General features: G+C 45.1%; 3 protein-coding genes and 2 non-coding genes across 15 annotated transcripts in view; 1 reads left to right on the forward strand and 4 right to left on the reverse strand.

The window, feature by feature from the left end:
- Window positions 1-1,069: 1,069 nt before the first annotated feature.
- Igdcc3 (immunoglobulin superfamily DCC subclass member 3) lies at window positions 1,070-39,891 on the reverse strand. The gene is made up of 14 exons (XM_026384900.2): window positions 39,786-39,891; window positions 37,280-37,585; window positions 7,376-7,520; window positions 6,896-7,026; window positions 6,378-6,515; window positions 4,967-5,125; window positions 3,778-3,943; window positions 3,268-3,515; window positions 2,908-3,072; window positions 2,636-2,827; window positions 2,420-2,524; window positions 1,854-1,992; window positions 1,553-1,760; window positions 1,070-1,294 (listed from the first exon to the last, which is right to left on the reverse strand). The coding sequence occupies exons 1-14, from the start codon at window positions 39,889-39,891 to the stop codon at window positions 1,070-1,072; spliced, it is 2,433 nt and encodes an 810-aa protein (XP_026240685.2).
- Window positions 39,892-43,666: 3,775 nt separating this feature from the next.
- Window positions 43,667-80,310, reverse strand: Igdcc4 (immunoglobulin superfamily DCC subclass member 4). The gene is made up of 20 exons (XM_026384896.2): window positions 80,233-80,310; window positions 70,195-70,545; window positions 69,369-69,510; window positions 62,232-62,368; window positions 60,771-60,911; window positions 57,168-57,323; window positions 56,067-56,480; window positions 55,363-55,527; window positions 54,678-54,815; window positions 53,519-53,689; window positions 52,268-52,504; window positions 52,044-52,145; window positions 50,473-50,656; window positions 49,543-49,670; window positions 49,055-49,225; window positions 48,731-48,868; window positions 47,702-47,807; window positions 46,933-47,161; window positions 45,917-46,078; window positions 43,667-45,658 (listed from the first exon to the last, which is right to left on the reverse strand). The coding sequence occupies exons 1-20, from the start codon at window positions 80,300-80,302 to the stop codon at window positions 45,251-45,253; spliced, it is 3,750 nt and encodes a 1,249-aa protein (XP_026240681.2). The 5' UTR covers window positions 80,303-80,310; the 3' UTR covers window positions 43,667-45,250.
- A 20,164-nt stretch (window positions 80,311-100,474) lies between these two features.
- Window positions 100,475-143,436, reverse strand: part of Dpp8 (dipeptidyl peptidase 8) — a 60,479-nt gene continuing 17,517 nt past the window's right edge. For 6 of the 11 annotated variants that reach the window (XM_026384921.2, XM_026384919.2, XM_026384920.2 and 3 more), the window contains 17 exons: window positions 141,505-141,678; window positions 140,368-140,536; window positions 133,110-133,220; window positions 131,194-131,322; window positions 130,097-130,158; window positions 126,988-127,088; window positions 125,916-126,093; window positions 124,753-124,912; window positions 120,714-120,793; window positions 117,669-117,821; window positions 117,273-117,408; window positions 116,198-116,343; window positions 110,828-110,974; window positions 109,501-109,653; window positions 108,026-108,168; window positions 107,269-107,380; window positions 100,475-104,718 (listed from right to left, as the gene is read on the reverse strand). In XM_026384921.2, the coding sequence (XP_026240706.1) occupies window positions 104,596-104,718; window positions 107,269-107,380; window positions 108,026-108,168; window positions 109,501-109,653; window positions 110,828-110,974; window positions 116,198-116,343; window positions 117,273-117,408; window positions 117,669-117,821; window positions 120,714-120,793; window positions 124,753-124,912; window positions 125,916-126,093; window positions 126,988-127,088; window positions 130,097-130,158; window positions 131,194-131,322; window positions 133,110-133,220; window positions 140,368-140,536; window positions 141,505-141,678 (2,277 nt within the window). In that variant the 3' untranslated portion in view covers window positions 100,475-104,595. Of the gene's footprint in view, window positions 104,719-107,268; window positions 107,381-108,025; window positions 108,169-109,500; window positions 109,654-110,283; window positions 110,471-110,827; window positions 110,975-116,197; window positions 116,344-117,272; window positions 117,409-117,668; window positions 117,822-120,713; window positions 120,794-124,752; window positions 124,913-125,915; window positions 126,094-126,987; window positions 127,089-130,096; window positions 130,159-131,193; window positions 131,323-133,109; window positions 133,221-140,367; window positions 140,537-141,504; window positions 141,679-143,436 lie in introns of those variants that run through there. The other 5 variants (XM_077800209.1, XM_026384922.2, XM_026384925.2 and 2 more) reach the window with 4 other exon arrangements.
- On the forward strand, window positions 125,174-125,275 carry LOC113180100 (small nucleolar RNA U13). Its single transcript, XR_003300424.1, has one exon. It is a non-coding gene; the product is annotated as a small nucleolar RNA U13 (small nucleolar RNA).
- LOC113180103 (U6 spliceosomal RNA) lies at window positions 129,710-129,816 on the reverse strand. Its single transcript, XR_003300427.1, has one exon. It is a non-coding gene; the product is annotated as a U6 spliceosomal RNA (small nuclear RNA).

Here is a 143,436-nt window from a genome sequence, read left to right on the forward strand (position 1 = left end):
GGGTCCAGGGCCCCCGGAGGGTCAGCCGCTGGCCTGCCACACCGAGGGCTGGGGACCTGGCCAGAGACGCGCCCCCCACCACAGGCACTGCACCTCCGGGGGCCAGGCTGCCCCAGGAGGAAGGACAGGACGCAGGCTGTGGCTATGGGTGACATTCCACCTCCCCAGGCCCAGGTGGAGAGGGTCGTTGGGGATCCCCAGGGGGGACAGGTGTGCCAAGAGGGTAATAGCGCGTGGGCAGGAGGCAGGCGATGGCAGCTGCTGGGAGGTGGCTAGTTTGGGACAACAATTTACAGGAATCCATTTCCTCTCATTTTTGGCTTTTTTCACATTTTTCCCTCTGACCAATTCCCTCTTCGTTTCTGTAGGCCCCATGGGTCGCTGGGCCCAGGCCTCCTCTTGGGGGAGGCAGTGGGGCAGTGGGCAGAGCAGAGGCCGGGCAAAGCAGAGGCCGGGCAGAGGGTCCAGGGCGCAGGCCCCGGAGCCAGAGCCTTGAGGTAGACATTTTCTTTCACACCTGGAAATGGGGACGTGCTTTTTTTTTTTTTTTTTTTTCTTTTTTCTTTTTCTTTCTTAACTCTGGACAACACGTGGGGAGGGAGGGGTGCCCGGGAGGGGCTTGAGGTAGGTGCATCCGGGTTCTGTGGGGCAGGGACTAGGCCACCACCCCACTCCCCCGAGGACATTCATTCCGGCTGAGGTAGGTGCTGAGCCAAAGGGCAGAACTCGGTCCTGAGAAGACAAGGGTACAGGGCGCACGGCCGGCCGGGGGGCTCTGAGTCTAGTTCACCTTCCTCTCGCTTCCGTTTAAGGGACACCAGCCGCCCAGTGCCCAGGCAGGTGGGGACCAGGCAGCAGCCAGGGTGTCAGTCTGAGGAGGGAAGGCTCCCTAGGGCCCCTCCAGCTCCAGGGTCCCTGCCGAGGCCCCTTAGGCCTGGCCCACCCCGGCCTCCAGTCAGGACAGAAGTGCTGGGCAGCCCAGGGCCACCTGAAGCCCACATAACAGGAGAACTCTTGCCTTCGACCTGAGAACGGGGGGCTACCCCCTGCAGAGCCTGCCAGGCCCTGGCTACTGTCCGGAGTGAGCTGGCTGGGCAGCGGGTGCCTCAGAAAGCTGGGTCACCTGTCCCTCTCCAAGGAGGTGGGGGCCACTGTCCAGGGGCAACGGGGCAGCCACAGGGCCTGTGCAGGGAGTCTTGGCCTCTGTCGCCCTCCTGTCCAGAGGGCCAAACCCCTGCAGTGGCAGCGTGGAGAGCTGGGTCTCCTCACACGGGACAGGGGCTGTGGGATCCTGCTGGGGAAAGGAAGCATACAGGGTCAGCAGGAGGACCCAGGCAGGACCCACAGACCCCCCCAGGGCCGGGCTCAGGCTCCATCCCACCCCTGGGCTTAGACCTCAGGCCTCTGCCCGACAGGGGTGCAGAGGAGCATGGCCAGGACTTCTGTGCCCAGAGAAGACCCAGAGTTTGGCTAAGGCCAATGACCAAGGCCAAGATGAGCTGGGGCAGGGTGGGAGAGTGGTCAGGGTCGAAGGAGCTTCTCTGGCACTCACAGTGGGCCTGGCGCCAGGTGGCCCCACCACCCCGGCTGGGGGGAACAGCTGCTCCAGCTCCTTGGCGTCCATGCACTTCTCACCTCGGCCCAGCTGGCCTCGCTCTCCACGGCCCACCCCATTCAGGGCCAGGATGCCAGGGTCCCTCTGGCTCCGGGGACCCTGGGGAGGGGAGAGCTGGTTTTCCACATCCTTACACAGGAGGACCCTAAAGGGTAAGCAGAATTAGGGGACGCCAGGGCAGGAGTCCCAAGGGCTGAGCCTCCACCCCAGCCAGCCTCTTGCCCTTCCCAGTACCCACCTGCCCCTTTGACCAAACAGCAGGAAGAGGACACAGAAGATGATGCAGGTGACCCCGATGTGGATGCCAATGACAATGCCTGTGGTGGACGTCTGGTTGGTGGCATCCTCTTTCCGACAGTCACACGGTGGGCTCAGAGCTAATGGGAAGGGGAAGGCTGGGGCTGCAGCTCTCCCGGCCTGGAGTACCCCCATACACCCAGCCTCTGGGGCTCCTTCTCCCTCAACCAGGCCCTCCACTTCACTTATGTGACACCAGCCCAACCTTTCCAGTTCTTTCTACCAGCTACTGAGCACCAACCCTGGGCCAGATACTGGGAATAGCACTTTGCCATGGCTTTTAAGACAGGCTTTATTATGCCTGTTTGTACAGGAGAAAACTGTGTTTCAGAGAGGGTAAGTAGTTTGACCAATATCACACAGAATGCCACACAGCCAGCTTCCCACAGGTCTGAGCCTGTGTGCTTACAGGCTTACACCCTCCTACCTGGCCTGCTTCCCTCCCCCTCAGGCCCTGTCCTCCTTCCTTCAGGCCAATGTAGCTCTACCGCCGGTCCCAGCCCTCACCTGTCCTCTCAGACGCTCCCCTCAAAGACACAAAGCGGACAGTGGCGTTGCTGTCCCCGTGCTGGTTGTAGGCGAGCAGCTTTACCTCGTACACCACCCTGGGGTCTGGGGGTTGGAGGCTGTGAGAAACTGCCCCCCAGCCAGCTCCATCCTGGCAGGGTGCAGGGAGGTGACCCCTACCACACCACCTCCTCCCTGCCCAGCCCCAAGCCTCACCCAGCCGGCTGAGGTTGTAGGAGGACACAGTTCCAGGCAGCAGGATGGGACCAGTAAAGGAGGCCTTGCTGGCAGGGCGGTAGAAGAGCTTGAAGCCACCCTCATGCTGGGCCAGCCGGGGCCAGGGCTCCCACAGCAGCTGCAGGGAGGAACTGCCCAGGACCCGCACGGACAGTGGCGGGGGGGCAGGAGCTAAAGGCAGAGGAGGCCAAGATGTGAGGGCTTCATTAAAACTTTCTGTCTGTGGTTTTGTACTCTACACCCAGTCTCACCTTCACCCAGGGTGCTGGCCAGGGTGGGCATGGAGGCTGAGCTGGCCCCCCTTGGTGTGTAGGCCTTGATGTAGAAGCTGTAGGCTGTAGAGGGCTCAAGGTCGCCCACCAGGTGCTGAAAGGTACTCTTACTGACTGCTTCCTGATACTCCAGTTCTGGAGGGTCTGGGGAGGCAAAGCGCAGGGCAGGGGGTGGGGTGAGGAACAAGAGGCAACCTTGCCAACACCTGTGAAGTGAGGGCAGTGGGGACGCAGTGGGGGAAGGAGAGGGGGGTGCTCTCCTGGACACTCATGGTAGAAAGGGATGGGAAACAATGGTGTGGGGGTGCAAAGCTGGTTGTGCCCCCCAGGCCCACCCACCGGCCGCCTTCCTGATGTGCAGGACGTAGCCGATGATCTCCTTGGTGTTGACCATGGGCTCGCTCCAGGACACACGGACCTCAGTGGACGACACAGAGACAGCCTGGACATTGCGAGGGGGCCCAGGCAGGCCCTCAGCCCACAGCACGGTCAGCCTGGCACTGGCCTGTGACGAGCCAGCACTGTTCTCGGCCACACACTGGTAGATGGCCTCATCTTCAGGACCGATTCCAGAAATGGTCAGTGTGCTGCAAGGAGAGGAGAGCCTCAGGTCCCCTCCTGAGAGGGATGGAGAAACTGGGTCCCTTTAGATAAGCAGCTTGTCTGACTGAGGTTTCCCAGGGACGTGAACCTGAGTCTCCGGTCCCAGTGTCGTGCTCTTCCCCAGCGGGGCTGCACAGCCTACTAGGCCACTACTCAGGCCCCTTCCCTCTCCTTCCCCAGTCCTCTCCCCAACAGTGTGCACATTTGAACACTCACACACAAACACACACACACACACACACACACCTGTTATTGTTCTTGAGCCTGACATGGCCTCCTGGCCCCAGCACTTGGCCATTCTTCAACCACGTGACATGAGGGGGCGGCTCACCCTGGGCTTGGCAGGTGAACATGGCTGTGGTTCCAGCCGGCCTGGAGATGGACTGGGGATGCTGGACAAACTCCGCTGGGGCTGGGTGGGCACAGAGGAGCATTGAGTGGTGAGAGCCAGGTAGAGAGGGGAGAGACAGCTGCCCGTCAAGGGCTGGGGAGGCAGCCGGGGGCTGAGGTGGGCTGGGACACTCATGGCCCCCTGGAGACTCCCCATGTGGCTAACAGGACCCCAGCCTCCCTCCCTCCTTCCTCTACCCTGGCAGACCCAAGAGAGGACTCCATTGTAACCACTACTCAAAAGACTGACATTTGTATCCGAAAGCAATCAAGCTGAGCTCCCAGTTCAGGAAATTGTTAAATAAATAAATGTGCTAATAGGTTTGGCTGCACCTCGGAGGCAGTAATGACGGGGAGATGGATGAGCCCTCGGAACGGCCCCCCAGCCCCACACTCCATTCCGCTCTCCTCCAATCCCAAGCCTCAGGCCTCTATTAACACCCGGGAAATGAAATGCTCCATCACTTTCATCTGGACAGATTAACGGCACATGGAATGCTAAACAAGCGGCATTTAAGTTCCTAATTCCCCCATTTCCCATCCCTTCTGCTCTCAAGGAGGGAACAACCACTCCTGAATGGAGATCCAAGCCCAGGTCCCGGGGACAGCGGAGCCCCAGGGCTGGGACGGAGGGCTGACCTGGTCAGCGGCAGGGGCCCCGAGCCCTGGGCGCCCAGGCCGCTCTGCGCATGCGGCGGGCGCTGACGTGCACGTGTGAAAATGACAGTCGCGCAGGGAGCCGCAGGCAGGCAGGTGTGAGCGTGTTAGTGCCACACGTGTGAATAAGAACGGCACGTGGGGGGCGCGTGAGCGAGGTGGGGGGGTGGCCAGCGGGACTCCAGGGAGGAGGGGGCACATGGGCTGCACCACCGAGGGCGTCCCCCAGACTCCCAAGAGCTGCTGCCGGGAGCTGGTGAGTGGCAAGGGACAGGGCATAAGTGGGTACAGGGTGACATGGGATGCTGAAGCGGCAGGACTGGGCAGGGGAGGGACAGGAGGAGGGGCAGTGCGGAGGGCGCCCCCTTCCGGCGAGGCTGGTCCCTACCTTGTACCACCAGCCGGCCCTGGGCGGTTCTCCTCACCCGAGTGCCCGGCCTATTGGCTGCACAGACGTAGACCCCCGAGTGCTGGACTGTCACGTCTGAGATGATGAGGTTTCCCGTGCCCAGCACCTGGATGCCCTCTACCCCAATGGGGCGGCCATCTGAGAAGGAAGTGGGGGAGGGGAGGCACAGGAACATTCCAGAGGGTCCACCCTTCCATCAGTCTTCTCCAGAGCCCTCATCTTGGCTTGACACCCCCGTCTGCTGCCCCCAGAGGTGGCAGAGAGCAGGCCAGTGCTCTCGCCCACAGCAGAGTCCAGCATCCTGATTCCACAGTAACTGCTGATTCGCTGCTAACCTTCAAGTCCCTTTCCTACTTCTCAGTCCATAAAGGAAGGGCTTTGGATTCCATCAACTTTTCCCAACCTCATTTGTCTCTCTTAAAAAAAAATTCCATGGTCAAATATCCATTCCACTTCTGGATGGTCAGTTTAAATGCCCATTAATATAAAGGCTCTGAGAAGTCCTGCAGTTAAGGGACCTGGTTAACTTTGTTTCCCGAATTTGTTAGGCCACTGAGCGTTCTATCCCTTCTAATCGTGTTTTGGGAAATGCTGGACCAGATGGTTCTGGCAATGCCTACTGGCTCCTGATGGTGAGGCCACTCTTCTCAGCCTCTCCCAGGGACCCAGACCCTCCCCCCACCCCAGGATCAGATTAGCACAGTCAGAACACAAGGAGACAGCTCCCCATTCAGTCCCTGAAGTGGTGAAATCTACTCCATTATCCCGCCTGCTGCCCCCTCCTTCCCTGATCACTCAGCTGCTACAATGTGGCACAGTCTCCTTGTGAATGCGACCCCACCCCACCCCTCCAGAGTTTCCTTCCCCCAGTGACCTCTCTGCTCAGACAATGTGGGCCCATCTGCACCCTTTCATTTCTTCCCTCAGCTGCCTCAGGATTTAGGCTGGGGGGCTAGGGGACCAGGCTAGAGACGGGGAGAGCCCAGAGCCAGGGCTGGATGACTGGCTGAGATTTGGGGAGCTTGGGACTGCACAGCTCAGGGTGCAGCAGGGTACAGAGGGCATGAGTGAGTGCAAGAGAAAGGAGACTCTGCGCTGAGGGTTCTGGAGGGCTGAGGCCAGGGCAAAGAGGGGACAGCGCTGGACGGGACGGGGTAACCCAGGGAGCTAAGCCAGCTCTGCACGGGGAGGGAGAATGTAGCGGGCAGGCCTGCGTCCCTGGTCCTGCCAGGAGGGGGAACTCGGCCCCTCCTCAGGTCGCAGGGAGAGGACTGACCCCCACGAGAACAAACAGGAATCAAAGTCCCCCCCAGTGCTGGGCGATGAGACCATGAAACCGCCTCCCAGGGGGTGGGTGGGGGCAGGGTGGAGGCTGTGGGACGAGGCTCACCCAGGCGGCTCCAGGACACAATGGGGCGCGGGTTGCCAGTGGCGACACACTCCAGCACTGCGGTCTGGTGCACCGTCAGGGTGAGGTTCTCAGGCCCCACCAGGATGGTTGGCTCCTTGTAGGCCCCGGAGCCTGAGCCTGGGAGGGAAAGGCCACACTTTCTCACCTACCCACAACCTAGGATAAATCCCACCCGGAAACCAGGTCCTGTGGGCATAGAGATGCCAGGGAACCAGGGCGTCTCGCACATCATTTCCCCAGGCTAGCCCACCCCACAGGACCTTCAGCAATGGGCAAGCCTGGGGATGAGAGGATGGCCCTCCCTGGGAGAATGGAGTCCAGGTGGACCTCCCACCCACCTCCTCCACCACCCTCTGGTCCTCCTCTAGCCACCAGCACTGGGCTTTGAGCTTGGGAGTTGCTCAGCTGGCACCAGGTGGCCCTGGCTCTGGAGGCCAGTTGTGGGACTGAGTTAGGAAGCTGGCAAGGGGAAGAACTGGCAGGCCAAGGGCCCTCACCTGACACAGTGAGCCTGGCCCCATGGCTGATCCGAACACTGGCAATGTTCGAAGCCACACAGTGGAAAACACCACTGTCCTCGGCCCGAAGTCCTGTGATCTGCAGTACTCCCTTAGGCAGCAATGTGTACCTGTTGGAGAGACACAGTTGACCACCAGCACAGCTACTGGCACGGTGGGCCACAGGGACACTGAGCATCAGAGACACAGCCCGGGACCAGGTACTGTGCCAACAACACAATTGTCATCACAGACATGCTGGGACTCTCACAGGCGGGCACCCTCATTCCCAGTATGACAGTCATCACACATAGTCCTCGTGAGCATGTCCATGAGCCTAGAATTGGGGCTGTGCAAGCCACATGGACACCAACCCCAACTGCAGCGGCAGAATCACCCTGGGGGGCTGGCAGCAGCTTCCAGAGCCATGGGCAGTCTGGCGTCACTGGCTGGCCTCTGTCCTTGCCACACGAGGCTCACCTCTCATTGTCCGTGTCAATGGGGACTCTGTTCTTCTCCCATGTGATCAGAGGCTTGGGCAACCCATGGATTTGGCACTGGAAGCGGGCCACGCCGCCCTCCTCGCCCACGGTGGCTTGGGGGTGCACGTGGAAGTCAGACATGGCTGGGGGAAGAGAAGACCATGGTAAGGCACACTGCCAAGGCGCAGAGGGAGGAAGGGTGGACATGGATGGGTCAGGGTAGGTGACCACCCATACAGGTGGTGCTCACTCCTATGGGGGCATGGAGGTTTCTGGGCTGGTGAGACAGGGCAGCAGTGTGGGTGATGTGCCGGCACTTTTCATGGTTGAGACCCCCAAGAGGTGGCACAGGCTGGGCTGGGATGCTTTGAAAAGGTGGGATAAACACACAGATGACAGCTCTAACAAGGAGACGCTGGTCTGCCGGGGGCTTCCTGGAGGCACAGATACCCCAGAATTACACACAAAGACCAGCCAGAGAGAGCACTGACCTCAAGCCTGCTCCCACCTCTTCAGCTGCTTTTGGACTTATTTTCATAAACTCCCCATGTGGGGTGCAAAGCCCTGAATATCATTTTTCAGAATTGGAAACCGAGGCCCAGAGAGGAGACCGATTAGTCCAACGTTGCCCAGCAGAGACACAGCAAAGTCGTCAGATCCCAGTTATGGGGTCCAGAAGGGTATTTTGTCCTTCCTTATCCTCCTTCACCCCCAGTTCTTCTGCAGTTTCTCCACATGCCCCAAGGGGGTGGTGTATCCATCCAAGGTGACAAGTCTCTCAGAAGACTGTCAAACCTACCAATCTACATTACAATGTGTCATAAATATTCAGAGCCCCCCCCCCACCTTTGGGGGAATCTGAACTCGCTGCTTAAACCGGGGTCTGCAGAGGCCAGGGCAGAGGAGCTTTAGGGCAGAGGAGCTGAAGCGCCACCACCTGGCTCCCCAGTTTCAGGCTGGGTAAGTGTCCCTGCTGCCCCCAACCCCACCCATGCCCAAGCCCCTCCCAGTGGAGCCTGGGGAAGGGTGCCTCCCACACGGGTTCCCAGCTTCGGAGCCAGGGCTGTGGTTTCATTAAAATCCACTTTGCCTCAAGTGCGGAAGGCGGTGCACCATCTGTCCAGGCAGCAGCCCCGCCCCTCGGCACTCCATCAACTGGGACAGTCACTCCCCTCCCAGGAGGAGCCCTCCCCCACGGCAGCAGGGACACTGGAGCCTGTTCCCTCGCTGGCCCTTGGCTCTCTGGTGTGGCAGCCCTCCCTGTGGCCCCCATGCCCTCCTGTCTCGGGTCCCCTCAGTCCACGGGCCTGGTCTGGACTCCAGGGCAGCCTGAAAGGCCAAGCCTTTGTGCCCTTCCATCCAGAGTCTCTGGGGGCTGGCTCCTTTGTGGCGCATTCTCCATCTCATTTGCATGTGATTCATTAAATATAAACATGCATAAAAATCCCCCGCCCTGCCTCCTCCTCTTTGAGGGCCTCCTGGGAGTAGGCTGATGGGTGTGGGCGCCCCTTTGTGCGCGTGTGGGGCTGTGTCTTCCTGGGTGTGGTCTGAGTGTCCCCATCTGGATGGGGATGGGGGTTTGAATCTGTCAGCTCCTGTGGCTGCTGTGATTCTGACACTGTATACGTGATCTATCGTGTGTTTCATGTGGCGTAGCTCTTACAGACAGGACCCTGAGACCACGAGGGTTTCGGGTTGCTGGACAAGCAGTCCAGCGGATACCCTGTCAGGCTGGGTGAGAAGATCCCCAGGGAGCACGGGAAGTCAGCCAGTCTTCTCTCAGGCCAGAAGCCTGCAGGTCAGTCCAGGGGCTTGAGGGAGGAGCTGAGGTGCTGTAGAGGCCTCCCCCCACCCCAAGTGCAGGGATGGACCTAGGCCTGGGGGGTAGGCAGAACCAACACCCAGGTTCCTGGGTCTGCAGTCTGTGCCCTCTGGGCCCTGCCCATTAGGGAACCAGGGAGTGGCCTGCCCCCTCCTCACTGCAGCTGGAGAGGAGCTCACAGCACCCCCCCCACACACACCTGGGGCGGGAGCTAATGGCTCTGTGCTGACTACAGATGCCTCCTCATTAAGGAACCAGAATCCTTTTGTGCCTCTGGTCTCCACTCTGGGCTCCCTGGGGCACCCACAGCTAGGAGCTGGCCTGAGGAAAGACACATGGAAAGTACTGCTGTTCTTCAGGGTGCTGGGGTGGAGAAGTCTGGCCTCTACTGACCAGCCCACAGTCTTAGTCCCCCCGCCCCCCCCCCCCCCGGACTAAACTACAGCTATAGCAGACAATGGCAGGGGCAGAATGTGATGCTGGGGAGGTCTAGTGGGGAGCCAGTCGGATATCCCTCACACTGGGTCCCCTGGAATCCCTGGGATGCAGCTGAGCCTCTCCCTGCCCACACTCCCCTTCCATCAGAGCAGCTCCTTGCTGTCCCTCCATCAGCTTTACTGGGTGGCAATTCTGAAGGGAAGTTTTGCCTTTAAAAGCCCTCGAAAACCACTCAAAAGCAAATCCCTTCATTCTACAAAGGGAAACTGAGCCCTGGGCCCTCTGCTGGGGTGTCCCTTAGTTATCACTTCCCAGCAGGTTTTTCTCTCTCCAGAGCAGGTAACAGCAGAGCAGACTACAAACTGAACTGGCCTCTTCTGACTGGTACTGAGAAGAAGGTACTGAGGCCTAGGGATAGTCCTCAGCCCCACCTCTGGGAGTCCACCTGGCCTCACAGGTGTCCTGGTCACCCAACCTCCCTTTTCTTTCCCTTCTTTAAATCCTTACCCTTCCTCTGGTCAGCCCTGCATATCCCTTAGGTGCCCCTGGGCTTGCTGGGAGGCCAGGGCATGCAGCATGAACAAAGGGATAGACACAGAGCCCTTCTGGGACCTTCCAGCTCTGCTTCCACCCTTCTTCACAAGTGGGCCGTGCCTGCGGCCACATGTTCTGGGCACTACTACTCATCTTAACTGGAGGCTTAGAATTTTCCTGGGTCACAAGCAATAGTATTTTTTCTTTGCAAAGTGAGGGGAGGAAAGGATCCACAGCTACTCAGGCCTGCTGCAGTCTCAGGGTGGAACACGTTCTGTCCACAAATCTATTCTTGCTCCAGCAGCATTAGGATCCTCATGGTCTCTCTCAGGGGAGACCCTGGACAGACATGAGAGGCTGGACAGACTGAGGGTTGGATCTCTGCGCACCCAGTGTGGATGAATGACTGTCAGTGACATCAGTGGTGTGGACATGTGGTGGTGCTGTGACTTTGTGGATATTTTATGCTCCTGCTGGCACTTGCTGGCCTGGTGGGGACAGTGCTGGGTCCCTCACTTCAAACTGGATGAAGGTAGTAATGGACAATGGCTGGGAGTCCTACCAGAGTGGAGGGCCTGAGATACCATAGGGAAAAGAAAGAAGAAAGCACCTTTGTCCCCAGGCAATCTGGGGAGGACTCTCCCAGCCCCTGCCATGGGTACAGCCAGGCTGTGAGAGAGACAGAGGGCAGAGAGTGAGAATAGCAATCGTTGGGTTGGGAGGGAGCAGAAACCGGCAGGAAACGGTTCCTGGACACCCCTATAAATCACCCCGAGGGGAGAGGTCTCTTGAGAGCCTGATCCAGGGCCACTCAGGGAGGGGAGGGGGCACTTTCCTCCTGGTCCAGGACCTCTAGCAAGGTCAGGCCTGGATCTGATTAGACAGGCTCCAGGGGGAGGCAGGGGGCAGTGCAGGGTCGAGGCAGAGTGCTGGGAAGGAAACGGAGGCCTCCCACCCCTTGGTTACAGCCGACTCCTGTCCAGTGTGTGAGGCTAGAAAGAGCTGCAGGCATGTTTGCATGGAGCATTCCAACAGCCTTTGCCAAAGCTAGCAGCACTGGCAAAGTGGCACTGACTGCCTTCTTCTCATACAGCCATTCCAGAGGGCTGACTGTGTACCAGAGTCCTCTGAAAGTCCCTGAGGCCAGTCTCCTCCTAGTACCCACCCTACCAAGCAAGACATGCAGCCTTCTGAACACCCACTTCCTGCTCAGGCAGCTCCAGACACGTGCCTGGATCCCATACACCTCCTCCCATGGCCCCCAACTGTTTCCTCTAGAACCACATTTTCCAATAAGTTATTCTTCAGGATTCATGAAGGATTGGTTCCAGGGCCCTCTGCACAAAGCAAAATCTGTGGATGCCCAAGCCCCTTATATAAAATGGTGTAGTATTTGCATATAACCTACATGCATCCTATAGTACCCTCCAGTATACTTTAAACCATCTCTAGATTACCTGTAGTTACTAATACAATATAAATGCTATGAAAATAGTTGTAATACTATATTGTTTAGGGAATAATGCCAAGGAAAAAAGTCCATACATGTTCAGTACAGACGCTTTTTTTTTTTTTTTTTTTTTTTTTTTTGCAATGTTAAGGCTTGAATCCAGAGCCTTGCACATGGCAGACAAGTACTATCACAGAGCTCTATTTCTAGGCCTGCCTGCCTATTTATTTATTTAGAGACAGAGTGTTGCTGAGTTGTCCAGACTGGCCTCAAATTTGTGATCCTCCTGCCTTGACCTCCCAAGTGGCTGGGATTATAGAGGTTTACCATCAAGTCCAGCTGCAATTTTTTTCAGTGCTGGGAATTGAACCTAAGGCCTTATACATGCTAGGCAAGAGCTCTACCACTGAGTTACAACCCCAGCCCATTGAATCTGAGGATTCAGAACCTGCATATATGGAGAGCTCACTATCTAGTAGCCAGCGATGAAGCACTTGATGTGGCCAATGCAAATAGAGAAGGGCTTTAAGTATAAAATACACACTAGAATTTGAAGCAAAAAAAAAACCACAAAAAAACAGACACTAATATTTAGGGAAATGTAAAACAAAACGTATAGAGGACACCATCTCAAACCCATTAGAATGGATACCATAAGAATGTAGAAAATAAGCCCAGCATGGTGGCACACACCTATAATCCCACCAAATCAGTAGGCTGAGGAGGAGGATCACAAGCCAGCCTCAGCAATTTAGCAAGGCCCTAAGCAACTTAGTGAAACCCTGTCTCAAAATAAAAAATAAAAAGGGCTGGGGATGTGGCTCAGTGGTTAAGTGCCCCTGGGTTTAATCCCCAGTACTAAAAGAAAGAGAGAGTGTAGAAAATAAGCTGGGTTCTGGACACACACCTGTAGTCCCAGCCACTCAGAATCTCAGGGGTTCAAGGTCAGCCTGGGCAACATAGAAAGATTCCATCTCAAAACAAAATGGAAATAGAAAACAAGTGGAAAAACTGAGGAGGATATGGAAACCCTGGATCCCTTATGCATTGTTGGTAGGAATATAAATTGATATAGCTACTATGGAAGACAGAGTGGCAGTTCCTCAGTACATTAGACCTCATGGCTGGGGTGCAGCTCAGTGACAGAGCAGGCTTAGTATGCACAAGGGCTCAGGTTCAACAGCCAACACCAAAAACAAACAAGTAAATAGTAGAATTATCATATGATCCAGAGATACTTTTGGACATATATACAAAATAATTTAAAGCAGGGACTCAGAAAGATATCTGATAAAGTTCATAGCATTATTCACAATAGCTAAAAGATAGAGCAACCATGTCTATTGACAGATGAATGGATAAGCAAAAAGGTCTATGCACAAAATAGAATATTATTCAGTCTTAAGAAAAGGAGGAAATCCAGACACATGCTACAATATAGATGAAACCTGAGGAAGACCTAATGCACTCTGAGATAAGCCAGTCATAAAAAGACAAACTCTAAGCCGCGCACAGTTATAATCCCAGCAACTCAGGAGGCCGAGGCAGGATCATAAATTCTAGGCCATCCTGTGCAACTTAGTGAGACCCTGCCTCAAAATAAATAGAAAGGGCTGGGGATAGAGCTCAGTGATTGAGCTGCCCCTGGGTTTAATTCTTAGTATCACAAAAAAATGAAAAAGACAAATTTTACTTATATGAAGTATAAGTAGAATTTATTAGTTGTTGGTGGACAAATTCATAAACAGAAAGTAAAACAGTGGTTGCCAGGGACAGGGAGGAGGGGGAAATAGGAATTATTAATATTGTTTAATGGGCAATATTATCTATTATTGTTGCTTAACGGAAACAAGAGTTTTACTTTGGAAAGAGTTCTGGAGATGTGATGGTTGTGCAACAATATGAACATACTTAATGCCACTGAAATGAACACTTAAAAATGGTTATGAAACTGGATGAGGTAGCACACATTTGTAATTCCAGCTACTCAAGAGGCTGAGACATGAAGTTTGTGTTTGAGACCAGCCCAGGCAACTTAGGGTTGGGGGAGGGCCAGGATTGTGGCTCAGTGGTAGAGTTCTTTTTTTTTTTTTTTTAAGAGAGAAGGAGGGAGAGAGAGAGAGAGAGAGAATTTTAATATTTATTTTTTAGTTCTCGGCGGACACAACATCTTTGTTGGTATGTGGTGCTGAGGATCGAACCCAGGCCGCATGCATGCCAGGCGAGTGCGCTACCGCTTGAGCCACATCCCCAGCCCCCAGTGGTAGAGTTCTTGCCTACCATACATAAGGCACTGGATTCGATTCCCGGCACCATATAAAAATAAACAAATAATAAAGTTATTGTGTCCATCTACAAGTAAAAAATATATAATAAAAAACAGGGCTGGGGGCCTAGGGTTGTGGCTCAGTGGTAGAGTGCTTGCCTAGCATGTGTGGGTTCAATTCTCAGCACCATATAAAAATAAATAAAGGTCCAACAACAACTAATAAAATATTTTTTAAAAATAGGGCTGGGGATGTGGCCCAGTGGTTGAGTCCCCTGAGTTTAATCCCAGGAACCCAAAAAAAGGTTATGAATTATTTTTCAATAATTTAAAAAAAAATTGATGACAAGCTGAAATAATATTCTGGATTTCCAGGCCCAAGGGAAGGTGTCAAAGCCCCACTGCCTTTTCTCCTGCTCTTTCTCCCTGGCTGTCCCACCAGCGAGGACGGCTCCTTTCCAGCTTCATCAGTAGCCTAGATCTGCCCCTGTCTGCTTCCTCCCAATTTGCTATGTCGATGCAGAGACCCAGGACAAGACACACACTTTATGGTATGCTAGGGCTGTCACCAACAGGGTAGAGGTCTCACACAGGAAGATGTCTGCTCTTTGTAGGGAAATGCTTGCCAGAAGCTTTTGCAGAAACAACAGGTAACAGCAAAGACCCTGGCTTCATACCAAACCAAGTTCAAATCTTTTTTTTTTTTGTACTAGGGATTGAACCCAGGGGCGCTTAACCACTGGGCCACATCCCCAGCCCTTTTTTGTATTTTATTTAGAGATAGGGTCTTACCAAATTGCTGAGGCTGGCTCTGAACTCATGATCCTCCTGCCTCAGCCTCCTGAGCTGCTGGGATTATAGGTGTGCACCACTGCACCTAACCAGAGTTCAAATCTGAACACACTATGATGAGCTGTGTGAACTTGGGCAATTAAAATAATCTCTCACTTAATAGCTGTCATCACTGTAGTTGGTGCACATGGTGATCCAATCAGAGAGATTTTTGAAGTGCTTAGCACAATCCTTGGCAAAGAGTAAATACTTGCCATCCATCTTTGAGGAAAGATGGTAAAATATGGAGTTAACAGGGACCTGAGAAGGTGCTGAGGGTATAACTCAGTTGGTAGAGTGCTTTGTCTCCCATGCACAAGGCCCTGGGTTCAATCCCCAGCACCACAAAGTTAAAAAAAAAAAAAAAAAAAAAAAAGAAAGAAAGAAAAAAGAAAGAGAAAAACCGAGACTTGAGAGGTTTTGGAAGAGCAAGGCTAGGCGCTAACTTCTTCTCCAAGGGAGTAAGTCAGTCACCTTTCCTTGCAGGGGACAAGGCTGAGGTAGTTGGCAGGGAGTCTCAAGCCCTCTGGAGATGTGAGTAAAGGCAGAATTTGCAAAGCCTGAATGGTGAGGGGGTCAGCTTGGGGGCGGGGGGCTAACCTCGTATGAACCAGAACTCAGCCAATTCTTACTTCAGCCTGGGGACTTCACAGAGGCCCCAGTAGAAGAGCTGTCAGTTGGAAGAGGCCACTGGGTAATTGAGGCCTTGATTTCTCTAGTAAAATGTTTATGAAGCCCATAAACTCATGCCTTTATTGGCCAGGCTCATTCTGGGGGTTGGATGTGGCTCTCCAAGGTGTAGTTAAAACACCTGCTGAACTCGGGTACCCAACGGCTACTCTGGCCTCCACCCTGACCCACCAGACCCACCAGGCAGAACCACCAATGGGCAGTTGGGCCAGGATGACTCCTGGAGGGCAAGGAAGCCAGCCAAGGCTCGCCTCACACGCTCCTTAAACTCCTTAAAGCACTTGTAAACATCCCATCCCGAATAGTCTGTGAGAAGGTGGAAGGTGATGGCAGAAGACCCCGAGTGCTGGGGAGGGTGATGGCTTGCTCATGGTCCTCTGGGCGGGAGTGGTCCTGTCATTGGGATTCTCTGGCCCAGGCTCACCTTTCTCATACCCTCCCATTTCCCATCATCCAGGCCCCCACTTAGCTCCTGACTTCAGTTCTGTCAGAGAAGCCTTTACACTGACTAGATCTGGCCATTTGGGGCAGGTGAAAGCATGAGCTTAGAAGACCCTTATTTATTTCCCTGGGCTTCCCAAGGAGAGTCAGAATTGAACTAAGGGTGTTTGTTTGTTTGTTTGTTTGTACTGGAGATTAAACCCAGGGTGCTTAACCATTGAGCCACATCCCCAACCCTTTTTTTTTGCATTTTATTTAGAGACAGGGTCTCACTGAGTTGCTTAGAGCCTCCATAAGGTGCTGAGGCTGGCTTTGAACTCGCCATCCCTGCCTCAGCCTCCCGAAATGCTGGGATTACAGGGATGCACTACTGAGCCCAGATGAATCGAGGTTTTGAATCCAGAGTATGTTCAGAGGAGAGGAAGGCTGTGTAGGTGTTGGATGTTGGATGTTGGAATAGGGGTGGGTGGCCTGGTGTACAGAGGAATCTGCTTACTTGGCTTCCTGTGGGTGACTGATCCTCTTGGCCTTTGCCTGGTGACCCTGCTCTGGGAAGCCTCTGCATCCCTTTGTCTGCCTCCTCAGCCTCCTGGAGCCCCTGATCCCCTGCCTTGGGCCCCTGAACCCCAGCCCCTCCTTCCTGCTCCACCACCAGCTCACCATTCCTCCCACCCCCACCCCAATTCTAACACAAAAGACAACTTTGTCTTTCAAGTCAGCAGCCATAAATCCACATCTCTCCCCTCTCCACAGCCACCTCTGACAAATGGGGGCCTGGACAGGGGAGAGGTAGAGGTCGGTGGGGGGCTCGATTCAGCTTGGGAAAGTCCCTGCATCCAGCTGTTGGATTCTTCAGGACCAATGAGCCTGGAAGGAACTTTGATTCCACGTGGGTCAAAGGAGTGGCTCCAGGGAAGGCAATCCAGGCCTCTAAGCAGCCCCTGGGCTTTCACAAGCTGCAGAGAATAAAACCTCTCAAAGCCCCACTTTTAACCACTCTGTCCAGTAATTTGGAGGCTCCAGAAGCCCTGGGCTTCTCTTCTCCAGTCTTTAGCCTTCCGTGGAGGGTATGAAGTGTGCTGGGGGGGTGAGCTGCAGGGGCCAGGTCCTGTGCTTGATTGTACACAGTGGATGTGCCACATGGCATGGGTGTGTGTGTGGGGGGTGGGGCCTCCTAGAACTTGGGGAAGCAGGGAGGGGAAAGGGAAAGGAATGTCCTCTACTCCACTAAGCCCGCTACTAGAATTCCCAAGCAGTCCTAATTTTAAATATTTTGCCCTGTTTTCATCACAGATCAGGTGATGAGTCAGAAGACATGTCCTGGGTTTGGGTTTGGGAAATATAGTCACCTGTCCCATTTTCGTGGCAGAGGCCCTGAGTCTACTCCACCAGTCAGTCATTCAGCAGATAAGGGAAGCCAACATGTTAGATTGGATATTCTGACATACCAGGAGAAAATTCCTTCGTCCCCCAGGCTCTGACCTTAGATGCTCCCACCTCAGTTCCTTAAAAACACTGGAAGGATAAAAGCTTCAAGATTTGAGGTATGGCCACAGTGACATGGCTGTGAAAAACAGCCCTGGAAATCCAGGTAGTCAAAAAAATTATGTACATTGCTGTAACCCTTCGAGGGAAACCTAGCTCTTTTAAGGCTCAGAGGGATTACGTAACTGGCCCAAGGTCACACACACAGCCAATGGCATCAAGGCAGGCATTTGAACTTAGAGAGTCTGACTTCAAAATCCAATGCCTGCCTCCCAGCTCCTGACAGATGATGCCCACAGACACTCGCACAGGAAAACACAGGCACCCAACAGCGGAGAGCCTCGCTGCACCCATTACTTCTCCCATTCAGAGACACCCATTACACAGCAGGCTTCACTTTAATTGCCCCAGGATTTGGTGATTTTATAGAGTGTAACTAACACAGATAAGCACCAAGATAAGGTGCTGTTATTGCCCCACTAAAGTTCCCTGTTCCCACATATTTCCTAAATTCTGTTGACACAGGGAAAGAGTCGGGATGCTTGTTGCAGGGTAGTTCTTCTCTGGACAGGTCACAGACACCTTGCTTCTGCTGTCTTCTCTGCCTGAAATTCTTTTGCTCCTTTCTCTAAAAGCACCTCCCATCTTTCCCATCTCCCAATGGTTACAGAATTAATTCCTAACTCTGTGTTGCAGACAGCCCTCTCCTAGCCATTATAAGATTATAGAAGTGTATTTCAGGGCTGGAGATGTGGCTCAAGTGGTAGCGCGCTAGCCTGGCATGCAGTGCGGCCCGGGTTCGACCCTCAGTACCGCATATAAACAAAGATGTTGTGTCTGCCGAGAACTAATAAATAAAATTAAAAAAAAAAAGTGTATTTCTGCCCTCCACAAAATCTGAGCTGCAGGGCCACTTCCATAGGCCAGCCTGTTGGGTGCACAAAATAGAGAAGTTATTTATTTTCTTGGTTTGGGGAGCAGGGAGGCAAGGGTTTGAGAAAGACCAGTGGCTTCTGTGGGATAAAGATGTGGCAGTGAGACTGACCCAGCTCTTTTAACAACTGGATGTGTGATCCTGGTAAAGTCAAAGTCTATTTCTGGGCCTTGGTTTCCTAATCTGTAAAATGGGGAAGTTGGATGGGTGGGATCTAGCTGGAACCTTTAAGATACTGTTTCCAAGTGCCAGACAGTGGTGCACAGTTAGGGCTTGGGAGTCTCTCTCCACCTTGGATTTGAAAATGTCCAGGCCCAGCAGAGCCCCTCTCCACAGACTGCACGTCTCTGCAAGCATCAGGGTCACCAATCTTCCTTATGTAAACCTGCCCAGCCCCACAATATCCTTAACTTCCGTTGTTCTGGTCAGGACACCGGATCTCCCTTGCCTCCCGGAAGGGCGTCTGGTTAGGGGGCCCAGGCTGGAGCTATTAAGTAAATTGCTTTCACATGACCAGGAGGACAGCTCAACAAAAACAGATACTTCCCCAAAATTTCCAGAGCCATATATTAGGATTTGTAGGGATTAATAGCACAAAGGTTAGCTAATGAAAAGGCAAGCTGGGATCCTGCCTGGCTGTGTCACAGGCTATGTGACTTTTCAATTCCAACCTTGTTTTTCTCATCTGTAAAATGGAAGTGGGGCAGGATGGACAAGATAATCCCTAAGGTTCACACCAACATTAAGATTCTAGAACATGGGCTGGGGATATAGCTCAGTTGGTAGAGTGCTTGCCTTGCATGCGCAAGGCCCTGGGTTCTATCCCAGCACCCAAAAAAAAAAAAAAAAAAAGATTCTAGACATGACACACACCTGTAATCCCAGTCACTTGAGAGGCTGAGGCAGGAGGATTGCAAATTTGAGGCCAGCTTCAGGAACTTAGTGACACTCTTTCTCAAAAAAAAAAAAAAAGAAAAGAAAAGAAAAGAAAAAAAAGAAAATGAAAAGCTCAATAGTAAAGTGCCCTGGGTTCAATCCCCAGTCCAAAAAAAAAAAAAAAAACTAAAAAAACACTGGGCAAAGTGACCCTTCTTCATTCAGAAAAAGAAACTATCCTATTCTCTTGTTCTCCAACTCTGATCAATCTTGCATGTCTTGTGACATACTGTATTTCCATGCACTCTGGTGGCCTAACACCAAACCTCAATAGATAGAGGCCTGCAGGTCCTGCACCCCAACTCTCCATAATAAGCCTTGTCTGTTTGTGGGAAGAGGGAGGCCGCATCCATGCAAGGATCATGGAGTTTCTTGGCTGGCATGGGATTGGTAACCCCCAGAAATACTTATTTGGGGAATTCCACTGCTGAGCTGAGTGGTTGGAGGTGTCTTGAAGCCCCAAGAAACGTCTTCTGTAGAGGGGCTCAAAAGTTTTCCCATAATTTCAAAGGAATTCGCACACCCACTGAAGTGGATTCTTTTCCTGTATCTTATTAACAGCCTTATCACCAAATATCTAAGTTACTGTTCAAAGAGCCACTGCCCCATTCTCCCCCTCTCTCAAGGCTGCCAGGTCCCCAAATCCCTTTTCCATCTGCCCTTTCCATCCCCATTGCCTTCAAGTCTATAACTCCCAACTGTTTCTGTGGATATTCAGCTTTCCTGAATATTCAATATGATATTGGCCGTCTCACTCGGAATACCGAGACTCAGGATGGCATTCAAGGCCTTCCTTATTAGGGCATTTCATTTTTCTAGCCTCAATTGCCAGCTAATTCTGTAGTCATGTGATTTGTACTTTGACCTTGTGAGATAAATTTGCCTTTCCTTGACACATCACAGGTGTTTGCCCTTACATTCCTTTGCTTCTGCTGTCCTCTCTGCCTGGAACTCTTTTGCCCCTTTCTTTACAAACACCTCCATCTTCCACATTCTTAATGGAAGAATTAATTCCTAACTGTGTGTTGGGGACAGCTCTCTCCTGGCCCTTATCAGACTACATTAGTGTCAACTGTTCACACATCTATCTGCCCACTCACCTGTAGACTATGAGTCCCCTAGGGGCAGAGAAAGACTAATTTACCTTTCTACCTCCAGCACTAAGAACAAATAACAAGCCCTCATAAACTAGTACCTGAATGCTGACTTTAATAGCCACATGAGTCTGGCTCAGTCATTACCCATAGTCTTCTTCCACCCAAGTCCTCACCCCTGCACAAAATTCCAAGGCCATCCTCCAGCAAGTTCCTTCCTTCACCTTAGTCTCAGTTTCTTCAATGGAAAAGGAGTTGGACGGGGTCCCGGTTCTCAAACTTGGCGGTGGATTGGCATAATCTACAGTGCTGCCTAGTAATGCAGATTTCTGGACCCCACTGCCAGAGATTCAGATTCGGGGTTCCGGTGTGGTGCCCAGGAATCTGTTTCTGTTACCTTCAGGGAGGTGACTGAGATACGCACGTGAACCGGGAACCCTGGCCTGGAAAGTTCTTGAGAATCCCGACGAGGGCAGATTCTCAGCCCAGCCGCACAATTCTTGCACAATTCTTGCTGGAGGCCGCTGGTCCGGGCTGACTCCAGCACCGAGGCGGGGCGCAGTGCGGGCAGAGGGTGGCGGCGAAGCGCGCGGTCGCGCCGCCCCCGCGGGGCCCCAGTCGAGGCATTCGGTGGCGGGGGGCGGGGTGGGGGGGTCAGGGCCGGAGCCTGGGGCCCTGAGAGCCGCGCTCGCTCGGCGGCAGGAGTAAGTGGGACCATCTGCTCCACTCCTCAGAGGTCAGCGCTTTGTGTCAAGCTCCCATCCCCCTCGCTGCGCTCCCTCCTTCCCCGCTTTGCCCTTTGACTCCCGGGACTCAAAAGAGAAAAGCACTTGAGGTCCTGATGGAAGTGGGAGAGGGACGGGGAGCGACGCCAGCGCCTCGGCTCCGGGCCCCAGCGTTGCGGGCCTTCCCGGGCCGGGAGCGCGGCCGGCGGCGGCAGGGCGCTGGGCGAAGGCTGGGTCCCTTCCCAGCGGCCCAGGGCAGGGGCGACGGGCCGCTCCCGCGGGAGGCACGGCCGGTTCCCACAGCCGGCCGTGGCCGCCGGGCCCCTTTGAAGTGGCCGCAGCTGCACACCCCGCCCCGCGGCTAATCCCCGCCGACGCGGGCGTCCTCGCCCCCCCGCATAGCAATAGTGTCCGCGCTGAATGGCGCTGGCTAATTACCTCGCTCGCACCACCGCGGGTGAATGAGAGAATCCGGCATTGTGCACGGCGAATGGAGAAAATAAGACAGCCATTGTCCTCGAACGCCAAACGAGGGTTTGATGTCGCTGGGGCGAGCGAGGCACCATTTCCCGCCACCCCCTCCCCCAGCCGTTCAAATTCCCCAGCTGGGCCTGGCCCCCGGCGGAGTCCGCCTCGGCCCGGGAAACTGAGGCAGCAGATCCAGGCTCCCCGAGGGAAGGCAGGTGGACGCATGCTGCCAGGGGCTCTCCAGACCACTGGGCTCCTCACCCAGCATTTTCCACCTGCAGATTCTTATGGGCACCTGCTCTGGTCGCCCAATCCGTCCTTCACTCCGAAAAACAGGCAGGGCCTGCATTCAACCGCCTAATTAGATTTCGTTGGGAACGCATGAAACAATTGGACAGTCGGTGGGGAGCTTATACACCTAGTGCCCAGCTGTGTGCCACCAAGTGAAAGCACTGGAGAAGTTCTGAAAATGACGGCAGAGATGAGAGGAGGGAAGAAAAGACTCTGAGCCTGGGCTCAGAGAGAAAAAAGGGGAGTCCTGCAAAGCTAGACCTCAGAATTTGGATTTAATACTCCAAGCACTGAGGTAGCAGCCTTGATCCAAGACGGGCCCCAGGAGAGTGATGGGCTGATAGGTAAGATTGGAGTTCCAACCACAGCCAGGTGAAAACAGATTTCCTCATTAGAAACCAGATGAGCCTGCCGCATTTGTTTTCTCACCTACAAGGATAGGAGGTGGCTCAGCTAAGAAAGCCGTCAGAACTAGAGGGAACTGATGCAGATGGGCAGGCTGAGGACAACACTGTGTGCATTTAAGAGGTTCCCCGTGCTGCATCAGGCTGCATCTCCACCAAGAAAAGGTGGCTTCTGGGGAGGGGGTTGGGGAGGTTACTTCCTTCCAGATCTGTAAGTGTCTTTCTGTCCCTCAGAGTACTGAATGCAGAGGTAGATAAGAAGAGGACAGATGCTCTTTGACACTTGTTAATTTGAGAACTCATCTACTTTAATATCTCTCACTTCTGTATATTCTTTTTCTGGAAACACGGACTACCTAATTCCTTCTGATGGGCTTTAGACTATGTATGTTCCAATGTTCTATCAGGTTTATCAAATGATAAAAAGGTGTAGTCTGTGGCTCAGATCAACAGTAATCTGTTGGGTTAAACCAGTAGCCCTTAGCAATATCTATTTGGCTCATTTCATAAGCTCTTTCTGAGGTTGCTATATTTGCTAATGTCCACATGATCATAACTAGATTGTAAGTCCTTTGTAGGCAGCCCACAACCAAATCCTTAAACATGAGTGTCCATCTACCTACCCATTTCTTTGAGAATAAAATTAAAGAATGGCACAACACTCGCTGAAGGACTGAATGAGCACTAACAAATTCCTCCTTGCTCTGACCAGCTGTGTTTAATATTACCAAGTACTAGTTGTAACAATAAAACACGAAAAGTGTGCTAAGTATGAGATAGGCACAGTGGCTCGGAAGGCTTAAACAGGAGGATCACAAGCTGGAGGCCAGTCTCAGCAACTCAGTGAGACCCTGTCGCTAATAAAATATAAAAAAGGGCTGGGGATGTGGCTCAGTGGTTCAGGGCCCCATTTCTTTTTAAATAAAAAAATAAAATAAAAAGGATTGGGGATGTAGTTTTGTGGTAAAGTGCCCATGGATTCAATCTTCAATACAAATAAATAAGTAAATATAAATAAAAATATAAATTAAAAGGCCTGGGAATGTAACTCACTGGTAGAGTATCCCTGGGTTCAATTCCTAGTACTGAGAAAAAATTAATCATAGCTCATTGTTTTCTTGACTCAATCCTGAATCCAGGTTTCATTTACCCCTAGTCACAACCCCAGATGTGATCATAATGTTTTTTCTCTCTAACTTTCTCAACTAAACCTTTATCATAGAGTCATATTTCTTGGTTCTAGGACCTTAAGCCCACCTGACATCATAGCACCTGCTGCTGAGCTACTCCCAGCTGGTCTGCCCATGCTGGGGTTGCTCAGTTTAGAGAACTCCAGAACAAAACAAAGAGATGAGAGCAGAGCTGCTGAGGATGGGTGGTGGCAGGAAGCCCACCAATCTTTGCCTGCCTTTGACACCTGAGCCCCCTCCACAGACCCAGGGATTGTATGGAATGATGCTTAAAATCCCCTTTTTCTACAGGGAAAAAGGAGTTATCCAAGGAAACAACAGGTAGTTAGTAGCAGATCAAAACCGGATGCATTCTGCTTTGGAAGATGGACCACTATTCAAAAAGCAAGAAGAGCCTCCAGGTCCAAATTAGGGACTCAATACTTTTAACTGAAAAGGATTTCTAACTGAAGCCTGTTTCTCCTCACAGCTCTTCTTTGCCCAAACTTAAGCTCATGAGAAACTTTTTAAAAAATGCTCTGCAGGTGAATATTCTGATAGGGAGATAATGAGCATAATAATGACAGTGTGTTTCCCCCTCCCCTTATCCATTTCCATAGCAGCACACACTCCCCAGATGATTTGTTCTCAGTATGGTTATGACTTTTGCAGATAGCAGGAAGGCAGGCATGGACATGTGGGGATAGGCGCAAGAAATTGGAGGGAAGAGGGATGCTTCTCAGTGTGAAATCTGGCTCTTTTGGGGGTGAGGCCAGTGCTCTGGCATCCTGAAAATCTCTCCAGTTTCCTGGGAGGGTCATCCACCCTGAGATGACCAAGTATCTCTCCTGGGGCAGCAGACTGAGATCTGGATCCATCAGGCCAAGCCCTCTCTACTCAGCACTTGGGAGTGGCACCAATGAGTTTGGCTAATCTCTTTCCTCTCCCAGGCGGCCAGTAGCTGGACCTTAGAAGAAGGGTGTTTAAAGGAAGAGAACAGAATAGGAACACGAGGGTGTCTTTTAAGACCAGAAGAGGCTGGATGGGGGCTCAGGGTACGAATTGATACAGACAGATGGATGAGAGTCTTTCATCCCCTTTGAGTCAAGAGCAGCCATACGGGTCAGTCTGGGCTCCTGATCATAGAGACTCAGACATTGGCTGAAATTGACCTAGGTGAAGCCATTCCTAGAAGCTCTTGGGAGCAATACCCACACCTCCAGACTGTTGAGGTGTAAGGGGTGAGTGCCTTCAGCAGCAGAAAGATGTCCCTGTCCCCTGTCATAACCTTACGGGTTTCATTCTCACCCTCATTAGGCATTAACTTCAGCCAAGCCCTAAGGATGCAGAGAGGGGTAAGTCCTCCCAGCCAGGAGCTAGCGACCAGGGGAGGGACGTGTTCTTTACTTCTTGTCCTAGGATGGACCCTATCATCTGATCTTCCATGTTCCCCAAAAGCAAAGCTGGGCATATAGCCAGATGAGTCCTTCTGGAATCGATGTAATAAAAGCAATATCACTTTATTCATTGAAAGCCTCGGTCCCATCAACATCACACCAGCTTGACTGTACAGATCTTGATTTTGTCACAGTTTGATGGGAAATTACTGATTTGAGAAGTGAAGTTGGAAACAGAGGAGGGGGGCAGGAATATTAAACAGACCCGATCTTAGGCTCATTCCATGGAATATCATTATTGGTGATCTGAGGTGACAGAATCTAGAATATTCTGCTGGGAATGGTGACACATATTTGCAATCCTAGCCACTCAGGAGGCTAAAGCAGAATTGCAAGTTCAAAGCCAGCTTTGGCAAATTAGTGAGGCCTTAACCATTTCAAAATTAAAGGGGGGCAGTGCTGGGGATGTGGCTAAGTGGCTAAGTGGGTTCAATCCCTAGTACTCCCCCCAAAAAGAATCTAGAATATTCTAATCTAATCTGAAAGTGAGAGTGAATTAGAAGGGGCTTCTCTAGGGTGTTAGAGGATTGGAACACAATTTGAAAAGACTTCAACAAATTAAGGTGAAAATAAATGTCACAAAAAGAGGGTGACATTCCATATACTGGGGGGTAAAGAGGCAAACAAAAATAATCAAAAAAGAAGGCAAGGAAAAATTACACCAGATTTGAAGGTAGCAGAAAAAAGATCCAGAATGGTTGTTTATCACTGGGTTTCAATTCTCTAAGGTCCTAGTCAGCTCTGGCTCTGAAATTAGAGCCTAAATCCCATTTGGCCAATCAACACACTGAAGAGAGCAGCTGGACCTTTTCTATCACAGCTCTGTGTACCTAGAACTTGGGACAAGGCCTTCTCTCTGGGCCTCAGTTTCCGTAACAGTGATATAAGAAACATGGGTTAGACAGGAGGCTGGAAGAGAGAGCAGGGTCCAGGTGAATCAGCAAAGGGGTTGGGGGTGGCCCTGTCCATTCCCATAAACACCGGGCTGGGAGCACTCAAAGGCGTTATCAGGGAGTGACAGGTGACAAGTTCCTACCCCTGTGCTTAAGTCAGCCATCCTATAGCCTGAGAGCCTCTCTGATTCCTCCCTCCAAGAGCTGGCCTGTTTCAAGGTTTGCCCATAAATTTTGTCTAGCCCTTACCCCGTTTTCAGAAATCGGTGGCCTATATGCCAAGTTAGCTGGGGAAAGGGGAAGGGAACCTGAGGCCTTCATTCTCCTACATTATTCTTCCTTCCAGACCAGTTTCAGGCTCCAAGGTTGGGTGGGGGTCAAGTTCCTGAGTTAACCAGGTGAGATGATGGCAGCAGACCTGGGAAACAAGGACACTCACATTCACTCACACTAGGTTCTTATTCACACCTACACAGACATACTCTGCCATCAGGGGGTTAATTGTCTACACAGAATCTCTTCCTAAACTCAAGTGGGAGGGGGGTAGGTTGGGAGAGGGACATGGATGGGTTCTTGGCAGAGAGGGTCACAAGCGCAGGCCCATGCCCCAGGAATTATAAACCTCCCAAAACTATGAGCCTTCAGGCTGGGGAGGGGGGATGAGTGTAAAGATGAAGTGGGCATCAGTGCTGTCCCCTGGATCCCAAGAAGGTCTGGCTTGGTGTTCACTGGAAGTCATAGTCCCCTATTTCTGGCTCTCACCCAGAGATCCAATGGCTACCCTGTTTCAGGTGTCCCCTGCTGTATCTACCCCACGCTCCTCTCTGGTGAAGGACCCCATCCTGTGCTGGGGCACAGCTGACCCCTCCTTGCTGGGCTACTTGGGTTTCCAGGAAGGCAGCTGCCTAACCCACTGTTCAATGAAGTCAGGCCTACAGGGGACCCACCACAGACCCCTCCCCAAGTTAATGTTGATGGGGAGTAGGGGATGGGGGGATCATCTCTTAGCTTCCACAGAAGGCAGAGACATGACCTGGGGAGCAGGTAACATAACTCTAGGAGGCCTTGGTCACCTTGCCCTGAGGTCTATGTCTGTGGCCTAGGCCCGGGGACAGGACAAGGACAATCATCAGTCTCAGCTCCTCCAGGCTGATTATGGCTCTTCCCTACCACCCTCCCTCCCACTCTCCCCCTCCTGCCAGGACCCCTGGGGAGAAGACACTTCTCAAGCCATGCCTGTTCCTCTCCTGTGATTTGTTCTGAATTTTCAAACAAAGAGTAATTATGACAGATGTGGAGCAATCAGCATCATTATGCGGGAAAACAAGAAAGGGAAAGGGAGCTAGGGGACCTCACGGGGGAGGGGAATTTGTCTTCCCTCCTCAGGAAGAAGGAATCCCACCTCCACCTCCAGCAGCCCCAGCAACCTCCCAGCTTCCTTTACTGTCAGGAACCTGTGCCGCCTGGCTCTGTCCACCTCTCAGGTAGGGCAGGACTTCTCTCCAAGGGGCATCCAGGCCTCCCTGGTACACCCAGCAGTGGCTGAGGTTGGGGGAGTGATCCCACTTCCACCAGGGTTCTATTCTCTGTTCCCCACACTCTCCCACCCCTGCCTGCCTGCCAGGTGTCCTGCTGTGCTCTCAGGCCATAATACAGATGTTCTCAAGGAATATGCACTCCTCCCAAGACACTCAGGACAGTAAACGTCAGGCCTGACGGGCATGGGTTGAAATTTCACCCTCCCTACTTAACAGAGTTCCCCTGGGCATGTTGATCATTTTGAACTTCCCCTTACTCATCTGTAAAATAGGACTAGTAATACTTATTAGTGGAATTTTTGTGCAAACTAAGCAAATGAACACAGAGAGGGCTTAGGACAGTGCAGCCCCATGACTATATCCGCTACCATCGCCTGGGTCAACTGAGTGCCAGCATATGGACAGTCCTCAGTACCTGGTGGACTTCGGAGAGCCAGAGGCCCTCTGCAATCTGCCATGGCTGCCAGGAGTCCACAGCCAAGGCTTATTGGCCAACCCACACTCAGAACCACAACCACAAAGCCCAGTTAGGGCAGCACAAAAGAAAAACCCAGACAAGTCAGGAGACGGCTGCTCGCCTGTAATCCAGCCACTCAGGAAGCTGAGGCAGGGCCGGGAGAGGTGGCACAGGCCTGTCATCCCGGCAGCAGGGAAGGCTGAAGCTAGAGGATCATAAGTTCAAAGCCAGCCTCAGTAATTTAGTGAGGCCCTGAGCGTCTCAGTGGAACCCTGTCTCTAAATAAAATATAAAAAAGGGTTGGGGATGAGGCTCAGGAGTTAAGCACCCTGGGTTCAATCCCCAGTACCAAAAAAAAAAAAAAAAAAAAAAAGCTAAATAATGCAGGAGGATCACAAGTACAAGGCGAGCCTGGGCAGCTTAGAGACCCTGTTTCAAAACAAAAATTTAAAAAGGGTTGAGGATGTAGCTTAGTGGTAAAGCGCACTGGGATTCAATCCCTAGAATATCAGAGGAAAAAAAAAAAGAAAGAAAGAAAAATATAAATGAGCATGTCAGCCCAGCCTGGGGGGGGGCATATAAAAAGAGTGCCCCCCACTTTCTGAACCAGAGGGCAGTGAGGTACTGGGGAAGGCCAGAATTCAGAGCTCCCATAAACCGGAGGGGACTCCCTTACCTGCCCAGGCTGGTGGCCTGACCTATCCTTGGGCATGTTATGCCCTCCAGGCCTCAGTTTTCAAGTCTGTAAAACGAGAAGGGTGAACTTGACATGCTCCTGAGTTTCTCCTGCAGATCTGATCCTGCACACTGGAGACCACTGAGGCCCTAAGTAGGCTGGGAATTTTAGGATTCTTTTGCTGCAGCCTGCAACCCCGTGAAGGGGCTAGGACTTGGCTATCTCTCACGGTGGTCTGTCCCCTCCTCTTCATTTAGGTGGTCTGGTCTTCATCTGTCCACCCCAAGTCCCCAGGGCCTCTTAACAGTCCCCCCTCCATCACATTCCAGTGGCCTTGGGGGCAGCAGCCAGACCAGAAAGTCCAGTTCCTGCCCATTATCACTGCTCGCATCTCCCTGCAACCCAACACCAGCATTCCAGAGAGCAGCCCCGGCTGCCCCCACCCCCATGGTCAGTGTCAGTGTCCAGGCGAGGCTCAGAGACAGGCCCTAACCAGGGTCCAGGGTTCTCAGATTCCTCTCAGAGAAGGTCTGCCTCCAGGGAGGCTCTGACTGGGGGAGACTGTGGACCAATTCTTTGGGGTTCTTCTTTGAACCTCATCCTCCTGGTCTCTCTTCCTGCTCTCCTGCAGGGGCTTTGGCTCCTAATGGGAAGATGTGGGAATGCCCACAATGGGGAAAGGCAGGAGGAAGGACAGACCGGTAATGCAAGAAAGAGGAGCAGGAGAACAGGAGAGGGCAGGAAACTGGGACTAGGGACATTATTGACCACAGCGGGAGGCAGAGGTGGGACAGTATGTGGGGAGCACCAAAGGCAGGAATCCTGAAACAAGACCCAGAGAGGAGTTGGAGAAGGGCGGGTGGGAGACGCTGGCTTGTGAGCCTCTACATCAAACCTTCTTCCCTGCCTGAACCAGGGAGCCTGTGTGCCAGCCCCACCCCCACCTCCCTCTTCAGGCCTCCTCAGCAACCCCCCTCTGCCTTCTCCACTCCCAACATCCAGTGTCCAGGCACTCCTCCTCAGAAAGTCCACAGAGGTCCCCCACCCCCTACAACCACCGGCAGCAGCAGTAACCAAGGGTTGGCATATCTTAGAACAGGGTGAACAGAGCTGGTGTAGGGGAGCAAGAAGAGGTTCTGGAGGTCCAGCAGCACAGGCCAGCAGGCTCACTGAGATGGCAGCCAGATTTGGGGCACCTTCCTCATGAAGAAGAAGGCCTACATTGCAAGGGGTGCTCCTGGGCCCATAATGTAAGCCCAGGCCATCCCCCAATGGTCTGGTGCTTGGTGTCTCCTCTCTCTTTTCAGCTGACTGGGAAATGATCAGTCCCTCCCAGGACCTGACCTGCTGCTTGCCCTGCGCTGGCTCTGCTCTAGCCCTCTAGCCTGGCCCCGCTGCTTACCGGAAAAGGGATTCTCACAGGAGAACCAGCCCTAGGCCCCATGCACATATTTCAGGCACACACCTGTATGCCCAGGTACACACACACACACCCACACACCCACACACCCACACACACCCACACACACCCACCCACACACACACACACACACATACACACACGTCTCTGCATCCTTGTTTGGGACAAAGCTATGCCCAGAGAAACTAGGGTGCCACAGGTTAGTTACACAGACAGGCATTCTCATTGGAATTACTGAGTCCAATTTGAACAAAGCCAGCCATGAGCGATTTGGTTTCCATCCTGGGGGCCCTTCTGTCCTTCTGTTCCATTCCACTGAAGGTTAGCCTTCAAGCTACTGTGCAAAAAAGTCTCTCTCTGTCTCTGTCACACACACACACACACACACACACACACACACACACACCAGCGGCAGAGACTCTGCAGAGGAGAGGGAAAGGCAATACAAGGCCAGGAGTGAAAAAGTCCTTTCTCCCTGGGGGTGGGGAGGGGACAGAGGGCTAAGGGGGGCTGGGGGCCTGTTTCATTTGCAGGCTGCAAATGCCTCTCCTATTCACCGGCCCACATTCCCAGCCCGGGCGCCTGGCCGCTGACAATGCCTGGACAGGAACAGAGAAGATTTGCACATTGTGTTTAAGGGGCCAGCTGGCTGCCTGCGACAGTGGAGCCAAGGTGTGGGAACCAGAGGCTCCGGACTTCCACACTCAAGTCCTGGATGGGGTGAGGGGCAACCCTGCGTGGGGAGGGTGGGGGCCTAACTCCTCCACAGTTCAGGCCAAAGCCGCTGGCGATCCAGGCCTCTTCCAGCCAGAGCAAGGTCCAAACAGGAGAGCTGGGACCCATGGAGGGAGTACCAAGCAATCAACTCTGATTCACACCCCATCTGGCGAGGCAGAGTCTCGATTCCTCTGGAGATGAACACGCAGCAGCCGTGGCCACCCCATGATCCTGCCCCCTGTGCATTGTATTCCCCTGCCCATCCTCCCTGTTCACAGCTTCTGCTCCTTTGAGCTTTGCTATCAATTACGAGGAGGGAGGGGGGTGTGGTGACAGAGAAGCAGAGAGAGGGACAGAGAGACAGACAGAGCTTTGCCCCCGAAAGGCCACATGTTCATTTAGTTTTTACCAAGCTCCACAGGCAGGGGACATGAGAAATACAAAAGAAAGAGAAGCCCTTTAGGAGCTTAAACTCTAGTTGTGAAGACAGATGGACTATCCCTCTACAAAACAGTTACTTAACAACACCCACAGCCGTCGCCCAGAGGCAGGGCTCTGAACTGCAGACTGGCCTTAGGAGGGGAAGGAGAAATTATTGTGAGCTAAATGGTCTTTGGGGAGGGCTTGGGTGTGGGAAGAAGAGGGACAAGAATAGACTGGGAAAAGGCTCGGTGACAAAGCCTCAGCACAGAGATGGCCTTGGGCCACACCCCCATCTGACAATGAGAAAGAATGGCTCATCCAAACCACAAGGGAGTCCAGAAAGGGCCTTCCCAGCACACCTCACAGCTCCTCAGGAGGGTCAGGAGGGGTCTGTTTGTGACATGCTCCCTGGCAGGTAAAAGGACTGGACCTGTTTGCACCTGCCTGAGTGCCACGGTGTGGTACGGGCATGCTCCCCACCAGAGGCTGCCTAGGTGTGGTCACTCACCCACTGCACCAGGGACACTGCGACTGAACCACCTGTGGCCTGCCCTAGCAGGAGTTAGATGTATGTTTGAGAGGCAGTTGGTGGAGACTTCCTGGGGCTCCCTCAGCTGAGCTTCCCTTCAGGGAGAAGAAAACCTGGGCTCCACACTCCAGGCCTGAGCCCTCAGCCTCCAGACAGAGGCCTGCAGGGTTACCAGCCACTGCACTAGGAATCACCTCCCGTCACACCCATTGCCCTGCATGGGGGCCCCCAAATACACCAAGCCTTCATTCCCAGTCACTACAGGACCTTCCCCAGGTCCTGCCCCAGTGGACAGGGGATCCAGAGGGGCTGGTTCACAGGGCTTTCCTCAGACACACTGAGAATGAAGAAGTAGGGGCCGAGGCCTTGGGAGCCAAGGTCTGAGGAGACAGGTAACACTGAGGTGGAGAGAACAGGGACCTGGAATTGGCCTTTCTCCCTCTCACCACACCCCACTGCCTCCTGCGAGGAGTCTGGTCACCAGGGGCCTTCCTGGGAATCACCCCGCAACTAAAGGAGCCCAGACCTTAACCCTTTTCATTTGTTATCTCTCAGAATAATAATAGTTAATATTATTGGTTCCTTAATCATCATTTAGGAACACTGCCTATGGCCCTGTGCTAAGTTCTTCAAGTGCATTATCCCCCTAGTTCCATGACATTCCCCTCTGGTAAGTATTATACTTCCTACCCCCTTTCTCAGTACTGGAGGTGAAACCTTGAGGTGCTCTACCACTGAGCTACACCCCTAGCCCTTTTTATTTTTTATTTTGAGAGAGGGTCTACATTGCTAAGGCTGGCCTTGAACTTGCAATCCTCCTGACTCAGCCTCCTGAGTTCCTGAGATTACAGGCATGTGCTACTGTCCACAGTGATACTTTCCCCATTTTAAAGATGAGGAAACAGAGGTTCAGGAGGGTTGATTGACTTGCCCAAGGTCCTACAGCTAGTAGGTGGTGGAGCCAAGGCCCAAGTCCACCAAACAAGGTCTATTTGTTGCCTTAACTCACATTCAAAACTACTGCTGGGGATGAGTGCAGTGGTGCATGCCTGTAATCCCAATGGCTCAGGATGCTGAGGCAGGAGGATCCCAACTTCAAGACCAGCATGGGCAACTTATTGAGGCTCTTTCTTAAAATTTAGAAAATAAATAAAGGGACTGGGAATGTTCTTAGTGGTAAAATGCTAGGTTCAATCCCCAGGATCAAAACGCTCTAGCTGGCTCACTGAGAATCCAGCTAGCATTGAAACGGGCCAGACCTCATCCTAAATTAGTGGGCAATACCTGCCACTAACAATACTTACTGGGCTTTTCCAGATGCCAAGCCCTGTGCCGAGTGCTTTGTTTTCATCATCTCATTTTTTCCTCCCACAGCCCTGACAGACTGGTGATTATGCCCATTTTTTAGACAAGTGCACAGAGGCTCAACAAAGTTGAGTAACTCATGTTAAACGCAATTGCTTGGGTCTGGCAGTACAGTCCTAGTTCTGTGGACTTCATTATGCTGCCCATAGGCCCCCAAATCAGAGGTTATGCCAACAGAATAGGCACTCCTATAGTACCTGGGCACTCAGATATGACCTGTGGCCAGCAGCATCAGCAACACCTGGGTTCTGGTTGGACACAGAAATCTGGGCCTTGGCCCAGACCTCCAAATTTGAAATCAACTCTTAGCAAGACCCCTAGGTGAGCTGGGTACAGTGGCACGTGCCTGTAATCCCAGGATTCAGGAGGCAGGAGGATCACAAGTTTGAGGCCAGTCTTGGCAACTTACCAAGACCCTGTCTCAAAATAAAATTTAAAAAGGACTGGAGGTGTGGCCCAGCGGGGAGCCTTGCTTAAATGAGTGCCAGAGTCAGTTTGGTTTGGGAAACCCTGCACTGGAGCATAGGGCTCTTGACTCCAGCTCCCCAGAGGCCAAGAGGTGAGGGGCAGGGGCTGAGGGATCCTGCCTAAGGACCGACGGGGGGCTGGGATGGGCCCCCATTATCCCTGCTCCTTGCAGCTGGCCCTTCCCTCTTTGGAGTCCTCCAGGGAGTCAGTGCATGTGTCCAGATGGTCTCCTAGGCCTGCCCAGCTTCAGTCCACACTCTGAGACCTGGGAGAACCCCTGACCTTCCCAGGAGAGGTTGAAACAGAACAAGAAGCCCCCCAGCTCCAACAACTCCACAGCCCAATGGAGTACGCCCTAAAGGAATCCCAGCAAGGGAGAAGCTGGGGCTGGGAGCGGAGCCCAGCAGTTTGCTTCCACTGCATTTAACCTCCTCGGGCAGCAAGATTTTATTCAAAACTTTTGCCAGTGGCACCGCCTTTAAATGAAGAAAGAAGCACTGGCTCTGACCCCTGAGTGGCTCCCGTGTGCCAGGCAACATGTGGGATAAGCTGGTCCTCATGAGCCTCCTATAGGTTACGATTATACCCACCTGTCACAGGTAAGGAAACTGGGCCAAGGGAACATGAACTTGTCCAGGTCTCACTGTTAACAAGTCTCAGTTTCAATCCTCAAACTATTAGCACATGGAACTGCAACGCAGAGAGCCCACGAGTCCTGGGGACACGAATAATTTCAGGAGCCTGGGCCATCCATTGTATCGGAAAAGGGAAGAACTTGAAATTGAATTCCCAAGGAATTAGTCTGCAGTGTAGACCACCCTGGTCAGGCCATCTTTCAAGGACAGCATTTGAGCTCATGGAATGGAAAGTGGTCCGTTCCCAGTCATGGTCCTCTGGCTCAGGGCCCAAATGTCCCAGCTGACCTGCACATAGAACTGGATGCCCAGTAATCCAGGCCTCACTGTGCCTGGGAGGACAGCTTGTCTGTGAGTGGTACTGAGCATGCTCCTTCCCATCAGCCCCATGGAGCAGGCAGGAAAAGCAGGGGGCTGAGGAGGCTCCTAACACCTTTTCAGAAAGCCACCCTCCCAGGTCACACAACATCTGTAGTGCCAGCGGGCAAATGGGCAGGAGGTGATTACCAAGGAGGAAACCCAGGCGGCTAATCAGCTTTGAAGCTTTCTAGGAACACCAGCCCATGAAGTAAGAAAAGGGATCCAGCCGCCCAATTGCTTGGCATCCAAGCATTTCCCCATGGGGCCATACCCTTGTCGGGAAGAGGCCATGTCAGACTGCCACTGCTTAGGGGCAAACCCTTCAGCTGTCTCCAGGACCCCCAAGGATTATCCAGGCTGACCCCACTCACATCTTAATTCCTTATACTGTTAGGGTTAAAGGAAACCAAACATCTTGAAGGTATTACCATTTATAGGGAAACATATTTGCAGGCTGAGGTTATAGCTCAGTGGTAGAGCGCTTGCCTAGCAGGTGCAAGGCCCAGGATCAATCCCCAGTACCAAAAAAAAAAAAAAAAAAAAAAAAAACACAAGAGTTTCTCCCCTTTCCCCTGCCTTTTCTCCCCTCCCTCAAAACCCCTGGGGATTTATTTCCCAGGACCCCAGGCTGATGATGCAGAGATTCCACAGGGCCTCTGTCCCTCAGCACCAACACAGGCCTGGGAGGATGTGGACAGCATCTCCCTGAGGAGTCTCATTTCTTCCACCCTCAGTCTTCCCTGAGTTCCCACCCTCTGTCCACTATATCTTCCACACACCCAGCCATCTGCTCCCAGGCTCCAGCCACCCTCCCCTGTACTGCCAGGAGAGCTTGGATGAGGGGTGGCTGAGCCAGAAGTGATTCTGTCTCAAAGTCCAGGGCTGCCTCCCAGCGAGCTCCATATGGGGGCCTGGATCAGCCTTCCTTAGAACAAAGGGGCATCTTAAGCCCAGCGAGAGGGCTCCTGCCTTGAACAATTCATCACTCACCAACCGTTCAGAGCAACTGTGCAAATGCCCTCAGAGCCGGGAAGAAAACTTGTCGGGCGCTGGGCCAGGGAAAAGGCAGAGTGCCACAGGAGGTAAATGGAGGCAGAGAGTTCAGGCCGCCTAGAGCGCAGTCCTGGCTCTTCTGCTTAGAAGAATGTCACTGAACCCCTGCTAAGGTTTAGTTTTCTCATCTGTGAAAGGGAAATGATGATGGCCTATCTCCCAGGGTCCTGGTGATGACTCAGTGAGTTAATCCACCAGGGTGCCTGGCATGCAGCAAGTACTCACTAAGCCATAGCTACAAATTATTACCAATGAATGCCAAAACAGCCTCTCCAAGGGACAGCCACCTCCCCAAAGTATAGATGTATGAAATGGAGAAAATTTTTTACTTGCCAAAACTTTTGTCCTGTGTCAAAAGCAGTGCTTCTCAACCATGACCCCCCATGAGTGTCCTCAGCTTGCTACCTCCCCAAGATGCATCACTAATTTTGGTTTACCAACACACTCCGGATGTGCATAGCACAGCATGATTCAAACACAACAATAATAATAGCAGAATTTTCAGGACAGAGCAGCTAAAGTACAACTATTATTTTTATCACCACAACAATTGATGATCCATCAGGGCCAGCAAAGCACAGTTCTAGAGCTGAAATACCTTGTCTGGCCTTTTCTCTCCCATCCAAAAAAGCTCATTAGCATAAAGATGGATGCTATCAATGAGATAAACCTTAAATATAAATTTTATATATATATATATATATATATATATATTTTGGTACTGGGGATTGAACTCAGGGACACTCAACCACTGAGTCACATCCCGGCCCTATTTTTGTATTTTATTTAGAGACAGGGTCTCACTGAGTTGCTTAGCACCATGCCATTGCTGAGGCTGGCTTTGAACTTGGGATCCTACTGCCTTAACCTCCCAAGCCACTGTGATTACCGGTGTGCTCCACTGCCCCCAGTCACATATTTTTTTTAAATATATTTTTTAGTTGTAGATGGACACAGTACCTTTACTTTATTTATTTATTTTTATGTGTGCTGAGGATCAAACCCAGTGTTTCACATGTGCTGGGCGAGCACTCTATCACTGAGCCACAACTCCAGCCCCTACCACATATTTTTTTATTGATTTATTTTTCTTGTGGTATTGGGAATTGAACCCAGGGCCTCAGGCTTGTTAGGCAAATGCTCTGCCATTGAGCTGTATCCCCAACCTACCATATATTTTTAAAATAAGTTTGGTGACAAGATTCAGCACTCCACTGCTTGTATAGAGAGGTCTTATACTACCCAAAAGGTTCTAAAGTCAGCACATAATTTAAAATATATATGCAGCCAGGGCTGGGGTTGTGGCTCAAAGGAAGAGTGCTCACCTAGCATTCATGAGGCACTGGGTTCGATCCTCAGCACCACAAAAAAATTTAAAAAAATAAAGGTATTGTGTCCACTTACAACTAAAAAATAAATGTTTAAAAAAATGCATGTAGGGGGCTGGAGATATAGCTCAGTTGGTAGAGTGCTTGCCTCGCATGCACAAGGCCATGGGTTCAATCCCCAGCACCAGACACACACACACACACACACACACACACAAAAAAAAAAATGCATGTAGCACAAAAATTTCTTACATCACTCACAAATAAGGCATTATTTACATAAGAAACATATTCAATGGACCAAGATGCTTGAAGTACCACAGACATATGCAGCTAAGACAAGCTGGTCCATGACTAAAGCCCAAGAATCCTCACCCCCACACCGGGAGTGTTTGGCTACATTCTTGTGCATTCAACATTCCAATCCGTTAAAGGAGCACATGATACAATTTATCACCCCAATTCAAGCCAGGCACCTCTTAACTGACCCATGCTGGGAAATTAGTTCTCCAGAACATTGCAAGAGATGGCACTTCCTCCCTGCCCCCAGGTGACCCTGGATTACCAATCTGATTTACACAAAAGGAAACGGGGTGTGCACTTACTTGCAGCCTGGATTCGAGCCTTCCGGCTGACCACCAGTCCAAAGCGGTTCTGAGCCACACACTCATAGTCACCCTCATCTGAAGGGCTGCCTCCCCGCTCCAGCCTGAAGTGATGGATCAGTAAGGACCCATTGGCCAGCAAGGAAGAGTGGGTACTCTCAGCAAGCTCCACCCCATTCTTCCTCCAGGTTATTCGCACTGGAGGGGTCCCCTCCACTTTGCAGCCCAGCACTACAGGCTGCCCTGGAACAGCAACATCATCACTGGGCTCCACAGCAAATGCCAGTTCTGCAGAGTGGCCAAGACCTGCATCAGGGAAGGGGAGATGAGAGGAAAAGGAGACCTTAGTGTAAAATCCACACACTGGGATTTCCAGTTCCCTGGGCCTAGCATCCCATTCCTATGTTTCAGTCATGTTAATAGAAATCCCTGTTATATACAGAACCTTATGCATTGCAAAGTACCATCCCAAGCAGTATTTTCTTAATCACAGACCACCTCAGAAAGATGAGTATTATTTGTACCATTTCCTCTTTCACCAAAAAAGAAACTAAAGCCCAAATATGTTAAGGGACTTGCCCAGGGTTTCACAGTTAGTAGCTACAAATCTGTGATTCAAGACTGATTCCAACACAGCTGCTGCCCTTCTGGGGTCACCCTGGATAAGCACTGAAGTCTCATAGATTTCAGGAGGTGATCTTAGGTGAAAGGATCAACTTGTCCTGGCTTCTCACTTCTCATCTGTTTGAATTAGGGAACAACAATGTAGCTTGTGTCATAGGGTTGTTTGACATGATTTGCAAACTCAGTGGCACTATGGAAATTTAAAAGTTCTAAAGAAATGGAATGAGATAGTAATAAATCATGCAAAATCATCAGAGGCCTGGTTCAATGCCTGGCATTGGGAGCAGGAGGTGGGGGCCCATTACCCAGGGTACAGGCTAGGCTGTGGCCTGTAGACCCCTTCCCTCCCTGCTCTGGGTGTTGGTCCAGTGGCCTTTGTTATAAGGAGAGATGAGAAGTCGCAAGCACCAACTAAGATTCCCAACACTTAGAAGGACAGGGACCTAGAGCCTTTTACTCTTGCAGAAGAAAAGAAATGAGCTGGGAAAGAAGGAGGGAAAAGAAGAGGCTGATCTGGAAATCAGAAGCCGGACAGGAGGAACAAGCATCCCAGGCACGATGCCAAGTCACCAAGTTCTCCAGCAGGCAACTTACCAGACCTGTTACAACTTCACTCCAGGAGGAATGAACCCACCTGGTCTGAATGGGCAGCCACAAATTCCTGCTCACATCTCCAGGGAAATAGTGATCCTGAAACTGGCCCAGCCCAACAGACCAGGGCCCTCCCCTGCTAGGGGACATCTGGAAGTGGGTGAGGAGAAAGGAGTGGGGGAATGCTGGGGATCGCCCAGACCCCCCAGGGATATGTGAGGTTTTAAGACATCTGAGGATCATACTCCAAACCCTCACCATCCTCCCCATATTCAGAGTTTTAGTTGCCTCAGTCCCTAATTCAACCCGGGTATAGCCAACCGGCAGACTAAAGTTTCTCCCTGATGTGAACGCAATCTTCTGCTTGTTAGAAGGGAAGAAGAGAGAAAATAGCCCAAATGTGTGTCTGCTGAGAATTTGGAGTGGGAGAGGAAGGGACTAGATTGGCATCCCTCTCCCATTTGATGGGCCCCTTACAGTCACCAAGGGAACAGGGTGCTGGTGATGCAGCTCAGGGCAGCAAAGCCGGACAGCGCCGCGAGCCCAGGGACAGGGTCTCTCTACGAGTACACTCTCTGGGGAAGGGCGCGGCACGTGGGCATCCGGTGGCTGGCTCTGGCTCTCAGAAGGTTCTCCTCTCTTCCTTCTCTCCTGGGCTCTCTCCTGGCTCGCTCTCTCCTCACACGCCGCCCCCCAGAATCTTCCTCCTCCTCTTCCTCAATCTGTCCTGAGCACTCCCTGCCCCAGTCTCAACTCCAAATCCGGGATGTGCCCTCTCAGTCCCGCGCAGTGGACTGGGATCCGGCCTCCGCCCCGCGGTCTACTGTCTCCTGCCTCTGTCGGTCACTTCGGGCGACTCAGGGTCCACGGCTAGGCTACAAGCATCCCAGTTCGCCCCCCTCGGCTGGGACTTAGCCATGCAGTCTCCTCTGACTGGTTTCTGTATCCCCAACGCCAGCCCGCTCCCCTCCCCTAGCTCCGGTTTCGCCACCCTCCTGGCCACTTGGTCCGAGATCGGGGTCCTGTCCTGCGTCCCGGAGCGGTAGCGGACCGAGCCCGGGAATCTCTCCTGGGGCTCCCTTCTCAGCACCCCGCTTCAGTCTTAGGCAGCCCCGCCTCGGTTTCTCTCTCGGTCCCTCTCCATTCTGTCCCGCTGGGTCCCTCCTGAGCCAGGTCTGCCCGCAGGTCCGCGCCGCACTCCCGGGGTCCGCCCCTCGCGCCCGCTTACTCCCCTCCGGTCCAGCCCTGGGCTCTGTCCGCAGCCGCTGGAGTTGAGGGCGCCCTCGCTCACCCTCGCTTGGCGCGGGCAGCAGTAGCCGCAGCAGCAGCGATAGCAGGAGCCGGGGCCAGCGCGGCGCGGGCGGGCGGCGCGGGGACGCGGTGCGCGGCGCAGCCATGGGGCTCTCGGTCCGCTGGGCTCGGCGACGCGCAGCTCCCGGGCCTCTTGCGGCTTACAGCATCCCGCGGGGCCGGCGCCGGGGCCGGGGCCGGGGCTCTGGCCGGGGCCGAGCCCGGGCGGCGGGGGGCTGGGGCCTCATGCCTGCCTAGGAACGCGGGGGGCGCAGAGGGAGCTCCGCTTGCGCCATCTTGCACCCACTCCGGCGATCTGTCAGCCTCGCCCGGGGTGCGCGCTCCGCACTCGCACCGCCCGCGCCCGCCCCGCCCTCCTCCTCTGCCCGCCGCCCCCCTTCTCTCCCCTCCGGGTCCCCTCCCCCAGCCCCCTCTCCCCGGAGGCCGGGTCTGGGGAACAAAAGAGCCGGCGAGCGCTTTAAGCGGCCGGACATTCCCGGCTGCGCGGCGGACGCGCCCCCTGCGCTTTGAACTGTGGCTGGAGCGGCCGGCGCCGTCTCGGGCTGTAGCCCTGTGTCCTCTCGCGGCCCGCCAGTCCCGGACTTGAGCGTCTGGAGAAGTATAGACCCAGCGGACTGTGGAACACGTCAGGGCTGAGAAGAAACACGCAAAGCTGCGGGATTTACTCTGACCCACTCTTTCTGCTACGCCCTCCTCCAATGTATCCAAGACTTTATTTTAGGGCTAGTTCCCTAGAAGCTACTCGAAGTTGTCAGAGACTGAGAATTCCGTGGGCACCTGGTCTTTCCGCTCAAACTCAAAGCATAGGTCGTTCTGCCGCAAGACTGGCTTTCCTAGACTGAGGAGTTAAGGCAACTCCTCAATCTTGGGTAGATTGCCTGAGAAGAGCAGACCCAACAGGATCCACCCCACTTTTGCCTGCTGCCTGGCCCAGGAAATCACTCACTGAGCTTATCTGAAAGGTGAAGATAACCATATCTCTCCTACACGACCCAGGAGACCTTTAAATGGCACAGGCCTGGATAAATGATTTAGTAACTGGGAAAGCACACTGAAAATTATAATTGTCAATAACATCTCTGTGCCACACAGATTCTGATGTTTCGTGTCAGAAAACATAAGAGGATAACAAAGATGCCTATGAGAATGTTACAGAAGGCAAACATGTCTCTTAGGGCAAATGTATTCTTGCTAGCCCTGGAGCTCTGGCTTCACTCGGTTATTTGCTCCTCTGCCATTAGATTGGCAGTGCTGGGAATTGAACCCAGTGCCTTATACTTGCTAGGCAAGTGCTCTCCCACTGAGCCACAAACCCAGCCCCTTTTATTTTATTTTGAGATACAGTCCCATTAACTTGTTCAGAGTGGCTTCAAACTTGCAATCCTCCTGCCTTGGCATCGTGAGTAGCTGAGATTACAGGTGTGCATCATTGTGCAAGCCTTTTTTTTTTTTTTTTTTTTTAAAGAGAGTGAGAGAGGGGGACAGAGAGAGAGAATTTTAATATTTATTTATTTTTTCTTAGTTCTCAGCAGACACTACATCTTTGTATGTGGTGCTGAGGATTGAACCCGGGCTGCACGCAGGCCAGGCAAGCGCGCTACCTCTTGAGCCACATCCCCACCCCCATTGTGCAAGCCTTAAGTCTGTCTTTTGATATTAACTCTGGACCCTTGGAACTAGGAGTGTTTTATAAAGTCATTTTTGGTGGTAAATGCCTGCAGAAATCAGACTGCTTTTACATGGACAAGTCTGCTAATGAGAGGGTTTGTACAGCCTAGGAACTCCTCACTCTGCAGTAGAAACTGGAAGATGAGCCTGAGAAACAAGACTTAAGGCAGTGAGCAGTGGGAGGCGATGGAGAAATTCAAGGTCAGGGACCCAGTGTGTCATAACCCCAAATGGATTTCATTGTGAGAATTGGCAAGTGAGGCCTCTACTGGCCATAGGAAAGGTAGGGAAAGAGGGACCTCCCAGGCCTAAAGTCCTGGAACTACTCCCCTGCGGGGCTTGAATCCTCAACAACCCCTTCTTGACATGTCCTAGGCTCTGAGAGGTCAAATTGGTGTCCTGAATTGTTGTCATTTTAAATTCATCTTGACAAGTGTTTAATTCTTCTTTATCACAACGCTTGGTCTGAGAGTGATATGCAAATAATGGCTATTCTACTGCATGCAAAATGTGCAGTATCTCTCTGTATGATCTGTCAATTAACTCTGGGTCTGGCCCACCCGCCACTTTGGGGGTGGTCCTGGTCAGGACAGTCTCTGGCTCTTGGTTTCTTCCAATAGAAAAATCCATTCCTGGCTCTTTATAGAGCCTGGAGCAGCTGCCAGCTGTGATTCTGAGATGTGCGTGGGGTGTGAGTATGGAGTTCTGGATGTCAGACTGTGTATGCACTTGAGTTAATGGACAACAGTGTGTTTGTGTAGGTGACTATGCATCTGTGAATCTGAGCTCACAGACAGTGCCCATGTGTGTGAATGTGCAGGCATCAGTAATTTTGATGACCAGCTATAAAGAATGGTTGTGGAACCCACAGCTCTTTCCTTGTACCTAAGAAAGTTCAGGAAAGTGTGTACTCAGATGCAGAGAGGTCCACAGAGAGTTTGCATGCCATCAAAGAACACATCTTCCCTCATGGTTTCTTTGTGTGGGGAGGGGTGTTGAACACTGGGCCTTTTGAATGCTTATGATAGGCAAGTGCTCTACCACAGAGTTACACCCCCAGCCCCTTTTCCTAAACTTAAGTCTTTTTTCTTAAGTGCCTGTTGAGGGGAGGAGATGGGTTAGTTCTTTCTTGTGAACATTTTCTCTACCCTTAAAAAACCACCATTTCCTATCCTTGTAGGAAATGAACTCCCCAGGGTAGAAAAGCTGAGAGAATTCGAATCATTAGTTCCATAAAGAATAACATATGTCTGGAAAATAGTTTATTAATTCATTACGGGGGTAGATACATGATCAATGCCTTAGCTTAACACTAAAGAATATCATATTCATAAGGAAAAAAAATGCTGGAAAAATAATTAAATAATACATCATAAACTAAATATAGACAAATAAATGAGCAAGTACCGATTACATTTGTCATGCATCAAGAAAAGGAAGATTTTTAAATGAGACCCAAAAAACTTAAGGCATCAATGGTAGGTGACAAAGGGATTAATACCCTATAAAAGGCAAATAGAGTCTTTTCTAATAAAAATACTGCTACAAAGACACAAACCTAACACTTCCAAATTACCCAGAGCCCAAATCATATATAATGCTAGTGAGTAATGGCCACTTTCTTATCAACTGTGAGTTATAGGCAGATACCAGATTTATTACTTATTTGCTTTTGAGAAACAATTTTCCACCCAACCTAATGGGTTATAAATTGTCTCATTTGCAGCTATTTAATTTAAACCAGAACCTCAGTGCCTGTTAAACAAGAACATGAAAAATGACTATGTGGTGTAATGCTAAGAGCCTACTGTTAAAACAGCCATTTAATTCAGAGCAGTTTTTTTCTTAAAAAAAAAAAAAATAAAACCAGGAAAATAAAATGAGGCTTTTGACCTTCACAGCAACGATGAAACATACACAGTGGCGTCAGCTACCGCAAAGCTGAATGCTGCAGAAAGAGTGTAAGTGACAATTCTGTCTTTAACGAGATACAAAACCGACATTAATAATCTTTAGTGTTATCATAGGCTGGCTGAAGGAGGGGAGGAGGAGGAAATGTAGGTGAGGATGTCAACCGGTGAGTGACACCCGAGTGTAATAAACACAGATGCATTCAGGGGCTGAGGAGGCTGCAGCTCCACTGAGAGACATTTCAACGATAAAAAAAAAAAAAAAAAAAAAAAAAAAGACGGAAAGAAAAGAAAAGATAGACTGCTTATTTCTAATTTGGCCCAGAAGCCAGAGTTAACTCTTGATGTGCAGATCAGTTAAAAAGACGCAGTTAGGGAGCAAGAGACCCCACATTCTATGCTCCTGTGAGGGCTGAGGTGAAAAATCAAATAAATGACAGGATTTTCACTGCACAGGAAACAGAAGTCAAGCTTGTCCCTGTGCAGCGGGTCAACAGAAAATTACCTCAGGATTCAAAAGAAAAAAAAATAATAAAATAAGCCAAACCCACTTTTCCTATGAAAGACCTCCCTTCTAGCCTCCTGGAGGAAGAGACTCCAGTCCCCCTACCTTAGATCCAGTCCCGTTCAATGTGCTGGGCTGCACCCCTTACTCCAGCTCCCCTCTCCCCTTTCAGCTTCAGAAGGGAAGAAAGGTAACAATCTACCTCCATCCTGAATGGAAGGGAGGAAATCCCTTTATTCCAAGCCTCTGGGTCATAGTTCCCTTCTGCCTCAAAACTTCCCTTGTGACTTGGATTCATCAGCTCTATGGAGAACCCTCCCATCCCAGAAAGAGGAAGTGGAAGCTAGGTCTTCTCCAAACCTGCCCTGGGGGCTGGTGGTCTGCCTGGGGAGGGGGCCGGTGGAGGAGGACTGAGCAGAGGAAGTGGGGGAGGAGGTGGAGGGAGGGTTGTGTGTTCAGGGGAATGTGGCTGACATAGGAGTCATGCTGTGGCCTGAAGCAGACATGAGGTAGCCATGTTGTTAGGGAAGGGTGCAGAGGTTGAAGCCAGGCAGAACTGGATGGCACAGTCTGGAGAGACATGAGGGATAAGAGAGACAGAGAGAAAGGGAAACGAGAGAGGAAAGGGAGACCTCACTGGGAAGAGGACACTGGAACTGGAACCCAGAGAGCAAGATGTCTATAGATAGATCACTAGAGCAGGGAACGGGGAGAAAGGAAGGGAGTGGGGAAAGAATATAGATTTCCAAAGCCAGGCACTTCCCAAATTATAAAATCAGACACAGAGTTGCTCTGAGTGGAGCCAGGGTCACCTTCTAAATTTGGGTCATGGGGTTATGGGAGGTGAAGGCGGTGTGGCTAAAATGTCAGGCATTCAGAGCCTACTGCACTCAGCCCAGCCGGACAGGAGAGTGGGCTGGGGCCGTCTTTGTCAGACAGGGCATTGGAGACACTCGCAGAGTGTGTAATAAAAGGCTGGGTGACAGAGGTGGGAGCCCACAGGGATGGGGACTGACCACTCTGGGATACTGTCCTGACCTGGAGAATCAATGAGGCCATAGTCACCACTATGGTAGCCAGGGTTTCCCAGTTCACCAACCAGTACACACACATGTGGCTTCACACATGTGCACATCACACGTAGTTGTGTCTCACATGTCTCTCACATATCACATGTGTGTCACAAAGAGTGTGGGGGGAGTGAATGATCCAATTCTTCCTCTCCCCCCAGCCAAAGCATCCTAGGAGGCTCCAAAGGGCTTGATGATATCTGCAGGTACACATGTGTATAGGCATGGCCATGCATGTCACATACCATGAGCCATATCAGCCTGCTTAGACTGCACCTTCTGCTTAGGGGAGCTAAGCAGAGGAGACGGGGACCCTGGGCAGGCCTGGGCTGGCTCCTGGAGAGCAGGGGGCTTTGGGCTGGCAGCTGTTCCCACAGGCCTCCTCCGGAGCCTCACTGGGCTGGAGATCCGGATAGGGGCAGGAGGCACTGGCTGCCTCTGGCAAGCAGGTAAGTCTGTCTGGTCCAGTGGCTGTCTGCTCACACCCTTCCAGCTCCCTGTCTAGCCAGTCTGCCCGGGGCCTGAGATCCACAACACCAGAGGAGAGGCCAGAAGCCTCTGCAGGCAGAGAGTCCTGAGGCTCTATGTCTTGGAGATGGAGGTCAGGGCTCCCTTTGGATGCACTGAAGTCAGAGTGGACAATAACCTCGGCCTCCACCTGGTTTCCGCAGGCTGGGGGTGGCTTCTTCCTCCCATTACCCTGGTTAGAGCACAGAACACAAAGACCAGGGACCATCACTGAGAATGATCAGAAACAAGAACCACATTCGTGGAACAGAGAGAGACTGACTGTACATCAGGGTATGCATCATATGAGAAGTGGAAAAGGAAACAGGAAGTGTCCCACCAAGATGAGAGTATGTATCATAAGAGAGGTGGAAAAGGAAACAGGAAGTGTCCCACCAAGATGATGATAATATCCAGATCCTTTTCCAACCCTTATTCCCAGGATACTGACCTTTATAGCATCATACACCAGAGCCTGCAGCAACAGCGTCTGTCCAGTTCCAGCAGGGGGCAACAGGGCCTGGGTCAGAGCAGGCCTGGGGCCCACCTGGGGCAGCTCGCAGCTGGCCCAGGAACCTGCCCAGCTTGGCCCACCTGGCTGAGCCCAGGAGATCTGCACAGGAGAAAGAAGAGGACACTGAGGAGCGTGATGGGGATTGGCTGGGAGAGGGAAGCACGAAGGAGGGAAATAGATGGGACCATGGAGAAGCAGAACCCAGAGTCCTGGCCCCCTTCTATCTCCCTGACCACAAGTTCCCTGCTAAAGCCCCTTCCCAAGGACAGGGAGAAGCACAGGAAGGCCGTGTGTGAGTGGGAGAGTTTGCGGATGCGGCGGCCCCTCTGTAGACAGCCTAATACCAGCCTGGCAGGGAGGTGAGGGAAGGACTGATGGGTCAGCTGGCTGAGATGAGTGACCACTGCCAGCTTGGGGAGCTCTATCTTTCAGGGGCCTGTCCTTATCTTGGTCCCACTTGGCCACAGACAAGCTGACCAGCTTCTTCTCCCTCCTCAGTCTTTTTTTTTTTTTTTTTTTTTTTTTTTTTGGTTCTCGGCAGACACAACATCTTTGTTGGTATGTGGTGCTGAGGATCGAACCAGGGTCGCACGCATGCAAGGCGAGCGCGCTACCGCTTGAGCCACATCCCCAGCCCCTCCCTCCTCAGTCTTAAAGGCTCCCAGCTCTGGGGACGAAGAGGTGTTCTGGCCAGCTCCAGTCACCTGCAAACAAGGACTTTCCCCTTGATGAAAAGCAGGCCAGTATATTCTGCGGGAATGGAGACCCACCTGCTTCCTGTTCCTGCCAATCATTGATGGAGAGGGGAGAATGTGCCTCTTTTGCAATTGGGTATGTGTGGTGTGGGGACCGGTGACCCTTGCAGTCACACATTGTGCTCTGGCGCCCTCTGGTGTCCTATTTGGGAATGAGCAGGAGCGGGGGTCTCTGATGTAAACTAGACTTCAGGCTACCTTTCTCTTGGAGTGACCCCGGCAGTCCGAAATGCTGCCACCCATAAGGCTGTGCACTTCAGCCTTGTCTTCCATGTCTGAGGGTGGTGGGGACCAGTCCTGGGGTCGGGGGTGCACAAGGGACTCCAGCTCATGGGCAGCAGGGAGACTAGGTGGGCCCAGCCGGGCTCTAGAGTACAGCGCTGGATTCCCAGCTGTGGCAGTGGAGGACAGGCCTGGGAGGGCTTCCCTGGAAGGCAAGATGGGAAACAAGGCCCAGTGGTCAGAGTGGAGAGTGGGCTGGGACTGGCATCCAGCCCTGACATGTCTCAGGCCAGGTTCCTGCCTACCTTTGGGCCCTGTTTTCCAATCTACACAAAGAGTAGGGAACAACTATTATCCAAACAGCCCGACATGGTTCCTTCTACCCCAGGTCCAGAAATATGAAAGTCTGGGACCTTTATTTCCAAGATGCTGGAAGCATGAGCAAGGTGATTTGGTCTGTCCTTGCTAACTGGGAGACCCCCTAAGCCCACCCCCATTCTTATAAGAACATCTCCCACCACTCCCATGTCCCTTCACCCTAGAGTCCCATTTAATTTAATTTTTGCAATGCTGGGGTTCAAACATGGCCTCATACCTACATGCTAGGCAAGTGTTCTACCCCCAAGCTTGGCCTCCAGCTCCCCAAGTCCTAACTTTAATGGGGATCCTGGTGACTTTCCCGGTTTGCCCATTCTGCAGCCCTTTCTGGAAATCTGTCTTTGGTCAGATAGGTGTCCTTGCCCACCTGTGGGGGCCGCGTCGCAGGCCAGCACACATGCAGGCCAGGAGGCAGAGGAGGCCCAGGCAGACACCCACGATGATGCCTGTGACTGAGTGCACATCCAAGGAGTCTGGCGGGGCAAAGACAGGACAGAGATGGTCAAATACAGGAGAAAGGCAGCGGCTCACAGATCAGGATGACTTGAGCTTCCACAGGAGACCACTGGCTTCAGCTTTCAGCAGTTTGCGATCTTCTCATGCCAAGACAGGAGGGCCCTACACCCTCACAAGAACCACCACCACCCGCCTGGTGGTCCCACCCCACACATCCACAGGCTGTGGTCTGTCCACATCAAACTGGCCTTTCAATGCGGTGAACCGCCTGCCTGCCCACTAGGTCTTGCTTCATGGTGTGCAGTTGCCTCAGGCCCACGTGGCTTAATGCTCTGTGGTCCTCATCTTAAAATTCATAAATTTTTTGCGGGGGTACTGGGGGGGGCACTCGACCACTGAGCCACATCCCCAGCCCTATTTTGTATTTTATTTAGAGACAGGGTCTCACTGAGTTGCTTAGCACCTCGCTTTTTCCTGAGGCTGACTTTAAACTCGTGATCCCCCTGCCTCAGCCTCCCGAGCCGCTGGGATTACAGGTGTGCACCACAACGCTCGGCTTAAATTTGTAATTTTTTAAAATGAAGAGCCCTGGATTATCATTTTACACTGAGCCCTGAAAGTCACTTAGCCAGTCCTACCCACCTCCAGCCAAAAAGCTCATCACCTGGCCAAGCCAATCCACCAATCAAAAGCAATCTCTCGAAGAAATGGTCTCTAAGTCACACCAGTCTGTTAGGAAGCTGGCCTCTCAACCAAGTCACCACCTTACCACTTTCTCCCTTCCAGTTCACCCTGCTCCCAACCAACCAGGAGGGCAGCTGTCCAAACTGAGAGCTAAGTAGTTGTACCCAGAGGCAGGGGCTTGGAAGTCTACTCCAGGAGCTGGTGGGGACCTGGCTGCCCCAGGGTAGGTAGTCCTCCTTCCTCCAGACGCTCCTACCTGAGAACTTCTCCTGGAGAGTGATTACATCCTGCAGGTGGGAGAAGGGCCCAGGGCCCACCTCTGTGCGTGCCCCCATCTTGAAGAAGTACCTGGTGTCGCTCTCCAGGCCATGCACCTCAGCACTGAAGATGTTTCCTGGGGTGGGGGAAGTGGGAGAGCAGGGTGAGGGGTGGGTGGGGTGGGACACAGGGCTGAGAAGTCGGCCTTTCACTGGGCAGCAGAGGCTCCCTGTTAATCTCAGAAGCCCCAGAATGGCCTCGGTGCTGCTCTCCTTGAGAGCCCGGCTGCTGGAGTGGGGGTGGGCTGGGCAGGGGCCCTCACCCTCGGTGGTGAGCAGTGTCCACTGGTGCTCGGGCTGGCTGTGGTTGTTGCTGTATAGGATTAGATATTCCACGATCTCACCATTGGGTTCCGTGGGGGGACACCAGTGCAGCCGAACAGTGGATGGCGTCAGAGGGCTCAGGCGCAGGTCAGATGGCGGTGTCGAGGGCCCTGGAGTGCAGGGGAGGGATGAGAGCAGGGCCACTGGAAGTCCAGCTCTGTGGACATGGGAGTCAGGGGATGACAGTCCCCCCCCTCCTCCCTCATGGAGCAAGCCACACAGCCCGGATGAGCTCTGGCCTCTAGTTGGGGAGTCCCTGAGAATGGCAGGGGCAGTGCTCCTCAGCTCCTCCCCTCCCTGAAGCTCTCCTCCACTCAGCTCTGCCCAGACCTTGAGATTCTGAGAGAATCTTCAGAAAAGAGGGCCACAGGAGCAAGAAGGAGAGAGGCAGGAGGTGGGCTGGTGGCAAGGGGCTGAGACCACTCACGGTCAGGCAGGGTGGAGCGCTCCACCACAGAGCCAAAAGGCCCGTCCACATCCACTCCATGAGACTGCACCGCAAACTCGTACTTGGTGAAAGGCTTCAGCCCGCCAATGAGGATGTCTTCTCCAGAGCTGTGGGGCAGGAGCTGGCTAGCGCTCTGGGCATTGCCAGCAGGCCCAGCCCCCCAGCCCTAGGCCTTGCTCTGGAAAGGGAGCTGGCCTGAACTAGGGCCACAAACACACCCCAGAGGACCTACAGAGATGTCCCTCCACTTCTAATCTCCAAGTCAGACACCCCTCTCCAGAGAGCCTTCCTGAATTAATCCAGTTAATTTCCCCACCCCAGGAACCATTTCTCCATCTTGGCTTAATTCTGCCTTAGTGGCAATTGTACACATAAAAAATTTTTTTTAAATATATATTTTTTTTAAGTTGTTGATGGACCTTTAATTTTATTTATTTATATGTGGTGCTGAGAACTGAACCCAGAGCCTTACACATGCCAAGCAAGCAAGCGCTCAACCAGTGAGCCACAACCCCTGCCCCAGACATCAGGGGCTTTTAACGCAGTGTTTGTCAAAGGAACAGCTGCTCCCATCAGCATCCTCCCAAAGGAACTGCCTCCCATCTCTCTGAGGGTGGGTTTCTGAGGACAGTGGCAGGGCTTTCTCCCTGCAGACAGGGAGCCCCCGGAGGCTGGAGAAGCAAGATGATTCTGTGTCCATTCTCCAAAGGTGGAGACCAATGCTCTGTCCTGAGGAGATGGTCAAACAGCCTCTCCTTTCTCACCCGTCACCTTCTGGTCCACAGGCAAGGCAGTGGGCCGCGCAGACCTTCAGCGCGCCGCAGTGGGAACAGGTGAGCCGTCTCTGAACCCCAGGGTCCCGTGTGGTCCCCCCCCCCACTTTTCCCAGCATCAGTCTCTCCTCCCCACCTGGTATAATAGGTGACCAGGGAGGCGTTCCTCAGGCCCCAGGGGCTGAAGCGCACCGTGTAGTTGACAATCTTGACTGTGGTGAAGTCTGGCTTTTTCCACCGGAGCCAGATAGATGTGGAGCTGTTTGATTCTGCATGGACGTGGGCGGGGGGCAAGGGCGGCCCCCTCTGGATGGGTAGGTCTAGAAGGGGAAGATTAGAGTGTGGGGAAGGGAGAGAGGACGCTCCCCCCACTGTATAGTGGTCATAGTCCCTGAGGCTTGCCCTTGGGCCCTTTCTTTTGATCCTGCAGGTAACAAAACTGAGACTCCCAACAATCTAAGTGATTTTTGTCAAGGGCACACACATAGCAGATATAGGACCTAAGAATGCAATGTATACATACAGAGACAGCATACTGTGGCTTAAGAAGAGCACAGATTCTAGAGCTAGGCTGCCTTGGTTCAAATTCCAGCTCTGCCACTTACTAGCTATGTGACTTTAGAGAAGTTACTTAATCTCTCTGTGCCTCCATTCCCTATTCTGTAAGTGCATCTGATGATAGTACCTACCTCATGGGGTTGTTATGAGGACTCAGTTCATTAATATTTATAAAGCAGATAGGAAAGTGTCTGGCACACAGTATGTACTATTTGATGATAAGTGTTTATTATATAAACATAAAATAGAATAAACTCCATGACAGCAGGTACCTTATTTGTGTTGATCATCACTAAATTCCCAGAACAGAGCTGGCACGTAGTAGATACTCAGTAAAAAAATTGCTGAATGAATAAATGAACAAACTGGAATTAGAACCCAGGTTTCTTGGCTTCTCTTGAGCACTTTTCCTGCTCTACCACATGGCTGAAAATCAGCCTGGAAGTCAGGGGTGAGGAAGTACCATGACCGGCAACCAAGGGCTACAGAGCAGTGCAACACAGCAGAAAGACCCACCTGGGAGCCAGGAATCTGTCTGGTCTCAGCTGTGTGTGACCTGGGACAAGCCTACCTCTCTGAGCCTTGGTTTCCCTGTAGAGCACACAGGGACACTCTCCCTGTCCAGAGTGGAAAGATGATCAGATAGATGGTGTGATGTGGATGGATGTGTTTGAAAAGTTTTTTTAAGGCCAAACTTGGGCTCAGGAATCACTGAGCCTGCCGGATGTGGTGGTGCACACCTGTAACCCCAGCGGCTTGGGAGGTTTAGGCGGGAGGATCATGCATTCAAAGCCAGCCTCCGCAACTTAACAAGGTCTTAGGTAACTCAGTGGGACCCTGTCTCTAAATAAGATACAAAATAGGGCTGGGGATGTGGCTCAGTGGTCAAGTGCCCAGAATTCAATCCCAAAAAATACAAAAAAAAAAAAAAAAAAAAAGAGGCAACAGGCCTGAAATACAGCGCAGGAGCAGGGGCTGGGGCTCTCTTTAGCCTGGCCAGGAAGAGGACGCTACCTAGGAAGATGGGCTTCAGAGTGAGCTGAGGCTACCACCCTGCCTGCCCTGCTGGTCAGACTGGCCCAGGGGAGAGGGCAGCAAGCGGCCCGCAGTCCCCCCCCTGCCGCCGCCCCTCCTCCCTAGCACCCTCACCTGGCGTGGGCGCCTTCTCCGTCTTGCCCTTCCACACTGCTGCGTAGCCATCCTCGTGTTTGTTGAACGCCACAAGCTTCACCTCGTACAGCCGGCCAGGGACTGGGGGAGGTCACAGGGTCACTCATTGGCTAGAAGGACTCTGCAGCCACAGTCCCCTCTTCCGCCCTGTGTCTGGTCCCTGATGCAGTCCTGTGCCCGCCTCCCATCCCCAGGCTCCTCACCTAGTTGGGTCAGCTCATACTGCTTCACTTTCTTCTTGAGCCTGACAGGCCCCACATCCCAAGCCTGGTCTCCGCGGCTCCCTGGGGGGTGGTCACCACCAGCTTCCTCCTCGGCCCCCACTTCCCGCCAGTACAGTTTATAGCCAGAGATCTGGGTGGGGTGGGGTGGCGGCTGCCATGACACGACCAGAGACTCCATCCTTGCCCGGACCTTCAACTCTGCAGGGGCAAAAGGGACTGGAGACAGAAGAGCAGGATGGGGAAAAGGAGGGAGAATGAGGAATGCAGAGAAAGAAACCGGGGTGGCGGGGGGAGGGGCCAGGGAAGAGGCAGGGAGATGGGGTTCCAGGGAGCTCGCAGTGTCTCCCCAGCAAGGCGCCACTCAGCCGGCACCAGCGCACCTGGACTCAGGCAGAGCTGGGAGTGCAGGGGCCTGCTGAGCATTTGCCAAGGCGCGTCGAGGGGCACCTTTGTCTGGCACAGAGGAGGCTCTGTAAGTTTCCTGAAGGAGCAAATTCTGGCAAGGGGCTAGGGAAGCCAGGAAGGAGGGAGGGAGCCATCAGAGTGGGGAGTCCCTCTTGGAACCCAAAGTGGGGGCTTACTACGGGTCAGACACTGTTTAAAGCACTTTGCATGTGTATTTTAACTTTATTCTTATAATCTTATAAAACAAACAAACAAAAAAAAACTTTGTTTTTTTAAAGTACTGGGGATTGAAGCTAGGACCTTGTGCACACTAGACAAAAGCACTCTACTACTGAGCTTCATCCCCAGCTCAGCAAATAGTATGATGTCCATTTTACAGATAGAAAAACCGATGCTCAGAGAAGTTAAGTAACTTGTCCAGTGTCAGATAGTATGTGTGATAGCTTTTGTCTGCACTTAATCACTCTATTACTGGGCTCTCCAGGAAAACAACAATCAAAATCACCAAAGCAGCTGCCTCTTAAGGGGTTCTCCTGAGGTTCTAAGCAAGTCATTTACCATACATTAATTATTAATCCATGTGCCGTGTCTCAGCAGTAAATGAAGCTTCAGAGTTGTGAATGGTTTGTCCAAGGTCAAAGGGTGGACAGAAAGGACACCAGGGCCCAGCCCTTCACCCTGGCTTCCCTTACCTGTGAAGCAGGGGGAGCTACAGAAGGCCTCTGATGGATGGGGTGGTGAGGTCTTGGGGTCCAAGGGCACACAAATACTCACTGTCACACCCACACCACCACACTCACTGTTCTGTTCCCTCCAGCCCCATACCATGGCTCTGGTTGTGCACGCTGGGTGTCCTGTGCTGCATCCATGGTGAGGGGGCCCCGTAGCCGGCCCCAGTGCCCGCCGACACCCTCACACGGTACAGCTTGTTTGGCTGAAGGGAGTTTAGCATAAGCTGAGTCTCGTTCCCTGGCACCTCGGTGGAGAAAATCTGATCTGCTGGGACAAGAAAGATGGGCTGCTGGCTCTTACCTGGGGACCATGACCTCTAAGCTCCCTACACTGACTCTTCCACTTCAGATCCTGGTTCCTCCGTGCCTGCTGGGGCCTGAGGCCCTCCGAACCTGGACAGACTCCAGGCTCCAGGGCCCACTCCTGGGCCTCAGCTCTGGCTGATGTAGTCCAGCAAGCATGCAGAGAACCAGGCATGCTCTCCCCCTCCCTGTGTTGACCCCTCAACACACAACCAGAATGCAGACACAAGGCTGGCCAGGAAGGCCATCAACTGCCACCTGGCTTCTAGAGCCCTGAGAATTACCTTCTCCTCCCTCTTCGCCCTGAGCCTGGACTTCCAGTCACTTTCCTTCTCCTATCTCTACCCCTTCCGAGCCCCTTCCCTATATGACTCCATCTGCCCTAACACACCCCTCCGTCTCCATATTTCCCAGCCCCAAGAGCACACCTTCCACCTCCTCATCTCTAATCTGTTTTTTGAGCCAGAAGGATTTCAAGGATTACCTGTGTCTCCTTTCACAGATGAGGAAACAGAGACCCAAATGGACTACACACTGCAGCTGCAGAGGAGGTAGGACTAGACCCCAGGCCTCCCTCGGCCTTGAGCAGCCTCTTTGCCTGCCCTTCTCATCCCTGCTGACCCCAACCCCAGCCCATGCTGCTCTATTTTGGGGGGAGGGGGTACTGGGGATTGAACTCAGAGGCACTCGACCACTGAGCCACATCCCCAGCCCTATTTTGTATTTTATTTACCTCACTCACTGAGTTGCTTAGGGCCTCGCTTTTGCTGATGCTGGCTTTGAACTCGCGATCCTCCTGCCTCAGCCTCCCGAGCTGGGATTACATGCTGCTCTTTCCCAGGGTCGGCTTTCCCCACTCCACCACCCCTCAGGCTCCCCCTCTGTTCAGCTCTCCAGCAGCTCAGACCGTTGAGTAACTCCCAACCACCCTGCCCCTGCCAGCCACTCACCTTCCTTTCCCAAACCGTACTCTATCTTGTACTTCACCACCTGCCCATTGCTCAGGTTGGGGGGCAGGGGCAGCCACGCCACCCTGATGTCCGAGGGGTTGGGGCTGGACAGGGCAAGCTGGGGCGCTGCACTGGGGACTGAGACAGAAGAACATCAGCATGAGCTCTGCTCCACCGTCGTGGGAGGTGAGGCTCAGGAGCAGCCAGAGACTTGCCCAGGTCACACAGCAAGTCAGAAGTAGGCCCAGGACCAGGATCTGAGGGAGGAAAGGGAGCCTCTCAGGGGAGCCCTAAGCTGGAGGATAAGGGGACATTCTTCCCACCCTGAAGCTAGAAAATGGTGTGGGGCACAATGTTCCCATTCAGTGGCTCAATGCCCCTGGCCCTTCCCCTAGCTGGATGGTACATGGGTGTCAGGGAGAAGGACTGTATGATATGGGGAATCCCAAGTCCTGGGCTCAAGTCCCAGCTGTACTACTGACCTTGGGCAAGTCACTCTCATTTGCTGGGCTTCAGTTTCCCCAATTTACAGACCCTGCATACTCCCTTATAGGGCACAAAAGATGACACAGGCAGGCAAAAGTGCCTTGGTGCAACCCTAGTAAAGAGAAGGGGAGCCACCTCCCCCCCACCCCAGGGAGCTCTCTGGACCCCAGGCTGCTAGCTACAGGTTCGGAGGCCCTACCGTCATCCAATGTGTGCACCAGTGCTGGGGTGGAGGTGCGGCTGGCCCCCAGCTGGGAGTAGGCCACCACGTAGAACTCATAATCTGTGTTGGGTTCCAGGTCCCGAACCTGTAGCTCTGTGGTGTCATTGTTCACTGCAAACTGGTATTCCACATTGTCCATGCCTGGGTGGTAACACAAGGGACAATGGGGCTATCAAAGGGCCACCCTAGGCCCTGGCCATCCGGAGTGTGCCTAGAGATATTCCATAGCATCTCCATCTCTAATTGTCTATTTATAGCTAAATCATCCCAGATACTCTGAGCTGGAGAGTATAAACTCCCTTGGCTTCTAGTCTTCTCATTGTATTAGTTTCTCCCCTGGCTGTGAGGTTCTTTCTGGTGTCTAACTGAAATAATTCCTGTTGCAGTTAGTTAACTAGGGTAGGAGGTGGCTCCAGGAATTACCAGAAATTTTCCCTAAAGGAGAAGCATCTTCTCCTTCCTATCAAAAGTGGCAGAGGGGAAGTGACCCACGTACATTCAACGTCCCTCTAGCACCTGGCTGAAGATCCCCAACAAATAAGTGGATCTCTTCTGTGGGCTCCAACCCCATCCCCAGAGGTAATCACCAGAAAACCCTTCAGTCATCCAACTTGTGCTCGCTCCCTACTGTGCAGGGCATAGGCTTCTGCTGGGGCCCCTGGGGACTTGGGTAGACGTACCCCGTGCCTTCTGGTAGTGGAGGGAGAAGCCAATGATCTGTTCACTGTGCAGCTCGGGCCGCTCCCAGGCCACTAATACAGCGGAGCTGCTCAGCGGTGTGGCGGTAACCCGAGTGGGGGCGCTGGGCAGTCCCTCGCGCACCACCACCGCCAGCGGCGCGGCGGCGCACGCAGTTCCCGCGCTGTTCTCCGCCACGCACTGGTAGTAGCCAGCATCCTGCAGGCCGATCTGCGTGATGACCAAGCTGCCACCGCCACCCTGGACCTTGACGCGCCCGTTGGGCCGCAGCGGCGCCCCGTCGTGCAGCCAGCGCAGCGTGGGTTTGGGCTCCCCAGTCGCGCGGCACACGAAGCGCGCGGTGCTCGCCCGTGTCCGCGACAGCGCCTCTGGCGCCTGCGAGATAGCAGGTGCAGCTGGGGGCAGGAGGGACAACGCTGACCACGGTCTCCTGCCACTAGGGGCTCTATTCCCCCCCTTACCCCAACCGTGCCGCCCCCACTCCCCTCTCCAGTGATTCTAACCTGTCCCAGACTCACCCCTCCCTAACTAGTCCAGCGCAGGTCTATCCCGCCTGCCCCAGGAACCTCGCACAGGCCTCTCCCGAATGATCCCCAGGACTCTAGAGCCTCCCCTAAAACTCTCCGCTCCTGCCGGCTCTAACCCCACGCCCTCACTTACCCACCTCCTTCTCCTCTACCTGCCAATGTCTCCCCACCTAACAGTTCTTGCCCTCTCTGCAGTTATCCCAAGCCGGAGCAAGCCTGGTGCCCAGTCTTACTACCACCCAGACTGCTCTGCTACCTCTTCCAGTACTCCCCCGCCCCACGCACCCACCCAAGCCACGCCCGAGACCCCTTCTCCTGTCCCTCACTCAACTCCACCCACCACTCCAACCTCCAGGTACTACTTAACATACCCCCATCTACCTCCTCACCAGGACTCCTCCCATGAGCTCGTCCTCCCTAACCCTTTCTCATCCTCCAGGAGCATCCCTCCGTCCCACCTGCCTACTTCCCCTTCTTTAGTGTCCCCTCAGGCCCGGCAGATCCACTCCAGTCCCCCTCCTCCACACCGCTCGCTCATCCTTGATCCCACCTCACCCAGCACGCGGAGCTCCGCGGCGGCGGTGGCGAAGTCGCGAGTGCGGGGCTTGTTGGCTCGGCAGACGTAGACGCCGGAGTGCCGGGGCTGTGCGCTGGCGATGAGCAGGTTGGTGCGGCCCAGCACGATGACGTCGGTGGAGATGGGCTTCCCGTCTGCAGCAAGAGGGGAGGCGCGCTAGAGGGGGGCGCTCCTCCGCCCCCTCACCTCGGGAATCCGCTACAGCAAGTAAAGTTAACACCACAGTCGCTGGCTGGAATCTCAGCTCCTTCTCTTGCCAGCCCAGTGGCCTTCTATTGTCCCTGATTTTTCGTTTTGTTTTGTTTTGTTGTTGTTGTTTTTTTTTTTTTTTGTACTGGAGATTGAACCCAGGGACGCCCAATCACTGAGCCACATCCCCCAGCCCTTTTTTAAATGTTTTATTTAGAGACAGGGTCTCACTGAGTTTCTTAGGGCCTCGCTATAAGGCTGGTTTTAAATTCATGATCCTCCTGCCTCAGACTCCTGGGATTACAGGTGTGCGCCACTGAGGAGAGATTCCCTAGGTAGAAGGACAGCTGTGAAGGGGAAAGAGTAAGGTCTGAAAACTCCTGGCGCACAGTAAAGGCATATAATAAGTATTTGGTACACTAGTCACTCACTGATATTACCATTATTAATTTCACTTCTCTTAAGGACATTCCTTCCCTATGGTCTTACCTCAGTACTGTGATGAGGATTGCACTAGTAAAATATGGCCAGAGCAAAAATTTAAATATGTGCAGAGACTTTTATCTTGATATGAAATGAAAGCCATTTAAAAGCTCTTGCCTTTACAGGCATGTATGGAAAATCCAGACAAGAAATGCAAATGACCGCTGGTCATGATGGTGCATGCCTGTAATCCTAGCGGCTTGGGAGACTGAGGCAGAAGAATCACGAGTTCAAAACCAGCCTCAGCAACTGAGGTATTCCACATTCAAACTGGTATTCCACATTGTCCATGCCTGGGTGGTAACACAAGGGACAATGGGACTATCAAAGGGCCACCCCAGGCAACTGAAAATGACCAAGAAATTAAAAAATGCACAACAAAACATGTTAATTTTCATCCATCAACTTGGGAATGGTTTCAAAAACAGTAAATTACAATGATGGAGAAAGGGTCATAAAAGAGCTCCATCTTGACCTTGAGGCCAGGAATTCCACTTATCCATCTTGGTCCCATGGAGATGATTAGACTCATAGGCAAGTATTTTTTTGTCTGTTTGTTTGTTTTTTGGTACAAGGGATTAAATCCAGGGGTGCTTAACCACTAAGCCACATCCCCAGCTCCCGCTTTTTTTTCTTATATATTTAGAGACAGGGTCTTGCTGAGTTGCCTAGGGCCTTGATAAATTGCTAAGGCTGGCTGGCTTTGAACTCATGACCCTCCTGCCTCAGCCTCCCAAGCCTCTAGGATTCAGGCGCACAGCCACTGTGCCTGCCATAGGCAAGTATTTGTTAGCAGGAAAGATCACTGCAGTGTTAACTGAAATAGCAAACAACTGTGAAGAACTTAAATATACAACAGTAGGAACTGGTGGATCACATTATAGATGCATTCCTATGATGGAGTATTATAGGCATTCGAATTATTTTTGAAAAAATGTTAAGGTTTGGGAAATGCTTATGAGACACTTTTCAGTGAAAACAGCTGGGAACTGTATGTACAGCATGTTTTCTCAGTTTCAGGGGACAATGTACATAAGCTTAGAAAAAAACTTGGAAGAAAAAATGTTTTTATATGTTAACAAGTTTTATCTGAGTGGTGGGATATTTTCTGCTTATATTTTTTTCCCCAATTTTCTACAATGAACATGTGTTGCATTTGTAGTCACAAAACACAACACAGAAAAGCCCAAGTACCTCCCTGACTTAGTGAAGTGAGTTCCTGGAAAGAGAGCAGGACCTGGGGTCAGAATGAAGCTCCTTTCCTGTACTTCTCTTTCTACCCTTGACCCACGTAAGCTTCTAGAACCACAGGTGTTAGGATCCTCTGGGAAAGCAATTCTCTTATCCTTACTGTGCACAGAATCTCAGGGGGCCCTTATTGAGAGGAGGCCGAGGGCAGGCCGAAGATTCTGCACTGCTAACTAGGCTAAGATGATAGGTCCAGAGACCACACTGTGACCAGCAATGAGACAGGACACTTTCTGAGCACTAAGATTCCTAGGTCTTGGCTCCCCAAGGTGAAGGGAAGATGTCTGAAGCTTTAACAAGTTCCCTGGGTGATCTTGATGCATGGCCAGGATTAAGAAATATTGATATCAGGCCTTCTGGGTGATGCCACACCCTTACCCAAGTAATAGTGCCAGGGTCCTGCTGGCCCTGGGATGCTCCCTAACTAGGCAGGTGTCACAGTGCAATGAGGGAGTGTAGTTCAGATAGGAGCAAAGATTCCAGCACTGTTCTATTTCATTCTCTCAGTGTTGGACACACAGTTGCTCCATTTATTGTTTTTCTTTAGACTCTGCATTCTATTCTCTTTTGAGTGTGAGATGGAAACTTAAGGAATGGAGGCAGTATAGGGTAAAGAAATGAGTCAGAAGAAGTGTAAAAAGCTGGATTTAAGGGGCTGGGATTGTGGCTCAGCGGTAGAGTGCTCGCCCAGCACAGGCGAGGCCCTGGGTTTGATCCCCAACACCACATAAAAATAAAGGCATTGTGTTGTGTCCATCTACACCTAAAAAAATAAATAATTAAAAAAGCTGGATTTAAGACACATCTGCCATCACCTTGAGGCAAGTCACTTCTTATCATCAAGTGGAAATAAAAATTACCCTAGCTTTCTTTCTATAGGACTGGAGGGACGGTGTACTAGACAGAGAACAAGCCCTAAAGCTTGGTCCTGGCTCTCTACCTGCCTGAGTCTCTGTTCCTCATCTGCCCACTGGGATTGCCCATCTTGGCCCCTGCTCTCCTCAGAGGGATCTTGGAGTCTCTGACAGGAGACCAGTGTCAAGTGCTCAGCACACTGTGCCGTGACCCTTGGCCCTGCGCTCTTATTACCCTGATGGCATCTCCAGGAACTCAGTCCATGAGGTGCTTCTCACTCCTGGCCTGATACTGTCAAGCCTCTCTTCCTGGGTAAGGGCACATGGTTTATCTCCATCTCCCTCACCCACACTGTGAGTGTGGAGGCCAGGGTCCCTCCAGCTCAACTGTACTTTGAGTTTACTGCACACAGAGGTAGCAGCATGCTGCATTGCCAAGAGCTGGCTGTCAATACACCGACCAGCAGTGGCCTTCTGGCTCCTGTTCACTCGCTGGCCAGCAAGCATGCTTCAGTTCTCAAACCCTCACCTGCAACACTGTTATGAGGAACAGACATAAGTAAGACTCTAACCCAGGGCCCATCCACCCTCAGTAAAGCCACAGAAACAGTTTCATGAGTGGCAGATCCAAAGTGTCTTGTCAAGAAAACACACCACACAGTGGATGACTAGGTTTGTTCTCCCATGCTGACCCTGACCTGGCTGCCCACCACACCCGGTCCCTACCACACTGAGTGATCACACATACGACTCCCTGATTGGGGATGCCATGTCCCTCCCTTCCTATGCCCTTCTCTTTCCACTCACCCTGTCGGACCCAGGATACAAAAGGGGTGGGGTAAGCCGAGGCCACACACTCCATCACCACACTCTGCCCAGATACCACGGTGGTATTCTCCGGGGCCGCCACGATGACCACATCCTGCCCCCTGGTGGCCGCCAGGGACCCTGGAGAGAAGACAGGCCAGTGGCAGCCTTACCAGCAGGCACCTTTACCTGACATACCTCACCCGAGGCTCCTGGTCACCTGTCGAGGCAGTTGGCAGGGAGCAGCCATGGTTTCATCAAGCAGATGAGAAAGTAGCCACCAAGTTCAGCAGAGCTGGGACTAGAAACTCGATTTTTCTTAGAACCAGAAGAACGGCCTGGCCTCTGGTGCAGCACCAGAGGAATAGCAGGATAGATCCACACCTCCCTCCATTCTGCCCTGCCAAATCCAACCCACCCTCTGGGCAGAGGACTGCAGGGTGGTGGGGCAGCACAGGGCTTGGACTCAGCATTCGTAGCTCTGGTTCCAGTACTGCTATTAACACGCTGCGTGACCTTAGCTAAGTCCCTTCCCCACAGGGCCCTGGGTTCCCATGTGGAAAAGGTGGAGTGGTGGCAGCGGGTTTTCAAGTTTCTGCCAGCTCAGCAGCTCCAAAAGCCCAGCTTCTCTGCCAGGTTCTCAGCGTGACCCTGGGCCTCTGGACAGAATGATGAACTCGTGGTTTGTCCAGCAGGTGGAGGCAGAGACTCTGGGCTCAGGAGAGAAAGTGAACCAGACTCCGGAGTAGCTCACCAGTCAAAGTCCAGGAGCAAGCAGGGAGGGGACCTGGAGGGGAGGATGCCACAGCAAAGGGAAGCAAGGGGCCCTTGGGGGAGGATTGAAATGAGATCTTCAGGGCATTTGCTAAGTGCCAGGCACATCTACAGCTAGTGTTCTACATCTCTGAGCTAAACATTTGATAGCAGGCCCAGGGTCAAGCAGATGGTAAGTAGACAGCCTGGATTCAAACCAGGTCTTTCTGACCCCAAAGCTTTACTCTTCCTACACCTATAACACTGGGGCAGGAGCTTTTCAGACAGGCAGAAATAGAAAAGGCCTCAGGAAGCCAGACTGGCTGTGCAGAGTAAGCAGAGCAGGGCGAATCCTCCAGCGCCAGGAGCCCTGGGCTCACAGTGGGGTTGTGGGGTGTGCCAACGCAGCAGAGAAAAGGCACCCCTTCTCAGAAGCCATCCCCATTGCTCTGTCCAACCCAGGGGAACACATAAACTCCACAGGAAGTGAGGAGTCCTGCACTGGGAGCAGAGATCTTGGTTTCTAGCTCCAGATCTATGCCCAGTTGGCTGGGTGGCACTGCCCCTCTGGGCTTCTCTCCTTACCTGTCCGGTGGGATGACTACCCTACTACCCACCTGAAGGCTGGGTCTGGCCTCTTGGGTCCCTACCAGCTCACAGGTGGCTGGCTCCAGAAACCCTTAGGTTTCCCGGTTGGGTGGTCCTTACCTCTGTGGGCCACGGTGAGCGAGGCCTCCCGGCTGAAGCGCTGGCGGGCTGAATTGATGGCCACGCAGCGGTAGGAGCCTGTGTCGTTCTCCTGAACACCCAGGATCTGGAGCACACCATTGGGAAGCATGATGAGCCTTGGGAAAGGGGGAGAGGACAACAGTGAAGGGGGCACAGGGAAGGTGGTTTGCAATGAAAGAAGTATCAATCAAAACTGCAAGATATGAATATAGCTCAGTTGGTAGAGTGCTTGCCTGGCAGTACAAAGCTCTGGGTTTGATCCCCAGCTTCACAAAAAACAAAAACAAAGAACCTGTAAGATACTACTTCTACCTGTCAGACTGGTAAAGGTCAAAGGGTTTGCTGACACCTCACGTGAATGAGGAAATGGGGAGACAGCACTCCTGTCTTGGCAGCAGCCATCCAATACCCAGTCTTTCCAGAACGAGCTGGTAACAGCTCAACATCAAAAGTGCATGAACCGGGGCTGGGGTTGTGGCTCAGTGGTAAAGCACTTGCCTAGCATGTGTGAGGCACTGGGCTCAATTCTGAGCACTACATACTACAAATAGTGAATAAAATAAAGGTCCATCAACATCTAAAAATTTTTTTTAATTAAAAAAAAAGTGCATGATCCTTTTGACCCAGCAACACCAGTTCTAGGACTCTATTCGACAGTCTCATACATGTGTACCAAAAAAAAGTATGTCAAATGACATTCACTCCAGCATTGTCTGTAATAGCAAAAGACTGGAAACAACACAGGTGTCCCTCTGTAGGGAAGGGACCGGCTATATGGGTTTGGGAACTTCATACAATGGAATGCAAGTCAGCTGTTAAACAAAAGGCAGCTCCTGGCCTGCTGGTGGAGGGCAATCTCCAGAACGTGTTCGGGTGCAAAACAATAATAGGCCTGGGAGCACTTCCATGTATAATGTACCTGGTAATGGTTATCTCTGGGTGGGGAAAGTGGGATCCTAGGAGTTGGAGTGGGGAGTATCAGGGATTAAACTCAGGAACACTCAAACACTAAATTTCATCCCCTGCCCTATTTTGTATTTTATTTAGAGATAGGGTTTCACTGAGTTGCTTAGCACCTTACTTTTGCTGAGGCTGGCTTTGAACTTTCAAACTTCCTGCCTCAGCCTGCTCAGCTGCTGGGATTACAGGCATGTGCCACCGCGCCTGCCATGGGATTTATTTTTTATTATATATCCTATACAGTTCAAAACTTTTTAACCTCTTAATGGTATTATTTCCTCCCTGCTCTGGCAAAATCCCCTATTCACACTTCTCATATGACCCTCAAAACAAGCCCAAGAAAAAAAGGTATCCTTGTAAGTTGCTGGTGGGATACAAATCAGTGCAACCACTTGGAAAACAGTATGGAGATGTTTAGAAAACTGAAAATGGGACCACCATTTGACCTAGTTATTCCACTCCTTGGTCTATACCCAAAGAACTTAAAATCAGCATACTACAGTGACACAGCCACATCAATGTTAAGAGCAGCTCAATTCACAATAACTAAGCTGGAACCAACCCTAAGAGCCCTTCAACAGATGAATACGTAGAAAAAAATGTGGCATATATACACAATGGAGTATTACTCAGCCATAAAGAAGAAGGAAATTATGGTATTTGCCAGTAAATGGATAGAACTGGAGACTAAGTGAAATTAATCCAATTCCCTAGAAATCAAAGGTCAAATGTTCTTTCTGATATGAAGATGCTAACATACAATAAGCAGGGAGAGAAAAACAGAAGTTCCTTGGATTAGACGAAGGGGAATGAAGGGAAGGGAGGGAGGATGGGAATAAGAAAGACAGAAGAATGAATTGGACATAACCTTCCTATGTTATGTATCAATACACAACCTGTATAACTCCACATCATGTACAACCTCAAGAATGGAAGTTATACTCCATGTCGTGTATATCTAAAAAGAACAAATAAAAAATACATACAAAGGAAAAAAAAAAGAAAGAAAGGCTATGATTTGGGACAGGGAGATCTCCGTGGAGGCTGGGATTGTAGGCAGCAGAGTGGGTACCAGCCCAAGCAATGGGTAAATGGGTCCAAGCAGTGGGTAAACAACTCTGTTGGGCCCTAGGTTGTAGGCTTGGCCAAGATCAGAGTGAGAAAGAGTGGGGTAATTGTGTGCTTGGGGAAGATCCCTTAGTTCCCTGGGAATCAGAGTCTGAGAAAATCTAAACAGGGGAGAGAACAAAGGTAGGGGAGGCAGAGTGCTGGGAGATATTCTGGACCCAGGCCTAAAAACCTGCTGTAGCCCAAAGACTTAAAGAAGAACAAAACCCTACACCACTCCTTCCTTGAACCAATGGGCCACCCCCAGACCCCCAGCCTCTCATCCTCAACTCCAACAGCTGCCCACAGAAGTGCTAGAGTGGAGCGGGCAGCGGGCAGGGAAGCCAGAGGTCACTGAGGAGAAATCCTGGGCCAGGACCCAGTCTACTGCCACAAAAACTTGATGGGAAAGGTAGAGTCGGGGAAGGACAAGCAGAACCCATGTGAAATGAGGCTCCACCTCCACCCCCACCCAGGTCTGTGCCCCCTAATATTCTCCAGTTCAAAACCTCTTCCTCCTCTTCCTCCCTGTCTAGCTGACTTTTCTACCAGGAGCTGCCTGTGCTTCCTGACCCCAAAGATCCCTGGTCTTCCCAGGGAAATCATGCTCCACGTACCAAGAGCTAACACCTTCTTTGACAGATAACCCTTCCTTCGTTCTGCGCAGAATGAAAGAGTGAACCCAGGAGGGAATGAAGCCTTCCTTCCCCCAACAGGGTGCTGCTGCTGCTGCAGCCAAAGGAGGTGCCCATCTAAGATCTTCTGTTTTGTTAAAAATGTGATTTTAGAAGCTCTGTCCTTGGAAAGATGTCCAAGAATTGGTTAGTGGGTGGGCGGGTGGAGGTTGCCAAATGGTGTTTATGAAGCAAATCTATTTTTGTAAAATAGATAAATGATAGGTTCGGGTGTGTGCAGAAAAAGTCAAGGTTGGCAAAGCTCCAGTAATTCATGGGGTTTTCTTTGGGAGCCTGACTACTGGGGACTCTTATTTGTTGACTCCTGTATTTTTTTTTAAAACAATGAATTGTATCAGTTTAGAAATATGGAAAATTTTTATCTTCTAAATTTTAAAAGTATGTGCCCCCAGGGGTTGGGGATATAGCTCAGTTGGTAGAGTGCTTGCCTTGCATGCACAAGGCCCTGGATTCAATCCCCAGCCCCACCACCAAAGAAAAAAAAAAAAGTATAAGCTCATGTGCGCTTTGTTTTTTTTAAAACTTGGGGCTCTAACACAGAGGCAGCAGTGGCCTGGTAGAGAGAACTGGCTGTAATTGATATATTTTAGCAAGTAACATTGTGTGTCTGGGTTACAGTTTTCACATCTGAAAAAACGGGTTAGATGATTCCTGCCCCACCTACTTCACAACCCTGACTCTCTTAATTGTCTTGAGCTCACATTAGATATGGGACAAAACACAATGAGTCACAAGCTCTAAACAAGTTGATAAATGGTATAAACCCTGTACATATTTCAAAGGACTCATCCGAAACTGTAATAACTGTGTTTAGTCAGTAGATGATCCCTCTCCGGTCTGTAAAGTTGTATATTTTACCATTTTAAATTTAAAACAAAAAAAGTAGGTACTTATAGAATGGGAAACAACCTCTTCAAAAGGAGTTATTCTTTTTCCAAGTCCAATCTGAGGTCTGCTGACCCCATCTCCAAAAGGTCACTTAGGCCCAGGAATTTAAGAACACAGATGAAAGGACCCAGCAGCTCTGAATTTTCCAAGGGTCAAGGAGCCCCTGGGCTAAGCCCTTGAGAGATTCCCCCCCCCCTCCAGGAGAGGCGATGCTAGCTGAGGGTCAACCTGAGCCTGGCAAACAGGGCGGATGCTGGGAGAGGCCAAGAGGAGGACTAGGCAAGGGAGCCCAGGTTGCTTAAGTGCATTGGTTTCGTGTTTTCCAAAATGGGTGGACGGTGATACAAAATGATTTCAAGTGGATCCAGACACATTTTTTATTTGAATAGTTATATATTTATTTTTATGACTACCTTCTATTTATGGCATTTGTTGCTGGCTTTCCATTTCATTGCAGTGAGATAGTAGGGCTTTTGTTGTTTTGGGGTTTTTTTCTTTTGGTGCTGAGGATTAACCCACAGCTTTGTGCATACCAAGCACCAAGCTCTACTGCTGAGCTGCGCCCCAACCCAATAAAGTTCTGTGTTTGTTTTTTCTTTCTGTCTCTCTCTCTCTCTCTCCTTCTCCCCACCCTACCCTGCCTGTGGCACTGGGGATGGAACCCTGAACACTTTTATTTTTTATTTTGAAACAGGGTCTCGCTAAGTTGTCCAGGCTGGCTTTAAACCTTGCGATCCTTAAGCCTCAGCCTCCTGAGTAGCTGGAAGTACAGGTCCACACCACTACACCTGGTTTGATAATGTTCTGTTAATATGTGTTAAAATTACAAGAGAGAGAGAGATGATGTAAAGAAAAGTGTTAAGTGGCTGTGGAAGTGGCACAAGGATGGCCAAAATTACGAAGGTGGCTGTGAATGCCAGACGTTTGGGGAACACTGCTCTCATTGATTACTGGTTCCCATGGCAGGTTTGCCTTCCAAGTGTAAGTATCAGGGAATTGCCTTGGGGGCTAGTCTTCACTATCACTTCCAAAAGTATGCACACCTACCCTGACAGAGTATGTCTATTAACTGCACATGTGCACACCCCACTCCACATACATGGTCTCCTTCAAACTGCTGGGCTGAGTGTTTGAATAGCATATTTGTACATGCACTATATCTGGGCACGTGTAAAAATACATACCTTGGGCATAATCCAGCTGCTGTTTTAGACATTTCTTTATTCCCCCACACAATGTGCTGGGACATGTAAGCCTGGCTTATTTATAGATGAGGATCACTTTTCAGAGGACCTGGGGGCAAACACTCCCCGAGTCCAGGACCTGGCAGCTCCAGCCTCGTGGGTGAGGTCTGTGGCTTCATGGGATTAGGTCTGAATTAGACATTGGGAAGGATGGTCGGAACCCCACTGATTTGCTGAGAAACTTTGCTTGGAGCCACATTGAGACAACCGATCTCTCACCCCACCCATAGCACAAACTTCTTCAGACCCCGCATTCCCCACCCTACCACCAAATCACAACCAGGAGAGGTCTGTGTCATCCACACCAGAGCTCAGGAGTCTGACACTCTGGGGACTAGTTGTGTGACTTGGGTCAAGTGACTTCTGTCTCAGTTCTCTCCTTTTAACATTTTAGACAGAATTCTCTACCATATCCATACCCACAAATCCTAAAGGATGTTCATTATGTTAAGTGAAAAAACTTTGTTTTGAGACTGAACAAAGAACCCAGTATGTACAATATAATTCAAAATTTTAAAAATAATATTTACAAACACATAAGAAAAAAGTCCAGAAGGACAGACATGAAAACTATCAATGAGGGGACGGAGGCGCTGCTCAGGAGAGCCCATGGGAGGCCCTGGGTTCCACCCCAGCACGGAAAACTAACAGCTAACAATGGTTTTCTACAAATGATAAGATAATGGATAATTTTTCTACTTTTTTTTTTCTTTTTTTTCCCCTGTATCGGAGATTGAATTCATTTAACTGCTTAGCCACATCCCCAGCCCGTTTTATTTTTTATTTTGAGAAAGGGTCTTGCTAAATTGCTTAGAATCTAGATAAATTGCTGGGCTGACTTTGAACTTGCAATCCTCCTGCCTCAGCCTTCTGAGCCTTTTCTACCTCTTTGGTTCTATGAATTTTAAAATGCATCTGCTAAGAATAGAAATTAAAAGTAAATAGAGAAAAACTGAAAAATTAGAAATACCTTGAAGGATGATGGGAAGAAAAAAATAAGAAAACATGCAAAACATAGCACAGTGCCTGGATCAAGGGAAGCTCTCATTAAGTGGGGCCTGTGCTGATGGTATGGGGGGTGTCGCTGCCCTCACCCTCTCAGGGGCTGTGAGGAGTAGGCTCTCAATCGGTTCTTGCTTGCCCAGCTCATCTGTCTGGAATTGATGTTCTACAAAGACACACTTTGGGAAACCATGATCTAAAATGAACCCCCTTTTGGGCTGGGGATATGGCTCAAGTAGTAGCACGCTCGCCTAGCACGCGTGAGGCACTGGGTTCGATCCTCAGCACCACATAAAGATAAAATAAAGGTATTGTGTCCATCTAAAGCTAAAAAATAAATATTAAAAAAATAAAATAAATGAACCCCCATTTCTTTCCCATTTGTTTCATAGGTGGGGAAAACAAGGCTGGCAAGATTTGACAGGCTAAGGAGTGGTGGGTTCTAAGCCATCCTAAGAATCTCTTATAGCCTGACCTCTTACCCTTCTTCTGTAACTTTGCCCTCACAAATATCCTGTAGTTTTTCTACCCAGGAGTCTCTCCTGTACCTTCTACCACTACTGGAGAGTTTTTCTATTTAGCCTCAGGGCCGTGAGTGAAAAACCAACATTCTGCCAACGTCTCACAGTGTGGCCTTGGACAGACCACAGCTCTTCTGGACCTCGGTCTCCTCAACAGAGCCACCGTCAAACTAATATGCTCTGATGGATTCTTGTTGGCTTGGTGAGTAGCTTTCCTCCCAGGGAGCAAAAACTTCTTGTCTAACTTCTCTTTAAGACCAGCAGAGGGCTGAGGTTGTGACTCAGCAGTAGAGCGCTCACCTAGCACGTGTGAGGCACTGGGTTCGATTCTCAGCACCGCGTACATATAAATAAGTAAATAAAATAAAGGTCCATCAACAATTTAAATTTTTTTTTTTAATATTTATACTTTTTTTAGTTCTCGGCAGACACAACATCCTTATTGGTATATGGTGCTGAGGATCGAACCCGGGCCGCACGCATGCCAGGCGGGCGCGCTACCGCTGAGCCACATCCCCAACGCCTCCATCAACAATTTAAAAATATATATTAAAAAAAAAAGGCCAGCAGAGCGCTAGGAGTTGGGAACTGGGACCACATTGGCACTAAGAATCTCAGTTCTGAGCCCATCTTGGAGTCCTGTCTGTCCTGCCCATGGGGACCCATTCCCACAGGGACCCATTCCCACAGGACACTCACCGAGGCTCCTCAGGCAATGTGACCTGGTCCTTCTCCCAAGTAATGACAGGGTCTGGCAGCCCTTGAATGTGGCACTCAAAGCGAGCTGTCCCATTCTCCTCCACCATCTGAGGCTCCGGGTGCAGAGAGAAGTCCTCGAGCACTAGAGATGAGGTCATGGGCAGACACAGGATAGGAGCATGTGGGGGCACACCACAGTGAGCACAGTGAACACAAAAAGAGTCACAGAAACGCACAGCACAACAAATTCAGACAAGGGGAGATAGCTGGGAGATAGCTGGACAGAGGTAGCCAATGGATAAAAAGTGGTGACTATAGGTCAGATGCTGCTGGCAGAATGAATTTCAAGGTCCCCTTGAAATGGCATCTCCATGGCATCACCATGATAGTCACACTACAGTAAGATGCACTCCTCTTTTGGCCCCCAAATTATTTGCTACTAAGTTGTGGTTCCTGAGCACCCAAGAGCAGGGTAGGAGGGCAACAGAGCTCCATACATGCTGCCCACTGTGTGGGGGACTCCCAGAGGGGCACCGTTGGGCCTGTGACCTCTCCCAAGCCTCTCGACAGGCTTTCTGGACGACAGCACAACTCCACGCTCAGAGGGCAAGAAAAGGAGGAACAGAGAAGTGGAGAAGAGGAGGGAAGGAAGACTGAACAGGGAAGGGTGACAATATCAGGAAGGGACATTGAGCAGGAAGAGAGGCAGGGGACAGGGGAGTGGGCCGGGGAGATAGGCATTTGTGCAAGTAACCAACTCAGATCCCACGTCCCACACTACAGGTTGACTGGGCCTCAGCTCCAGCCCCCGGATGCAAGTACTTACTGGCAAGCTTGACCACAGCGGCCTGGCTGGCCACCACTCCGAGGGGACCATGGGCCAGGCAGGAATAGCTGCCTTCAATGACTCCCAAGGCCTCAGAGGCTGCCTCGTCACTGTCATCAGGTGCTAGTGGCTGGGACAGCCACAGGGAGCCATTGGGTAGTAGGTGCAGGTGATCAAGCTCCGGCAGGGCTTCTCCGTCCTTGCTCCACGTCACCCTGGTGGGGGGTCCAGCAGTAGCAGCCCCCAGACTGCAGTCCAGCACTACAGCCTGCTCTGGGCTCAAGATCACACGCAGCGGCCCCACGTCACAGCTCAGCTCTACAGTCGACTCCTGGGGCAACAGAAGCTCTCCTGCGCAGAGGAGGAGACACAGGGGCTATCAGTGTGGCTCTTCCCCACTCCCAGTCTCTGCTCCAGAGCCACCACCCAGGGGTTAGGTCCAACCACTAAGAAAGAGGTCTCCTAGGAAGACCTGGACCTGGACCCGGCTCTTCCCTTGCTCCCTGTGATTCTGGGAAACTGCTGCACTTCTCTGTGCCCAGCTTCCCGACTATTTACCTTCTTCACCCACCAAAAGGCCCAGTTCACAGCAGCATCACACACCGTAGCCAAATGCTCCCGCCCCATGAACAGGTACACATATTACTCAGACAGGAAAAGGAAGGAGGTACTGACGCTTGTGTAGATGTGGATGAACCTTGAAAACTTCATGCCACGTGAAAGACGCGAGTCACAAAATGCCACATGCCGCATGATCTCATTTCCATGAAATGCCCATAATAGGCAAATCCATAAAGACAGAGAGTAAAGTAATGGTTCCCATGGGCTGTAGGCAGAGAAGAATGGGGTGTGGCTGCTAATGAGCATGAGGTTTCTTTTGGGGGTAGTGAAAATGTTCTAGAACAAGATAGCTGCCAACTCTGTACGACCTAGTCAATATGCTAAAAACCATGGACTTATACACTGTATTTGGTGAATTTTGTGGTGTGTGATTTATACCTTGATTAAAACAAAACAACACAAAACCTTCTTCGTAGGGCTGCTGCGAGCATTAAATGAGATGGTGTGTGAGAAGAGTGCAGCACGGTCAGGCACAGAGTGGAACCCAGCAGTTCATGTTGACCACTACTACCCCACCAAAAATATGCCAAGGGCTAGAAAATTATTGTAGCCAGGAAATGTTTAAACTGTATTCAGAGTACTTAAGTAAGTGAGTGAGAACATGCATGTGAATCCATATATATATAGAATAAACAACGTAAAAATAAGTCCCAGTTGGTTTGTGGAGCCTTCTGGATGAAAGAAAGCCAGAATCCCCTTCTTCCCTACAACAGACAGGTGAGCAGCCCTGCTGGGAAAGCTAAGTGCTCCCTGTCCATCCAGGTAGGGCGAGGCTCTAGCTAGACTCCAAGCAAGCCCACAGGAGGCTCCCGCAGCTCCTTCCAGGCCTCTTCAGCTCTGGAGGCTTCTTCTTGCGACTAATGTCTGCAAGGACACACAGGAGGCTAGAGTCAAGACCTGGGTCTCCTGACTCAGGCCCCAGAAAAGCCTGCAGACCCCAACATTGTCCTTGCCAAATGGAAGAGGGAGGGAATATAGCAGGAAGAAAGTGCCACCCCAGGGTCAAGGCAAAAACCACAAAAGGCAACTCAACCAACATTTCAGCAAGGCCCTGTCACCATTATTCATAGAGAAATGGTTGGTACCTTCCAGAAGGTTGACTCGCCGTCTTCCTGTCCCATAAGAATTCAAGATCCCTTCTTATCCTCTGGCCTGACTTTTCATTTCAGGACAGAATGTACGTCTGAGAGTAAACCGGAGGCACAGGTGAGGATCATCGCCCATACTCATTATAAGGCAGATTGGGACTGACAGTGTCACATGGGGGACAAAGCATGATGGCCACAGAATCAGAAGACCCTTAGTTCTAGACCCAGGTCTCTCACAGTCTACTGTGTGGCCTAAACACATGCACATTTGGTCTGTCTTTCAACACTTAGATCCTTATAGTATGTTTCCAGCCTCCCTTTCCACAACCTCCAAAGAGGATCAAGGCCAAGGGGAGAAGAGGAGTCCCGACTGCCTGAGATAAGGGAACTAGGGCAGAATCCAGTGTGAGGGACTGAAGGTCAAGAAGGTCCTGTGCAAACGACTACCTCTCTTAATCCATCAGAGAGGTTCTGCTGGACATGTTCAGCTGCACAGCTGGCCTCAGGACTGGTGGGTGCAAGGAGGGAGAAGGCAGCACCTTCCCTTGTGGAGTTTCCATTCTAATTGAAGAAAGCAAACAGGCATTCAGAGCAGACACGTGATGGTGGTGGCAAGACCACTGACTTGGGGCAGAAGATAAAGATTACAGTCTTGCTGCACTACCTATCAGCTGTGTGACAAGCCACTTAACCTCTCCGGGACTGTCTCCACGTGTGTAAAATGGAGATGACACTGAGAGCCTGTGAGAATTAAACGAGATGATATATGTCAGGGCTCCGGCCAGAGCCAACGGCCATCACTCCAGGAACGGGAGTGCATTCTTTAAGTGCACTTTCTCCGCTGTAAAGGTTGCAGGAATGCTGACTGCTGTACTCAACACTCCGATCTTTCTATCTCTAAGACCCTGAATTTCCTGACTCAAACACGGGGTTGGAGGAAGGCAAGCCCGGGCTCTCAGCCCAGTGGCTTCAAAATGCCCTGTTCCAGCCGCTGAGCAGTTGGTTTGGGTTTCAGGGGAGAAAAAAGCCCCACATGACATGAATCCCTGGGCCCTCGGGCAGCCTCCCCGCCCCCTAAAGTGCGTCCAGGGCTTGGAAAATCCCCTGCCGTGCTGAACAAACAATGTGAACAGTTGGGGCCCTGAGCAGCTGCTGGGTATGTCAGCAGCCTGGGCTCTGGCGGGCAGGACGGCGGCCAGAGGGGCTGGCGGCTGGCTGGGGAGCCCAGAGGAGGCTCCGATTCCCTTCCTGAATATTCATGGATCGGCAGATGTCTGGCTTCCCCGCCTCTGAGGAAGCCCAGCAAGGCAAAACAGGGAAACCAGCAGAGATGGAGATGCAGAGAACAGGGGGTCCCCCTCAGAGAGCAGCAGTGCTGTGCCAGGATCCCAAGATGACCCATTTTAGTGGAAATGCCTGTGAAATCTGAGGATCCTCATTCAACAAGTGGGGAACTTGAGGTCCAGAGGTGTGTGAGGATGGTGTCTCTGGGAGGCAAGAGTCTGGGTGAACTTCCTCTGACTTTTTTTTTTTTTTTTTTGGACACCATATATTGAGCTCAGGAACATTCAACCAATGAGCCACACATCCCCCATTTATTTAGAGATAGGGTCTCACTGAGTTGCTTAGCGCCTGCCCTTGCTTAGGCTAGTTGTGAACTCTCCATCCTCCTGCCTCAGCCTCCCGAGCTGAGGGGCTGGGATTACAGGCGTGTGCCACTGTGCCCAGCCTTTCTTTGACTTTCTGGAGATGAACCCAGCATTGCACCGACACTTGCTCCTGAGTAAGAGGTTTTTCTCTGCCTCAGTGCCCCACCTGACTTCTGTGCCTAGAACTGGTACTTTGGGGACTCCACCCACACTGCCAGCCCCTCTATGAGGCTGTGCCTGCTTTCCCCAATTGCAGTTTTTCTTGAGTCTCACATCAAAGGCCACTTGAAGGTCCCCTGCCTATTTTTCCTCTTGCCTAAACAAACATGGGATGTGATGGGACAAACTTTGACTTTGGAGTTAGAGTCTGGCTCTAGGTCCAGTCATTGGTTGCATGATCTTTGGTCAGTTTCATTCCTCTATTCAGCTTCAGTTTCCCCAACTTAAAATGGGGAGTCTCCAAATTTCTCAAACATTTTCATCAAATTCTCCTTACAGCAGAGAAGGTACATATGAGGTGTCCTGTTTGCCTGAAATGTTTTTATTTTTAAACTTCTAGTACACTGTCCATTCTTTTCTACAAAGCAGCAATGTTTTGTTTTGTTTTGGTTTTTTCAGTACTAGGGATTGAACTCAGGGCATTCAACCACTGGGCCACATCCCCAGCTCTTTTTTATTTATTTATTTTAGTTGAAGATGGACACATACCTTTATTTTATTTTATTTTATTTATTTTTATGTGTCGCTGAGAATCAAACCTGGTGCCTCACCCATGCTAGGCAAGCTCGGTACCACTGAGCTACAACCCCAGCCTTCTTTTTGTATTTTATTTAGAGACAGGGTCTCACTGAGTTGCTTAGGACCTTGATAATTGATGAGGCTGGCTTTGAACTAGAGATCCTCCTGCCTCAAAGGTTCACGAGCTGCTGGGATTACAGGTGTGTGCCATCACGCCCAGCTGCAATGTTAATATAAATGTGGTTCCTTCACCATCAAATCTTTGTTTTAAGGCTAACCACATTGTAATTTATTTTTTTAATTTTGTATTGGTACATCATAGTTATATATAATACTGCATACAATCTTTTCATAAAAGTGATGCTCTTTGGAGCAGACCTTGTTTGTCTAGCTACCCCTTTCCTGCCACCACCACCACCATTGCACTGCAGGGCAGACCCCTAAAGCCCCTCCCACAGGATTTTGAGCCGTCCCTCCCAGGCCTGGGTCTGACACACCGTGCCTACCAGTGGACATTTGCTGGGGCCAGTTCTCTGCCTGCAAGGGGCCTCCCTCCGCCACAATCCCTTCTCCCTAATCTTTTCTGTGACACCTGGTGAGACCCAGAGTCTCTGCATTTGGGAACCCCAGAGCCATTTCTCGGTCTCTTTTTTTCTGACACATTATTTTACCCACTTACACTGATTTTATGAAGCCAATTAGAACTCAGACAGAAAGGAGATTCGCTGCCATTCCCAGGGTCATCTCGGTGCCCTTTGGTGGGCCGAAGGGAGCCCAGGGTGAGTTCCAGCCTCCAGGGGAAGGGAGTGGGAGAGGGGAACAAAGCCAAGTCCCTCTCTCCATTAGGCCAAGAAATTGCCACAAACATCAGTTCCTTGTCACTTCTACGTTTCAGGACCCAACAAATTTGCAGCTTGTTTTCCTCGGGGCAGTTCTCCAGGACACCACCACTGCTCTCTCCTCCCAGGGGACACATGTCAGTTTCTTCCAGAGCCTGGGCCTCTCCCGCGCCCCCCCCCTCCTCCCCGCACTAAGCCCCGCCCACCAACAGCTGGAAGGAGAGTTGGGGCGTTGCCTGGGACACAAGGAAGGCCTTGACCCTCCCTCCGGGAGTGGGGAGGCTCACTGTCAGCAGCAAACTACACCGGGTTTGGCCTGCCTACCTCCTGCTCCCCAGAGACTCCCACCAGTCCCCGGCCATACATAGCAAACCACTTTCAGTTCCATGTGCCACAGGCGCTGTTTCCTTTTCCTGGAACCTGGTGTGACACTCTGTCTGATTTTGATACCTCTTCTTCCTCCGCCCCACAGAATTCTGGGCATCTGCATCACGGTAGTCATTGCTCTAGGATTTTTTTTTTTTTTTTTTTTTTGTGGTGCTGGGGATTGAACCTAGGGCCTTGTGCATGCGAGACAAGCACTCTACCAACTGAGCTACATCCCCAGCCCCTGGGTCTAGATTTTTGACTTGTCTTTTTCTCCAGTTAGGCAACAGACTCATGATTGCTTTCTAGCCAGCTGTGTTCCTCTTTAGTGTCTACAACAGAGCCTGGCACATAGAAGGTGCTCAATACACATAACTTGAATGGATGGGTGGGCATGAAGAGTCACTCGAAAAGATGAGACAAAAAGCCCCTCATGCTTTTCCAAGCCTCAGTCTTCTTATCTGTAAAAATAATAGCAACTCCCTTAGGGTTGGGGGTGATGCAAATAATACTTCTAGAAACTCCTAAGCATACCACACAACACCTACTAGACACCTAACAAAATGCTTCAAAAGCACACAGAACAGCAAATGCACACTGAAAGAAACTCTACCTAAACCTTACCAGGGCCAGGAGTTCATTAGCTTCCCTGTTCTCCTGTTATATGGCTCAATGGTTAAAAATATCTTTCTCCTCCACCCACCTGTGTCTCCCAGTATGCTCTCTGCTCACTCATCAGAACTCTGTCCTCCAAACTATGTGACAAGATAATGAGCCCCTTATCAAATCATCCAGGAGTCTTGGGTCTGCACCTGAGAGAGAGATTATTGATCTTCCGCTTCCCTGACTCCAAGGATTCCACCATCCTCCAAATCCAAAGGATGTCTGAGCCCCAGCATTGAAGAACCTGGCAGCTCTGCTGGCTCAGAAGACAGCATGTGGGTCCTTCTTCCCCAACTTCTAGCTTCGGTCACCCACCTCTGACCAGGGTAGGGTCCTATCTCTCAGGGCCACTCTTACTCCTCCTGTTCTCCTGGAAACCGGGAGCCCCCAGGCCTGTCTAGCAATGACATCTGTTTTGCATCTGGAATTCTATGTCAAGACTGGTTGCTCTACCTCAGAGACACTGGAGGGAACCGAAAGAGTGAGACAAGGAAAAGGGTGGATCCCAGATTGACTGAATATGGGGACAGGGCAAGCCTGAAGCTGATAACTTCTCATTTGGTGGAGAGAAGAGAGAAGTGCAAAAAGGGTGGACTTGGGTATGTTCCAAATCCCTGGAAAGGGTGGCTGCTCTGGCCTTATAGTATAATGTCCAAGAGCCAGGAGACTGGTTCTAGCCCCAGTTCAGTCTCTAATTATGTAACTTTGGGAATCATTCCATTCTCATCTGTAAAATGGGTTTATGCTAAAAATTATTCCTAGGTCTCTTTCAGTGCTGATATTCTGTATGCTCTAATTGTGAGACCCCTTAACTTTCAGAGAAAAGACAGGAAATGTTAATTTTCACATAAATGTGCTATTAACTAGGCGATGAAAGCGCTTATAGGATCAATGAAGGTTTCGATAACTTTTGGATAAGATTCACTATTAAGAGAAGTTCCCAATGTTTGACCTGACTCCTAACCTCAAAGATGGTGTTTAGAGAGGGCCACCCCAACTGACTGAGACTGGCCTCTGAGCCTAGAAATGGATGGGAGGGAAGGAGGTATTCCCAGGTGAAGAGAATGCTCCCATGTCCTTGGGGTCCTCCTGTTGTTATTCACACCCCAAAGTCTAACTTGGGTGGAAAGGGGAGTCCCACTTCTTTCATGTGGTGAAAAAGCCCAGCTTTCCATCACTGTCCCCAAGCAAGAGTTCCTTTCCTAAAAAATGTTTCTATGGTCTCCAATCCCTGACTCAAGGACAATGCTGACAAAGAGAGGGGCAGTCACTGTCATAATCCTGTCCCATGGTGGGGTGGCTGATCAGTCTATTATTTTTTATTTTCCTCTTCCTTACTCCCTACAAACTTTTTTTTTTAAGAGAGAGGGAGAGAGAGAGAGAGAGAGAGAGAGAGAGAGAGAGAGAGAGAGAGAATTTTAATATTTATTTATTTTTAGTTTTCGGCGGATACAACATCTTTGTATGTGGTGCTGAGGATCGAACCTGGGCCGCACGCATGCCAGGCGAGCGCTCTACCGCTTGAGCCACATCCCCAGCCCCCTACAAACTTAATCTATCTTCAGGTCCTCCTAATTCCATTTCCTTAATATCTCTAGGATCCAGTCACTCTGGCCACCCCAACTGCTACTTTGCAAGTTGCCACCATCCTTTCTTTTGGATTACTACTACAGCCTCCCAAGAAGCTGGAGCTTCCTGCCTCCAGGCCTGTCCAATCAATTCTCCACACTGGCTGGAGTGAGCTGATGCAAAGCTGAGCCCAGGATTCACCAGGGGCTTTCAGGCCAGAAACTGTGGCAGAGCTGACACTGCCCTTTGTGAGCTGAGTCTGGCTGCCCTCTTCAGCCTCCTCTCCAGATACTCCTGATCCCTGGCCCGTCCCACTCCTACCTGCCTAACTCCCACAACTTGCATTCTCAACTTCAGCGGGATTTAGCTTCATTCAATGATATAAACTCAATCACCTCTGAGTATTTGCACATGCTGTTCTATGGAAAACTTTCTTGTCATCATTATCCTTGCACAGGACTGGCTCCCCCTCTGTTCAGTCTTATTATTCACCACTTTCTCCAGGAAGCCTTTCCTGACTTTCCCAGACTGGCTTAGGAGCCTCTTTTCTGCAAGGTATTTGTCAGTTGTCTCCCTCCACCCCACAACTGAAAACTCTCCACTAGGGACTTGGTCTGACTTTTTATTTACTATATTCTAAGCACATGCTAGCCTATAAAAATTGTTCAGTAAATACTGTGGAACGAATGAATGACTTTGGTCCAGATTAGGGTGGTTAATCAGAACTCTATAGACGTGTCCCCAGGCCTGTTGGGCTTTGCACACTCAAAGGAGGGGGGTCAGGGCAAGCAGAGTAGATGTTGTACCAGGTCAGAGCGCAGGCAGCTTGGGCCCTCCCCCGCCTTGTGCACTCAGGAGCCTGGAGAGGCCAGGTCTCCAAAGGGAAGCTAAGCCCCTTGCCAGAGGCCCCAACGGTATTCCATAAAGCGTGGGTGCAATTCCTAACCCTGATCCCTCTTTGCTGGGTAACACTAAATTCGTTCCAGGAGCTCTTGGAAAGGAAGGGCGGGAGAAGGGGCAAAACTGTTTTTTAATCCTCTGGGCTCCGGGAGGACAGAAGCCTCTCTGACACTTCCTGGCCGCTTTCACCTGACAGAACTCCGAGGGCCCCCAGCTTCCGCTGCCCGAGCCAAGGCGTCCAGCCCAGTCCACAGTCCAGGCTGGAAAGGGGCGTGTCTTTGTACGGAGAGAAGGGGTCCCAATAGTTCCTTGCACTTTCCCACCCGCGGTTTTCCTGGAGATGGGCTTAGGGTTGGCCAGGCTGAGGCTCCTTCCCCCGCGACATCGCCCTCCCTGCCTCTCTCCCACGTGGCCTGGCTGAGTCTCTCTGGAAAGCCGCAGCAGCTGGAGAGAAATCCCCCTCCCCACCCCCACCGACAAGTCCCTCCCCGACTCTCCCCGGACACATCCTCAGCTCCCCCCTCCACAGGGAAGGCAAGAACTAGGCGAACAAAGCGGGCAGCCCATCCCCCTCCCAGCCCTACCACCTACCGTCCCGTGGGCCGCCCAACAGACGCACAACCCACCGAAAGCTAGAGGCTGTGGGTAGAAGGAGCCCTGGCCACACACACTTGGCGGTTCCGTCACCCCCTCCCCAGCCCTCTCTCCAGCTTAGGCAACTGTGGCTTCTGGCCCTACCCCTACCTCGCCCTGGGTGGGGAACTGGAGGAGGCCTTGCTGACCTCCTCCACGCTTTCCTGGTCGGCCCTTTGGGGGTGGGGCAGGCATGACACGCGTCCCATCCTGAGAGTGTTGGAAACGTCCGTGAAAGCAACTGGTTTCCTGCCCCATCCCCCAATCCACTCCAGGTCACAGGTTAGGGGGAGCAAGACCTCCACCCCCACCCCCAACTGGCCCTAGGGACCACACCCACTGGGCAAAGTTGAGTGTTTTGTCACCGTCTTCCTCAGTCAATCTGGAATCTACTGCTGTCCCCCCAAACACGGACAAGGACACTCCCCAAAAGCCAAGGCCAAAATATTAGCTCAGCCCCATAAACACTGTTACACACGCACTCGACACAAATGGAGGTGCACGCACACACTCCCACTCCCCTCCTCTTTCTCACACACCTTCAGCCCGGAGACACATGCGGGCACAGCAGAGCATGCCCTGAGCGAGCCACCAACACCACAGCCGCTCGCGCCACGGATGCCGCGCTGCGACCATGGCACGCACTGCGGACACGTACGCCCGTAGGACACCCCTCAGTCACACACACACACACACACACACACACACACACACACACACACACACACAACTCCAGACTCTGCGAACCAAGGACACACACCCCCTGCGGACAAGAACGCTCCGCAAACGACCCCCGGCCGCGTCCCGCAGTCCCCACGCGCAGGCATAACAGGCACAAGGACTCGCGACCACGGCCCCAGCACTCACTCGGACCGGGGACGCACGCCAGCCCCACAGCCCAGCGCAGCCCTGGGCGCGGGCGCACCGACCCACCGCAGCCACTCCCGCCACTGCCGCGGCGCCCGCCCTTACCGCGCGCGGCCAGCAGGCAGAAGGTCAGCGCGATGAGCCCGCGGCCGCGGCCAGCGTCCCCCCGCGCCATGGGGCCGGGTCCGGCTGCCGCCGCCGCCGCCTCCCGGCGCCTCGACCGCCGCCGCGGGGGGAGGGCGCGCCGGGCGTCAGTGGCCCGGGGAGGCGCGGCGCCGCGGGCGGGGGCGCGGCCTCGGGGGCCCGGGCCCGAGCGGGGGCCGGGGCCGCTGCCGCCTCGCCAGCCCCTCCATCGCCATCTTGGGCGAGCGGCCCGGGCGGGGGCGCCCAGTGAGTGCGGCCGCCGGAGCCCCACTGGGACCCTGCGCTGCGCGGGATCGCTGCTCTGGCAGGGTCTGGGCTCCAGTGCCTCGCCTTCTCCTGGTCTCCTCGGGCCCCTCTGAGGCCGCTTGTTTTGGGGTCTGTTTATCTCTTAGTCTCCCTGCCTCTGGGTCTCCGGGTCTCTGCCTCGGTGTCTCCATTTCTTTTCCCTATCACTGCCTCAGGGTCTCCTTCATCTCTGTTCCAGGCTCAATGGAGGCGGATGCAAGACCTTGGTCTCAGTTTAGATGGCCCTCTTTTGCCACTCTGTCCATTCCATTCCAGCTTAGGTCCTGGCCTGAATCCTGTTTCACTTCTTCACATGCCGCATCAACAGACCCACTGAGGACAGACAGTACTATATTCAGGCTTCACTTCAACTGTGGGAGGAACGAGGAATTTTGCTTGCTCCCATTTTACATACCGTGGAACTGAGGTTTGGGCATGTGAAGTGAGTTTCTGAAGAACAGGAGATCAGGAAACAGCAGATGCAAGACCTGAGTCCAGGAGATCATCATCTCCAATTCCTTTCTCTGTATCTGCTGTCCAGCATTTATTGAGCTACCCTTTCTCCCATTCTTCACCTGTGCTCTGTCTAAATGGCATACCCAGATTAGTTGCCCCAGTATCCCACAGATATTTTTTATTCTAGAACTAGGGATTCAGTCAGAGAGAGGCGTACAGATTAAAAGATCTCTTTAAGGTCCCTCTCAACTCAAAGATGCCATAGTTCTTCCATTCCCTGTGTCTCCCGGTGTTCTGTGAGTTACATCCATCTTGTCTCTGTACCCATTTATTGTCAGTTAACCATTATCATGCCTGTACTTTGCAAATCTAAAGGAATCTGATATTTATTCATTCACTGACAGGCCTCATTTTTTCTGGACTCCTCAGCAGCATTTGATTTGGTGGATCACTCACCGATCCTTGGAACACTTGCTTCCTTAGAGATCTCATCTGGTCTTCAAGGCTTTGAAGAGCATCTTTATGCTGGTGATGCTCAAATGTATACCTCCAGCCTGGACCATCTCCTCTGAAGCCCAGATTTGGGTACTCAGGTACTTGCTCAAAGTTCCATTTGTCCTCTGGTTACATCCTGATCTTCCCATCAATCCTACTCCTCCCATAGTCTTCATTTCAACTTCTAGCAGCTCCATACTTCTTATTACTCAGGTAAAAAATGTAGAACCTTTGATTTCCCACTACTCTCTGATTCTACCACTTTGCTCCAAGCACCCTCCCCTATCACGTTATTACAGTAGCCTCCTCATGGCCTCATTTCTGCCTTTGCCCCCCTTTAGTCAATAAAGCAGCCAGGGTGGCTCTGTTAAGATGAGATCAGGATATATCTTTGCTCATAACTTACCGGTGGTTCCTATCTCAGAGCAAAAGCCAGAGTCCTTCTTACGACCCACAGGCCTGTCTGATCTGGAGACTTGTTTTTCCTCTCTATCCTCCTTTTCTATACTGTCCCCTTTGCTCACCACCTCTCTGGTCATAATAACCCCTGTGTGGAATTGGATCATATGTGGCGCCCCTCTCCAGACCTTTGCCCAGCCAGTGCAAATCTGGAGGTCTGTGCCTCGTCCTAAGATTTCCAGGCTTCCTCCAACCTCCCCTGCTATCTATCCCTGTCCCTCTTTCCTGCTCTATTCTTGTCTGCAACACTCATTACTTTCTAAGAGATTCTCATTCTATTTCTTTTCTTCTGTTTTTGTTTGTTTTGCAGCTCTGGGGATTGAGCCCAGGGCTTCATGAATGCTAGGCAAGCACTTTAAGGTTGAGGTACACCCCCAGCCACCCCCAGCCCTACTTATTTATAGCCTGTCCCACCTCCAATGTGAGCTTCATGAGGACAAGATTTTTTTCCCCCAAATCCTGAGAATTGAATCTGGGGGTGCTATGGTACTCTACTACCGAGGTACATCCACAGCCCTTTTTATATTTTAGATAAAAGTTCTCACTAGGTTGTTCAGGATAGCCTTGCGCTTGTGATCCTCCTGTTTTCACCTCTGAAGTGACTGGGATACAGGGGTACTCTACATACCCAGCAAGGACAGGGGTTTTTACTAGCTAGGTTCACTGCTAAAATCTAAGGATCTAGCACAATAGTCAGCACTGTGTAGGGGCCAGGGAGAGTAAATGTGTGTGGGGCCTGGCAACATTAAGTCTGAGGAAGAAGGCTTCACAGAACTGTTGATTGTTGTGGATTTTTGAACTGGGTTTTGAGAAGTTAAGGAGATAGAACTGACGGGTATGGCAGCAGAAGCACCCTCTGCAGAGGCTCTGTTCTGTGAGAGAAGAGGAAGTGTTCTAGAAGTGGCAGATCCAGTTATTGACTCCACAGAGACTCAAAGAGCTATCATGGGTCAGGCCCTGCTCTGGGCTCTGGGAACATAGTGATAAGTAAGAGGGCTCATGCCAGCATGGCACTTAGGCTAGCAAGGGAGACAGGCAAGTAGGCAATTATAATACCATGTGAGGTAGGCCATGATGGGGACAGGGAGGCAGGGCACTCAGGCCAGACTTGGGGAGGGGCAGGGAAGGGTTTCCAAGGAAATTCTAAGCAGAATATAGGAGATGTGCACTGGGCAGGAAAGCAGGGGCAGGAGATGAAGTCAGGGAGGTGGGGCCAGATGGGCAGGTCTTATATGTCCTCCAGAAAGCAGCTGATGATTTAACTGTCACCACAGAAAGAATTCCACAAGCCATACAAAAATCAAATTAAAGACAGATGCGGTGGCATGGGAGACTGAGGCAGGAGGATCCAGAGTTCAAAGCCAGCCTCAGCAAAAGCAAGGCACTAAGGAACTCAGTGAGACCCTGTCTCTAAATAAAATACAAAATAGGACTGGGGATGTGGCTCAGTGGTCGAGTGCCCCTGAGTTTAATCTTAGGTATCCCCCCCACCAAAAAAAATTAATTTCATATATCAGCATTTGGTTGGGGGTGTAGCTCAGTGGTATAGTGTGTGCTTAGCATGTGCAAGGGCCTAGGTTCAATCTTCAGCACTAAGAAAAAAAATTTTTCTTTCCCCTCAGCAACAGGCTCTTGGGGGAAGACTATGTGAGTGTGAGATGAGGGGAGAGAGTGACAGGCTCAGGCCAAGCAAACTCAGTATAAAGAATAAAAGCCATGGTTCTTGACCTGTGTCTATTACAGACTTACTGTGTGACCTTGGGGAACTTCCATTCTCTCACTGGGCTTTGTCTCTGAGAAAATTAAAAGGGCTAGATATGCGGTACATTTCTAACCAGAGGTTCCAAAAAGTTCACATCATTAAAAGTGGATATGGCACCTGATTTATTTCTTTAATCAATCAATCAATCAATCAATCGTTCAAATATTCTACTGTTTTCTCTTTTCAAATGGTACCATGGAAAGCTTCCAAGTGAGTGTGGCGTGTATCTGGGTAGCGATCATGGAAGGATTGCAGAACATATCCAGATGAACACTATTAGGACTTCCATGAATTTTTTTTTAATCATTCAACAATTAAATTTTTGTCAATCTTAATTACATTTTGTTTAATTTATAGCCATGTTGGACCATGAGAAGGACATGATAGGAGATATGAGGAGCACCAAGAGCTAATCTGATGCTGAGGAAAAAAATGATAATTTTGCAAACTTGCTTCAGGCTGATCCTTATCAGAAAATAATGTTATAGTTTTTTTTTCAGTACCACTGAATTATATCCATAGCCTATTAATTTATTTATTCATTTATTTATTTCACTACTAGAGACTGAACCTAGGGGTGCTTTACCACTGAGCTACATCCCCATCCCCTGTCCTTTTTTATTTTGAAGCAGTGTCCACTAAGTTGCCCAGGCAACTTGCAGATTTCCTGCCTCAGGCTCCTGAGTTGCTGGGATTACAGGCATGTGCCATGGTGCCTGGTATGTTATAATCTTCTAATCAAGAGGCATCAGTGAAGCTGGGGATGTAGCTCAATGGTAGAGCCTAGCACGGATAAAGTTGCGTAGCACGCATAAGGCACTGTGTTTGATCCTTAGCACCACATTAAAAATAAATAAATGAAAACAAAGGTATTGTGTCCATCTACAACTAAAGAAAAAATATTAAAAAAAAAAAGCCAGCTGGGCACAGTGGCACAAACCTGTAATCCCAGCATCTTGGGAGGCTGAAGCAAGAGGATCACGAGTTCAAAGCCAGCCTCAGCAAAAGAGAGGCACTAAGCAACTCAGTGAGACCCTGATTCTAAATAAAATACAAAATAGGGCTGGGGATGTGGCTTAGTGGTTGAGTGCCCCCGAGTTTAATTCCCAGTACCAAAAATAAGTCAACAGGTTAGGGATATAGTTTAGTGGTAGATATTTTTATATGTATACCTAGCATGTTCAAGGCCCTGGTGGGGAAAAAAAAAAAAAAGGAAGAAGGAGAAGGAAGATGTCATTAGATTCTATAAGTAGAGTGGCATGTGCCTTAGTTCCAATTATTCAGGAGGGCGAGTCAGGAGGATCACTTGAGCCCAGGCATTTGAGGTTAGTCTGGGTAACATATTAAGAACCCAACTTAAAAAAAAAAAGATGAGCTGGGTGCAATGGTGCTCGCCTATAATCCCAGTGGTTGAGGAGCCTGAGGCAAGAAGATCTCAAGTTCAAAGCCAGCTTCAGAAACTTAACGAGATCCTGTCTCAAGATAAAAAATAAGGGCTGAGGATGTGGCTCAAGCGGTAGCGCGCCTGCCTGGCATGCGTGCGGCCTGGGTTCGATCCTCAGCACCACATACAAACAAAGATGTTGTGTCCGCCAAGAACTAAAAAATAAATATTAAAAATTCTCTCTTCTCTCTCTCTCTCTCCTCTCTCACTCTCTCCTTAAAAAATAAAAATAAAAATTAAAAAAAAGATAAAAAATAAAAGGGACTTGGGATGTGGCTCAATGGTTAGGTGCCCTCAGTTCTCTGACAAGAAGTAGAGTTTAATTGGCCTCCCTTTGACGTAGCCTGACCTTAGTGACTTATTTCTAAAGAATAGTGTGTGATAGAAGTGGACTTTGTGGTTTCTGAGGTTCATTATAAAAGGGGATGAATCGGGTTGGGTTATAGCTCAGGGGTGGAGCGCTTGCCTCACACATGTGAGGCACTGGGTTCAATCCTCAGCACCACATAAAATAAATATTAAAAAAAAAAAGCGGGTGAGGATGAAGCTCCTGCCTGGTGCTCTCTCCAATACTAGCACCTTTGGCCCTCTGAGCCACTGTGTAGGAAGTCCAGTCACCTTACAGCCACCATGCTCCAGAAACCTTGTGGGGAGGGATCCCATGGAGATAGCCATGTCAGCTGTCCCCACCCCCTGCAGTTTGAATCTGTCCAGCTCAGGAGCCAAACATGTAAGTGAGGAGGGCTTCCCCAGTGCCTCAGTGCCAGAGACACCCCACCCCAACCTGCCCAGCTAATCTCCAGCCTGTGAAGGATAGCAGTGGTAACAAGTGACTGCTGTAGATTTGCACCAATAAGTTTGTTATTAGTAACAGAAAACCAGAGCAGTTGATGAAATCTTTATGGGCTGGGTTCACTGTTAGAATCAGGAAGATAAAAGATAATTATCTTCACTCTCTGACCATCTGAGCCAATGGGCTAGGTCTCATCCTGGGATTCCTTTCCATACCTTTCTCATTAAGTCCCTAACCAATTTGTAAAATTATGAGATTTTAAAATTTTCACCTGGGGCTGGGGATGTGGCTCAAGTGGTAGCGCGCTAGCCTGCCATGCGCGGGGTGCTGGGTTCAATCCTCAGCACCACATAAAAGTAAAATAAAGATATTGTGTCCACCTAAAACTAAAAAATAAATATTAAAAAAATTGTCTCCTTAGTGCATTTTTGTTTTTCCCAATTGTCTGCATTAAAAACATAATAATATTAATACATACATTAAATTTTGTAAGCAGAAATAGTAAATAAAACTTAGAGGAAAAAATATGTACAGTCTTCAGTTTGAGATGATGAAAAGGTTCTGGAGAGAGTGTTGATAGTTACACAAATTTGTGAATGTACTTGATGTTACTGAACTGTACATTTTAAAAATGGCTAAAATGGGGGGCTGGGGATGTGGCTCAAGCGGTAGCGTGCCTGTCTAGCATGCACGCGGCCCGGGTTCGATCCTCAGCACCACATACCAACAAAGATGTTGTGTCTGCCGAAAACTAAGAAATAAAATGTTAAAATTATCTCTCTCTCTCTATCTCCTCACTCTCTCTTAAAAAAAAAAAAAAGAAAAGAAAGAAAGAAATAGGCTTTCTCACTTTTCATTGTCTAAAAAAAAAAAAAAAAAAAAAGGCTAAAATGGGAATATATATATATTCATTCCCCGCCCCAGGAGTACCTAACTACAGAGCCAAAACCTCAACCCTATTTTTGTATTTTATTTAGAGATAGGTCTCACTAAGTTGCTGAGGCTGGCTTTGAACTTGTAATCCTCCTGTCTCAACCTCCCACGCTGTTGGGGTTTCAGTATGTATGTATATTTTACCACAGTTAAAAAACATATACAAGAGCTGGGATTGTGGCTCAGCAATAGAGTGCTCACCTAGCACGAGCGGGACCTGGGTTCGATTCTCAGCACCACATAAAAGTAAAGGCATTGTGTTGTGTCCATCTACACCTAAAAAATAAAAATTAAAAATAAAAATTAAAAAAAAAAAACACAATCAGGGGCTGGGGTTGTGGCTCAGTGGTAGAGCACTCCTCTAGCATATGCAAGGTGCTGGGTTCAATCCTCAGCACTACGTAAAAAACAAATAAAATAAAGGTATTGTGTCCAACTACAACTAAAAAATACATATTAAAAAAACATACAATCACTTAAAACTCGAGTTTGCACTGATCTGTCTATACCACTCAACAGGCACTAGATTATTTGTCACAGTGATTTTGTCCTTTGTGTAATTCATGTCTCAGCGTTGCATCTCAGACAATACCAGAAGGTTCTTGGGGGCAGAAAGTGGTATTCTATAGGTGGGCATACCCACAGAACACTCATAAACCAACTGCCTGGAAATCAGAGCACATTTTCCTAAAGAATCAACACACTAAACAATGCTATGCTCAGACCAGCCACTCAAAACCTACTTAGTTCATTCAATATCCAAAATCTTATATATTGTTAATGAAAATATACTGCAGAAAAACATTGCAAATACTAGCAATTAAGCATACATGGATGGAAACTTTAAAGAGTTTGGGCTTGAATCAATAATAAATATATAAACTAGAGAAAGATTATTATCAAGGTAAAACAAAGACTGGGCATAGTGGTACACACCTATAATCTCAGCAACTTGAGAGGCTGAGGAAGCAGAATTGCAAGTCCAAGGCCAGACTGGGCAACTTAGTGAGATCCTGCCTCAAATCAAAATGAAAAGGGCTGGGGTGTAGCTCAGTGGCAGAGTGCCCCTGCAATCAATTTCCAGTACCCCCCACCCCCAAATATAAAGAGTTCAGTTTATTACATGGATTCCTCTCCAAGTACATTTGTATGGTCATAATGATGTGAACATTGACTATTATCTAAGTAAAATTACACTAGAGGGTCTGGAATTGTGGGGTTATGTTGTGAGGTGCTGTGTTTGATTCTCAGCACCACATAAAAATAAATAAATGAAGTAAAAGTATTGTGTCCATTTACAACTAAAAAAATATTTTAAAAAATTACACTAGAACTATACTGAAAGGATCAGGGTACAGGAAGTGTGGGGGTGCTTAGTGGAAATGAGGGGTAACACATAAATTCTAATCTTTCATAGTAGGCCATCACTAGATAATGCATTGAAACTGAACAAGATCAGAGTAAAAATATAATCGTGGTATTTAGAGATTAGTTATAGAACTTAACTATATTTGCCCCTAGAACCATGATAAAATCAAAACATTTATATATATATATATATATATATATATATATATATATATATATATATATATATCTGAGAGATGACACAGGCCTCTACACTGCTCAGGCAGATGCTGTCTTGCCCCATGCTGCCACCAGTCCCTTCTGCTTTCCAGGCAGATACTGCACTGTTCAGCCTGTTTCTGGCACCATCTTGATTGTTCCCATCAACAGCTTGCTGCTGCCTGGAACCACTGCTCCTAAAAGCTACCTCTGTGCAAAGCCACATTGCCCCAGCAAGACTAGGATTCAGATGGCTCCTTTTTGGTCCCCCTTTGTGAGGCCCTGCACATCCAGCACAGGAGGCTGAGATCTTCTCTCCCCTGGGTCTCTGGACCCTCAGCCTGCAGCTGGACATACTGACCATGGCCACAAAGGGGCACCTTCAGCAGAACTGAAGGGTCAGTGACACTAGTCACTTTGTCCATTGTTTTGGAAGCTGGGTCCTCCCATGAACCTGTCCTACCCAGCAGCCTTTTCTCATCAAAATACTGCCCCACAAAGGTCCCCTCTGGCTCAAACTAAGCCTTCTGAGGTGAAGCAAGCAGAAGAGCTAGGGGCAGATGCACACCCCCCCTTGACTCCCCCCTGCAAGGCCCTTCCCACTCCATCCCCAGCACTTCCACCTTTCCCCACCATCCTCTTCTTTAACTCTCCTTGTCTGTATGTAAAGTATTATATTCTCCTGAAATGACTTCCTCCCACCTGGGGAAACCTGCCCTTTAATGCCTAATCCAAATAGCTCTTCCTTTGTTCAGCCTTCTCTGATCATCCTCTTTTCTACTGCCCAGAGAACTAATGTTTGTTGAGTACTCTGGGTCAGACGCCAGGAGCTTTGCATGTGTTTTCTCATATCAAACCCACAGTAACTCCATGAATTAACTCTATGCTACAGAGGAGGCAGCTAAAGCACTTGCCCAAGATCACACGGTAGGTAAAAATTCAGTGGGAAACAGGATGGCAAGTTCTCTGGGTCAATGCCCACACTAATTTCTGTCTTGCTCTGCCTCCTGCAGTCAACACAACTCTCTTTGTACTGATCCCCTTGTTTATACATCCATCTCTACTTCTAGATGCAGAGCCCTTTGAAAGCAAAGAAGGTGTCTGTCTTTTCTGACATTCCCCAGATACCTGGGTCTCTCAGCATGAGCCAGGCTTATGACAGCTGCTCAATTCGTGTGGCTTGCTTATGGATGAGTGAAACCAGGATTAACATTCCATTTTTTTTTTTTTTTGCACTGTGACTGTGGGCAAGGTATATAATCTCTCTGAGCTTAATTTCTTTCTCTGAAAAAGAAAAATGAGGGGCTGGGGTTGTGGCTCAGAGGTAGAGTGCTCATTGAGCATGTGTGAGGCACTGAGTTCAATCCTCAGCACCACATAGAAATAAAATAAAGGTATAGCATCAACCTATAACTAAAATAAATAAATATTAAAAAAAGAAAAGAGGAATGGAATAATACTATGCCTCATTGATATCCCTATTGTGTTGTGAAGGTCAAATTGAACAGGATGAAGCAGTGAGGAAACCTCTCTAAGTGGTTGGGCATTTGGAATACAAATGTTAGTGGTTAGTACTCAGAGGGGATATATCACTTGCTCACAGGTCAAGCATGTTATCACTACCAAAGGCCTGATGCTTGATGATACCTCTATTCAAAGCAAAATGTAATACAGGAAGGTCAGTGCCTGGGTCAGCAGGTGGGAAACAGCTGAGGCCAAGACCAAGTCTGGGCACCCCCATGGGAGACTTCTATACCCACCCTTGCGCATGGCCCAGAACCTGCTGTTCTCCCAAGGTCCCTGAGGCTGAGTCATGTTCCTTTCCTCTGCCAGTATATCTTCTCCCAGGGATTGGGCCTGATAGCTCAGGTCCTGGAGAGCAGACTCTCCCACTGGCAGCCACGGAGAGGTGGGATCAGGTCAGCAGCAGGAGTGTCAACTTCAACCTCATAAATCATTTCTCAAGGCCCATCCCATGCCAGGCCTGTACTCAGCACTCTGGCCTCAGCAACTCTCTGAACATATTAAATCCCCATATCAGGGCTGAGATTGTGGCTTAGTGGTGGAGGGCTTGCCTGGCATGTGCAAGGCTCTGGGTTCAATTCTCAGCACCACATAAAAATAAATAAAGTATATAATTTGATGTATGTATGTATGTGTGTGTGTGTATGTATATATATATATATACCCAACCATGTTAGAGTCTAAGAAACCCAGTTAGGGAAGCAGAGGGTTTGCTTAAGATCAAAACTTCTGGATTTGAATACAGTTCTATCACTTTCCAAATTCCCTTTTCTTTCCCACACTCTTCCTTCTCTCTTGGGTAAGTTTAGGGAGACTTATATCCAAGATCCACCCACTACATGCTTTTTGGGCTCTGTCCCTGATGGAACTTAGATTTCAGGCAAATACCATATTTCTTTGATTCTAAGATATTAATTTGTGTGTGTGCGTGCGCATGTGCCCACGCAGATTGAATCCAGGCCTTTGTGCGTGCTAGGCAAGTACATTCCAGGCCTTAATTCATATATTTTCTTTCTGTCTTCCTTCTTAGATTGAGAATTGAACCCAGGGCCTCACACATATCAGGCAAGTGCTTTACCACTGAGCTATACTCCTGGCCCAGACTTGGGTTCTTGAAATATAAGTTTAGGAAAACAATTAGCCAGGATAGTTGTCCCTACTCATCTCCAGGAATCCCACCACTACCACCACTGCTATCCTCATTAGAAAAACACCCTACAGAAGTAGCCTAGTTATTTTAGCATTCTCTTCACAGGTGCAGTTCTTTGTAGGAAAGTTCTCTGGCCAAGATGGTTCTGAAAACCACATAGCTCTTGTGTAAAATGAGCTGTCCATGTTGGCTTAGTTAATGAGCATGTGTATAGTTGCAGTTGCATTCCTAAGCATGTATACAAACACTTCCAGGCAAGCAGTTTATCACTGAACTACATCGCCAGCCCTTTTTATTTTTTATTTTGAGACAGGGTCTTGCTAAATTGTTCAGGCTGACCTTGAACTTGGGGTGCTCCTGGCTCAGCCTTTCATGTAGCTGGTGTTACAGGCATGTGCCACTGTTCCTGGTTGTGTAGATTCTCTTTTAATCAATCAATATGACTATGGTGTAACCAGTTCCCATCTCGGCCTCAGCTTCTCATCTGTAAAGCAAAGCAGTTGATTAGATGATTTCCAAGAATCAGTTCTGGCTTTAACATTTTGTGAATAAGATCTTCCATTACTCTCTACCTCAAAGACTCTCCACTCTGGCTGCACACTAGGATCTCTCAGGGAGCATATAAAAAAAAAAGTAAAAAGATGGTAAGGACCCCTCCTCCCTGTTTTGTTATAATTGATCCTTAGAGGGACTCATACATTAGTGTTTTCAAAAGCTCCCTGGGCAGTTGCAATATCAATCAGGGTGGTGAGGCACTACTTTTATAAACCTATTGCCTCAATGGGAGATAAAGAATAGATATTCCAGGGCCTGGGGTTGTGGCTCAGTGGTAGAGGGCTTTCCTAGCATGTGTGAGGTACTGGGTTCAATCCTCAGCAAGCACCACATAAATAAAATAGTTATCATGTTGATCTGCAACTAAAAATATTTTGAAAGATAAATAAAAATTTTAATGATCTTTTTCCTCTTCCACGGTTCTATTTAAAAATATGTATATATTTCTTTTAGATGTAGATGGACACAATACCTTTTTTTTTATTTGTTTATTTTTATGTGATGCCAGGATCAAACTCAGTGCCTCTTGCATGCTAGGCAAGTGCTCTACCACTGAGCCACAACCCCAGTCCCCATGGTGTCCATTTTTATGCAAATATTATGCTGGTTTTTTTTTTGTAACTGTGGCTCTGTAGTATGTCTTGAAATCAGGTATAGTGATACCTCCAGCGTTGTTCTTTTTGATCAAAGCTGCTTTGGCTGTTGGGGATTTTCATGTTTCATATGAATTTATTCATTCCAGTTCTAAAAAGAATGTCTTTTATTTATTTATTTTTTATTGGGGATTGAACCCAGGGGCACTCTACCACTGAGCTACTGAGCTACAACTCAGCCCTACTTATTTTTTTTTTTTTTAAGAGAGAATGGGAGAGAGAGTGTGTGTGGGAGAGAGAGAGAGAGAGAGAGAGAGAGAGAGAGAGAGAGAGAGAGAGAGAGAATTTTTTTATTTTTTTAATTTTTTTTTAATTTTTTTTTTTAATATTTATTTTCTAGTTCTCGGCGGACACAACATCTTTGTTTGTATGTGGTGGTATCGAACCCGGGCCGCACGCATGCCAGGCAAGCGCGCTACCGCTTGAGCCACATCCCCAGCCCTATTTATTTTATTTTGAGACAGGATCTTGCTAAATTGCATAGGCTGACTTTGAACTTGGGATCCTCCTGCCTCAGCTTCCAGGGTTCCTGGGGTTATAGGCATACCACACAGTATTTTATTTTTTTGTAGCTATTGTGAATGGGTTTGCTCTCATGATTTCTTTCTCAGCAATCTCATGATTGATGTTTAAAATGCTGTCAATTTTTGTTATGCTGATTTTGTATCTTTCAACATTACTGAATTCTCTTATCAGTTCTAATAATGTTTTGGTGGAGTTTCTAGGTTTTTCAATGTATAGTACCCTAACTGCAAATGCATAATTTGACTTTTCTCCTCCTATTTGTATGCCTTTTCTTTCTGTTGCCTAATTGTTCTGGCTAAAACTTCTAGTACTATGCTGAATTAAGAGTGGTCAGAGTGGACACCCTTATCTTGCTCCAGATGTTAGAGAAAATGCTCTCAGCTTCTTCCCTTTCAGTATGATATTGCTGGTGGGTGTCACACTGAGGTGTGATCCTTCTATACATGATTTGTTCAGGGAATTTGTCATGAAGGAACCTAAGATTTTATCAATTTTTTTTCCCTGCAACTATGGAGATGATAATTTTGATAATTCATTCTGTTGATGCAATGTAATACATTATTGATTTGTGTATGATGAACTATCCTTGATCCCTGGGATAAATCCAACTTGATCCTGGTGAATTTTTTTTTTTTTTTTTATGGTGCTGGGGATTGAACACAGGGCCTTGTGCATGCAAGGCAAGCACTCTAACAACTTAGCTATATCCCCAGCCCATGAATGGTCTTTTTGATGTGTTGTTGGATTCTACTTGCAAGTATTTTGTTCAGAATTTTTCAGAACTCATATTCATCAGGGATTTTGGTCTATAGTTTCTTTTTATGTGTGTGAACAGGAACAGAGTTCCCATAAATAAACTCAGACATTAACAGTAAATTGATTCTTAGCACAGGCAACAAAAACATACATTGGGTCAGGCATAGTGGTGCACACCTGTAATTCCAGCATCTCCGGAGGCTGAGGCAGGAGGATCACGAGTTCAAAGTTAGCCTCAGCAAAAGCGAGGCCCTAAGCAACTCAGTGAGACCCTGTCTCTAAATAAAATACAAAATAGGGCTGGTTATATGGCTCAGAATTCCTGAGTTCATTCCTGGTTACCAAAAACAAAAACAAAAACAAAACAAAACCAAAAACCAATCAAATAAACAAAAAACATACATTGGAGAAAGGACAGCCTCTTCAATAAATAGTGCTGAAAAAAAAATGGATATCCACATGCAGGCGACTGAATTTTGATCTCTCTTACCCTGTACAAAAACCAACTCAAAAAATGAAACAAAGACTGAAAACTAAGATTTGAAATTATAAAACTACTGGAGGAAAAAAGGAGAAGCAGTTCAAGATATTGGCATAGGCAATAACTTCTGGATATTATCCCAAAAGCACTGGAAATCAAAGCAAAAATAGACAAATAGGATTATATCAAACACAGCAGAGGGCTGGGGATGTGGTTCAAGCGGTAGCGTGCTTGCCTGGCATGCGTGCGGCCCGGGTTCGATCTTCAGCACCACATACAAAGATGTTGTATCCGCCGAAAACTAAGAAATAAATATTAAAAATTCTCTCTCTCTCTCTCTCTCTCTCAAAAACAAAAACAAACAAACAAACAAACAAAAAAGCAGCAGAATACAACTGATACTAGGATTGCTGTATGTAAACACATGGATGTAAAACCAATGTGATCCTGCAATCTGGACACGTGGAAAAATGAGAATTCATACCCTATTTGAATCAAATGTATGATATGTCAAGATCATTGTATTGTCTTGAGCAACTAATAAAAAAAAGAATTATATCAAACTAAAATGCTTCTGCATAGGAAACAGTAAAGAGACAACCTACAGAATGGTAGAAAATATTTGCCAAGCATTCATTGGACAAAGTTTAGTATTAAGAATATCTAAGGAGAGGCTGGAGATGTGGCTCAAGCAGTAGCACAACTCGCCTGGCATGCATGCAGCCTAGGTTCGATCCTCAGCACCACATACAAACAAAGATGTTGTGTCCGCCGAAAACTAAAAAATAGATAATAAAAAAAAATCTCTCTCTCTTTAAAAAAATAAAGAATATCTAAGGAACTTAAAAATTAAACAACAAAAACCTGAGTAATTCAATTAAAAAATTATCAAATAATCTGAATAAGACTCTCCTCAAAAGAAGAAGAAATACAAACTGGGTACAGTGGTCCATGCCTGTTATCCCAGAGACTCAGGAGGCTGAGGCAGTAAGATTGTAAATTCAAGGCCAGCCTCAGCAATTTAGCAAGACCCTGACTCAAAAATAAAAAGTATAGACACTCTCTTAGTACATGAAAAATTATATTAATAAGTTTGTTTTCTTATTTTTAATGCCACAATATTCCCGTTTTGCAGATATTCCTATGTATTAATCAACTACTTGGTTATTTCAGTACTTCAGGCAAATAATATAGTTCCTCACAAATTAAAATGTTAACAAAAAAAAAAAAAAGAGAGAGAGGCGTAGGAATGTAGCTCAATGGTAGAGTACTCCCAAATTTAATCTCAGAACCAAAAAACAAACAAACAAACAAAAAAACAACGAATACATGGAAAAAAATGCTCAATATCAGTCATTAGGGAAATGCAAATCAAAATTACAATAAAATGTCACTTGTTAGAACTGCTATTATTAAAAAAGTACTGATGGCAAGGATGTGGAGAAAAAAGAAGTATAATACACTGTTGATGGGAATGTAAATTAGTGTAACAATTATAGAGAACAGTTGGAGGTTCCTTAAGAAATTAAAAATATACCACTATATGATCCAGCTATTCCACTTCTGGATATATATCCAAAGGAAGTAAGATTACTATACCAAATAAGTGTATACCTATGTTTTTTGCTGTACTATTCACAATAATTATGAAATCAGCCTAGGTGCCCACCAACAGATGAATAAAGAAAACAAGATATATGTATGTGTGTGTGTGTGTGTGTGTATGTATATATAGAATGTGTATATATAGTTTTATCTGTGGATTATTTAAGGTGTTAATTTTATTTATTTTTAAATATTTATTTTTTAGTTGTAACTGGATACAAATCTTTATTTTTATGTGGTGCTGAGGATCAAATCCAGGGCCTCTCACATGCTAGGCGAGCCACTCTACTGCTGAGCCACAATCCCAGCCCTAAGGTGTTAATTTTATATTACATGTGAAATCTAGTTGTGCCTATGGAAATTAATATATATATTATATATATATATACATTATATATAATATCTATGGGTTTTTGTTAATTTATGTATTTCTATCCTTAAATGTGTGTGTGTGTGTGTATATATATATTTATGTCACCCTGTGTGTGTATACATATACACACATACAATGGAATATTATTCAGAAATATCATTTGCAGCAAAATGGATGGGACCAGAGGTCATTATTAAATGAAATAAACCAGACCCAGAAGGACAAATGCATGTTCTCTCTCATATGTGGAAGAGAGAGGGAGAAGAGAAGTTGACCTGAATGGAGATTACTAGAGATTACTAGAGACTATGAAGGGGAGAAGGAAATCAATGAAGGCTGAACGATGTATGCATGTTTTGAAATATCACACTGAGCTCCATTAATATGTACAATTAATAGGTGGGTCTAGCACACATGCTTGTAACTGCAGCTACTTGGGAGGCTGAGGCAGGAGGATTCCCAGTTCCAGACCAGTCTAGGCAACTTAGTGAGATCCTGTCTCAAAATAAAATGCAAAGGACCAGGGAAGCATCCCAGTGGTAGAACAGGAAAAAAGAAAAAAGAAAAAAAAAAAAAACTTTAAAGGAGTCTTGTGAAGCTGGTTGGCTCATTTTATTCTTCACTGAAACCAATACTGGACAGTAGATAAAGACCTTCTCCATTTGCTGAGTTACAGTAAACTTTCTCATGTTGTAATTGGGATGAAGTATGCAATTTATAGCAACAGCTAGATTGAAGGGTGGGGAGAGAGAAAATCCTAGAGAAAGTAGTACACCATTTTCATTGAGTACAAATATTATACATCAGTTAATAATTTTATCATCAATGCCAATAAAAAAAACTTGAATAATTTCTTTCGCATTCTTACAAGCAACTTGGTAGATGTGCTTAGGAATCTATAATTGATCATTTAGAAAACTCTAAATGGAGGTCAAATACTTCTTATTTGGAAATTTTTTGGCATTTAAGTATCTAATAAGTGGTTATTAAATACCTGACTCTCTATTTTTTGGTGAGAATGAAACAAGACTAAAAGTGCCTACATTGAGTCTGAAATCTAACTGGACAAACAAAACCAGCAGCAAACAATATGGTACAAAATTAAATGCTAAATCTGAGATAATCTTTTGAGTTCTTTTATTGTGTGCCAGGAACCAAGTGCTTTCTGTGTATTAGTCATCTAATCTGCACCACAATCTATTAAGGAAGATTGGTTCTATTAGTATTCCCATCTCACATCTAAGAACACTGAGGGTCAGAATATGATGTAAACATATGCAAGCCCATAAAACTAGCAAGTTGTAGAGGCCAGGGTGAGGTCAGCCCCCAAGTCACTCCTCAGGCATGATTCCCATACAAGCACTGCAGAAGTTGAAAGAGGAATCTGATTGACTAAAAATGTGTGTTATATAAATGAAAGGAAATCCACATGCACGGAGGTGATCAAAAGCCTAGGTGATCGAAAAGCCTAGAGGTAAAGGCAAATGAAGATGGCTCAGATAGCCCTGAATCCCTGGGCTCAAGGGATTCTCTGGCCTCAGCCTCCTGAGTAGCTGGGACTACAGATGAATGTGCCCTGCCTGGCTGACACAGGGTCTTGTATGTCAGGTAGAACTTGGATTGTATTATGGACAGGAGCACCACGAGGAGTTAAGCACTAGCTTGCCTTAGTCGGGTATGGTGGTGCATGCCTATAATCTCAGCAACTCAGGAGGCTGAAGCAGGAGGATCACGAGTTCAAAGCCAGCCTCAGTAATTTAGCAAGGCTCTAAGCAACTTAGTGAGACCCTGTCTCTAAATAAAATACAAAAAGGGCTGGGGATGTGCCTCCATGGTTGAGTGTCCCAGGGTTCCATTCTTGGCACCAAAAAAGAATGAACTAGCTTGTCTTTAAGGAAGTGGCAGTGTCCTATAGGGTGTGCTAATGGGGTAGGAGGTGAAGTTGGTGCTGAGAGTTCATTGAGAGCAAAAGACCATGTCTTCTTCAGTTTTGTTTTCTCATGGCCCAATACAGAACTGACACATGACTGTTGCTAAACACTTGCTGAATCAAAGTTGTGAAGTGTTTCTTTGAAGTTACCTGGAATTCTGCTCTTCATTCCCAATCAGGTTAGGTAAAGAATTGTTGCAGTGATCTAGCATGAGACAGAGAGGACAGCAATGGCAATACAAAGGAAGAGGAATGGACAGCTCAAACAATTAACAAGGCAACACATCATTAAGTAGCCAAGTGCACTACACAGACTGTTATTATTCATATGCACTTAAGAATGCCGCTCCAACTATACACATGTTCATTAACCAAGCCAACATGGACAGTTCATTTTACATAAGAGCTATGTGGTTTCCCGATCTTGGTCAGAGGACATTCCTACAAAGAACTGTACCTGTGAAGAAAATTCTAAAATAACTAGGCCACTTCTGCAGGGTGTCTTTCCAATGAGGATGGTGGTGGTGGGATTCCTAGAGAGGAGTAGGGACTACTATCCTGGCTAATTGTTTTCGTAAACTTGCATTTCAAGAACTCAAGTCTGGGGCTGGGGATGTGGCTCAAGCGGTAGTGCGCTTGCCTGGCATGCGTGCGGCCCAGGTTTGATCCTCAGCACCACATACAAACAAAGATGTTGTGTCCACCAAAAAAAAACTAAAAAAAAAAAAAAGAAATATTAAAAAAAAAACTCAAGTCTGGGCTCAGTGGTAAAACACTTGCCTGATACTTGTGAGGCTTTTGGTTTGATTCCAACTCTAATCCCTCCTCCCCCCCCCCCCCCACAAAAAATGAGACTTGAGTCTGGTAAATATTTTAGAGAGTTATCTCTCAGGAAGGAGCACACAGCAAACTTGATCTTGGTGCCTATGTCAGAGCTGAAACAACTAATTCATTTCAATGGGAACTCCTTCCAGAATGGCAGAGCCAGGACAACAGATATGTGGGTAGCCAGGCTCATGAATATTTAAATCCTGGAATTTACCAAACTAAAACTATACTCTGGTTTTGAGATTTTCATATGGCAGCTGTTTTAATTCTGCTTCCCTCAAAAGCACCAAGGAATCAATCACTGCTGCTCCATATCCATGAGTGGACGAGGTTAGGCCAAAAGGAGGTCAAGAGGCTATAAGGCCACACTTGTTCTGATAAGTGAACAAGTGAGCACTGGAGCCCTACAAGGACTGAGAGTTTACATCCTCCATCACAGTCTGTGGATGAATATGGCTAGGCTGAAAGTTGATTTCTGATTAGCAATAAATCCAGGCTGATTTAAAGATACCACAGTAATCTATAAAAATTTCTTACCCATTGTGCCTCACATGGATTATATATGTGCTGATACTAATCTCTTTAGAGATGGGGTGGGCCTGGCCAGTAACTTCAGGCTGAAGAAGCCTCAACAGGTTACCCCAGCATGCCTCAGTTTATCCTAGAGTGTCATGCAAATATTTTTTATTTTATTTTTTTGGTATATGTGTCACGAGGTGAAAAGGTTGGGAAACACTCATCTGTAGCATTATCTTTTTTTAATATTTATTTTTTAGTTGGACACAATATCTTTATTTATTTTTATGTGGTGCTGAGGATCGAACCCAGGGCCTTGCACGTGATAGGCAAGCGCTCTGCCATTGAGCCCCAACCCCAGCCTCCTGTAGCATTATCTTTTTTTTTTTTTAAAGAATTTTAATATTTATTTTTTAGTTCTCGGCGGACACAACATCTTTGTTGGTATGTGGTGCTGAGGATCGAACCCGGGCCGCACGCATGCCAGGCGAGCACGCTACCGCTTGAGCCACATCCCCAGCCCCACTGTAGCATTATCTTAAAGATTGTCTTTAACCAAAGATCTCTCCAGAATAATATACCATCATTTGTTCATGAAATATTTTACATACAACTTCAGAAAGTTATAGAATTCAGATTGTTCTGGAAAGATTATCAGACAAATCCATATTTACTTATTTCAGAGGAGTACATATGCTTCCTGCCCTTTTTCTAATTCAGCTCCAAAAAAACCAGAGAATTGTCAAATACATCTCTGAAAAAAGAATGCTCTGAACTCCCTCAAAATTTCCTTGAGAGTGTATACAAATCACTACCAACCCCAAGTGGCATTCCTAAGAAATCCCAACTGCTCAGGGGGACTAGTAGTCACTGGTTCCAAATATCACCTACCCTGGCAGCATCAGCTGCTGGCTGTTAGAACCATGAGTGGTTCTGTGTATACCCCCACTGGGCTGGGATGCACTCTGGCTAGTGTTTACACTAAACTCCCATGTAATCCTTTCCCCACTGTGTGCACCTGACCTCCTTCATGCACATTCACTCCACAGCTGTGATGAATCAAAGCAAGGCTGTACAAATGGGGAAGTGGGTGGGGAAGGAACATTTAAATCAATTTCAGCAGCATCTTTATTGCAACCAAGAACCTGTAATAAAATGCAACAAAACTAATATTTCACTTTACATAATTAAAAGCCATGTAGCTGAAAATGAAAAAAACCCATAAACTTACTGGAATGAGACATGCAATTCATTTCATACAAGTCAGTGCTTAAAACAGCAGGCACTTTATACTCTATAAAGAACTGAACTCCAATGTTGCTGAATATAACATAAATTTGTATTTGGGTTATGTAAAAACATAAGTACATACAAATATGACTTTTTGTCTGTGAGGGACTTTTAAAACAATTTCCTAGAGCCCAGCACCTTGTACTAAGACATCTGAGTCAATATTTTTGGCTGGAAAGTGTATAGGTAGGGTTGGGAAGGCTGGGGTAAGGGATATTTCCTTATTCCTTCATATCTGCAGGGAAAGGACACTCACATTACATATCTTAATTTACAGCCATGTCTCTTTTTATCAAATTGCTATAAGGTGGGCTTTTGGGCTTAAGCAAGGGGTCTACTCTATATCCCAATCACCAAACCCCCTACTACACCAAGGAAAACACATTTAGTGTAATAAGTTTAATTAACTTCAGAATCTCAACTACTAATCAGAAGTATTGCTTCATTAATAAGCATGCTTAGCATTTACTTTAGAATGGAAAATTTAACCATTTTATGTGGTTTACTTTTAAAATGTTTTATAGGAACATATTAATAAATACATCTTTAAAAATCTGCCTTTTCTATATATCATTTAACTACCATGAGGCAGGATATCTAGATGGAATTTAGTACCAACCAAATACTAACTGTCTGTGTGGCTTCCTCTCTGTAGTATGTAGGTTCCTCCTCTAACGAATGAGAATAATAATTTAATCCAAGATTTACTCCATCTTGAAAACTTATGATTCTATAATAATGAAATCTTACTGGAATCATTCCACCTAGAGAGAATCGTGTTGTAGAAAGGTGGGATACACCTTCTGTAAGGAATAAAACAAGTAGGAAAAAAAAGAGCAAGCATCATTATCTATATTTCATTATTTTAAAAGGTAATGCATGTATTGTGATGTTATATTCTTGTGTGAGCCTTTGAAAAAGAGCCAGGAATGAATGGCATTGAGGGAAAAACCTTCATTCCAAAATGAACCTCTAGACAAAAGGGATACAAAGTTAATTTCTTCTGTTTTCAGAATGAAAAGGAACCAACAGTTATCACACATGAGCAGCTTTCCTGATTATTGTTTTAAGTTCTTATGAGTCAGTCCAGTATAAAAATTCCCTATAATTTTCTCAATCCAATCCCACTCTTAAAATAGTCCAGAGTGATTTGATTTAGCATCACCTAGAAAGCTTGCTAGAAATGCACATTCCTGATCTCCACCCAAATCAATGGAATACAAATTTCTTAGGAGTCAGGCTCAAGAATGCATTTCTTTCAGTAAGCACCCCACATGAATCTTTGATTTTGAGTTATAATGTTCTGCAAAGTTCAAGCAACTGCATTAGGTGATTGCTATTCATTTATCAAGCCTACAAAAACCTACGTTGGTGTTTAACCTGATGCTTTTAAGCTCTTACAAAACTACTTTTTTGTTACTTATATTCTATAACTATTGTTACCCATAGTCAGGGTAAGAGAAATTTACTATGTTTTCTATACAGGTTGTAAAAACAAATTCAGCCAGGTATTTTCTCCCCCTAGAGAAGCAGAATGGCATTTAAGTAACTGGGAGCTATAAAAGGAACATTCCTGGTGATAAGAGGAAAAAAGGCAAAATGGAAAAGGAAAACACCTGTGAATTCAAGAACATATGAGGTTTTATAAGGTTTGTTTGTTTTGGTAAAATAAAGTTGTTTCTTCAATATAGCATCTCTTAATGGGAAAGAGGTTTCAAATGAGTAGCTTTCTAAAAAGCTATTTTATGCCATTTCTACTTTGCATATAAGGATAGATCCTCAGAGGTCAACTAGTCCAAAAAATACCATCTTCCAACAGTCAGATATATACTTAAGTCATGAGGGAAAATACTTTCTTGGGGAATAAAAGTTACCCAAATCAATTTAATTTAACACTGAAAAAATATTAACAAATCTTGGCATGAGAAAACATTATAAACATTAAAATCAATACAGACACAGATAATAAAGAAAAGTATGAAATCTATTATACAGAATAAATACACAACCAGCAAAACCCAATCCCCCTTCTCCAAGGTCAGAACCACCAGGTCACCCTGCCATTTCAGCGTCTCCTCTGCCTCTCACCTGGCCCTCAATCAAGTCCACCTTTGGTGCACAGCCATGGTCCTCACTAAGGCAGGCTGTACCCCCTGTAGAATTAATGTATATTATGTACCCCCTGTAGAATTAATGTATACTATCTGTAGTGGTGAGAAAGAAATAGATAAATTTTTCTTGGAGTGATTTAAAAGTACTAGTAATAACTTTTTAAATACTGAAGCTTGTGATAAAAAGGGTCAAACTCATAGATGCCCTTCCTGCCTCTGGTTTCAATGGGTCCCACAGTACCCGAAAACCTTATGAGGACAGATCTCAACCAGTACTTAAAAGTCTATGAGCTCCCTTCAGTCAAGTGTGAAGGCTAAACCCACAAAATGTCATGGCCTTTAAAAAAAAAAACAAAAAAACTATTCATAGGCCTTAAACTCTGAAACAAAATGCTATGGCTTGCAGGAGTTTGTTTATGGTAAAGGGGTTGTTTGGAAACCTTTTTATTTTAAGCTCACAATACCTAAATTATGTTCAATAATTTAAAGGTAAAGTTTAATCTGAAAGAATTCTAAAATTAAGAGGAAAAATAACAAAACAACAAAAAACCCTGGAATATAAAAATAACTCTAAGGAAGTTTTCCTCCCCTGAATGATGTTAGTCTGAAGCTGTGTTGACAACAGAGTGATTTCTTAATTCTGGTTTCCTAATATTCTAGTAGTTTAAATTTCACTTTCCAATTTCTGTTTAACCTACTTGTGCTTAGTTCTTAAGTAGACCCTTGCCACCTCCTCTCCCTGTCATTCTCCATTCCCTGGCTTTCCCTACACCACGTGATTCCTTCCACCTCCCTAAATTCTGGAACATATTTTTTTAAATTGTAGATGGATAGCATGCCTTTATTTTATTTGCTTATTTTTTGTAAGTGATGCTGAGGATTGAACCCAGTGCCTCACTTGTGCTAGGCAAGTGCTCTGCCACTGAGCCACAACCCAAGCCCCCTGGAACATTTTAATAGGGAAATATCACAAGGAAACTGGCACCACCAAATTTTCTGACTGCAAGGGAATGTGCACTTTTTTCTTTTCCTAAAGGAAGGAGAAAAAAAAATCTTGCCTGCAAATATTTAAGCTCTAATCATCTGATTAAAATTTTTCTGTCTATAATTATCAACATCATAAGACTAATTAAATCCATGCTATATATACAGTTATTTGCCTTTATGTGAAAGGAAAAACGTACTTTGTCATCTCATTGAAGAAAAAAGAGAATCATTTATACTAGATACAGTTTAAATTGGCTAAAAACTGGTCAGAAGCCAAAATAAGTATCTTTAGTAGGCCACTAAGTTATCTTAAAAAAATCATTAATGACTGGTTAAGTCATAGGTTTAATAGTGATTAGTTCATAACATGCTGGATACACCTCAAGCAATGAAGCATAGCTATTCAATTACATTTAAGTGCTATCAAATCCGTAACTAGTCAGAGATTCTGGAATTGAACCAAACTGATCACTAATGTCATCATATTTTAATAAACTCAGAAGTATATTGTAAAAATACACTAATTAAGTCCATGAGGTTTATAATGCTATTAAAAGTGAAAATAGGGTAATATGGATATGTGGTGCTACTGTCTTATTTCTTTCAGTATTTCTCATGGTATTGCTGGATCCCTTAGACATATGAATCATTCAATTTTGTGTGTGTACAGTTAAGGTATTAGATTACTATCCACAGCTGTAGATGCCTACATGGCACCAAATTTACTTTGAGAAGTAGATGTTATGTGGCAGGTATAAAATGTGATGATCAATTCTGTGTTCTCTTATTGATTAAACCTCATTTGGTTAAATAGCCAGTGTATACCAGTATTCTACACAGGTCAAAATTATATCACTTTCAGAGCAGCAATATGTGATCCAAGGTTTTCTTGAAGATAGTGCAAAAGATGTAGTTCATAATGTTCTCCAGATTCAGGAACTCTTATGCTGTGTCTCTCCTGAGGATAGATCTTAACAACAAAAAGTAAAAGTATTAAAACAAAATTTAATAACACATCTCCTTGAAAACTCTGTTTTTTTTAAAACAGGATCAATAATAAAGAGCATAACAAAATAAATATATCCTATTTTAAGGGCCCTTCCTCATGAGGCAAGGTGGTGTAGCCTACAATATTACCCAGCTACTTGAGAAATCAGGCAGAAGTATTGCAAGCTTAGGTCAACCTAGTCAATGTAGCAAGACCCTATCTCAAAATAAAAAAATAAGAGGGCTGGGCATGTAGCTGAGTGGTAGAGCACCCATGAATTCAATCTCTTGTACCACCAAAAAAAAAAAAAGCCCCTGTCTTGTAATTCCTATACACCTATCAGGCTTCATGAAGGATTTTCCTGTAAACCAACAGTTCATTACCCAAGTGTGGTATGCAGACTTTGAGGGGTTCTTTGAAACCCTTTTAAAGGATACATAAGATCAAAACTACTTTTAGAGGGGCTGGGGATGTGGCTCAAGCGGTAGCGCGCCCCTCTGGCATGCGCGCAGCCTGGGTTCGATCCTCAGCACCACATACAAACAAAGATGTTATGTCCACCGATAACTAAAAAATAAATATTAAAAATTCTCTCTCTCTCTCTCTTTCTCTCTCCCTCCCCTCACTCTCTCTTAAAAAAAAAAAAAACTACTTTTAGAACTATAAAAAACATTATTTGCCTTTACTGACTGTGTAGCACTGATAATACAAAAGCAATTGTGCCTTAGCATGAAATCAAAGCAATAATATTAAATTGTTCCAGAAGTCACAGTAATGTTACCACTGCACACTTGTAGTAAGAAAGAAAAAAATGTCAATTTCACTTAAATAGCAGTAAAAAAAAATTGAATTTTATAAACTGTAACCCCACAGAAGCCTTTTTAATACTCTGTAGTGATGAAATGAGAAATATACACAAAGCGTTTGTGCTACAGGATGTCTCAAAGGAAAGCACCTGTGTAACCAAGTTGCAAGTTGAACTGCTGCTTTTTAGTGGAACTCCCTGCCCCCACCCTTCTTTTTGGGCAGAGAATGACTGACCAACCATGATCATTCAGACTTTGCTATTTGGTAAACATTTGTCAAAAGTAAATGAAGTAATATGGTCACTTTGAGGACCACACTAATAGTATTTGTTTGCTAATGACACAATTTAAGCTTTTAAGGAAAATTCAAATTTTGGAAACTATGTTGCCTAAGTTGTTCTTTTTTTTTTTTTTTTTTAAGAGAGAGAAAGACTTTTGATTTTTTTTTTTTTTTAAGAGAGAGTGACAGAGGGGAGAGAGAGAGAGAGAAATTTTTTTAATATTTATTTCTTAGTTCTCGGCGGACACAACATCTTTGTTGGTATGTGGTGCTGGGGATCGAACCCGGGCCGCACGCATGCCAGACGAGCGCGCTACCACCTGAGCCACATTCCCAGCCCGCCTAAGTTGTTCTTAAATTTGTGGGCTCAAGCAACCCTCCTGCCTCAGCCTCCTAAGTAGCTGGGACAACAGGCATGTGCCATCACACCCAGAAAGAAACACTGATAGATAAAACCCACATAAACAAAGTTTTTTGGTATATAAAGAGATCTTGAGACCAAAAAGCTTGAAAACTACTGCTATAGATAAATATATCATAGTTTAACTGGACAGAAATGTCAACTGAAATATAAAAAAGGAAAAAAGTAATGTTTTTTTTCATTTCTTATGAGCACATGATCCTCCCCCCTCCCACAGGGATTGAACCCAGGGGCACTCCAATGAGCTATATCTCAAGTCATTTTTTTTTAAAAAGAATTTCTTTTATAGTTGTAGATGGACACACCTTTATTTTGTTAATTTATTTATTTATTTTGTGGTGCTAAGGATCAAACTCAGTGCCTCACGAATTCGAGGCAAACGTTCTACCACTGAGTCCAACTTCAGTCCCTCCAGCCATTTTATTTTTTATTTTGAGACAGAATCTCACTAAGTTACTGAGGCTGGCCTAGAACTTTCAATCCTCCTGCTTCTACATCCTGAGTGGCTAGTATTATAAGCATGTGCCACCACACCCAGCTAAGCATATAGTTTTTTTTTTTTAAAGAAATAAAAAGGAAGAATACTTTCTCTTAAAATCTATTTTTGAATAAGGGAGCAATGGAGGAGGATAACTTGCTAATTTCTGTACTAGTGACAATGTAATAATAAATTAAGATACTTATATAATCTGGGCCTAAAATCCTTTTTCAATATAAAATCAATTAGCAACTCCTCACCCTTCAAAGAGGGAAAAGTAAAGCAAAGGAGAGCAGTAAATGGATTCCCAGTCATCATTTCCATGCTGATAAACTGAAAGCAGAAATAGATACACAAGTCATGCAATCCAAGAGGCTTTTTAGCCCAACTTCAATAGCATCAATTTTATCCAATCATAGTAATAACTATGCCTATACTTTAGGTGGACACAGCTGAAAATTTGGCCTTACTCCATATTTTATTAGATTTCAAAGTAAACAACTGTTAATGACTATTGAATTTAATTTGAAAATACAGAATAACTCACCTGTAAATCATATGGTTTTCCAGCCCTCACTAAAAAACTCAGTAATATACTGGTGTGTGCAAAATGGACATTCTCATCCAAGAACCCATGTAAGAGTAGTAAACGATTTGGTCTGGAGAAATAAAAATATTAGATAAAATAGTAGAGTATTTAGGGGGAACCACTAAATTCCTTTGAACTAATCACACTTAGTCAACATTAACTTCTTTATACTACAATGTTAGAATAAACATTCGATAGTTTCAATATTAAATTTGTAATATACTAACCAGATCCCACGTTAATAGAACATTTAAAAAAATTATTCGTTTATAATTTATTAATTAGAACATATCAATAATTATAGCATGTTGCTAGAAAAACTGCTTATAAAACATATCTAAATAGACACAAAATTTTTCCCATCTTGAAACAGTTGTGTACTTAACTTCTTTCAAAATACAACTTGTAAAACAACAACAACAAACCCAAACCATGGGTGGGGTGTAGCTCAGCGGTATATCACTCGCCTAGCATGCATGAGGTCCTGAGTTCAATCCCCACAAAACAAAAACCAAACCAAACCAAAACAAAAATCAAACCCCAAAACCCAAAATACAGTATATGAACTGGTCTTTAATTTTGCTTTGAGCAATAGTCAAGCCATTCTAGTGCTCTATAAAATATTAGTCTTAGTTTTCAATATCTGAAATTTTCATTATCATTAAAGATAAGTTTTTCAAAAACAATTTAAAACTTTATAAGGGCTTGAACTTACTCAGAGGGGAATTTTTCTGCTTGCATGGCCACAGATCCTAAGTAATAGCCCTGTTCATTCTGGTCAGGGTGACCCATATAACGTTCCGTGTACCCTGTATCGTAGAAGATCCACAGAGTGACTGGGGCTCCCGCAATAGCAACCTGCATAAGACAACACTGACAGTGAACTGTGTTCCAGAAACACTAGCATGGCTAGCAGTAAGAACTTAAAATTACAAATTTACAGGCTAAAATTATCCTTAGGCTTTAACTCCACTACTAGGCATACATTCAGAAAACTGAAGTAGCTTGCCAAGGTCACAATTTGATACTCAGTGACTCAGTAAGTTTCATGTTCCACAGGCATGATGACACCAAACCCTTAACCAGGGCTAGCTGAAATACAACTGTAGGTTCCTTTATCAAGAGGGAGACTGAACTAAAGCTTATGAGTACCTCAGGATAAACTCATTCCTGTGATTGGGAAAAATAAATGCATGAGAATTGTTAATTTTATGTAGGAAAAGCAGTCTTTTTTTTTTTTTAAAGTCTCTTTTGTAGTACAAAATTTAAAACAATGAATGAACTATATTTAAGTACTAAAAACTTGCCTCATATTAAGGCTTTTCCACATGGTTCTGTATTCAAATATCTAATTACTTTCAACCCAGCACAGTGCCACATGCCACCCTAATCCCAGCTATTTGTGAGGCTGAGGCAGGAGGATTGCAAATTCAAGGTCAGCTTGGGCAATTTAGCAAGATGCTGTCTCAAACTAAAATACAATAAAAGGCTAAAGATACAGTCCTGTGATAGAGTGCCCCAGAGTTTAATCACCATCGCCACAAAAACAAAAAAAAACACCTTTTTTTCATTGTAAAATAAAATCATATTACTGCAATATTAAGAAAAAAATGCTACTTTTAATTCCTATTAACTATGTTCATCTCATTTTCTCTGGTATATTTTTTAAAGAGTTTGTTTATAGAATTGTGAGCATTTAAATATTTAATAATTCATGATTCATTCATTCAACACAGACTTTTACTTTTCCAGTGCTGGAAATTGAACCCAGAGGCTAGTGTTTGACAATTCACTGAGGACAAGCATTATATCTAGCAGCTGAGGATACAGTGGCATATAGAGCAAAGAGGTCCTTGTTGTCAGAACTTACAGTCTAACAATTAAACAAACAATTACAATCTAATATGTATGTATATGTCTTACTAATCATTAGTGCCTACTATAATTTTTGGGATATGTCCATTATAGTCAAAAACTCACTACAAAGTTGACAAGAGTCTAAGAAAAATTATGCTAACAACTGAGGTACTGACTTCATATGGTCATTTAATACACAGACCATAACATTCCATAATATTGTTAACTCTAAACCTTCAGAAAATAAGCATTTTCACATATCTTCAATTTACAAAAAAACTTTATTACACAGTACCCTTATTTAAAAAATGAGTACAATAGGAAATCACTTACCCTGAAGATATCTGATCTCTGCATTAATGCCATCAGGGAGAGGTATCCTCCATAAGACCACCCATGGATGCCCACACGGTCTAAGTCAATGAAATCATATTGAGAGGCTAGATACTGGAGTCCTTCTACTTGATCATCAATTTCTATTTGACCCTGTCAAAAAAAAGGAGAGTATTTCACTGATTCTGATGCATAAAAATTTCATTTATAAGAGTGATTTTTAAGCTAATAAACTTTTTTACTAAAATATTTATTTTTCAGATTAGAATTCATTAATAACTGAGATTCTATTTCCCATCCCCATTTTTTTTTTCAAAAATCTACTTGGAAATAGGTATCTACAGTTCTATTATTAGTCTGTCCTAGAATTTAGTTATCACTTAGTTAAAAAATTCTTTCCTATGGCTGCAAAAACTGTCTCTTGCTTTTGGGTATTTCCCATTTACATTTGTTCTGTTGTCTGCTAAGAGGTCAGCATCTTCCTTGTAACAAGCCTTTCCTATACCCATAGACAAAAAATTAGCCCCCGTAAGAGGAATTAATTTTACTTCTTCTTTTAATACTTAGTGTAATAAAGCAGAGGGAATCACTCTTGAGGTCCTAACCTTCCTATTTTCCCATCATGTCACTAGGAACTGAACATACTATTTGTTTCTTTAAAGCTCTATTAAGTCCTAGTTCTTACCACTACCACCCTATCTATATTACTTGGCCTGCCAGTGCATACAATCTCACTTTACTGAGCCAAAAACTAAAATAAAAACAAAACAAAACAAAACTTACATGAGAATATAACATAAGGTCAAAGAACTGGCTGTGGGAGAAAATCCCCATGTCTTATTCAGCATGTCCAATACACTGGCAAACACAGTAACTGCCTTACTGTGCAAAAGGAACATCGGATTCTCATCATTTCCCATAGCAGCAGAAAGGACATGGGGCATCTCTAAAAGGTAGCATTTAAAGCTTCCTGTAGAGAGAAAGAGGCTTGTCACAAGGAAGGACTAACCAGTTGGTTTCCCTCTTCACAGAGGACAGAACAAATCTCAAATATTCCTCAATAGCATAAAGGATGCCGAAAACTAAAACGGTGCTGCCATCTGGCTAAGGTGGAAAGGGAGGATATTTCTACATAAACGTGGCTCTCTCTCAGCTCTTCACAGATATACATAGGTAGACAAGAGCTAGCCTAGGACACAAATTGCATCTTCCCTCCCACCCCTGAACACATACACACACACACACCCCTTCCTAATTGCAGATTTCACATTAAACAATGCACCAAAAAAAAAATTTTTTTTAAAGAAAAGTTTTTGTGTTCACACACCATTTTATATTTAAAGGCACCTTCAAATTTAAGCCCTCGGTGACAGGATCCTCTGTTGTCGATCACCACAACCACATAACCCAGAGAAGCGAGGGTATTCAATCGGAAATACTTGACTCCTTTAAAGCGATTATTTACCAACTGCACCTGAAGAAGAAATACAACTTTAATGAAATTTATTATATGGTAACATACAAACCATAAGAGAATCAGAGCACTGCAAAAAAGCAGAAAGCTTAAGAATTTATTATTCTTTTGCCTTTAAAATGTAATTTTTAAGTGATTTGTTTATTTGGTACTGGGAATTTAACCCAGGAGTGCTGTACCACTGAGCTGTCTTCTCAGCACTTTTTATTTTGGACAGGGTCTCACCAAAGTTGCTTAGGGTCTCTCTAAGTTGATGAGGTTGGCCTTGAACTTGGAATCCTCCTGTCTCAGCCTCCTGAGTTGCTGGGATTATAGGCATGTGCTAATATGCCTGGCTAAGTGATTTATTTATTTCAAAATTAACTAGTCTCTTCATGTTTATGTTGCTTCTTGCTTAATTTCACATTCAAGTTTCAGGGAAATTACTGCACAATTATAGATCTTAATTATTTATTAGATAAGAAGATTAACCCACCCCACAGAAAAAGCTACTAAACTGTCTACTCTGAAGAAGAATTGTGTCATTCAAATAACAGTCGCAGGATAAATAAGATCATCTTCCCTTCTCAGTTGTCATCATTGACTAGCAATGGGAAAATGTAGCATTTTAAAGGGACACTGTGACAAGTCCTGTTTCCTTTCTCCTGTGTGTAAAAAGTAGGATAATTCTGTGACCCCCTCCAATCTCACACTGGCCATGGAACCAGGGCCTCGTGCATGCTAGGTAAGTGTTTTAATATTGAGCCACATTTCCAGTCCTTTTTTATTTTCAGACGAAGTCTCACTAAGTTTCCCAGGTTGGCTTTAAACTCCTGGGCTCAAGTGATACTCTGCCTCAACCCCCCAAGTAACTGGTACTATAGGTATGTGCCACCATGCCCAGCTGAGTAGGATAATTCTGCAATCACTTTATCACCATACAGACTATACTTCAAAATGACTAGGAAGTTAAATATATCTTAGTGTTTTATTAACAAAACATCAAGTGAAAAGAAAAATTATTCATCCATGACTAGCATAAAGACGTTTTCATCAGTGACAGTCTGCATATCTGACGGTGGTCCCAGAAGATTATAATGGAGCTAAAAAATTCCAAACACCTAGTGACATCATAGCTGGCACAACACAATTCCTCAATCATGTGTCTGTAGTAATGCTGGCATAAATAAACCTATACTGCCAACATTACTTAAATATAGCAAAATTAGGTACCTTATATCATGTTTGATAATTATAATAAATAACTATGTTATTGGTATATGTATTTAACTATACTATACTTTTCATAATTTTTTAAAACATTTTTTAGTTGTAGGTGGACATAATACCTTTATTTTATTTTTATGTGGTGCTCAGGATTCAATCTATGTCTCACACATGGTGAGTGCTTTACCTCTGAGCCACAACCCCAGCCCCTTTTCATCACTATTTTAGAGTGTTTTCCTACTTATTAAATTTAGGGTTGGGGTATAGCTCAATGGTAGAGAGAGTGCTTGGCATGCATGAAGTCCTGATTTTAATTCTAAGCACCAATGAAAAGTTTTTTATTTTTGTTTTAAGTTTACTATAAAACAGTACATCTTGTGTGTGCTGAATCTCTTGATTTCATCAAGATGCTACCATGAGCCAGGCACAGTAGTATACACATGAAATCCCAGCTACCTAGGAGGGCTGAGGTAGGAAGATGAAAGTTTGAGGCTAGCCTGGGCAATTTAGCAAGATCCTGTCTCAAGATAAAATTAAGGAAAAAAAGGGGCAGGGGACTACAGATGTGGCTCAGTGTTTACCTAGCATGTGCAAGGTCAATCCCTAAAAACACACAGGCATACACACACACATGAACACACACACAAGTAGCCACTTTGAGTGATTGACATATACCATCTATGTTTGTGTAAGCAAACTCTATGATGTTTGCACAACAATGAAATCACTTAGTGACATTTCTCAGAAAGTCTCCTGGTCATAAAGAAACACATTACAATAATTAGTGATGGCAGACACTAAGTAATAAACAAAAAGAAGTTCAGATAAAAATTAGAAAGATGTCAGGTGTGGTGTTGCACACCTATAATCCCAAACTGAGGTAGGACTGCTTAAGCCTAGGAGTTCTGGGCTCGCCAGGGGCAACATACTAAGACTTGGTTTCACTAAAAAGAGACAGAGAGAGAGAGAGAGAAAATATTATATGTATGTATAACATATGTATTGAATTATCCCACTATACCTCATAAATATGTATAATTATTATGTGTCAGCTAATTTTTTTTTTTTTTAGAAAAATTTAAAAACTAGTTTTCTAAAGTAGCTGTGCCATTTTTCTTTCCCACTGTCAATGCATGAGGGTTCTCTACTCCTGGTCAATACTGGGTATGGTTAGTTATTTTAATTTTAGACATTCTGCAGATGTTTAGTGGTTTTTATCACTGTGGTGTTACTTTGGATTTCCTGATAATTGATGGTGCTGAGTTCTTCTCTTATATATACTTGCTGCCATACATTTGTGAAATGTCTTTGGCTATTATTATTATTATTATTTTTTGCAGTGCTGGGGATTAAACTCAAGGCCTGATGCATGCCAGGCAAGTGCTTTACCACTGAACTAAGACACATCCCCCAGCTTCTTTGACTGTTTTTTTTTTTTTAATATATTTTTTTTAGTTGTAGGTGGACATGATGCTTTTATTTTTTAATTTATTTTTATGTGGTGCTGAGGATCGAACCCAGTGCCTCACCTGCACTAGGCGAGCACTCTACCCCTGAGCCACAACCCCAGCCCTTAACTGGTTTTAAAAAGTTCAGTTCTTATTTTATTGATTTCTAAAAAGTTTCTTATGTATTTTGAATATAACTGGTTTACCAGATAAAAATATCTATGTATAAGGCTCTAGGTCTTAATATAAATTTTGGATACAAAAAGTTTTGAGGGGCTGGGGATGTGGCTCAGGCGGTAGCGTGCTCGCCTGGCATGGGTGCGGCCTGGGTTCTATCCTCAGCACCACATACAAAAAGATTCTGTGTCAGCCGAAAACTAAGAAAAATAAATATTAAAATTCTCTCTCTCTTTCCCTCTCTCTCTCTGTCTCTCTCTTTAAAAAAAAAAGTTTTGAAATTTTAATAAAATCTGATTTGTTGTTTTTTCCTCTGGCTAAAACCAAAGGTGGGAAAAGTTATCCACGAGTTAAATAAGAATAAATACTATCTTTGTGCAGTTAATAGCTGTTGTATATTTACTGGGTTAGATTGTAGTGGGAAGGAGAAAGAGAGAGTTTTCCATTCTTTTGTAGTTTTGGATGTTTAATGCCACTGCAACAACTGCCAAACTGGTTTTTCTTCTTCTGTTCTAGCTCTCTTATAGTCTGTTTGCTCATGAAGTAATAGTGATGTTTTAAAAATGTCAATGTCATATGACTACTGCCTGGTTCCTTATAATGGCTACCATTATCCTTCAGAAAAAGATCTAAACTTTTTCTTTTTTTCTTTTGGTGCTGGGGACTGAAACCAGGACCTTGCACATGCTAGACAATTGCTCTACCACTATGCTACTCTCCAAGTCCAAGATCTAAACTATATGACCTTTGAGACTTTGGCTTATTTGAGTCATGGCTATCTCTAAATTCATCTCACACCATTTTTCTTTGGTGCACTGTATCTTATTAGCTGTTCCTTATTTCCTTTGGTGCATCTTATTAGCAACCCTATCAATTTATTTCTAACCCCAGGTCCTTGATATTTATTGTTTCCTCTATCTGAAATACTTAATGATGGGAAAATGATTTAACTTAATACACGATTATCATCGTTGAGATTTTGTGGCTCATGTAATTTTTTTTCTTTTTTGGGTACCAGGGATTGAACTCAGGGGCATTTGACCACTGAGCCACATCCCCAAGTCCTATTTTGTATTTTTATTTAGAGACAGTATCTCACTGAGTTGCTTAGTGCCTCACCTTGCTGAGGCTGGCTTTGAACTCATGGTCCTCCTCAGCCTCCAGAGTTGCTGGGATTATAGGTGTGCACCACCGCACCTGGCCTCATATATTTATTTTTTAAATATTTTTTTTAGTTGTAGATTGACGTGACACCTTTAATTAATTAATTATTTATGTGGTGCTGAGGCTCGAACCCAGTCCCTCACAAACTCTAGGCAAGTGTTCTACCATTGAGCCTCGTCCCCAGCCCTCATGTAGTTGTTTTATTTTTCATGCTGCTTGGTACTTAGATATATTTCTAAATACAAAATACAAAATAAGTGGGAATAATTATAAAGGATATTAATGAATCTAAGAGTTACATGATGAAAAAAAAATAACAACCAATTCATCTATCCAAAACAGTTTACTCTGTTGGTCAACAGCATTAGCCACATGCTAATATTTAATCCAGAAAATGGAAAAATCAAGTTGTAAACTTCCTACAGTGTTAAGCAGTGGCATAGTTATTATCTTCACCAGCTAGTAAAGTATTTTAGTTTGCTTGAGAGATGTAGCCTTAGAATAAAGAGGGGAATTCAATAAGCTACCAAGAATTTCTAAATATATGACTTTTTATTTACCTATACATTTAACTGTTTAATTTCATTTCCCAAACAAGTTTCTCTACATAGAAATTAAGATATTTGGGGCTGGAGATATAGCTCAGTTGGTAAAGTGCTCTGCTCGCCTGTGTTCAATCCCTAGCAACCCCCCCACCAAAAAAAGAAATTTACCTAGTGATGTGAATATTCCACTCCCCTTAAGAGTTACATAGTCCACAATGTAAAGTAAGAAACTATTTTACAAATTAGCCAATTAAACTTGGATACCTAGCAATCTGATAATTAGAAAAAAAGTCAAGAATAGCAGAAGCCTAAGACTGCTCAAATTCTTTTTTAAAAAATATTTTTAGTTATAAGTGGACCTTTATTTTGTTTATTTAAAAAAATTTTATTTATTTATTTATATGTGGTGCTGAGAATCTAACCCAGTGCCTCACACATGCTAGGCAAGCACTCTATCACTGAGCCACAACCTCAGCCCATATTTGTTTATATTTTATGTGGCACTGAGGATCGAACCCAGTGCCTCACATGTTCTAGGCAAGCACTCCACCACTGCGCCACAACCTAGCCCTCAAATTCTTATCCTATTCTAAATAACACTAGATATTTTAAAAACAAATATCACATTAAAAAATATATATATGTATATATGTGTATATGTATGTGTATATTTATATGCCCACCTGAGGACCACCATATATGAACAGCACAGTTGGGTATTTCTTCCCAGGTTGTAGATTATGAGGCTTATATAGCATTCCATACAATGTAAATCCAGTAGTACTTTCAAAGGAGAAAATTTCTGGAGGGGTATAGTCAGGAAGAGGACCTGTGAGTAGGTAACATAGAGTCTGTAAAAGGAGTTCTTAATGGGAGCTCTATAATCTGAGAGCAAGGAAGAAAATATCAAAACCCAGACCCCACACCCCCACACTCAAATAACTGACCACCAGCTTTTAAGGTAAGATAATAAAAAAATTAAGTAAAAATATTCATCTTGAAAAAAATAATATTGTCTTGAGCAACTAATAAAAAAAAAGAAAACATATTAAATTATCTATCTCAAAAGCAGACACACAGTATTCTGAATAATCTTTGAAGCCTAAGAAGTGTTTCCATGCAGAATTATAAAAAATACTTTGGGCTAAGTTTAGTGTAACCTATTCATGGTTAAACCATAAACCTGATTAGAAACAAGCACCTATTTCAATAAAGTTGAGGTGGGGGGAACAAGCAGCATATACCATATTTCATCGAATAATGGTCGTCATTGTATTAATGTATATTTACAAGTATTCCTTGTGCCCTAATACTGCACCAAAGATAGTTCAGTAAAATAAATTATTTCCAGTAATACCAGTAATCTTTTTTTAAATAAAAAGTTTCTTTTTCTTTTTTTCTTTTGGAACTGGGGGTTGAACCAAGCAGTGTTTAATCATGGAGACACACCCCCAGACTTTTAAAATTTTTTGTTTTGAGACAAGGTCTCACTAAGTTGCTGATACTGGCCTTGAACTTGAAATCTTCCTGCCTCAGCAGGCTTTCTAGATCTGTTCCTGCTTGGAGTGAAAGCTAATCCACCTTATTGTGTAGTTGACAGAATAGGAGAGGTAGGAACAATCAAAAGCTTAGAAGCTCAGGGACAGAAAGGGGTGAGAGATGAGGAGACTTTGTTCAGCAAAGGTGAACATAGAACATAAATTTAGTATACTAAAGTACTAAGCCTACTTACGGTCAGATTTAGGGAAAAAAGAATACCTGCTGAATCCAAAATGGTGGCCCAGAATTCCTTTGTTTTGCAAGTAGGGTCATCTTCAGGACTTGAAAGTTTGTAAAGGGACACACAGTGTGGATTCTTCTGGTTACTATACTTACTTATAAAGAAGTCACAATGCTAGAGAAAAGAGAAATGATTATGTTTTTCCTTAAGGAAAAATCAAAAAAAGGTTATCTGCTGTTATGTCTGCACTAATGTTCTAGCAAGCGAATAGTAAGAGTATGATTATGTACCTATGTAACACTGAAGTTAAGGCTAAGTGTTTTAAAGCTCTTCCTAAGACAATGAGGCTTCTGCAGGTCAACTTCACCAGTTTTCACACCATTCAAAAGGAACATTATATGAACAGAGGGTTTTAATACAACATAGATTTATACCTGGCTGATGCAGCAAGAATGGGAATAGCCACGGTCAGTCAACCTTGTCACCTCTCCAGGATTTACATAACTGACCACATACAGGTGATGTTCTAAAGGAGTGTCTTTGGTGCCTTCAAAATATACCAGTCTTCTGACTTCATCAACCTGGATCTGCCATAATAATAACAACAACAACAAAATCAGTACTAGCATAACTCCTAGCAAAGCCAGTAAGTAGTTCAACGACCAACCTTTAATTTTATTCAGAATTATTTGGTACCTTGACTTGTGCTTCTTTTTATTTTGCTATCAATGCTAGTAAGCGAATTGGTTTTGTTTATGACTTAGAGCTAACAACAGATACTGTCCAGAAAAAAAAAGAACAACTGAGTTATACACTGTATAATTTCCTATCTGGTTACAACATGTGCTTTTCTTGAAATAAGAGAATTATTTTTTTTACAGGAGGAAAAAATACTCTAGACTGCAGCTTAGGTCAACCACTCATGTAAACTTGAAAGAAACTAAATTTACAAAAGTGTTTTATCTGGGGCTGGGGCAGTAGCTCAGTGGTAGAGTGCTTGCCTCAAACATGTGAGGCGCTGGGTTCAATTCCTCAGCACCACATAAAAATAAATAAAGACATTGTATATACCTACAACTAAAAAAAATATTTTCAAAAAATCTATAAACTGCAACTTAAAAAAAAAAGTGCTTTATCTTTAGTTTGGGGAATAAGTGAACTCAATCATGCTATCAACAGTGGTATAGTTTATAAGTTAGCACTGATAAGATCATCCCCCACCCCCACCCAGTGCTTACATATGCTAGACAAGTGCTCTACCACATAGCCATATCCCAAGCCCTGAATAAGATATTTTAAGTCATCATTCAAAATTCAAAAAAACTGCAAGTAAATTCATAGATGAATTCACTTAGTATTCTTCTCACATTACTGTAATAGTCTAAGTAGATGGCTTTCTTTTGCTGTTCATTTAAAAAATATTTTTACCAGTTTAGTGTTAAATGAAATTTTTAAAATGTTTATGTAGCAAAGACAACACAGATAAATTTCTAAGAGCAAGTATTTTTAAATGTCTCATTTTTTCCAGGAAACTACTTCTTCATTAGATATTTTTTGGATGGCTAAATCCTTAAGTTAACACAGCTGCTATACTAAACAAATGTTCAAGAAGTTAGGACTAGTTCTGCTCTTAAAAGTCAGGCCTTTCAAAACTGAAGAAACAACCAGTCAATTCCTCAATACCATTTATAATGGTTCTTAATTTTCTTTATGTAACTACTTAGGTTCAACAGGATTCAACTCTTCTGGAGGGCTTAATGAACAAATTCCTGGGCCATGCTACCAGAGTTCCTTATTTAGGAGGTCTGGGATGGGTCCTAAAATCTGCATTTCTAACAAGTTCAAAGGTGATGTTGATATTTTAGTGCCATCTCAGGATCATACTCTGTTGAGGAAATACTTTCAAGAGTAAAAGGTGTGGGGGATGGAGTGGGGGTGCGGGGTGGGGGGTGCGCTGGGGTTGTGGCTCAGTAGTAGAGCGGCGGTCACCTAATCCGTGAGAGGCCCTGGGTTCGATCCTCAGTACCACATACAAATAAAAAGATATTGTGTCCACCTACAATTTAAAAAAAAAAAAACTAGAGTAAAAGGTGCATAATTTTAAGTCTCAAAGCTTTACTCAATTATTGCCATCAAGAATCTTTGAGTAGGAACAATATCATTTGTAAAAGCAGAGAAGAAAAAAATAAAATAAAAGCAGAGAAGGAAAAGGGTAATTAAAGACAAAACAAAACAGAATATATAAGGAAAATAGAAGAGGCAAAGAGAGAGTCACAACACACAAAAATAAGCTTGACATGAAAAAAATTGATGCACATTTTGGCCAATTACAGAGAGACGTTTAAGTTTCCCAAATAAGGATCAGAATCTGTTTATATTCAATTTGGGGGATTTCCCTCAGTATTAGCTGACGGTTCTGATCCTCCAACCAACACACTGCATAAAATTTACATTAGTGTAATTTTCTGTTATCAGAATCAAGAATTCCCAAAAGATTTTTCCCTCAGGTGACAGGAACATCCAAGCTCCCTAAACGGAGGAAAAAAAAAAAAATATATATATATATATATGGATATGTAACCAGAAGGCTATATGAAGCGCTCAGTGGAATTAGATTTTAAGGGCTCTCTCTAATATTCTAAAGTTCTTACAAACAAAAACAAATATGGAAATCTGGATCTTCATTCTTTGTCCTAATCACCTTGGGGACTACAGTGAATTCTATAGTAGCAAGGATATGGAATCTATCAATTTGAGGAAATCACATTTCAGCCTTAACTAAATCCTGGAAGCATACATCAACTCAATTCTATGAGTCAGGCATATTGAAAGGACTGGAGTTTTTATAGAGCTAATAAAATTGGCCACCTAGCTGAAATCTGAAACAAATGAAAGGTACTATAAAAAGTAAAAGTTAAAAAAAATAGAATTCATTAAATTGCTACAAAAAAGCCACACATTGAAATCAAAACAGAGGATGGATTTCCCCACTCTTTTCTATCAATCCAAGCTCTATATAAATGCTGATCCTTCTTTGCAGGTGGTGGATGAAAAATAAATGTGAGATAAAATAAATGGGTGAATAAAAAAGAACTACTTACAGGAATAGTAAATACAATTTCTAATGTAGGAAGGATAGGAGTAGTCTCTAATAGATTCAAAACTATATCCTAGCTCACAGCTTTTGCTAGACCCTAAAATATGGGTTAATTCCTTATCAAGAAGCAGCAATATATTTGAAAATGATGATCTTTAGTAACCAGAACATAAGTAATACTAGGGTTATAAATTAGGTGAGAGCTATAGTTTAAACTAAGAGTCTTCCTTTCCAAAAACTTGAGTTCCTTTAGGCCTTAATATTTTCAACTAAAAATAAATAAAGACATTTCAAAACACTGGGGTCATATTAAGTTGTGTTACTGACTTTTTTCCACACAGTAGATGCTGACCAAACATATCAGTACAATAAAAGGACCTACATTAGATCCATGCCGGCCAAGAACTTCCCATTCACCACTGGTAATTGCTATTTCTTCTTTAATAGGACATTTGAAATCACCTAAAAATAAATACAGTTATAATTCAGTACTTTATACCAGCCTATAAGCAAATGAAACAACACAGAATAGTATTCTAAACTGTTTTTATTCCCCCAAAAGCTGCATTTTGTTTGGAGTAATCGGGCTGGGGTTGTGGCTCAGTGGTAGAGCACTCCTAGCATGTGTGAGGCCCTGGGTTCAATCCTCAGTACCACATAAAAATAAAGAAAATAAAGGTATTGTGTCCAATTACAACTAAAAAATATTTTTAAAAAATGTTTGGAGTAATGAAAATGTTTTAGAACTAGGTAGAGGTAGTGGTCGTATAACAGTGTCAAGTACTAAATGCCCCTGAATTGTTTATTTTAAAAGGATTAAAAAAACTACAGTTAGAAAACAAAATCCAAGTGATGGGTTTCCACAATACTCTGAAATAACAATAGAATGACCCATGTAGATAATGTGAAAATGGCAAAATAGATTCTTAGGGCAAAGTCAGAAAATAACTCAAAAGCATCTGTGCTCCTCAACCTTTGGTTACAGAGGCGTTGATGAGTTCACAAAACATTTCTTATAGAAATTCGACAAACTATAAGCCAAAGAAGAAAAAATTCAATAATTTTTCTTCATGTGCCAAAAAATAAACTGGATAAGTTTTTACCATGCTAGATGACAACATGCCCCATTTGTTTTTATGAGATTCTGTCTTGATGAGGCTCTCTCAGTGGCCTAAAGAGGTTAGAAAATGAAAATCATTTCTATTTTTCTAGCTGCTTGTATCTTGTAGGGAGTGACAGCAGAAGACTGCAAGTTTGAAGAAGAAGAAGAATTTTTCTTACAAAAATTCAATTAAGTACTTTGGACTTTATGGATAGAAAATAAAACATTATTTAACATAATAATAAGTACTAATAGTTTCACACTGTAGCCATTTAAGGAAGAAAGAGTAGGGAGAAAGAAAATGAAGTAGACATATAAAAAAAGGAAGAAAATTTGAACCAAGAAAGCTTAATGAAAAAAAAAGAAAGAGAAAAGCAAAGAAGAGGTAGACAAACTGAGGGACCCAAAAATTGACCATGATGGGGAACAGAGGTGTTCTAAGATAAATGTTAACTGAGATAACAGCACTTTCTATAGTCTTTAACTGGGGTATGAAATTTTAAGTTATCATCTTATTACTGTTCCAAAAAGTATTATTTTAGTAACTTACTATTCATAGCTCTTTGGTCTTTATCATTAAATTTTCTGGAATTCCATAAGTGGATTTAATTTCTGAATAACAGAGGACCTGATAAGGGCAATTTCACACTCAGGGCTAAGCTAAGACTCTAAGGAAAGAAATTTGCCATCTTAAATATACAAGATTTTGTCTTCCTTACAGAAATTAGGCTAAGGAAATTAGCAAAGAGTAGATGGTATTTAATTTGCTATTGCTGGTCTCAGGATGCAGCTTACTACTTCCCAAACACTAAATTAAAAAACCATACTGAAAAAGGAAACCAATTAACTTAAATATTGGCAAAGAACTTGAAAAAGACATTTCTCCAGAAAAAAAAATATATATAAATGGCTGATAAGAACACTGGTAAGATATTCAACAGGGGTTGGGGTTGTGGCTCAACAGTAGAGCGCTCACCTAGCATGTGCCAAGCCCTGGGTTTGATCCTCAGCACCACATAAAAATAAATAAAATAAAGGTATTGTGTCCAACTACAACTAAAAAATAAATATTAAAAAATATTCAACAACATTAATTATTAGGGAACTAAATTCAAAATTAAGAGATACTATTTCATATCCACTAGGATGTTTAATAACAAAAACCACCCAGGAAAACAAGTATTGTAGAGGATGTAAAGAAATTAAAATCCCTGAGCAATGCTGATGGGAATGTAAAATGGTATAGGTACTATCATTGGTGTCCCAAAGGGATAACCACTATGGAAGAAAAAAGTATGGCAGCTCTTCAGAAATTCCCCTTCTTGATACATATCCCAAAGAGTTAAAAGATGAAGACCTGAAAGGTGTAGCTCAGTGGTAGAGCACTTGCCTAGCATGGGGGGAGGCCCTGGATTAGAGTCCCAGTGAAATACACATACACACACACACACACACACACACACACACACAAAGAATTGAAAGCCAGGACAGGAAGAGATATTTGTACACCCACATCCATAGCAGTGTTAATCACAAAAGCCCAAAGGTAAAAGCAACCTACGTGTCCACCTCATAGATAATGGATAAATAAAATGGAATATATACATACAATGGAATATTATTAAGCCTTAAAAAAAATTCTAACACTTGCCATAACATGGATAAATCTTAAGGACCTTATGCTACACGAAATAAGCCAATCTCAAAAAGACAAATTTTGAGTCCACTTAAATGAGATTATTTAGAGGAGTTAAATTCATAAGAATAGAAAGTGGTTGCCAGGAATTAGAAGAGGAGGAAATGGGGAATTACTACTTAATGACTAGTCTGTTTAGGGAAAAAAAAAAAATTCTGGAGATGGGTGGTGGTAATGATCACACAACAATGTGAATGTACTTAATGCCACTAAATTGTACCCTTAAATATGATCAAAATGGTAAATTTTATGTATATTTAACCACAATTTTCTTAAAAGACATGTCAAGTCTAAATTATGAATGGCAGTAAAACATATAACTTAACATGAAGTGCTTACTATTTTAAAACAAACTCTATTATTAAAATAGAAAACTGAGGCTGGGCATAGGTGGTACATGCCAGTAATCCCATCTACCTGGGAGGATGAGGTAGGAGGATTACAAATTCAAGTCCAGCTTGTGCAACATAGCATGAGACCCTGTTTCAAACAACAACAAAGTAGAAAACTATAACTCAGTTTTAGAAAAATCTAGGAAAAGTAACTGATATATCAATTCATTTTTTCTTGTGTTGGTTTTGCAATGATGGGGATGGAAACCAAGGCCTTTGCATGCTAGGAAAATGCTCTACCACTGAACTACCCCTAGCACCCCATTTCACTTTTTCTAGACTTACATATACATTCTGCATTACATTTCCCAGAATAACCATGACTGGTTTTTTTTTTGTTTTTTTTTTGTTGTTTGTTTTGTAGTTGTAGATGAACATGCCTTTATTTTATTTGTTTGTTGTTTTTTTAAATGCGATGCTAAGGATCAAATCCAGTACCTGACATGTGCTAGGCAAGCGCTCTGCCACTGAGCCACAGCTCCAGCTCCAAACCATGAGTTTTTTAAGATAAATTAACTTCAGTTAATAAAATATTTAATTTTACTTTAGGTAATTTAATTATGTCAATTTGAAGATCTATAATTATAAATTAACTTCAATGTAGAGGAAGAATATGAGAAACACCTAGTGTGTAAAAATAACTAATAATATATAACATTTGATTTTAAAATTAAATTTATTTTGTAGTGCTAAGGATCAAACCTAGGATCTGTCTTATGAATACTAGGGCAAGTGCCACATCTCCAGCTCCCAAATAACATTTTTTAAATGTTAAAATATAAAACTATTTTTGATATAAAAATAATATGGGTTTATTGGGGCTGGGGTTCTAGCTCAGTGGTAGAACGCTTGCCTAGCATGCGTGAGGCACTGGGTTTGTTCCTCAGCAACACATAAAAATAAATAAAAGGTATCATGGCCATCTACAACTAAAAATATTTTAGAAAAATATTCAATATGGGTTTACTTTAAGCAAACTAAAAAAGTCAAGGTGAAAGTATAAAGTAAAAATAAGTATTCCCATTAATATTAATAATTTATTTTACATTCTTTGAAAACTTTGTTCTATTTTTGCACATGCATATATTTGTATTCTAATTTAACTTAAATATTGTTAAGTGACGTAGGTACTGATGCTTATGAAAAATACAAAAGAGACATTACATGATCCTGTCTATCCCACCTTCTGTACTAACATTTATTCTTTTTTGAATAAAAAAGGATTTCTTACTTGGGGCAGGCAGCCCACCACTGGATCGCTTATATTTGCTCTCCTTTAAAATGGATGTGATTTTATATAAATGACGGAAACCAGTTTTACATTCAGAGGCAAAAATAAACTCAATTTCATCTTCGTGAGTTTGGGGAAAAACATGAAAGATGTCGTGGATCTGTAAAATGAATAGCTTAATTTACTATACACATTAATGAAAATACTACATAAATAATTCAATTAAGCTAGAGAAGGAAGAATTATTGGTAAACGTAATTAGAAAATATAAAGAACTGTCAGTGCTAGGGATATGGTATAGTTATAATAACAGGTTTTGCCTGAGCCTTTCATATTTACTTTTCTTTAGATAAAAGAGTTCATCCATCAAGAAATACATGCTTCCAAACGGAAAAAGAAAAAGAAAAAAGATATGACCAAGATCCTTTGGTTCATAAGTGCGATGATTGGGTATTCACGCTTTTATGTGAGATATGCCTCCCTCTAAACTTTATTACGACATAGGCACATTACCCATATGACATGAACTTTGAGGGGAAAAAAAATATGACCCAAAACTTCTTTCTATAATCTTTGAAACATGGTACAGTGTTTGTTTAATGATACATATCTTAACACAAAATGATGAGGGACAACATTTTTTACTTACGTTTTTCAAAGAGAAATATTCTATCAGGGAAGGAAAACAGATGTTTGTCTGTTTAGGTGAAATGCATTAAGCCTATATTCAGTTAGGAAGTAAAGTGGCTATATTTATTTTGTGTCTTATTTAAGTTTTAATGCTAAAATGAAAAATGCAAACAATTAAAACCTGGTATATTTTGGTATAGTTTACCAACTTAACAGAGAGAGACTTTTGTAGATTAAATTCTTAAAGTCCTCTCAGAAGCAAGAAGGGCTGAAGATTAAGCTGTATATTTTGATACCTAATGTATCCAGGAACAAATCCACACTGAGATGTCATTGCAATGGCATTTTTTTTTTATCTACACATTCTTCCATTCTAAAACCATCATTCCAACTGAAATATTCAAACTAAGAAAATAACATTCATAGTTCCTCTGAGCTTAAAAAAATGCATTTTGATAGTTTGCTATAAAACTTCATTTGCTTTAGCATTCTAAGGAAATATTTAGCCAAGTACAGGGAAAAAATGCATATACGTTTATCCAGATGTCTGTTGTTTCTTCATAGATAATGAGTGGTGTCACAGAATCAGGCACTGACTCGATGAGTCTCTGTCTCTCCATAGCATCATCTTCTACTGGGATAAATAATTCAGGCGAGATCAATACTATCTGTAGACGAGTTTGCGAACGATCTAGTAGGATGGACCAAGCACTATTTAAACAAATAAAGAAAAGCACCAGAAATAAAGAAGCTCTCAGAAAATGAATAATCCCTTATTCTCTTTCATGGCACCTATTGATTATTTCTATACTTACATTGAAAGAACTGCTTTATTACATCATAAATTATTAAATTATTACTTATAAATAGCTAATTAAAAATACTCCATAGTTATTTTCAAAAGTTAAGTATGAGGGCTAAGCATATATATGGCTTAGAGGTAGAACATTTGCCTAGCATGCATGAGGCCCTGGGTTCAATCCCCAGCACAAGAAAAAAAAAAAAGTTTGAATAGAGTTTTAAAAGTGGTTTTCTTTCAATTTCCAAAATCATTATTGGCCTTTGAAACTGTTTTTGCCCTTTAGTGCCTACAAATGCCAGTCTCATAAAAATCCTGTTGTCTACATAAGACATAAGAACTGTACGGAATTATTCTCATAAGGCTCTATAAATATTTCTGCCAAAATTATACGATTAAAAAATACTTATTTGGGCTGGGGTTGTGGCTCAGCGGTAGAGCACTCGCCTAGCACATGCGATGCCCTGGGTTCGACCCTCAGCACCATATAAAATAGGTGGATAGAGGTATTGTGTCCAACTACAACTAAAAACTAAAAATTAAAAAAAATATTTATTTATGTGTGAGCCTTGAAGTCAGACAATTCAACCAAAAATAACACTGTAAACCATTAATAGCTAAGTAAGAGAATTAAAATGCAATACACTTATGCTTCTTGGATTATAAATCTGCCAGTTCCCTTAGTTCAGGAAAAATTCCTTGTGCAGAAATAACTATACTGCAAATTTACATGTGAAGGCAGCTCCCATTTCTAAAACTCTGGATCCTAAATTAGTTGTAAAGAGGTGACAATTTAACATACGCACTATTTTCCCTCAGGAGTCCATCCAGCTCTGGCAATATATTCAACTCCTTCAAAGAGAATCTCAAAAGGTTGAATTAGTTCTTTATCTATGACATCTGTAATCTATTAAAAAAGAAAAAAGGAATGTCATTATAGAAGGTTTAGAAAAATAATTAAGCTCACTAGTCTACTTAAATCATCATCTGTAACACCAGACTTCTTTTTGAGATGTAGGTATTTAAAACAGAACAAAGAATGCAGGAAAAAACAGCAATAAGTGGTGAGTTACTTTTACTGGTGCTTTTTATGCCTAAGAAAGTTCTAAACACAAGAATTAGCACAATCTAAAATCTTTTCCTTTAAATTTATACTAGAAGAAAGAACTCTTGATAATAAATTATATAATCAAGTTTTAATTCTAGAATCTAAGAAAAATAATAATCCTCAGATCCCTATATTTTAGTTTAAAATATATTTGTGTAATATATGTTTGAAATGCCCTGTACAAGCAATGTTTTTTTTTTCCATTAAAGGTCTAGCAAACAAAATTTAAAAAATAAATACATGCTCTAAAACGGGCAAAAGATCTGAATAGATAGTCCTCCAAAGAAGATATATAAGTGGCTAAGAAACATAGGAAAAAATGTTCAACTTCATTAGCCATAAAGGAAATGTAAAGCAAAATCAACATGAGCTATCACTTCAAACCCACCAGGATGGCTATTATAGATAAGATGGATAATAACAAGTGTTGATGATGATGTGGAGAAATTGGAAACCTCATACAATGCTAGTGGGAAAATAAATAGCGCATGCGGCTACTTTAGAAATCAGTTTAGCACTTTCAAAAAAGATTAAACAGAGTTAACATATGACTTAACAGTTTTACTCCAAAGGATATACCCTAGAGAAATGAAAACATAAATCCACACAAAAGCTTATATATGCATATTCAGGCAATTTTATTCTTAACAGCAAATAAGTATAAACAACACAAATATCCATGAACTGATGAATGGATAAATAAAATGAGGTGTTTCATACAATGAAACATTACTTAGCAATAAAAGAAATGAAGTATTCAAGCTGGGGATGCAGTTCAGTGGTAGAGTGGTGCCATGCACGAGACCTTAGATTTAAACCCCAGTATCACCAAAAAAAGGAGAAATAAGTACTAGAACATGGTGCATCTTGAAAACATTAATTTAAAAGCAGCCAGACAATGTATTATATGATTTTATTTATATGAAATTCCAGAATAGAACATAATCTAGAGCGATAGAAAGCCGATCAGTGGTTATTTAGGGTTAGTGATATGGGGAGGTTGGGTGAATGATGGCTAAGAGGTGTTGGGTTTCTTTTTGAAGTGACGACAATGTTCTAAAATTGACTGGTTGCCCAACTCTATGAATGTACTAAAAGCCAATGAATTTTAAATTTTAAATGAGTGAATCGTATTGTATGTGAATTGTATCTCAGAAAAGTTATGTAAAAAACGTCTAGCAGAGAGGACTGCTTTTTAACTTGTGAGCATGCAGTTCATAAATCTGACTGACCACATAGAAACTAGCAGTACAAGAGAAATGTAGGATATTTAACCCTCCATAGATATTTACCCAACACAGAAGGTAAATCACTAGTTTTTTTTTCTTTTTAAAAACTGTTTTTAGTTGTACATAATAGTAAAATCCCTATTGACATAGACAAACATGGAATATATTCTAATTCAGACCCCAGTACCTCTCCTTCCCCTTCCCTTTTCCCATCCCAATTCCTTCCCTCTACTGATCTTTCTGCCATTTACCCATAGTTATTTTTTTTTAATTAATTTCTTGTACACAATGGTGAGATTCACTGTGGTATACTTATATATGTACATTGGAAAGTTATGTCAGATTCATTCCACTGTCTTTCCTTTTCCTATACACCTAAAATATTTTCTTGATCTCAAGAATATCAAAGACTATTATAGCAGGGTTTTAAAAATATATTTTAATTGCATGAATCATTTGCTGCCCTGTTCTTTCCTTCATGTTCCATTCAGAGAACTAGGCTCTTTGTATTAGGCACTTTTCAGGGTAGAGAACTACATACATAGTATAAAGTCAATAATGAGTTGCTCTTCTGCAAATGTGGAAGTCCTTTGAAAAGATAATGTAAGGGAATTCTAGTACAGACCGGCCTGATGAACATACAATGCAAATGCCCTCAACAGAATATAAGAAAACTGAATCCAATATCACATTCAAAAGATCATTTACCACGACTAAGTGAGATTTAACCCTGGGATGCAAAGATGGTTTGAAATATAATAATCAATTAATGTGACACACCATATTAAGAGAATGAACAAAAAAGAGCACATGATCATCTCAACAGCCTAGAAAGATATTTAATAAAATTCAACACCCTTTCATGAAGAAAACAAATTAGATATGGAAATAATTTATATCCATATAATAAAGTTCATGTATGAAATAAAATTTTATTCTAATTTGTTATATATGACACCAGAATGCATTACAATTCATATTACACATAAAGAGCACAATTTTCATGGTTGTCTACAAAGTATATTCACACCATTCATGTCTTCATACATGTACTTAGGGTAATGATGTCCCCCCTCTCATTCTACCATCTTTTTTACTTCCTTGCCCCCTCCCTTCCCCTCCCTCCCCTTTGCCATATCTAAAATTTGTCTAATCTTCCCATGCTCCCCCTCCCAACCCCACTATGAATCAGAAAACATGGAACACTTCAAGAATTTGCGTGTTATCCTTGCACAGGGGCCATGCTAATCTTCTCTGTATTGTTCCCATTTTACTATATGTGCTGCCAAAGCAAGCACTAAATCACTAATTTTAACATTCAAGAATTAATAAAGGCAAAGAAGAAAAACTATTGGAAAGGAGTGGCAAACATGGATATCCCTATATTCATATCTTGGGAATCAGCAGTAAGTTTGGAAGTAGAAAATTTTTGGTCAACCTAAAAATCATGATCCATAGATATCTTGGCAAGTCCAAATCCAAAAAATAAAAAATAAAAAAAAAAGTTATCAAAGGCCCTTACTAGATTGATTAGATTAGTTAGAGGGCACAGAAGTCAACTCAACATTTAATACTTACCCTTCCTTCAGCATCAACCATTATTTCCGACATCTTAAAAGTGACTTTTGGATTTGCTGTGCCTTTAGAAAGAGACATAAGTGAGTAGTAATGTATATCTAAAATTACTTGCACTAATTGAGCTAGATCAATCCTCTTTATACTTTGGTAATACTGAAGCTGGTAATACTGAAGATAGCCACAGCTTTTTTTTTTTTTTTTTTTTTTTTTTTTGTGGTGCTGGGGATTGAACCCAGGGCCTTGTGTATGAGACAAGCACTCTACCAACTGAGCTATATTCCCAGCCCAAGAGTCAGAGCTTTATTACACAGGAATCTCAGGAGGAAATGAATGAATACAAAGGCCATCTTAAATTCAAACTTTTAAATATGGATATTTAAAAAAAAGAGGCTAAAAAACCCTGAAGGATCAGTATGAAATAAAAGGAAATTCTGTACCATTTTAAAAAATGAAAGCTGTGAACAGTAAAATAGACAAAAAATTACTAATTTATTAAGAACAGAATTACTAAAAAAACTTTTTGGCAGAAGATACTTACTTTCTTTTTTTTTTGAAGGTATTGGGGATTGAACCTAGGGCTTTGTACATTCTAGACAAGTGATCACTGAGCTACATCCCCTACATCCCCGCTTTTTTATTTTTTGACACAGGGTTTCACTATATTGCCCATGTTGGCCTCAAACTCGCAATTCTCCTGTCTTAGCCTCCCAAGTAACTGGGATTACAGATACGTGCCACCACGTTCAACCACCTCCTTATTTGTTTCTTGAAGTAAACAGTGTTGTAGACATCTCCACTTTGAAAATAATTTTTTTAAACATTTATTTTTTAGATGTAAATGGACACAACACAATGCCTTTATTTTTATGTGGTGCTGAGGATTGAACCTGGGTCCCGCCCGTGCTAGGTGAGCGCTCTACCGCTGAGCCACAATCCCAGCCCTGAAAATAATTTTTAAAATCTATTTTAGTGACAACACACTATCCTTATTAAGGTTGTAAATAACCAATGCTGACTACACCTTAGAATGACTACAGGAGGAAATCTTATTTGGAAGGGGGAAATGAATGAATACAAAGGCCAATGGAACACAATACCTGTTTTAGGATAACGAAATGAATCTGCTCTCCTTGTTTCCAACAAAGGGGATGTAACATGAATAATTTCCACTTCTGATTCATCATTTTCTTCATATAGAATTCTAAGAATTTTACCGCCATTAGGAGCTTAAAAGGAATTTAGATATTGTAAATTTAGAAGAATTACTCCAGAAAATAATCATAACTAACTATTCCCTCTAGTATTAGATTTCTTTTTTTTTTTTAAAGAGAGAGTGAGAGAGGAGAGAGAGAATTTTTAATATTTATTTTTTAGTTCTCGGCGGACACAACATCTTTGTTGGTATGTGGTGCTGAGGATCGAACCCGGGCTGCACGCATGCCAGGCAAGCGCGCTACCGCTTGAGCCAAATCCCCAGCCCAGATTTCTTTTTTTTTAAAATATTTATTTTTTAGGTGTAGATGGACACAACACAATGTCTTTATTTTTTATGTGGTGCTGAGGATTAAACCTGGGTCCCACCTGTGCTAGGTGAATGCTCTACCGCTGAGCCACAATCCCAGCCTCACTAGTATTAGATTTCTGATAATGAAAAATAATTTGTGTACAAAATATGCTATTTATTTATTTATTTATTTATTTAGTGGTGTGGGGGATTGAACTCAGGGCCTCACACATGCTAGGCAAGTGCTCTGCCACTTAGCCACACCCTCAGCCCACAATGCCTTTTACATATAAAAATATAACTTGTCTTTGTAATAGCAAAGGGAGTTACTGCTTACTCCTATTACTTTTTACCAGTTCTTTTGGGGAAAAAAACTGAAGATGATACATACATATTTTTTAAACAGGGGAAAACATTATTTTTTAAAATTTTCTTTATTTTTTTTTAGTTGTAGATGGACACAATACCTTTATTTTATTTATTTATTTTTATGTGGTGCTGAGGATTGAATCCAGTGTCTCCCACATACTAGGCAATGTCTCTATCACTGAGCTACAACTCCAGCCCCAGGGGAAGACATTTTTGAAGGGCTGTGTCTTTGCATACTTTAAAATGCATTCTTTGTTAAAAAGGGAATTATTTAATTTATAATATTTCCTACAAAGTGTTATTTAAATAGAATCCAGTTATTTTGAATCATTTACTTATATAAAAATCTGATCTAATAAAATATAATTATGGCAAAATATTTTATACCTTAAAATTAAATATAAATATTTTAAAATGAATATTTGTCCCTTGGATGTGTGGGCCATAAAAGGTATTAATGGATAATAACCAACGTTTTAAAAACCAACACAGGAAAGGATAACAGTATCAGAATGCACTGCATATAAGGATAAATATTGCTTCATAAAATTTGTTTTATCTATAAAGTATATGTAAAATTATTAGATCATGATTATAACCAAATTTCTAACTGGATCATGGTCAAAAAGTTGTAAGCTATTACTTTAGAGAGTTGTTTTGCAGGCAATGAAATACTTGCACAGTCATCCACTGGTTTGGTTATCTGTTCATGCAAACTCTTGTCAATCACGCTTTTCAGTTGGCCTTGAACTTGTAAAAACCCTGGCTCAGCCCCCTGAGTTGCTGGGATTATAGATGTATGCCACTGTGCGTGGCTCTAATCATACACAGAAACTCATTAAGGAGTGGTCTTTTAAATTTTGCTATAATATTGCCAAAATTACCAAAAACAGCTTGTAGGTGAAAAATTTGGCAAAGAAAATCAAGAACTTGAGGTACTAAACTATAATACTGTTGTTTTCAGTAGAATTCATTATGGTGAGACATAGAGTCTATGTATTTATTCTACATAACCAGTATCTAATCATTATTACTTTAGTATCTATTATCTGATATTCAGAATCTGTATACTTAACCAATTGACAGGTGAATCTTTTAATATTCAATTGACCTATAATACATTATTTTGAACTTCCTTACTTGTTTCAGCTTCTGGACACCACCAATAGCCAGAATATCTATCAAATTCTTCTTGAAGAACAAAGGTAGCAACTCCAGCTGATCTGGGATCCTCTTCCATGTTAGCTAACTCTAGACAAACATAAAAAACAAAATCACAAAAAGCTATTTTTTCATAGTACAAAGAAAACAATATAATTCGGTTTATTTTGAAAGGTAGCTGAATGGAGTGATGAACTCTAGAACCAAATGGATTGATTCAAGTTTGAGCTCCAAGGTTTACCTATTGTCTAACATTAGGCAAATGGATCTCATTCCACTGCAGTATTCCATTTGCAAATGGGACTTTATTATGTTGTTATGAGGCTTAGATTAATTAACTTACATAAAATGCTAAGAATAAAGCCTGGACCATAGTACATGCTCCATAAGAGTTATTAATTTTCCACCAGGCACAGTGGTGCATGCCTGTAATCACAATGAATGGGGAGGTTGAGACAGGAGTATCAAAAGTTTGAGGTTAGTCTAGGCAGCTTAGTAAGACCTCATTTCAAAATAAAAAATAAAGAAGGATGGGATATGATGTGGTGTAGAGCACCCCTGGGTTCAATCCCCAGTACTTAAAGGAAAAAAAAATTACTTTTCCATTTACTCAGAATGATGAAAAAAAGAAACTCTTCTATACAAAGAAACACATCTTTATAGACTTAGAACATTAGTGAGGCCCTAGGTTTGATCTCCAGTGAGAGACAGGCAGGCAGGCAGGCAGGCAGACAGACAGACAGACAGACACACACGCACACACACCAGTTTACTAGACTAGACTAGTTTTTTTCTTTTTTTTCTTTTTTTTTTTGGTGCTGGGGATAAAACCTAGGGCCTTGTGCATGCAAGGCAAGCACTCTACCAACTGAGCCCCTTAGAATAGATCTTACAGATCACATAATTCAATCATTCCTCCCATTCAACCAGACCAGCTCAGCTTTTTCCGTTTACACTTAGGTTATTAACAAATAGTATGAAGGGAACTCTTGTTTTAAAAAAATCCTGTTGGGCCTGGGGATATAGATCAATCGTAGTACTTAGCATGTACTAGGCCCTTGGTTCAATACTTAGCACCAAAACCAACAAATAAATAAATTCACAAAATCATAATTATATTAGATTTTATGTGATACAGAAATGTTTATATACTTCATGACTGGTCTCTTTCTGAGATTCATCAATGTTGTCACATGTCACATACAGAATGAATCTGTAATTCATTCCTCTTTACTGCTAAACTGTATTCCATTTAAACTATCCCCACCTCACCCCATTCAATAGTGGGGATTGAACGTATGAGTGCTGTACCACTGAACTATATCCTATTTCTTTTTTATTCTGAGACAATGTCTTGCTAAGTTGCCCAGGTTGATCTCAAACTTTCAATCCTCTTGCTTCAGTCTCCCGGGTAGCAAGGATTACTGGTATGCACCATCATGTCTTGCTATACCATAGCAAGATTAATAATAGATTTAAAATCCATTCATCTGTTAATGTATGTTTGGGTTGCTTTTAGTTTTTGGCTATTATTAATAAAAATGCCACAGACATTCTTTTTTTTTAATATTCACTTTTTAGTTGTAGTTGGACAGAATACCTTTATTTCACTTATTTATTTTTATGTGGTGCTGAGGATTGAACCCAGGGTCTCGCACATGTGAGGTGAGCACTCTACCGCTGAGCCACAACCCCAGTCCCCCATAGACACTCTTTATAGAATATTTTTAAACATTTGTTTTAATTTCTCTTGAACAAGTAAATACCTAGGAGTGGAGTGACTGGGTACAAAGGAAAATATATGTTTAACTTGATCAGAAACTGATAGTTCTACAATGTTTGGTGTAGTCTAGGTGTGTAGTAATATCTCATTATGATTTTAATTTTCTAAACAAGTCCCCCCCCTTTTTTTTTTTGAGATACGGTCTCACTATGGGGTTGGCCAGGCTGGTCTCAAATTCCTGAGCTCAAGAGATCCTCCCAGGGGCTGGGGTCGTAGCTCAATGGTAGAGCACTTGCCTAGCATGTATCCTCAGAACCACATAAAAATAAATAAGTAAAATAAAGTTTTTTTTAAAAAAGAGATCTCCCATTTCAGTCTCTAGAGTGCTGGGACTATAGACATGTACCACTATGCCCAGCTTAGGCAAGTTTTGACTTATTTTTGCTTATCTGTATTTTCTAGATTTTCTCATATCAATGAGCAGTAGAAACCAATATTCCCTTATCTAAAAAATTTGAGTCTAGAAGCATTTGGTGTTCACAATGTGGAGGATTTTCCATATGTTGTACACCTACATGTATTATGTAACATCTCCAGTAGGGTAAGCAAATGAGCGGTAATCCAACACCCTAATATTCCTGCAGCAAACATGAATAGGCACACTAAGTAGGATTAAGATTATAAATATCCGCAGGGCAGTTCAGGTCAGGTTTTGCGATGAAGTGAGTTTTAGCCCTTAGCTAATGAAAATTAAACTGAATTTTCAGAGCTTTTTCAATTTTGGAATTAATAATAGAGCAAAGACCAGTGCTTACTTTCCTTCAATCTTTCAACTATCCCAAAATTATACCACAACCTGATTTTATATTTTGTCCTCTTTTAGATATGAGGATGGTTATTACTCATTGGTACCTCCCTATTACTTATTACAGAGACCTCAATTGTCGAGTTACGTAAGAACTGAATAAATGGTATCATCTTGTCCTCCCAATAAGAAGCTAGTTTTTATTTACTTTTCAATTCTTCTATCATATTAGGCAAAGAATAAACATGCACACGCTGACTGATTAAACTTACTTTCTGAAGTGAACTTTCACTTAGACCCTATTGCAAATAAGGAGACTGGATTGATGATGCTCCTTCCCCCTTTCTCTTTCTATCTAAACACTTGTGTCCACAGCACTTAGCACTTTACACACAGGCACAGCTCTAAACAATTCACAAATATTAACTCATTAAAGCATTATAACAATCCCATGTTGATTAGTAATTAAGATTTTTACAGATAGAGAAATTGAGAGGTTAAATAACTTCACAAGGTCACAGAATTAACAGATGGTAGATCTAGGACTCAAACTCAGGTAATCTGGTTCTCCATTATTCTATATTCTCTATCTATATTCTTAATAATACATTAGTACTAAATTGTGGTTTTTTTGTTTTTGGTACTGAGGATTGAACTCAGGGGCATTCAACCACTGAGCCACATCCCCAGCCCTATTTTGTATTTTATTTAGAAACAGGGTCTCCCTGAGTTTCTTAGTGCCTCACTTTTGCTGAAGCTGGCTTTGAACTCATGATTCTTCAGCCTCAGCCTCCCGAGCCTCCACAATAAGTAGTGCTAAAATTAATAAACACACCATATACTATATGTGCAGTAAAAAGATGAATAAAAAGACAAATGTAACACTCTGCAGGATTTCAATACTTTCTAATTTAAATTCTGTCAATCATCAATTCTGGTAAACAGCAATTTTGTAGAAGGAAAAACTAAAAAATGCCCTAATTTTGACTGTTATGTTAGAATTTTGTAGTCCCAACCTCAATAACAATAACTGTTACATAGTGAATACTCAATGTTAAAAGCATGAAAAAATGGCTAGGATTCTCAACACACATTTACAAGCCAGTCACCCTAATCTTTCTGCTACCAGTGGTAGCTGTTCTGATTTCCTGACTTCATAGGGAGAACCATTAAATACTAAAACCTGCACTTAAGAGTCTCCCTAGGGCAGGGGATGTGGCTCAGGCGGTAGCGCTCTTGCCTGACATGTGTGCGGCCCGGGTTCGATCCTCAGCACCACATACAAACAAAGATGTTGTGTCCGCCGAAAAAAAAAACCTAAAAAATAAAAAGTTTCCCTATTCCACTCCCCCTTCTGTCTTTTGATCTTGTATTATGTCATGTAACTTCAGTAATTTCAATAGTCAAGCTTTGGTGTCCCTGTTATAATCTTGTTTTTCTCAAGTATGACTTCCACAAAGTATCTAGAACAATTTATTTATAAAATGACTAAAACCCATACCACCCAACAGCTGAAGACCTCCACATCATGATAAAGTTCTTATCGAGATATAATCTTCCTTGTCCTGGTTCTTTTGACTGTCCTTATACTTTTGGACACCATACTGCTAACTTCTCACACAGACCACAACATCATTTGCATCTACCTTTCTTATACTGTTCCCTTTTCTGGGATGTACTGGCTAATATAAGACAGTATTTGGTATCAATTTAGGTGTCATCTTTTCTGGGACGTCTTCCCTGATGACTCTTTCTCATTGGTCCTCTATAACACCTTGTGTTTGACTCTTACTTTGCTTAATTGTCATCTGTTTATGTAGCTTCTTTGAAGAACAGGCCTATATCTTATTCAATTTCATATGCTTAGTACAGATGTACTGAAAAGAATTAGTTCAAGGATCTTCTTCAGACACCAAAATCTATGAATGTTCAAGTCTCTTCATAAAATAGCATAGTATTTGCATTTAACCTATTGTACATTCTCATGAATGTTTTAAAAAATCTCGAGATTACTTTCAATACAAGAAAAAAATAGTCTATACATATTCAATACAAACACAACCATTGTAGGCCTAACTGCATAGTACATGAATGAGACATGAGATGATCAATGATCAAATAAATACTGGAAAGAGAAAGAGAATCTATGCAATGGTGGGAGGCCATAGCAAGGTGTTCCTATACATCATTTGTGGGGATTTGGTATAGTGCTTGAAATACAAAAATTTCAAGTTTTGCTTTGAACTCTCTGGAATTCTTCTCCTAAAATTTTTCTGCTTTTTGTATCTGTGGTGCTTGGGATTGAACCTAGGGCCTCACATGTGGCAGGGAAGTGCTCTATCACTGAGCCACATCCCTAGCCTCTTCCTAAATGTTTTGATCTGCAGTTAGATGAGAAACCTATAGATAGAGAACTGGTTATACCTGCCACATTATTTGGCACATCAGAAATTAAGTAAATTTTGGTTTCTTGATTGAATGTTAAGAGGTTTTTAAAAATATTTTTTTAGATGCTGATGAACCTTTATTTTATTCATTTATTTATATGCAATGCTGAGAATCGAACCCAGTACCTCACACATGCTAGGTAAGCGCTCTACCACTGAGCCACAACCCCAGCCCTAGAAGAAATTTCTTGACTATTAATTTAGCATTCTATTAATATAAATGGCTCAGGTTTTAAGTTTCAAAAATACTTATTATCCTCATGATAAAAAAGTATCTGCTGGGACTGGGGCTGTAGCTCAGTGGCAGAATACTTGCCTTGCACGTGTGAGGCACTAGGTTCCATCCTCAGCCCCACATAAAAATAAATAAGGGGCTGAGGTGTAGCTTATCAGTAGAGTGCTTTCCTAATACATGTGAGGCATTGGGTTCAATCCTCAGCACCACAAATAAATACTAAAAAAATAAATAAAATAAAGACATGCTGACCATCTACAACTATAAAAAAATTTTTTTAAAAGTGTTTGCTGTTAACTACTGCAGGCTAAAACAATTTAGCTCAAATTCAACCCTGAGCCAGGTGCAGTGGTACACACCTGTAATCTGAGTGATTTGAGAGGCTGAGATAGGAAGATTGCAAGTTTGAAGTCAGCCTCAGCAATTTAGCAAGAACCTGACTCATAATAAAAAAATAAAAGGACTGGGAGTTTTGGCTCAGTAGTAAAGCACCCCTCCCAAATACCAAAAATAAAAATAAAAGGAATGCAGTTCAGTGATAGAGTTCCCCTGGGTTCAATCACTAGTGGGTGGGAGTAGGGGGGTGTTGGTGAACAAATCAACCTTGATTAGCAAGGTTTCCTGATCTACTACGACACACAGTGACATCATCTTCAAAATTTTTATAGGAGTTACTATTTATTTTACTTATCTGTTTTTTTTCAGTATACTTCATAACTGTATCATTCTGTTTTCCTACCTATAATATAATCTCTGTCAAATAATGTAATTAATTGTAACTAATAATTGATGATGAGGGGATGATTAAGAAAGATGGCCAGTAAATCAACTTTGTGAACATCAGAGTAAGCAAAAGTTGAACAAATTAGTTTTCAGAGTCACCACCCTTTATTATAGAGCTTAAACTTTATTTCATATATTCAAAGGAAAAGCAATATACTATTTTCCATCTTTTATTTGTAGGAAATCTTTTCTTCTTCTTTTTTTTTTTTTTTGGTACTAGGGATTGAACTCAGGGGCACTCGACCACTGAATCCCATCCCCAGCCCTATTTCATATTTTATTTCTAGACAGGGTCTCACTGAGTTGCTTAGCACCTTGCCATTGCTGAGACTGGCTCTGAACTTTCGATCCTCCTGTCTCAGTCTCCCAAGCCACTGAGATTATAGGCATGCACCACTGCACCCACCTGTATGAAATCTTTAGAGGAAAACATCCATATCTTTTCTGTGCTGATTGATGCTTAAAATTACTATAGTCACTTCACTACAACTTAAAAACATTTCCATAATATACAAGTTCTATAAAATTCTGATTTTGCAATTACGACAATAATAACTAAGCAGACTTTCCAAAACAGAAAGATTAATTTTAGATTATTTCTGACAGTGTGTAACTAGATTTTGTTTTTTTCCCCAAAACAAGGCTAATATTTGAGATAAAATCTCACTATGTTGCCCAGACTTGTCTCTAACTCCTGGGTTCTAGGAGTTCCTCTTGCCTCAGATTTCTAAGTGCTAGGATTACAGGCATGCTACCATTGTGCCTGGAAAAATTTTAGTTTAATGAAAACAGTTTGGGGAAAATTTTCACAGTTTTATCATGCTAAAGGAAAATCATGCCAGAGGTGCTATTGTAGTGCTGCTCTAAAATGAACTAAAATGGTGGGCACAGCGTCATATGGCTACTTGGGAGGTTAAGGCAGGAAGATTGAAAGTTCCAGATCAGTACAGGCAACTTAGCAAGACTCTGTCTCAAAATAAAACATAAAAAAGGCAGGGGGTATACCTCAGTGGCAAAGTAAGCCGGTTCAAAAGGACAAGGGAAAAAAAAAAGAGACAGAGAAAATGAATTAAAACAAGGCAGCATTATATAAGTATTATAGAATACTTACCCTCTGTATTTTTTTAAAAGCATGAATGTAACATATAAAGATCACCCCACTTGCTTCAATTTCAAAATGAAAACAAAAGCAAATTAAACTTTAAAAATACTTTTCAGGAAAGATTTGAAGAATCATGCCTTACCATTGTGAACATAGGTGAGCCTCCTTTCTTCTCTAGTTACAATGTTAGATATCCAAATATCATTGCTATGTATAAAAGCAATCCAGTCTGGATCAGCTGGGCATAATTTTGGATCCATCCGTATGTTGGGACAACTAGTTTCCACTAAATTGGGCCGTAAAGGTTGTTGCTAGACAGGTAAATAACATTTTAAGGTAGGTATCAGGTTGATATACACATATCTGTCTGTAGTACCCTTTCTATAAAATGAAAAATATTTTTAGGAAAAATTTCAACTATGGGAGTTGTTCCCCAGGGAAAAAAAAAATCTTTCAATTTCTTTAACTTATAAAGGACTCATTTTTTTTTTTATACTATGAATGAAAAAGCTAAGGGTAACAGGGAAGGTACTATATAGAAGATATAACAGCACATCATAAATTCTGTTGCTCCAACTTGTTTACTGGAGAAATTATTCTTTGTTAAATATTATTACTAAATGCTTATTTATTGAACATTTTATTAAACACTTTAAATTAATTTTAGCAATAAAAACTTTGCTCATAAAAATCTAATGAAAGCCAGCTAGGATCATCATAATTCTATCAAAAGAATAGCTCATACAGTTCATAAAGAATTTCTTAGAATAAAGCCACATAAAATCAAAATGAAAACATCTTTCAATATCTCCCTCAGTGCTTTCACAGAAAATAGGAATTGATGCCTTTTACTATTTTCCTATATAGTGAGAAGTTTGAGCATTTAAAAAATTGTATCAGTGTTACTAAAAACTTAATAGTCTTAAAATTGGGAATTAGTACTATATTTCTTGTTTTCATTGCAACTAAATTTCTTGCTGGATAAACTAAATTTTTTGGTTTATTTGTTTTTTTTTTTTTTTTTAAAGAGAGAGTGAGAGAGGAGAGAGAGTGAGAGAGAGAGAATTTTTAATATTTATTTTTTTTAGTTCTCAGCGGACACAACATCTTTGTTGGTATGTGGTGCTGAGGATCGAACCCGGGCCGCACGCATGCCAGACGAGCGCGCTACCGCTTGAGCCACATCCCCAGCCCAGTTTATTTGTTAATTACCTTTCTGATTTGGGCATTTACCTTTAGGACCCCAAATCAGATTTAACAAGCAGTAACTACAACTTACGGTAAATCCTTGTGGCCCTCCATCTTTTACATGATAAATTCCACTACCAGCTTGAAACAGAAATGTTCCACTTCCTTGGTGATAATCATAAGAAGCAATTCCAACTGTTCCAATGCGTTTTCTTTCTCTTAATAGTTCTTCTTCTCGAGAATACATTCCATAGTCCAGTGTTGCCTAACAAAAGGAAAGTCACCTATTCCAGTCTTCTGAAAACTTGCCTTTGCTTTTTTTTTTTTTTTTTTTTTTGTGGTGGTGGTGACTGAACCCAGGGCCTTGTGCATGCTTAAGCAAGCATTCTACCAGCTGAGCTATATCCCTAGCCCCTTGCCTTTGCTTTTAACACTGAAATCCTGGCATCTCCAATATTACTAACTCCACATTTTGTGTGACCCAAAATTTGCTGAAATTTCAAGCAGATTAATTTCAGGAAGTCTGCTGAAAGATTTCCTACTAGTAAAGGGTCATTAGTTGATTACTGTATAAAGAAAAAGAATGAAGCCCCATTATTTTGGAATTAATGACTCTCTGCAACATAACTGTAATTTAGTTAACTTAGAGTTAAGACAGACATTTAAGTCAAGTGGTTTGAATACAGGCTTTGAGTCTTCACTAGAAGTCAGACTTTGGCAAGTAGCTTAATTTTGTCAAAAGTAATTTTCCTCAATTTCAATATAATAATAAATCATTGGTATCAGCTTTTGAAGATTCATTTAAATAAAAAAAATAAATATAAAGTGTTTAGCACAATGACTGGCACACAGTAAGTTCTCAAATGTCAGCTGTTATTAGTACCTTTCCATTACATATACTAGCACTCTTCTAACAAAACCCTAAATGAAGCTGGTCACATCACTAACTTAAAACCCACTGACTCTGGCTTAGCATGTGCAAGGCCCTGTGTGTAATTTTCAGCACCAAAAAAGAAACCCCCCTAAAACAAAAACTCAAGATATGATTTTTCTATTTCCTGCCCTTTGCCTCATTTTACTCCCTTTCTCAAGGGCTTTCTACTTATCCAATTTTTACTTTTACCCAAAACCTTAGCTCAATTCAACATGAGTTCAGAAGTTATCTTTTTTCTTTTCTTTCTTTTTTTTTTTTTTGGTACTTGAGATTGAATCCAGAGAGACTTAACCAATGAACCACATCCCTAGTCCTTTTCATTTTTTATTTTGAGATAGGGACTCACTAATTTGCTTAGGGCCTCACTAAATTGCTGAGACTGGTCTTGAATTGCAATCCTCCTGCTTCAGCCTCTTGAGATACTGGAATTACAGGCGTGGCCACTGCGCCCGGCATGTTATGCTTTCTTCAAAAATTTTATAGGCATTACTATCTTTTTTACTCATTTCGATATGCTACTACCTTTCAGTTTTTCAGTATAGTTCCTAACTAGAAGAAAACAAACAAAAAAACAAGCTTGAGAGCAAAATCTGTCATTTTGTTTTTCTACCTACAACATATCTATTATAATCTCTGTTAAAGAACATATGTAATTAATTATCAGCATGATGATGAGGGGTTTTATCAAGATAGAAATGTTGATATCTGTACAAATTTTAAAAAACAAAGAAGAAAACAAACCTAATAAGTGCTACCTTAAAAAATATCATATTCACATCACATAAGAGTTCTATACCTTTTATCAGTATGCTAAACAACAGAAACATATTAAAGGAACAGATATGATTTCTGCTATGAAGGAATAATACTTTTGAAAGGAGTCTATAAGGTTATTTTATATATATCATTCCAAAATTAAGCTTGCACACTGAAAATAAACATCATTCAATTACGGCAAATATAGGTATATACATGCAAACCTAAAACAATTTTGGATGAGGTTAAAAATGAGACAGCTTGGGGCTGGGGGCGTAGCTCAATGGTAAAGAATTTACTCAGCATAGTGTAGCCCTGCTTTTGATCTCCAGC

Source organism: Urocitellus parryii, chromosome 6 (genome assembly GCF_045843805.1).
Source record: "Urocitellus parryii isolate mUroPar1 chromosome 6, mUroPar1.hap1, whole genome shotgun sequence".
Taxonomy (NCBI): Eukaryota; Metazoa; Chordata; class Mammalia; order Rodentia; family Sciuridae; genus Urocitellus; species Urocitellus parryii.

Bases quoted from the DNA above. Each gene is read 5' to 3' on its own strand.
- Igdcc3 (XM_026384900.2), bottom strand. From the start codon at position 39,891: ATGGCTGCGCCGCGCACCGCGTCCCCGCGCCGCCCGCCCGCGCCGCGC. The intron at 6,516-6,895 runs GTGAGGGCCCTT...TTTCCCTCCCAG, and splicing joins GGCCAGGCTCACTGTGTCAG to GCTCAGGCTCCGGGGCCTAC. The intron at 1,761-1,853 runs GTGGGTACTGGG...CTTACCCTTTAG, and splicing joins CTGTTTGGTCAAAGGGGCAG to GGTCCTCCTGTGTAAGGATG.
- Igdcc4 (XM_026384896.2), bottom strand. From the start codon at position 80,302: ATGGCGCGGGGGGACGCTGGCCGCGGCCGCGGGCTCATCGCGCTGACC. The intron at 57,324-60,770 runs GTGAGTGGAAAG...CTCTTGCTGCAG, and splicing joins TGTATCCTGGGTCCGACAGG to ACGGGAAGCCCATCTCCACC. The intron at 45,659-45,916 runs GTCAGTATCCTG...TGCTCTAACCAG, and splicing joins TGGTGTATGATGCTATAAAG to GGTAATGGGAGGAAGAAGCC.